This window comes from Emys orbicularis, chromosome 3, assembly GCF_028017835.1.
Source record: "Emys orbicularis isolate rEmyOrb1 chromosome 3, rEmyOrb1.hap1, whole genome shotgun sequence".
Lineage (NCBI taxonomy): Eukaryota > Metazoa > Chordata > Testudines > Emydidae > Emys > Emys orbicularis.
Genome location: NC_088685.1, coordinates 31,653,058 through 31,797,236, shown reverse-complemented (window position 1 = coordinate 31,797,236; position 144,179 = coordinate 31,653,058). Strand labels below are relative to the sequence as shown.

At 41.2% G+C, this 144,179-nt stretch overlaps 1 protein-coding gene across 1 annotated transcript; it reads right to left on the bottom strand.

Moving 5' to 3' along the window:
• Positions 1 to 43,181: 43,181 nt before the first annotated feature.
• On the bottom strand, positions 43,182 to 106,394 carry ROCK2 (Rho associated coiled-coil containing protein kinase 2). The gene is made up of 31 exons (XM_065401383.1): positions 106,314 to 106,394; positions 95,924 to 96,061; positions 94,257 to 94,517; positions 86,198 to 86,342; positions 79,338 to 79,476; positions 77,081 to 77,172; positions 76,052 to 76,211; positions 75,383 to 75,446; positions 74,816 to 74,827; positions 72,015 to 72,103; positions 71,428 to 71,476; positions 70,374 to 70,509; positions 70,144 to 70,235; positions 69,631 to 69,877; positions 69,251 to 69,357; positions 67,890 to 68,049; positions 58,913 to 59,073; positions 58,240 to 58,424; positions 56,832 to 56,901; positions 55,823 to 55,926; positions 55,527 to 55,713; positions 53,188 to 53,281; positions 52,981 to 53,075; positions 52,001 to 52,180; positions 51,558 to 51,726; positions 50,960 to 51,136; positions 47,270 to 47,340; positions 46,140 to 46,228; positions 44,687 to 44,765; positions 44,162 to 44,423; positions 43,182 to 43,399 (listed from the first exon to the last, which is right to left on the bottom strand). The coding sequence occupies exons 1-31, from the start codon at positions 106,377 to 106,379 to the stop codon at positions 43,182 to 43,184; spliced, it is 4,098 nt and encodes a 1,365-aa protein (XP_065257455.1). The 5' UTR covers positions 106,380 to 106,394.
• Between the last annotated feature and the right edge of the window lie 37,785 nt (positions 106,395 to 144,179).

Genomic DNA, 144,179 nt, shown 5'->3' with positions numbered 1-144,179 from the left:
TTTAAGGCCGTAATACTGTACTGTTTGCGTTTTGCCGGAATTACGTACTTTTTTTACGACATTTATAAATTAACCGCGTTCTTCCGGTCTTATAGGATAAAGTGACTTGTGGCCATTGCAGGCCCATTGCACTTAGTTCTTGGGTTGAACATGTGTATGGTGTTTGCCTATGAACTTGTTATTAATTTCCTATATTTTTGAAAATATTTTACCGTTATGGATACGCCAGTTCATCAACACAAGTCGTTTTCTGCCCAAGAGAAATTGTACGCCCTGGATCAACTAAAGAAGGGCAAACAACAAACTCAGCTTGCTAGAAATCTAGGAATTAGCGAGTCCACTCTGCGAGGGTGAAAAAAAGAAGAAGAAAAACTCCATAGCCTACCCTGCATTCTTGAAGAGGAAACTGGTTTACAGCATAAAAAGGTCAAGTTTGCTAATGACGAAAGCCTAGATTCAGCCTTGTATCAATGGTTTGTCCAGGCTTGCTCAGAAGGAGTTCCCATTTCTGGCCCTATTCTGAAAGCTCAAGCAGAGAAATTTGATCTCCTTATCAATGGAAATGAATCCAAATTTAAGGCAAGTAACGGCTGGCTGGACAGATTCAAGAAAAGGCTCACTATACGCCAAGTTCTTGTGTCTGGGGAAATCCGCTCAGCTGATGAAGAGGCTGCCAATTCCTACCCAATTGAACTTAAAAAGTTGCTGGAGGAAGGTTGCTACAGAGCCGATCAAGCTTACAACTGCGACGAGACTGGTTTATGCTTTAAAATGTTACCCGATCGCACCCTCGCAACCAAGAAGGCTTTAAGCAGAGGAAGGACCAAGTCACTCTCTTGTTTTGCGTCAACAAGTCTGGCAGCCACAAAGTCAGACCTCTGATGATTGGAAAACCGAGGTCTCCCAGATGTTTTCATCATGTTAATATGAAGGCCCTTCCCTTTGAATACACCAACAGCAAGAATGCCTGGATGAATAGCTCCATATTTAAAGACTGGTTCCATAAAACTTTTGTGCCAGCCGTTCGGGCTGATTTGCGAAAACTCAAGCAGGAGGAAAAAGCTCTCCTCCTGCTGGATAATTGCCCTGCCCACCCCCCCCAGTGGAAAATCTTGTCAGTCGTGATGGCAAGATTAAAGTCTCTTATCTCCTGAAGAACATTACATCAGAAATCCAGCCACTGGACCAAGGCATCATGTTGGTATTTAAGCAAAACTATTGTAGCGAAATGATCAAGCGGATGGTGGCGGATAACAACTCCTCCGTCGACACATCACTGGCATCACTCAACTTGAAAGAAGTCTGTCACCTCGGTGGGAAAGCCTGGGATGCTATCTCTGCACGTTGCATTGAACAATGCTGCATAAAGGGTCTTGGTCCAGCTTTTCCATCATCTACACACGATGATGGCAATGACGACGGGCCTGAATTTACAAGATTCATTGAAGACGACGTATGTTTAGCCAAAGAAGCACTCAGAGAATATGAGCACAGTCATCATGATATCCTCAACTGGTTTTCAGCAGATGACATCTGCCCCATATATGAACACATCTCAGATGGCGAAATTGTTGCAAATGTCAGCGGGAAGAATGAAGCTGCACCACCAGAGCCCGAAACCAGTGGCAATAATGACAACGACGATGATGATGGCACCTCAACTCCCCCACCAAAGTAAAGCACCTAGAAGCCAGTTTGAGATGGCTGGAAACTCAAGACGTGGACAGCATCAAAATCCTCCAAATCAGAAGCATACTTGATTTTGCTAGAAGCCAACAGTCCGCAGCAAATAAGCAGACCACACTAGATAGCTTTTTTAAGAAGTGATGAAATTTAAAATTATGGAGTCATGCAACCAGATTGACTTTGCACTCTGCGCAATGATTAGTATAGTCGATTTCATGTTTCTTTCATGTACATGTAATTAAATTACTACTTTTCCGTTTAAAACACGCTGGGATAACCGTTGTTTTATTACAAGACTTAAACTGACCAGCTTGAAATGGTAAATTTTCGTAACCCCACTATAAAGCGACCCCGCATTTATCGCGATTGAATTTTTTGGACCCCAATTATCGCGTTATAGCGGGGTTTCATTGTACAATACATATTTTTAGAACTGACAGTGGTATTGTATCCTATCTTGTGGTTGGTTATAACTAAATGCACCCAAGTTATTTTTAATCAGATGCACCACATTAGCATGCTGAATTGTATTTTATGCATTACAAGATGAGTGTTGCTGCATTGCTTGAGTTAATGACTGTTCACTCACCTGCTACCATTTCTCCCTACCCAAAGGAGTTAAGAAGAGGCATTGTTTGACTTAAGCTGTATATTGGGTCATTATATAAATAGTATGATCTGCTTGCTTTGTCATAAGTAACCATACTACTTAAAAAGGCTTCTCCCCACCCCAGAGGTGTCATATTTAGTCCTCTTAAAGAAAAACACAACCCCTATCAAATGAACAGTTCAACTGTTAAGCTCTAGTAACAGTGCAGTAACTTTATATTTAGAAAATTAATCCTTAATTGGTAAGACCTGAACCCCTCCTATAAATAGGTTTGTTTCTAACCAAAAACAAATTGTGTGTGTATGTGCATGGGAGAGAGAGAATCTATGAGTGACTTACATTTGCAAAGTATGAAGTGTTCCCCATTGTGTGAAGTTGCTAGGAACAGCTGACTGCATATACATTGCCAACTCTTCCAACTTTGCTAGAAATGCAGTTTTAGTCTGAAGATTAACTATGTAAAAATGGCATGTTTTCTCTTCACACATCTTGGTCTGTTCAGGGTCATGGCTGTGGACCTGGTCCAGTTTTGCAAAGCTGTAAGCACACATGTAACTTTATGCACTTGCAAAGTCCTTGTTGACTTCATGCTACACACTCACTTCAGTATCCCCAGGATCAGGGTCTTTCTGAGGAGTAAGCACTGCTTTTTACTCATTAGCCCTGCTGATCTAATATAGCTAAGAACAAGTGAGTTAATTACATACCAATTGCAGGATCAAATTATGTCCTCTCACCTCCTCCTAGCATATGACTAAGAGATTGTTTGACCTACAGAATTATTACTAGTACTGATGCATGAATTATATGGAAACAGTCTATCTAGCTAGCCCTGGGTGAGTAAGCAGGACTGGCAATTAGAAAATATCATTTATTTGTGAACTGAGCAGTTATGATCAGCAAGTCAGAAACACACACAAAGCTACACAATACTATCTCACAGCGTTACTTTTCAGAATAGAATCTTGCATTAGGTGTCAATACCAATGAGAAGGTGGTGCCAAAATTTAAAACTTTGTTTATATGTACAAGGAATACATGATGTTGTGTGGTATTAAAGTTTTATGGGCAACATTTGGGATTGGCTTGGAGAAGCCACATGTGCAAGTCAGTTCAAACCAATGCCAATACATTTTATACCACATACCACCACAACACAGATTCTGCTCCTTCCATGTGTTTTACAGGAAAATTATTTTGGGAATGTTTTAAACAGTTTTTTATTTTGAAAGTTCATTGGCACTGTTTCTGGTGTCCTTCCACCTGTAAAGTCACCTGATTTAATTACCTTGACTCTAGTTGTACAGAACTCACCTCAGTACTAGAATACTCTAGCTTAGCAGTTCTCAAACTTTAGCAACCCAGGGACCCCCATTTTGATTTAAAATTTTTTGAAGACCCCCAAACCTCCCCCACTCAGCCCCAGGCCACGCCCCTCCCTCCCAGCACCTCCTGCACGCCCCTCAACAGCTGTTCTGTGGCATGCAGGAGGCACTGAGAGGGAGGAGGAGGAGTTGATCAGCAGGGCCAGCGGCCCTGGACATGATTCCGTCCCCTCCCGAGCACATCCCGTCCCTGCTCCTCCCTCTCTCTCCCAGTGTCTCCTGCACGCCAGGGAACAGCTGTTCCCCCAGTGTGCAGGAGGCACTGGGAGGATTTGATCAGCAGGGTCCATGGACCCCCTGGAGTACCCTTGAAGACCCCCAGGGGTCTGCAGCCTCCGGTTTGAGATACGCTGCTCTAGCTATATGTGGGGCCCCTCCGTAGACCCGACTCTCTGAATGCCGTATCTTGCAAGAGTATATGACACAAATACTCCAGAAAGTTGCACTAGTGTCTAATAAACTTTCAGCTGGAGTTCAGGTGTTAGTTTTAAGTCTTAAATGGTTTAGGAGCCAGTTACCCAGGGAACTGCCTCTCTCCCTGCCCCATAAAGCTACATTTGAGATCAGTAGGTACTTAAGCTGGAGCTCTGTCCTACAGTTTCTCTCAATTCTACATGTGGACTCCTTGACTATGGCATTTGATTTCTTCTTGGTGGGCCAGAGCTTAGATTTTTACAGGAGGCCAGAAGGTTAATATATTTTTTGTGAAAGTTTAACCTGGTGTCAGGGAAAACTTTCTGACAAAGATCTGTTATGGTATGGCGTAGTCTCGGAAGGGACGTAGTAGAAGTTCCATTACTTGGGACATTTAAAACTAGATTTTTCACCACACTCATAAAGATCCAATAGGAAATGAAATGCACAATCTTGCACTGACAGTGAAATGCTCTGGATGGTTTAGTAAGTATTTTCCACTTCAAGGTACTAGATTCTGCAGTTTTTCAGCTTTTTTAAACAATTTTTATTACCTCTTTTTTAATTTGGAACAGCGTAGGTAGGATTATTATAATAAATTGAGAAATCACAATTATTCCAAAGGCAGGTCAAGGAAGATTTCTCATAGATTATGATTGGGGTTTAAAGACCTGAAAGCTTCTTTTCCTTCTCTTGTAAATAGCAACTGTTTGAATTAAACCTTTCAGACACTGTCATTGAGACCTTTGTGTGAAAGTGTTGGCCAATCTGTACAGCTTGTCAGTTCACGTATATATTGAAATAGACTGCAAATTCTTCAGGCCTAGGACTTTGTCTTCCTGAATGTACAGTTTGCACAATGGGACCCGGATTCTGCTTGTGGCATTTGGGCACTCCCACAACAGACAGGTTTTTAAAATAAAATTGTCAATGAACCTATCTTATTATAGTCTCTGTGGGCAAACAAACTGTTCAGTGGCAACATGAAGCAAGCTTTGCCTTACATAGTCATGTATCCTTTGATGTCTACTCATTTCTGTTTACACAGCACTTCTGGCAGTTCTTTGACAGAAGACTGAGCATTTTATCTCCTAGCGCCATTGATAACCATATTCAGCCACCTTTTAGTGTGCATTTCTTATTTGCATGCAACTTTCTTAGATCCCAGAAAAACCCTTTATACAGCATAAACTACATTGTTAACTGATTTTATTGGCCCCACAACTGAGGAGGAGTGAGACTAATTCATAATTTACATTTGTGTCAGATATGTACAATGGAAAATATGAAGCTTCTTGTAACTCTTTTACACAATTACGTCAACTGTGGATCATACACACAGTGACTTTTAGATGCTCCTTTGAAAAGATATACAGCTTTGGGTTTACATTTGGCACGGGATGTTTTGGAGCAGGGCTTGATAAATTTATCAGACACCAACCAGAGATAATGTGAAAAATGAGGGTGGGGGAAGCACCAGCAGTAGTGACTGCTGAGAAAGTGACTGCCCTGCCATTCCTGCTGCTGCAGAAGGGGAGAGGGCTGGGATTTACACCAGCATACTGTCTTTGGGCTCTGGGTTGGGGCTCCATCTTTCCTAACAGCTTCAGTCTGCAGGTATGTGTTAAATGTGAAACTCCACCCCCTCTATGTTTGGTCCTGAGGGTTTTTATTATCTTCCCTGCCAAGAGCTCCAAGTCTTCTGGCTGCTGCTGTTGGGGAAGCTCTGTAGTACTTCTCCCTCAGAGTCTCCTGGCGCCTGCAGGGCAGTGGATGGGTGGGTTTCTGCTACCCTGCACCTCCCATCTTCTGTTGTTTGGCTCCTCCTCACACTTGGGTAACCAGTGCTGCCACTTGCTGCTGCTTTAAGGGTGGACATTATTCTTGACAATTTCTTTACTATTTCTAGGGTTTTGAATAGCAGCAGTAAAACAGTATTGTTAATTTCACTCTGCTGCTGCTGCCTGCAGACTTGTGCTCTTGCAACATTAGATTAAAATTTGTAATAAATAAATTACAACGCAGTGGGTTTTTAAAATGCTGCTACTGATAGAGCAACTTATTTACATTTTACAAAACGGCTATAAAAATATTGAACATTATGGTCCTGAATTTTAACCAGGTATGTGACTATTCACATGAATAGCCTGATTGATTTCAACAGGACTACCAATGTGTTTAAAGTTAAGCATGTGCCTAAATGTTTGCAGAATCAAAGGCCTGGTCTACACTAACCCCCAAATTCGAACTAAGGTACGCAACTTCAGCTACGTGAATAACGTAGCTGAAGTCGACATACCTTAGTTCGAACTTACCGCGGTTCAGACACGGTCCACACGCGGCAGGCAGGCTCCCCGTCGACTCCGCGGTACTCCTCTCGCCGAACTGGAGTACCGCAGTCGACGGCGAGCGCTTCCGGGATCGATATATCGCGTCCAGACCAGACGCGATAAATCGAACCCGGAAGTTCGATTGCCAGCTGTCGAACTACCGCGGTAGTGTAGACCTGGCCAAAGTTCCAGGTTTGTGACTGAAGTAATTATTCCAGAATAGTATCAGAGGGGTAGCTGTGTTAGTCTGGATCTGTAAAAGCAACAGAGTCTCCTGTGGCACCTTTAAGACTAACAGATGTGTTGGAGCATAAGCTTTCGTGGGTGAATACATGCGTCTGACAAAGTGGGTATTCACCCACGAAAGCTTATGCTCCAACACATCTGTTAGTCTTAAAGGTGCCACAGGACTCTCTGTTGCTTATTCCAGAATAGAGTGACTTTTATTCCAGAGTAATGGCCACACAGGGAACTATTCTACAATCGCTATTACAGACTAGTTTATTCTTAAATAGCTATTCTAGTCAATTTCCTAGAGTTGACAAGGCGTTGGTGAAAATCCAGCCCTCAGTTCCAATATCCCCTAGGGAAGAGGAGTGTATGAGGATCGGTCTGTTGTCCCCCACATCTTTTGAATTAGCCTCTGGGAGGTACAGTGATTGCTAGTAAAGTGCTGACATGTTTCACACCTCTGCTTACTTCTAGAGCCATCTTGGGACCACTGTTGATCTGACTAACTTTGTTTTACTCAAAACTGTTTTACAACATTATATTTTCTCTATAGAAACCGTTTCAGCAAGAGTATCTTCTATTTTCAGTGAGATTAGGAAAACAGCTAATATCCTGACCTAGAGATTCTTAAGTGTTCAGGTGCCCACATAACTCTGAGGATTATGAAACTTAACCCTTGGTAAGATTTGTGGGAGGATGGTACTTTCTAACTCTGCAGAAATGGATAATAGACCTGGCCATGGTAAGTAGTAGCTCTTAAGTTGCAAGTGTCCCCATATATATGTCATCCCTTTCATAGCTCCATTTATCAGTGAAAAACTATTTTAATTCTTTTTATATACAGTAGAATCCCATTTATCTGAGCTGCCTTTATCGAGCTCTCCGTATTAACCAAACCACCAGCACACGCAGAGGAATATGGAAAATTGATGCTTCAGCCCGACTGGCAGGGCTCAGGTTGACAGCTTGTTAAAAACTCACATTGGTTTTCTTGTTAATAAATGAACAAAACATTGTTTGCAAGAAATAAGGGTTTATGTATTTTGTAAGTAGATAAGATGCTTTTCCCAGAGAGGTCAGCTAGTTTAAAAGTAACTCTGCATCTTAGAATAATGGATAGAAAGCTTTTTGCCCATTCTCCTGATTATCTGAATTTTTGATTATCCGATCTGGCCCCGGTCCCAATTAAATCAGGTAAACAGGGTTCCACTGTATTTTATAATTTATTCTAGAAGGTGTTTTGAAAATGAACTCTTCTGAGCTGTTAATGAGCAGTTTCCAAGTACTGCTTTGTCTCTCATCTCTCTTAATCGTTTGAGAACATTCCACTACCCCATGGAGCACACTTAGTTTAAAAGTAACTTTCGTTTTAAGTTGCAGTCACCAAATGCAGTAATTGTTACAGTTCACAGTTTTATATTTCTCTTAGAGCCTGTACCACAAAACTAGACCAATTGGTTTCTGGTCAGTTTCACTTTGTTTCATAGTTTCTTAGTAAGATTCTGTAATGTTTGGTATGCAACCAACGAAGGAATTTTTTTAAATGTCAAAAGTATTTCTACTTTAAAAAAAAAAAGGGGCAAAGTATACATTTTAGGCCTAAGCTAAATACTTTCTTATTAGATGGAACTAGAAACAGCTGTCCTCTTTTTTTTTTTTTGTATCCTTTTCTGCAGAATGTGTGTACGTTAATCAGTGCAGCAAGTAAATTTGCTCAGCTGCTGTGTCCGTGGTGGACAACAGATTCCGGACAAGTGAGTGCCCTGACCTGGAGTATGTCTGCATACGCATGTGCAGTAAGCAACATGCAAAAGCATTGGGTTTTGTATAATAAAGCAACTTCCCCAAAGCCATTACTGTTCCTAATGCATCTATCTACAGCAAGAGGCCTTGTCAAACCCATAGTAAATCTGAATCTTCCCCAGGGTAGTTTTCTATATTATTATCTAAAAGTAATGGTGAAATCCTGACCCTATTGAAGCCAATGGGAGTTTTGCCATTGACTTCGCCCTACGTTTAATTGTTTGACCATATTTGAATGTTATCTTTCTTTAAGAGAATAGGTTCTTTTATGCATGATTTCATCTCTATGTTACTTTTATGCAGAAAGGGTCTCAGTCTTTAAAAATAATGAAAATCCAGGCTAGAAAAATAACAAAATGTGTAGCTCTTATGTGCATTGCAATTGTCTTCCTATTTTGTCCTCACAACTTAACATCCTAGTACTTTCCATTAGTTAATTACTATAATACACCTCTACCTCGATATAATGCTGTCCTCGGGAGCCAAAAAATCTTACTGTGTTATAGGTGAAACCGTGTTATATTGAACTTGCTTTGATCCACCGGAGCGCTGCTTTACTGCGTTATATCCAAATTTGTGTTATATCGGGTGGCGTTATGTCCAGGTCACATAACATCCTAGTACTTTCCATTAGTTAATTACTATTATACCAGATAATTGACAGTATTGGAACATCACTGATCAAACATAATATGGAGCCAAAAATCATACTTTTTTCTTCATTTAAATAAATGATTTATATATAATTCTGTATTTCATTAGAAAAAAATGAAAGGATCTCAAGCCATTTTCCAGCAATAATCTTAAAGACATAGCACTAATTCAGGAAAACATTTAGAAACATTTGCTAAACATTAAGTCATGTCATGAACAGGAATGAACTTAATCATGTTCCTAAATCCAGGCAATAACTTGTAGAGGGTTCTGGTGTGTAGGTTAGTTATCCTGGGCAACTCCTGGTAGCAGTTCATACAAAAGGGCCTGCTACAACTGTTAATTAGAATTGTCTTTTGCAATTATGTCTTGTATTTAACTCTTTTAGAAAATTACTGCTATAGCTTCTGATCTTTACTCAATTTGTTTTTAACTTACTAAAATATTTTCTAATAGAGATAGTGTCAGATCACTCCCATTGTGAGACATGATATTGATCCAGAGATTAAGGCCAGAAGGGACCATTATGATCATCTAGTCTGACCTCAAGCATTATATGAGTCCATGGAATTTCACTCAGAAATTCCTGCAGTGGAGGGAATTATTCTTGTGTATAGCATAAGTGAGACATGGACAGAGATATATGGGAGTATATAAATTCTCCAATACAGTAAACTGATGAAATTTTGCTCTAGTTTTTAACTGGCAATTTGATATAGAAACTCATAGCCAGCTGACAGACTGAGATCAGCCACCAAAAGAGAGAAGAAAATGGTAAATAAGAAGTAAGAGAAGCAATGAGCTTTTGCCACGGCTTACCGGGTGGTAACATTTTTCCATTTGAAAATTTAGAAAAGTTCCAACTATATCAGCATTTTGTTTTATTACTTTCAAATGAACTCTTATAAAGAAAAAAAAAAAAAAAGAAAAAAAAAAGAAAAAGCGAGCTCAGGGTTGGGGCTTCATTTTTGAGGCTCAAGTAAGTGGGGGGTACATTTAAGATGTGGATATTTGTATGGTATTTTTTTGCTTGATTTTTCTCTTAACTGCAAAGCAGAGATTTCATTGTTTTTAGTAGTTGGATGCATCAGCAGATCCTCTCTGGCATACTAACCACAATTCCTTTAATTTACAGCAAGAATAGTTACAACTTTAATGACCACAAATGATCTTATGGGTGAGTAATATATGAAATTGTCTTCATTTCTTCACTGCCTCGCTATCCAAAGATAACAGCAGCCTGTCCTGTTTTGTGAGCAGTTATCCAGTTCTCAGTAGAATAAACTATGTAGCTGAGTGGTTTATTCCAGCAAGGGAACTGGATTACTGCTGAGAAAACAGCACAGAGCTATTATTATGGCTAGGAGTTTAACACCCATGGGGAAGACGATGTGAAGAAAAATCTATTTGTGTTCATCATAGGGAATGTTGGCAGTTTAAAAGGCAGCTTCTATTCTTAGAGAAAAAATAGATTTAAAAAATTGCTTAATTATGGAAATGCCTGTGTAAAGGAAAAACAAAAATCCCTCTTTCTGTTGGAACACATGGTAATTGAGTAGTGACTTTTCCCAAATGGATAAGATATCAAAAACAGCTCCTTCTCTCTCACTGGTAGACTTGTGTATTTAAAAAAACCAACACCCCTGTCAAGGCTGTATCCCCACTTTGAACTTTAGGGTACAAGTGTGGGGGCCTGCATGAGGACTTCTAAGCTTAACTACCAGCTTAGATCTGGTCCACTGCCACCATTCCCTTCCCTGGGAAGCTTTGAGAAGCCTTTCACCAATTCCCTGGTGAATACAGATCCAAACCCCTTGGAGCTTAAAACAAGGAGAAATTGACCCTTCCCCCCCTCCTTCCTTTCACCAACTCCTGGTGAAAACAGATCCAACTCCCTTGGATCTAAAAACAAGGAAAAATCAATCAGGTTCTTAAAAAGAAGGCTTTTAATTAAAGAAAAAGGTAAAAATCATCTCTGTAAAATCAGTATGGAAAATAACTTTACAGGGTAATCAAACTTAAAGAGCTCAGAGGACCCCCCTCTAGTCTCAGGTTCAAAGTACAGCAAACAAAGATAAACACTCTAGTAAAAGGTACATTTACAAGTTGAGAAAACAAAGTAAAACTAAGACGCCTTGTCTGGCTTTTTACTTACAAGTTTGAAATATGAGAGACTTGTTTGGAAAGATGGGGAGAACCTGGATTGATGTCTGGTCCCTCTCAGTCCCAAGAGCGAACAACCCCTTAAACAAAGAGCACAAACAAAAGCCTTCCCCCCCCCCCAAGATTTGAAAGTATCTTGTCCCCTTATTGGTCCTTTGGGTCAGGTGTCAGCCAGGTTACCCGAGCTTCTTAACCCTTTACAGGTAAAAGGATTTTTGGAGTCTCTGGCCAGGAGGGATTTTATAGTACTGTACACAGGAGAGCTGTTACCCTTCCCTTTATAGTTATGACAACCCCTATTCAAGAACTGTAAAACTATTTAAATTATTTGTACTAATTTAAAATTTGAAGGAAGTACATGAATAATGAAACTTACATTTGGCTGAAAGTAATGTAGATTGCTCTCATGCTGTCACCAACCAGTGCAGTCAAGTAAGAGATTGGCTGACAACACATGGAATTCTGATACCATGGGATGGGCATGTTAAATAGAATAAATTCATTATAAAACTAAGGGATGTTTAAAATCAGCCTTCTACCATAGGGGGAGGGGGTGGGAAACAAAAAACAGTGCATTTGAGAAAGTGACCCTGCCTGTTGTTGGCATTTCAACTGCTCAAAGTAGCACAATCCAAAATGTCATTTTTAGTGGAAAATGACTAAATTTTCACATGGTAGAAAGCAGTTTTAGACAATGGAAATGAGTAAGTCAGTATTTTCCATGTTTTACCAGAATGAGCTAAAGAAAACTGCTCCATCGCATTACCCAGACTGAATTTTAAAAGGACATTAGTACCCATAAACTGCACCAAAATGTAGCACAATGAAAAACAGATGGGAGCAGTGACATTTGGACTTTAAACAAAAATGTGGCCTGTCAACTGTTTGAGGGTTGAGAGCTCGCACTGGATTTTCCCTCATTGTTCTTGGTTACTCCATATCTAGTGGTATGTGGTATAGTGTATTTATAAATATCACCAGCTCGTAGAAAAGCTTTTTTTTGTATATTTCAGTATATTGTTTACTTCCTAAAATGGAACAAATGGGTAAATACACATGTGCGGTGTCAGGTGAACAGAGAAACTGCTTCTTTCATTTTTCAAATAGATTTTGTAGCCTTACTTCAAAAAAAAAAAAAAATCTTAAGGTAATCAAGACATTGAGAAAATCTCATTGTTTCTTTCAAATTTGTGTCAGATTTTTGCCTATTAAACTCTGGCAATTACCAATAAATGTTTACTGTTAGAAAAAAACCCCTCAAGCCTGAACTTAATAGACAGAGTTATTTAAATAGAGTATTACATATATTTATATGCTCCTGTTCGATGCAAGTGATGAAAAAATAGGTATACATTGTGTGAATTTAAACCAGATTTATTAAACTTGCCATACATAGCAAGTTCATTTTTAATGTCAAAGTGATTCAAAGAAGCAGATTTACATTAAGGAATCTAGATGTATTTATATTTTAAATAATTCTGGGTATTACTTAACAAATCACTATTCAGCAGGTGAGGATATATCTGCCGAATTCATTTCCCCCCCCTCAAACAAAACATGAACCTGGAAATTATTTTCAGAATTTTTGATGTCTGACATATGGGTTCCTTCCAGTATTTTGAGGAAGTCCATTAAGGAATTGTGGAAGGTAAACTGTTCAGAATGTACAGTAGTAAAACTTTGTGAACAAGTTATGGTATCCTGTGGAAATGGCAGCAGTTAATGTTAGCATTCATGCTTACGACATTTTATTAATTGAATGTTTTTCTCCTTCTTAGTTCTAGTCCTTTTCATAATCATGTTGGTTCTTAATATATGGGTCACAGCCACAATATTGCGTTACCGGAAGACTGAAAAGACTGATAAGATGACAGCTTCTCTCCAGCTGCAACATATGTCAAACAGTTTGGACCAAAAAATACAGTGAAACCCGAAGAGACCTCCATGTCCAGGCAGCCTTCTGTATGCCACCTGCCTCATATTATCCCTTAAAAGATTAAGTACAACGTTGCTTAGGTTTTATTACAATTATTACTACTTAACAAAGCATATTTTATTAGAAGTAAATTTTATTGGTCATTTAAGACAGGTTTCAGTGGTACCTGACATTTTCTCTGGGCTTTTTTTTTTTTCTTTCATATTTTGCTCTATATAGTTTCCTCTGTTTTTTATTCCTGGGGGAATTCTGTGCCTAAAAATTCTGTGCACAATATTTTAAAATTCTGCATATTTTACTTGTTAAAATAACACTATATAATCATGCCGGTTTCAATTATTTTGGTAATTTATTTCAAAATACCTGTCAGCAACTATGTCTGTACCAATACAGATGACAAAAAAGAGAGTTAAAGAAACCCCTATGACAACCCAGTTTCTGTTTATCTGCCCCCTCCCCCCCCCCAGAGCCCAGCCACAGGGCCAGACACCCACACCCCTCCCCCGAGCCCAGACATCTGCACTCCTGCCCCCCAGAGCCCAGTGGGGGCGCCCACCAGCCCAGACACCATACCCCCTACCCTCAGAGCCCAGCCACAGAGCCAGAAACCCGCACCGCCTCCCCCCCAGGGCCAGGGCAGCACCCTGGTCCAGACACCTGCACTCCCTATTCCCCCAGGGCCCAGCTGCACGGCCAGACACCCACACCCTCTCCCAGCCCCGGACACTCATCTCTCTCCCCAGAGTCTAGTCACAGGGCCCCCAATCCAGACACCCACACTCCCTACCCTCCAGAGATCCAGAGGGAGAAACAGCTTGATGCTGGGTTCCAGACTCGTACAAGAAACTCCATACACCACCTCCTTCCTTCAGGGCATGCTGGGAACTGCAGCTGCTGAGAACCCTCCAGCTCCATCCCCGTCTCCCCAGCAGTGTCTTCTATTTGTGAGCTGGGCTCTGCAGTGCTAATTCTGCGGGGGAAAGAAATTCTGCATAGAACAGTACTTCTGCGCAAATTCTGCATTGCGCAGTAGCACAGAATTACCCCAGGAGTAGTTCTTGTAACACTCCAGTTCTTTACAGATTAAGGGTAATCATTTCAGCAGTTTTCTTCAGTTATATAGGCATAATTTTGTACCTCCAAATTACTTTGATTTTCTTTTTGCAACTGTATGATCACAACTTATTAGTAGATGCCTCTCTATCTTTTTTTGTAAACAGATCTGTAGTTAGATATCTAACTACCAATGGAGTCTGCAAAGAAGGAAGCCAATTGAAAATCTGGCCTTAAATTTGTAATTCATCTGTACTATCAGAGCAAGCTAGTTTTGCTGCACCCATAGTGAATATATTAAATGCTCCTTTCATCCAATTAAAAAGCTTATATCATCATACAAAACGCTCATAAGTCAGTTGTTTCTGTCTAACCCATCTTTATTGAGATAAAAGCAGAAGTGCACCTATTAACCTTTTATGGATCTTTCAGTCCTACAGCTCTAACCCATACTCATTCGGTGGGTGTTCAGTTGCCCTCTAGTAATGGCTGGGCTACATAGAGAGGTTAATGTGTAACAAGACAGGTTCCCCTGGGATGCCCCCTCGTGGCTAGAAGTGGCCCTGCAGGTGCCCCAACATCAGTTTCTCCATCCTAAGGTTCTTCAAACTCTACCTTCACTCTTTAGTCCAATAATGCCCTGGGTTGTAATCTAATTTATTAATGTAAATGCTTCAAAATGACCCCCAAAGTCACAAAGTACAATCCATCACCATAATACAAAAGCGAGGCTCTTCTTCAGCCTCCCTCTTTGATCAGAGCAGGGGGTGCTCAGAGTTCTCCCCAGTGTCCTCTAGCCAACCCTCTCTCTTCCTGTCACCACAAATGAAGTGTCCACCCACCCTTGGCTTAATGAAAGTGCAAGATAATTAAGGACCACCCATCCTGGGCTTAAATTCTGAGTCCCACCCTGGGTTCTCCCCCAGCTCAGTTTAGTCCCTTGTACTTCCTCCTCACCAAGCTCGAAGAGTCAGCAAGCAAACTTCCTTCCACTGCTCTCCTGGCCCAGAGCTTTCCCAGCTCCTTTTCTGGAAAACTGGCCTGTCTGGATTTACCTTCTCCCTTGGCTCAAACTCAGCGCGTAAATTTTTTCTGTTGCTCTCTGGCCCTGAGCTTTTCCCAGCTCTCTTCCTTCATCAGCTCTCCACTACTGCTTCCTTGGGGAACTGCAGCAGCTCACTCTCACTGTAGGGAGCTTCTACCAGATCCCAGCTGCCCCTTATTGTCTCATTTCCCAAACTTCTGCCAGACCCATTTTATAGACCAGGTGTCTCCTCTCCAGTCCCATTAGAAGGCAGTTATCCAGGCACAGGTGGATTAGGCCTGCTCCCTTTTAAAGGGCCAGTACTCCAGCTCAAGGAGCTGCTACAGTCTTAGCGAACATACAGCTCAGGTACTAGAGGCTTCTGCTTTAAGATCCCAATGATGCCAGGTTCCATCTCCACTGCTGATGACTAACCTCGGTGCAGGACATTACACAACCACAGGCAAACTGTCTCTCATATGGGCTCACCTACTTTCTAATAGAATCTGATGTAACTCCTTCTATTATATGGTTCTGCAAGTTTTCTGTGTTGTAAGATGCAAATGATATACTTGAGGTTTTACTTTTACATTCCACTCATAATGTGCTTTGTAGTAGAGCAAAATATCAGGTTTATTAAAAGAGATATGTTTGCGTAATTACTAGCAGTGACTTGTGACATTTGTCCATTGGGAATTAATACTACAATGTTTCCAACCCGCAATTGTTATATATTATTCTGGCATGTAGCTTGCCTTGTTTTCTCCCAAAATTACGTTCTTCAGGTAGAAAAGCATCCTCTTTTCAAAAGAGCTTCTACACCTTTATTGATGTAGTCTATTGATCACTAGGGGATGAAGGCCTGGTCCCTTGGCAAAACTTCCATTTAATTCAACAGGATCAGGATTTCACCCAGTGTGTGAAATCATAGGCACTAATCCAGCAATTAGATCCACAGAAGTGGACCCATGTACCTTCAATGTGAGCCTGAGGGTCTGCTTGCACAGATCAGATTGCAGGATCAGGACCCCCAGTTCCATACATTACAGTAACTTCATAATATTAAAGTATTTTTTGCCAACGATACAGATATTTTTAATGCCTTTCATTATATTTCAAAATCAATTACCTGGCATTGACTTAATGGAGCAAATGCAAAGGTAGATTTTTAGCTTTAAACAGTCTCTACAAATTTTCAAAAGTTTCTCTGTTGGCTGTGCAAAGTGTGACAATTTTAAAAAGCATTTAAAAAAAATCTTTTCCTACTGGGTAAAACCTGCATAAAACACACTTAAATGTGTAAAGAAGCATCCGTTTTTTTGTTCTATAGTGGCACATGAAAAATGTCTTTTTCAGCTATTTTTGTTAATATATTAGATATCTTACACTGGATTTTTAATAAAATGTCCCATTTCTGCAATAAAAAAGCAACTTTTATGACATTTGTCTTGATCTTGCCATCATACACAGAGGGAAAACTGAACATTTATTATACATACATATTTATCTACATGTTTAACACCTTAGTGTTGGAAGCATGATGCTGTGTCTTTTCCCCCTCAACAGTGGTGCATTAGAGAGCTCCCACAATCAGATGTCTTGGAACTTCCACCACTAGCTCACTATGATATGGGATGATTTGGCGATTAGTAATGGATTATTTGTAGAGGCATTTGTTTTTCTGGGGAACAATTTCCTCCATCTCCATAATGAAGAGAAGTATCTCCTAGTTCAGTGTGGGTCATGGGTCCCCCTTAGGGAGCTACGAAGGGTTCATGGGGGAGCCATGAGTGTTTGGAAGGAAAAATTTAATCAATATGCCTGTTTTTGTTTTTTTTAATAATTTTTCTAATTAAAAAGCAACAGAGAGTCCTGTGGCACCTTTAAGACTAACAGATGTATTGGAGCATAAGCTTTCGTGGGTGAATACCCACTTCGTCAGACGCATGTAATGGAAATTTCCAGAGGCAGGTATAAATATGCAGGCAAGAATCAGTCTGGAGATAACGGTTAGTTCAATCGGGGAGGGTGAGGTCCTCTGCTAGCAGTTGAGGTGTGAACACCAAGGGAGGAGAAACTGCTTTTGTAGTTGGCTAGCCATTCACAGTCTTTGTTTAATCCTAATCTGATGGTGTCGAATTTGCAAATGAACTGAAGCTCAGCAGTTTCTCTTTGGAGTCTGGTCCTGAAGTTTTTTTGCTGTAAGATGGCTACCTTTACATCTGCTATTGTGTGGCCAGGGAGGTTGAAGTGTTCTCCTACAGGTTTTTGTATATTGCCATTCCTGATATCTGACTTGTGTCCATTGATCCTTTTACATAGTGACTGTCCAGTTTGGCCAATGTACATAGCAGAGGGGCATTGCTAGCACATGATGGTATATATAACATTGGTGGACGTGCAGGTGAATGAACCGGTGATATTATAGCTGATCTGGTTAGGTCCTGTGATGGTGTTGCTGGTGTAGATATGTGGGCAGAGTTGGCGTCAAGGTTTGTTGCATGGATTGGTTCCTGAGTTAGAGTTGTTATGGTGCGGTGTGTGATATCCACACAAGGAAATAAGGAAACAAATCAACAGAGCCAGACGTGTACCCAGAAGCCTCCTGCTACAAGACAACCCCAAGAAAGCAACCAACAGAACTCCACTGACCATCACCTACAGTCCTCAGCTTAAACCTCTCCAACGCATCTTCAGTGATCTACAACCCATCCTGGACAATGATCCCTCGCTTTCACAGACCTTTGGAGGCAGGCCAGTCCTCGCCCATAGACAACCTGCCAACCTGAAGCATATTCTCACCAGCAACCACACACCGCACTATAACAACTCTAACTCAGGAACCAATCCATGCAACAAACCTCAATGCCAACTCTGCCGCACCCCTAGCTGGACCCCTCACCCCCCCCCCCCCACCTCAACCCCCTGCCCCAGCCTGGAGCCCCCTCCCATACCCTGAACTCCTCATTTCTGGCCCCACCCAAGAGTCCGCACCCCCAGCCAGAGCCCTCACCCCCTCCAGCACCCCAACCCCCAATTTTGTGAGCATTCATGGCCCACCATACAATTTCCATACCCAGATGTGGCCCTTGGGCCAAAAAGTTTGCCCACTCCTGGAATACAAATATACTAAATATGAAAGAGAAAAATGGGGTGGGGTTCATGAAACTTTGTCTTTGGAGATGCCACATTGATCAACATGTTATTAATGACCAAATATTAACACATTTGTCTGGATTGTATTCCCTACAGTTGAACATGAATCTCCAGCTACCAATTAGATTCAAAATCCATTCTTGGGAATAACTGACTCTGTTCCAAATAAATATCTCAGCTCAAGAAAATCTCTTAGAGTTGTGAAGTCATCACATGCTGAAAGCCAAGTTTGCAAATCTACCAAACCAGGAATTCTGTTTCTGTTAAAGAAGTGTATGAAGAACTCCCTGATGAAGTATGAAAGTGCTGCTTTCATACGCTTCTAGATACCTGGGCAAGTCTGGGTTTTCAGCAATGATTTCTGTGAAAACTAATCACCAAAATGGTTTAAACTTGGAAAATGACTCACATCTGGCACTATCAGAGATTCAGAAACATTGAGCAACTGTGCAGTTCAAAACAGGCCCATTCTGCTCACAAAAATCTTAGGCCGTGTCCAAACATGCCAAAGAATTCATATTTTCACATTATAGTCTTAAAAACCCAATTTAGATTGGATTATATAATTAAACTATGTAGATGAATACGGTCACAAAACCATCCAAACTCTAATGTCCTGAGTCAGTTAAAATAAACAAACAAACCTGTATTTGACTGTGGGAGCCTCCAAGTTTTAAAATATCTGTAAGGGAGCTACAGACTATTCTCCTTGAGCCACACAATATCCCAAGATGTCTTCTCCTTCCCTGACCACTGTGGCAATAGTGATTGCTGAGTACTGAGACTCTTTTCAAAACAGGGAGATGAGCTCTAAAGAAGATAGAAAAAAGCATTCCCACAGGACAGAACAGGCTTTCTGCAGGATATCACAGATTCACATTCGAGGAATTTCACCTGATAAAACTTACTTATCCACTGTTAAGATAAACTCCTAGGTTCTTTGATACATCACAATCAGTCCAAGATTTGAAAAAGTTCCAGAGCTGGATGCGACTGCAAGTTGAGAGGAGCCTCCATTTAACTAGTCCTCTTAACAAGGCATGATTGCTATCCCCTTCTTCAGAAGGAACATTATTATCCAGTCATCCTTCCTGCCAATGCATATGGAGCTAAAGAAAAAAAAATGTATTGAAGATTTGGAGCCACTAGACTGAATGTCACTTACTTCTTGTGAAGGACCATGAAGATATGGAGGTCAGTGGAAGCGAGGTAGTCTCCCAGCCCCACCGTTATGCTTGCTATGCTGGTGACTGCCATTTTAATTATTTTCTTTGTTACGTGCTGTTCCATCTCCTCCCAGCTTCTTGAGTGCTACATGTAACAACAGATTCCTGTAAATCTAAGCAGGTAAACTGGAATTTGCAGCTTTAATCTCTAAGGGTTTATCTACATGTTGTGGCAGAGTACGCCTGAGGGGTGTTTTTTGTAGAGTACGCAAATGTGTTGCCCTAATTACCCAGTGTAGACCCAGTTATGTTAATGTGAACTAGGTATCTGGTAGAGCACAACAGCAGTATTTACACGGTGGGAGTTAGAGCACTCTACCTATCACACTCCTCTACAGCACTTTGCTGTACTATGTAGACAAGCCTTAGCAGGTGACAAACAGTGTTAATAATCCCCCCCACTTTTGTCCCCAGGGACACTGGACTTTAGAATGCAAAGAGGTGGCTCCGAATATATGAAGCACCTCCATAAATTGGAGGTATCGAGAGTTCGCCAAGATAATCAGTGTGACAAGCTGACATTCCTGCAATATCCTGAATAAACCTTACTGAATTGAGTTGCACTTTATGTAATGAGCTTTAATACTTTTGGGGTTCATTGTATTAAAAATGCAATTGCGTATGTGTTATTGTGGAATTATATGTATTTAACTTCTGTAGGAGACTGACTAATGCAATCTCTGGCAGGTATTAGAAACTTCCAAGGGCTTTTTGAAATAATACACGTGAAGCAGATTTCCTAGGAAATACCTGAGTGTAAGGGAATGCAAATGACCCACTTTGAATCCCACCTTTTGAAACTGTGCCCTGAGGATGAAAATTAATTACCTGGTCCTGGAAACTCCAGATCAAAAGTCCCCTGAACAGTATAAAGGGTGAACAAAACTTATGAGTGTGCTTGTTCTGAGCTGAAGCTGTGATGAACTTGTGATCACAAAAGAAACCCCTTAGGTGAGGTTTGGAAGGACTGCTCTGGCAAGAGCCCATGTTAGGGTGGAGCTGATCTCTGGTAAGATTAGTAGCATGTCTGTAGGTTCTTTTACTGTTTACTCCGCAGTGCTTTTACCTTAAAGAATCAAATAAAAGTTATTGTGTGGTAATTTTTAATTGCTGACCTCTCTATCATCAGTCTCTCAAGAGAAAGCAAGCAGATGCACATGGGCAGTCTGCTGGGATTAACACCGTGAAAGCCAGGAATGGTGCAGCCTGGAAATACCCCAGTCAGAAGAGAGAGAGACGCAGGTCTCCACCCAAGACAGGCAATGACAGGGGTGTTAGGAGCCTGAAAGTGGGTGCGCTTGCTTGACCATTTAGGGGATATACACATGCCGTTGCCCTGAATTGTGACAATCCGGACTCCCTGTAATTTGTAGACTGTTGGCCGCCAGTATTTACCCAAGGCCAAAAGAAACATTTCCAGAAAACCTGCCAATTACTTGCCTCTGCTCAATCAGGAAGAACAATATCCAGCAACTGGAGCTCACACAGGGAATCTGAGGGTACATCTAGACTGCAGGTACTAGGCATGATTGCCGCTTGAGCCAACATACCCGAGCTAGCTGTAATCTAACTAACCCAGGTCCTGGAGCAGCGAAGCCATGGCAGTACAAGCTTCAGTGTGGACTAGCCCTACGAGAAATTACCAGGGTTATAAATGGGTTTGCGCACCCTGCACAGACTGCCGTGACTTCGCTCTTCTGGGACATGAACTAGCTAGATTAACATTAGCGCGGGTATGTCGGCTGGAGCTGCAGTCAGACCCTGTGATTACAGTACAGACATACCCTCAGTGGGACTGGGCTTTAATTTCACAGACTACCCAGGTTCTTTTATTCCCAGCGATGTTCTTGAGAGCCTGATGTAGGAGTTCACCAGAAATAATTTAAACAATGGCAAAACAAACTTTCCAAACAAACAAATATAACTCACCATAGCTCTCCTTTACATTATGCCAATGGCAGTAGCCTTTATTAAATTAATAAGCAACTGCTGTATGTTGTGTCTTAATCACTTAATCTTGTTCATAGAGAAATGCTTTTAAAAGAAAAGTCAAGTTTGCAATGATGGTTAGAATTAGTAGAACAAACAACATGGTCTTGGCAAGTATTTCTGAAACTGACTAAAGGATGAGCTTTCCCAATTCTGAATAAAACAGACCCTACATGGGCTATGGGGAAGTGTGATTGTGAACAGAATGTAATCAGATCAATAGGTTACGGTAATGTTTTGTACAAAGCAAGCTTCCAAAGGAAAAGAAAGCTGATATGCAGGTATGTCTACAGTGATTGTAATTAAAATCTTTATAATTTTGCATTCCAGATTACATTTTTTGCAGGCATCCTAGTTTTCCATGATAAAAAAAACAAAAGTCTCCAATAAACCCCCCCAAAATCTATTTTTTTTTAAATTAAAATGAAACGCTGAACTTTAGTTTCCCTAGCCACAATACATATGGGTAGCAGTTGAACACAATGTTTTATTGATATACAGTAGAACCCTATCCAAACCTCCACTACCCAACTGTCCGTATTAACCAAACCACCAGCTGCCCGATGTTGTCAGCCCCTGGCAGTTCCTTTAATTCAGAGAGCTGGATAATGAAGGCTTAGATAAATGGAGTTCACTCTGTTTTTATTTTTTCACAAAATGTAAAAACTAAAGAGTCTCTGTAAAAATGCAAATGCCACGTTTTTCCATGGCAAACAGATTTCTAGGATCCCTGATAATTAGTGTTATTCCTTAGTACAGGGAATAATTAGGGAGTTCCACAGTAACATGAGTTAACTTGCAAGGGCAAAACTAAGTACAATTTACTGTCTATGTAACAAGCAACTATTGTGTACTGTACATACAAACACACACACACACACACACACACATCTCAAAGATGAGGCTGGTAATCACAGTATATTCTCTCTTTGGAGGATGGATATTTCACAAATGATTTTTAAGGTTAAACTTGGTTATAAAAATGCTAGCTCTCAGAGGCCATATTATCCCCTCCCATATAAAAAGCCACATGAAGGAACTTCTTATGAGGAAATCCCCAGGATGATTTCTTTCTGGAGATTCCCTGTAACATGATGCTTGGAGTGGGGTGTTGTTCCTTCCACAGAAAAGCCACCCCAAACTTGGCAGATCCATAGGGATTCTTGGGAGGTTAGGGCCATCCACGTGGAGACACTGCAGTGGCTCTGGCCCCAAGCAGCTCCTGGGCCTTGCTTACCATGTTGTCATGGGAGCTGTGCTGCCAGGGACCTCCTTCTGGCCTTAGTTAGATTTTTTTACACTTTCCCCTTAAATGACAGATTTCATTTTTACACGATTATAACAATTGCTGCCTTTTATATATAAATATTTCAATTAATTACCAGCTTTGTCAACATTAGGAACTATTTTACCTTACTCAGATAGTTTATTTTTTTATATATATATATATATTCTCCAATTCAGAATAGGATAGAACTTCCCACAATGTAACAACATCTTTTATATAAAATATTTATGCTTTCAGTGAATGGAAACAGTTTTATTGTATACATTTTTAAAATTTTGTTTTGTATGCAAATATGCATTACCTAAAATATGCTTTATTTCAGTAAATCACAACAAGCAGGGAAAGGATACACAGCTTTTACTGTGCATTGGGCTAATACTTTAACTAAAATGATATACACATTTTAGTTTTAAGTTTAAGAATGCACAAACATTTTAGGTTGAGAATGCATAAATATAAAACTGAGTGCAGACTGGGTAAGTTACATTTTATTACCACTAATACAATGTAACTATATTCATTTTCAATACTCCTGGGTCCTAAATCCACTCTTAAGGATAGTGTTATACAAGTCATGGTCCTATCCTTTGAACATCTCAACACTGTTCCCAAAGAAAAGATCAAGTGAAATGTCTTCCTTCCTTGAAATGTTAAATCATATTTTTAATTATCACACTACCACACAATATATAAATATATATATATAAAAAAAGAGACCAAGTAGGAGGCTACATTTTTTTTTTACTGTCAATATGTTTAACATAGCATCCTGTAGTTGTATAAAACATGCATTTTCTGGGATAATTATGAACACAGCATGAACGAGTCCACATAAATTATATTTTTGTACAAGTCCAAGTTAAAAAAAAAAAAAAAAAAAATCAGATTAAGTGCCTCTGAGGCCCTTTATTCCCAGCTATAAGTTCTCAAAACACACTACTGAAATATTTTTCTATGCCTACAGCTATGTGCTAGAGAACTGGATTCAAAAATTTAAAATACATCTACAGTCTGTTTAGTTTTCTTTAAAGTTTGTGACAGTCCTTGGATATTGTACTGTGAAAATGTAAAAATAGTCACAGACTTTTTTTCCCCAGAAATAAAAACACATCTAGGAGAGTACGCAAAACAAGGCAAAATGAAGTTTCATAGCACTTAATAAGGGTAATATAAAGTCAATGACTAATATTGAGGTTTGTAAAAAGGACTGGATGAAAAGTTACATGTACACATGAAAGTTATATTAGTTTCAATACTATCAGTTATTGTTTCTGTAACCAATACTCCCTCCCACCCCAAAACCAATCAATATACATTCAAAATAGGCTGACATTGATATAATTGTGTGTAAAAATAGTGCACTATTTTTTCTGCCACAAAGCAAATTTGTATCCTAAGAGCTGGTAAACATTCTTTTTCCTTAAATACAGAGAATGGGCATAGACCTTGAAAAAATTAAATTAAGGCATTCAGATAGGTAAAATAGGACTGCCCATTATGAAATAATTGAAATGAGTATGTACTTCAAACGTCTCATTATACTAGCTGCTCAACAATGACATGCAGCTTTTGATAAACATGTATGAATGATATTAACTTCAACATTATGGCTTTACACAAGTGCATAGTTGCAACTGCAGTAAGTAATGGTATCTGATTAATATGCATAAAAAAATAAAGTGGAAAGTTTTTAAAACCCTTTTGCAGTATTACAGTACAATATATATATACACAGTATAATGGTCACTTCTTAAAGATGCAGTCTATACCACTGTGGTGGATCTTTCCCGCCTACTTTTCTGGCAAACATGCTGGTGGCATCTCTCTATCAAAGTTGAAAGATGAATTTCTTCAGTTTTAATTTTCACTCTTCTCAATTCTTTTGTGAAATGTAGTGTGTGTGTCTTGCCAAGATAAACTTTTTTGGAACAAGACTCTAAAAGGTTACCTAAAGTATCCTTATACTATTACCAACAGTCCTCATTTGATCAGTTACCCCAAGGGATTATAAAAAAGCCCTCAGAGATTAGTAATTTATATTGCAGCAAAAAATTGTAAACCTCTGATATATATAGCACAGTCTTTCAGGAAAATATATATATTTTAATAAATTTTGGGATATCATGTTTCAGTCTTGTTTTAATGGGAAGAATATTATCACCTTGAATAGTGACTGCATTCACAGAAGGCAGTTAGCTGAAAAAGAAGAAAGGTTTGGTCAGTAAATGCAATGCACGTCCCTCTGCTGAAAAGAGAAATTTGCTCCAAATTTTTATTTTAAATATGCACTTCTGCACACTTGCAACAAATGCTACTTATTTGCACTAAATAGCATTATGTTATTTAAAAACACTGTATCCTATGCACCACAATTTCAAACTTATTCTGAGATTAAGACAATCACATTTTACTGATACTAATAATTCAGTTAGTTGAGCATTCTCTCCTGAGGGAATTCTGCGCCAAAAAATACAAATTCTGTGCAAAATATTTTAAAATTCTGCAAATGTTATTTGTCAATAAAGAATTGTGGATGCTCCAGCATGGTAGCAGAGAGCACAGGCTACTGGCTGCATGGAAGTGGGAGGTCGCCCTGCAGCTCCCCTCCCCCGCTAGGACACATACTCAGCGATGAGACTGCACCTGACCGTGACACAGCACAAGGGCCGGACCTGCTCCAGAAACACCTTGGAGCCCTGCCCCACCACGCCTGGCACACTAGGTGTGGGCAGATAGGCTCAGACCAGCAGGATCCAAGTGTGGAGGGGCTTAGTGTGGGGGGATCCAAGTCTGGGGTTGAGAGGATTCTATGTGGGGCAATCTGGGTGAGGGTGGCTCAATGGTGGGGTCCAGGTACAATCTGAATACACAGGGGCTCATTGGGGAGAGGGGCTCTGAGTGCAGGGACAATGGGACCCTGCAGGAGGGGACCAAGTGAAGGTAGCTGGGGCTCAGCGGGGGGGGTCTGGGCGTAGGGGGCTCATCGGGGGCTCCAGGTGTTGAGGGAGTGGAGCTTGGGGGTGGGGGTCTGGCTGGCTCATCGGGATGGTCCAGGTGCATAGGGAGTGGGGCTCATTGGGGTGGAGTTTCAAGTATGTAGGGCTCAGCAGGGAGTGGTCTGGGTTCAGGGGTGGGGTCTGGATGCGGGGGGATGGGACTTGGTGGGGGAGTCCAGGTGTGTGTGTGTGGGAGGATGTGAGGTTCAGAAGGGGGTCTGGGTATGGGTGGGAGGGGGAGGGGGAGTCCAGACGCATGGGGGTTGGGTGGATGGGAGAGCAGCTCCGCATACAGTGACCCCTCCCCCCCATGGTTAAGAAGCAATGGGGGCAGGAAGCAGGGCAGAGGGATGTGTGGGGCCCGGGGGAAGGTTTGCAAACTAATTAGATCATTTTCAGTTAAGCTAGTTTTACTTAATTATAAATAGAACTGCTTTATATTTACAATAGCATTCAAGGAATTCAGCTCACTGCATTAGCAATGCAATTTTACTTCGTTGTTAGAAACCCAAAAAGCACAACACTACAGAGCAAAGCCAAGTCATAAATCTGTATTTCATAGCACTAGTAGAAAATGCACATTGCAAAGCTCTTGTTTCAAGTCTGCTAGCCATAGACAAGTCACTTTACACTTTAAAAAGGCATTTTTACTGCAAACTGACTTATCTTCAGTGTGTCAAATAAAGATTAAAATGTGACAATTTTATTTTTACATCTCAAAAATGGTTTGTTTATAGAGGTTAGGAGTACTACCACTCCTATAAGTATATTCTCTGATGGTAACAGTTATATCTTTTTCTACTCAACTGGGGCAGATAGACATGAATTCTGAACAGAAAACTCTAATTAAACTCACATATGTAAAACGCAAATACACATTTTTAGTTAAAGTGACTCCTCTGAAAATTGATTTTTTCCATCTCAATGAAATCTCATTTTTGAATGCATAATATTAAAAATGAGATCTCTCATACTTTTTCTACTTTGAAAAACAAAACCCAACTAGCATGCTCTATTCAAAAGGCAAACAATGCATTCCTCACTACTTTGATTTACCCTTTTACATCTTCAGAAATCAAAAACATCGTCATCACCATCAATATCATCAACATCATCAAATGACCAATCCCAGTCTTTAAATGCCAAATCAAGCAATCTGCAATAGGAGGTTTGGATGTTTAAAATGGACTACTCTTTATTAAAATATTCCGAAGTCCAATGTTATTAAAATTATCACTATCTATTACAATACTGCCTTGTGTACACAGACTTCTGATTTAACATTTCATGACATGTGGCATAACACAAAGTGGGTTATAAATGAGGATTAATCTTTAGACAAGAGTTTTCATTTCTCTATACATAGTCCATGGCCATGCTAAATATGTGTGTGTGTGTGTGTGTGTGTGTATATATATATATATATATATATATAAAAATATAAAATCTATTTTAATAAACTAGATCAATTTAGTGCTCATGTAGATCAGTATATTTTATACACTGGAAATTTGATATGTAAATCACTAAATGTAATGTAGATTCCATTTAACTAATTCATAGGACTCTTTCAGATTAAAGTCAGGAACCCTTATTTTTGTAACATCTCATAAAGTTGTTTAAAAAACAACAACAACAACTCTAAAGCTTCATAAGGGCTAACTGCCATCTTGTCTTGATGTTGCAGTCCTTGACTGAGCTGCAATTTTATGCTCATGTGCCAAACCTTCCATGAAACAATATGTGAGCCACTAAAGAGCTGATATTTTATGCAAGTCAAGTTTAATTAACACTAAAGCACTAAAGGGGTTGGTCTGTCTGGATTTCAAACAAATTAATGTAGATTTTACCATCCAGCATTTAGGACTTCATCGAAAGCCCAATAAAGTCAATAGGGGTCTTTCCATTGACTTCAATGGATATTATATCAGGCCTTAAAAAATGACAAAGCAAGGATGGAGGAAAAATACTGACCTAAATAAGTGCGTAAATGAACCCCCTCTGGCATAGTGTTTAAAATAAAGCATGTATTTATTATAATTAGTTTACATGTATTAAATATGATGGGTTTTGAGTTTTGTTTTTAATTTCTTTAACTTTCAAAAAATGATGAATCACTGATGTTTTGATATTTATTTATTTTATGAGCTGTAAGTGCTGTCATTCCTGATATACTTGTAGCAGATATTAGATATCAAAAGAAGAAAGTAAGTTGTCATTCATGTGGGGAAGCTAAGGTTAATCTTCCTTGCCATGATTCAGTGCCTCAATGAAACTGATAAGCAGAAACTACACATAGTGAATGTGGAAACTGGTTTGCCTTCTTTTAAATTATTAAAAAGAACAGCTGTGAGAAACTTAAAGAAACTATCAGGACATTCAAGTCTTATGAGGGAAGAATCCTCATTCTTAATGAAATATACAAAAGAAAAATAGACATTCCATATTGCAAACCCTTGCAGTAAGAACCTTTACAGAAACGCACGTCAAACACAAACTGGCCATAGCATTCACACTAATTCACAAAAAATGTGCTGACTATTTGATAAACACACCGAAAAAAAATCTTAATTGATTTGACAAAGAAGCTCGCAATAGTAAGATGGATGTGATGATCTCTCAGGTCTTTTCCATCTATAACTCCCATGATTTTACAACATAATTCAATACTAAATACATTAACAACAAGCCATAATCTGGACAGTGCAGTTGCAGGAATAAAATGTGTAAAAGAAAAAAAGATACGCAGAATACCGGTACATTTTTTTGTTGTTACTCTGAAATACTTCAGATTTCCCACAGTATATTTAATTACGATATCCTGGCCAAATTCATCTCTGGTGCAGCTCTGCTGAAGTCAGAGTTGCATCAGGGATTAATTTGATCAATTATGCAGTTACCTTAGGTGAAAACAGTACCGGACTCAATTTTTTTTTTTAAAAACACATCTGTATTAGGATACAGAAACAGAGTATATGGGTTATAAAGGAGAAAGATTTAAAACAGCAATACACAAGCAATATACAAAATCCAAAAATGACAAACATATTTAACATATGTGCCTGTTGTCATTCAGAGAATACATATACTTATATTAATTTGTTTTTTTTCAAAAACTAGATTACCAAATGTGATTGATTGATATATATAAATATATAACTTTCAAAATATTGTCATTTACAGATTTTAAGTGAGTTCTCATGGTTAGTATGGTCAGCATGCTCACAGGATGAGACACAGGTCCCTATTACTTACTGTTGCTATGGCAAAATATACAGTATAGAAAAAAATCAGTGAAGAATGATTCGAAGGACAGGGCCAGAGCTAAAAAAAATTAGTAATAAAATGTAGAAGTAAATATTATTACATGTACTATGTTACATGAACATTTTGTTAAAAAAAAATCATGACAATGAAAGTAGACTGTTACATACAACGTGAAAACCTTAACTGAAAATTGATGTTGACAAGTCAGAGTCTATGGTTTGTTTCTTCAGAGGTCAGTAATACAGCCTGGAATAAAAACTGGTTACCTATCTTTCGTAACTGTTGTTCTTCGAGATGTGTTGCTCATGTCAATTCCAAGTAGGTGTGTGCGCTTCGCATGCATGATCATCGGAAGGTTTTCCTAGTGGTACCAGTCGGGTTGGCTGTGGAGCCAGCTGGAGTGGTGCCCTTTTGCCAGTGAATATAGGTCCTTGCTGACCCGCTGCCTCTTCAGTTCTTTCTTGCCAGATACTCCGACAGAGGAGAGGCGGGTGGGTCTTGGAATGGACATGAGCAACACATCTCGAAGAACAACAGTTACGAAAGGTAGGTAACTGCTTTTTCTTTTTCGAGTGATTGCTCATGTCAATTCCAAGTAGGTGACTCCCAAGCAGTACCTCGGAGGAGGGGTTGGAGTTCACCGAGCTGTCGATTGTAGCATGGCTCAACCAAACGCAGCATCACCTCTAGCCTGCTCAGTGATGGTGTAGTGCGACATAAAGATGTGAACAGACAACAACATCTCCGCCCTGCAGATGTCCTGAATGGGGACCTGCACCAGGAATGCTGCAGATGAAGCCTGTGCTCTTGTGGAGTGTGCTGTCAGTGCTGGGGCTGGAATCTTTGCTAGGTCATAGCACGTTCTGATGCAGGCCATGATAGAAGAAGAGATTCTCTGAGAGGAAACAGGGAGACCCTTCATTCTTTCGGCAATAGCGATGAAGAGCTGCTGTATCGTTGACCACAAATAGAAGGAAACGTCTATGGGACAGGATTATGGACACATGGAAGTACGCGTCCTTCAAGTCAAGAACGGTTACCAGTCCCCTGGATCCAGAGAGGGAATGATGGAAGCCAAGGAGACCATGCGAAACTTCAGCTTCTTCATGAATCTGTTGAGGTTTCACAGGTCGAGAATAGGCCGGAGCCAACCCTTGGCCTTGGGGATTAGGAAGTAATGGGAATAGAATCCCATGCCCCTGAACTCCATAGGTATCTCTTCTGCTGCCACGAGTTGTAGGAGTGTTTGCACCCCCTGCACTAGAGGTTGCTTGTGAGAAGGGTCCCAGAAGAGGGATGGGGAAGGTGGGTGGGAGGATATAGAATTGGAGAGAATATCCCAATACTACCATGCTCATCTGATGTTATTTGGGCCCAAGCATGGTAGAAATGGGATAGACGGTTCACAAAAGGAGGGGAAGGATCCGGGATATGGACTGGTGCAATGTCCCTGGGCGCACCTTCAAAAGTTTTTCTTAGGAGCTGGCGACTGTCTCTCCGAGCCATGGCCCTGGGTAGAGGATGACTGAAGAGGCCTTCTCCTATTATTCCTACCCCGTCTCCTGTTATAGTCTTACCTCAGCTGAGAGGGGTAGAAGCAAGGCGGGGGCTGAGGCTTGAAATGCTTTCTTTGCGGGGCCAGCGTATGAAGCCCCAAGGACTTTAAGGTTGCTCTAGAGTCCTTGAAACTATGGAGCCTGAGTCTGTCTGCTCAGCGAAGAGACCCGCACCATCGAAGGGCAGGTCCTGGATAGTCTGTTGGACCTCCTGGGGGAGGCCCGAGACTTGTAGCCACAAGCTGTACCACATGACAATGGCCGTGGACATTGCACAGATGGCCGAGTCCACTGAGTCTAATGCAGCCTGCAAGGAAGTCCTTGCAATGGTCTTGCCTTCCTTCAGGACCGCCCGAAAGTCAGAGCGGGAGTCAGATGGAAGTAGCTCCTTAAAAGTTGGACAGGGAATTCCAAGAGTTAAAACGGTAGAAGCTAACTGCCTGCTGATTGGCGATTCGAAGCTGGAGCCCCCCAGTAGAACAGACCTTACAGCCAAAGAGGTCCAGCTTCTTTGCCTCTTTAGACTTTGGACTGGGGCCCTGGCGACCCTGCCTTTCTTTGGCATTGGCCGCATCCACGACCAGCGTGCCCAGCTGAGGGTGGGTGAAAAGGTATTCGAACCCCTTAAAGGGTACAAAGTACTTCCTTTCCACCCCTTTAGCTGCGAGAAAAATAGAAGCAGGAGTGTGCCAGAGGGACTTGGTAGTATTGTGGATGGTCTTGATCAACGGCAAGGCCATGTTGGAAGGACCTTCTGGTGTCAGAATGTCCACCATAGGGTCCATTTCTTCTGACACCTCCGTTTGCAGGCCCAGATTTTGGACTACTCTTCTGAGTAGCTCCTAGTGGGCTCTATTGTCCAAAGCCGGCAAGGAGGCAGATGAGCTCGCTACTGCCTTGTCTGGGGAGGAGGATGAAGAAGCCCTCATAGGCACAGGGTCCTCCTGACCTTCCAACTCACGGAGGTCCTCCCGTGCAGGAGCTTCCTGTGCAGTGACAGATGCGGTGCCGGATGCGAATTTGGTGCTGGGTCCAGTGCCAGCCCAGATGGAGCCACACCCACCCCTTGGAGGTTCCCTCACCATGGAGGCAGATGGAGGTCCCCCATCTGTCCGATGCGATTGAAAGGGACCTGGGCCTTGGCCCCTGGGCTTGATGATACGCCCGTGGGGTTCAAAACGGCCACTGAGCAGGTGCCTGCCACTATGGTGGCCAGGGCATCATCGGAAGTTACTATGTCTCGTTATGCCTGGAGTGACGAGACTGGTGCCGGCTGCATCTGGAAACGTCTGACTCCAGCTCCGACTCCGAGGATGAGTCTTATCTTGGTCTCCACAGCGGTGCCGTGAGGGATGGTCCTGGTGATCGGTGCCAAGGCAAGGACGACTGGTGTCGTAGCATGGCCGGTTTGCCCTTGCATAGTCCAGCCCCCCTGCGCCATACTGGAGCTGCCGGTGCTGTCGGCTCTGCCAGCTTCGGGGAGTGCTCTCTCTGAGGTCCCTGGCAGTCTCAAATGTGTCAGGAGTGGACGGCATGTCCAACTCCCCAATTTGGCTCTCCCGTCCTGGGGAGTCCAACGGGATTGGACTCAACGGTTCCCCCTGGGCAGCCGGAATCAATGGTACCGGCTGTCCCTGAGCAGGAGCTGAGTGTCCCGATGTGGGACGCACTCCGCAGGCACCCTCGTGTTCCACTGCTCGGACGGTCAGCGAGTGCTCCTTTTCGGCTCTTCTCCGCTTCTTATGCGGCACTTGCGAGTGAGATCGGTGCTGAGAAGTCGCCAAACTTGTCTTCGGTGCCGGAGTTGGTGCTGCGGGTCTCTGGACCCAGAGTTCTTCACCGGCACCACAGCCGCGCTTACTGAGGCCAGCGTGCTCTGCACTGAAATGCTGGGCTTGGATCCCGACGTGGTCTGAGCCGGCTGGGACAGAGAGCCGACTCCATAAGGAGGAGCTTAAGTCTAAAGCCTCTCTCCTTCTTAGTCTTTGGGCAGATGCTCCTGCAGATCTTGCACTTGTCGGTCTGGTGGGCTTCCCTCAAGCACTTTAAGCATGAGTCATGAGGCTCTCCCCTGGGCATAGGCTTCTGGCAAGACCGGCAGGGTTTGAAGCCTTGAGACCGAGGCATGCCCCGGTCCCCAGAGGGGAGTAAGAAAACAGGGGGGGGGGGGGCCGGGAGAAGAACCCCCAACAGAAACTTATCTACGAACTAACTAACTAAAACACTAGAAAACCTACACTAAGTAGAACTATAGACAATAAAAGAACAACTGTTCGCTAGGAGAAGAGCTTGCCCAAGGCAAGAGAACGAAGTAGCTCCAACGACTGTCACTGGTGGTAAGAAGGAACTGAAGAGGCAGCGGGTCGGCAGAGACCTATATTCACCGCCATAAGGGCGCCACTCCAGGGGGCTCCACAGTCAACCCGACGGGTACGCCGATGATTGTGCATGCAGTGCACACACACCTATTTGGAATTGACGTGAGCAATCACTTGCAAAAGAATATTAACTAGACTGCAATTAATGTGCACATCAGTGCATCCTGCTTTGCTCCTGAACAGTCAGAAGACAGCACTGGCAGGATTCATGATTCAATCTGATTACAAACTTCTGCTTCCTGATTGCTTCAGGGTGATTTTTTTTTTTTTTTTTTTTACTTCTAACTTTGTCTACCATTTAGAATGTAAATTTAAATACCATGGAATTTATTTCATGACTATGATGGAAAGCTTTCTAGATATTCTGAAGGTATGCTAGAATGTAAGGAAGTCTTCCTGGGGTGAACATCAAGATTTATTGCCCCTCAAGTTATATATTGTTTTAAGCTTCACCTGTGTCAATATTTACTTCTCATGTCAATAAAGCTTGATGTTCACTTCCACATAGTCAATATCAGTTTAATAAAAGATTCCCGTCTTGTGCCAAAGCTATAAAAGGGGGTGGAACAGGACAAAGGGAGGCCAGTCTTGAAAAAACCCCTAGTTACCACCTGAGATGGCTGCTGGAACTAACAAGGATTGTACCAGGGGAAAGGATTGGGCCCAGTTTAGGAAGGAGTCTAGTCTGTGAAAGAAGCTTATTGGAACATCTCTGAGGGTGAGATATTACCTGTAATCAGTTTCTTAATGTATTAGGCTTAGACTTGCGTGTTTTTGCTTTATTTTGCTTGGTAACTTACTTTGTTCTGTCTGTTATTACTTGGAACCTCTTAAATCCTACTTTTTATACTTAATAAAATCACTTCTGTTTATTAGTAAACCCAGAGTAAGTGATTAATACCTGGGGGAGAAAACAGCTGTGCATATCTCTCTATCAGTGTTATAGAAGGGCGGACAATTTATGAGTTTACCATGTATAAGCTTTATACAGAGTAAAATGGATTTATTTGGGGTTTGGATCCCATTGGGAGCTAGGTGTCTGGGTGCTGGAGTCAGGTAACCTGCAGAGCTGTTTTCACCTAAAGCCTGCAGCTTTAGGGGTGTGGCCCAGACCCTGGGTCTGTGTTGCAGCAGGCTAGCATGTCAGGCTCAACAAGGAGGGGTTCTGGAAGTCCCAAACTGGCAGGGAAAACAGGCTCAGAGGTAATTTCAGCACATCAGGTGACAGTCCCAAGGGGATATCTGTGACCAAACCCGTCACAGCTATGATCACTGGTTGGCAGTGGCAAGTGGCCCGTGGTATTGTGCATCATGGAGAACATTACCCCTCACAACTGAACAATTTCTCTTAATGAAGTTTGAGCAGACATCAGTCAACTTGCTGATCCTCTCCTCTGACAGACTGCTGCACTGAGCAGAACCCTTTTAAAAAAATCAATTGTCTAGATAAAGTTAGAGCCCTCGTCTCCTGATTATAACCCGAAGACTAAGGAGAAGTAAGCTATTCATTCATCTAGATAAATTTTCAAGTACATTTTCTTCTGTCTTAGGATAACAGAATCCACTATCAAGACCTTTGAAAAAAAACTTAGGGGAAGAGAAATGAAAATCTGATGGGAAGAGATGAGAATTAAAAATGGTCTCTGTAACAGCAAATCTCAGGAATTTCCAGTGGAGATTAGTTATGGGAATATGAAAGACTGAATCTTAAGGGCCTAGGCAAGGACACATGCATCCTGGAGATGAACAAATGGCTGCAAAGATGGTATTGATCGGAGGACGTTGGCTTCCTCAACAATGGGATGCCATTCAGGAAGGAGGACTATTGGTAAGAGATGTAGTCCACCTGACCAAGAAGAGGAGCATCTTTGGACACTGACTTGCCAACCTATGAGGAAGGCTTTAAAATAGGTTCAAAGGGGGCAGATGAAAAATGCCCACAGGTCAGTATATTTAAAAAAATGACCTTCACAGAGGGCTAGATGCTAGGGGGATAGGAGAGGGAAAATGGACAATTACAATAGTTTCAAGAAGCAATAAGGGATACACAAATGCAAGGAGTATGGGGAATAAACAGGAAGAACTGGAAGAATTAGAACATAAGCTAAATTAAGACTTAACTGTTATCACTGAGACTTGGTGGTATGGAGAGTTATATCTTATTCAGGAAGGAGAGGTGGGGGGAAAGGGAAGAGGTGTTGCTGTATACATCAAGAATGTATACACTTGTTCTGGACTTGTTTATGGACCTACTGGGAGTCCATAAAACCTTTTTGTGGTTGACATAAATTACCCGAGAAAATAGCAGATGGTAGAGGAATTGGGTTGCTAACTGGATTTCCTTGTATTATCTGCCTGTAAGAAGCTGGTCATCAAGCTATGGGAAGACAGTAAACCCATTTCTTCTCATCCAAGCTCCCACCACTCAAAAGACGTTCATAAAGATCCTGGGTGCCATAGCTAGTCTCAATAGAAAGATTCTGAATTGTTAATGGTTATGACCAAGGAGAAACCTTCTGTGAGCTGGGTGAATGTCTATATGAAAGTAAAAAGAACAGGAGTACTTGTGGCACCTTAGAGACTAACAAATTTATTAGAGCATAAGCTTTTGTGGGCTACAACCCACTTCTTCGGATGCATAAAGCTTATGCTCTAATAAATTTGTTAGTCTCTAAGGTGCCACAAGTACTCCTGTTCTTTTGCGGATACAGACTAACACGGCTGTTACTCTGAAACCTGTCATATATGAAAGTATACATCTTTCAAGTCTAGAGCCACGAACCACGTGGCCTTGTCCAGAGAGGGAATTACTGATACCAATATGACCACGCAGAATTTTAAATTTTCATATAAATACATTTAGTCACCATAGGTTGAGAATCAATCTCCATCCCCCTTTCTTTTTGGGGACTAAGAAGTAAGGGGAATAGAATGCTTTCCCTTGATGTTGAGGTGGAACTCTTTCTATGGCTCCCCAGTGGAGAAATGAGTCCACTTCTTGACACAGAATTTGGTCATGAGATTTGTCCCTGAAAAGGACCCATAAAAGGGTTTTATGGGTTGGGATTGACAGAAGCTTGATCAAATAGCCATAGTGAATGATTTCCAGCACTCGTTTGTCTGTTGTTAAAGCTCTCCAGTTGTGGGTCTCCAAAAAACAGAGGGGCAATGGATCTTGACAGTCCCGTCACAAGAAATTCTTCGTCCGCGGGTTAGCGTGAAGTATGGCAATGGATGTCGCAGGAGCTCTGTACTTAGGCCTTTGTACCCTCTGTTGTTTGAGTGGTGGTTCCTGGAAGCACTGGTGGTAAAATGGTTAAAGAGGTAGTCTTGCTCTGTACTCCTGCTTATGATGCTCTCTCTTAAGGGTAGGGGTATAGATACTCAGAAAACAAAGCATTGTCTTTGAGTCCTTGAAAGAGTGAAGAGAAGCATCCTCTTTTCACAGAGTAATTTAACTGTATCAAAGGGCAGATCTTGAATTGTATTCTGCACCTTTCTAGGAAAACCTGAGGATTGTAACCCAGAATTCCTCCTCATGGCAATGGCCATAACGTGCGCAGGATCCACTGCAGTCTGGAGAGAGGTTTTGGCCACTAGCTTGCCTTCATCAATTATGGACTGGAACTGAGGTCTATCTTCCTGAGAGAGCTTGTCCTTAAAATCCAACAAGAAGCATGATTAATGAAGTTGTATTTAGTTAGAAGGGCCTGATAACTTGACATTCCAAATTGGAGAGATGGGGAAGAGAAGACTTTTCTCCTTAGGAGGCTGAGCTGTTTAACACCCTTGTCCAAGGATATAGTTTTGGAATGTTGCATTGGATCTTTTGGTGGCTGCTTGTACCCACCAGAGAGTTGGGCCATGTGCAAGAGAATAGAAACTCTGCCCCCTTACATGGAATGAAGTAGCATATCTCAGCTCTCTTTGCATTGGGAGCACAAGAAGTGGGAGTGTGCCACACTGTTCTAGCTGTATTCACGATGGCCCCATTTATCGTGAAGGCCTCTCAACAGGGACTTGAGGGTTGCAAGATGTCCAGAAATCTATGTTAGGGCTCTTGAATCTCTTCAAGCTGTATCTGGAGCTCAGACACCACCCCTTGTAGGAACTCCTGATATTGCTTGTGGTCATCTGGCAGAGATGGTAAAGATGGGGTAACTGCTTCATTTGGGGAAGATCATGAAATTGCTCCCAAATCATCAGAAATGTCAGATCCAGTTCAACTTCATCTTCCTCATACGCTGATGGGGCCAATTGGTGTTGGCCAGGAGATGGTAAGTAAGGCTCACGTACTGATCCCAGAAGCATAAAATAGGCATCCCAAGGGCCCCAATGACCCCAGTATAAGGAATCAAGTGGCTGAGGAGGACCCCATGGCACAAGGTGGCACCTGGGTCTTGGAAAATCATATCTGGTTGGAGAATGGAACCCCATTCTGAGGGCCAGTTTCTAAATGATAAGATTAGGGCCCTTCTGGAACTTCCGACTCAACGGATGAAAAAGTCTGATCCTGAACTACCAGTGTAACCAACAGTACCGGTGATTGGGTTACTCAGGGTTGCGGGTGGCAGAGAAGAGCAGATTTGTATCCTTCTCTGGAGTAACTATGTCTCTGAATAAAGAGGGACACAAGGGGGGAGGGTGATGATAGGGGACAGCAAAAATGTCCTTTGGAAAGACATAGGTCTCCAACCACCCTAGGGTTTGGTGGGAGTTGGTGGAACTGTTGGATCTGATGCTTCCCTGGTCACAGAGGAAGTTGGATCCCGCCACGGCCGTGACTATATTGGTACAGGGTCTGAACTGGATGTCGAAGGTATGTCTGCCTTTCAGTTTACACATTGGAACCAATACCAGAACTGACGTATCCGTGCTCCTTTGCACCACTTCCTCCTGCTGAGGAGGTTTACTTGTGTCTAAATCTTCAGAACCCATGTATCAGGATTATGCCCAGAGTCCCAGGGTTCAAGAATTGCATTTTCTGCTGCCACTCCTTTTAGTGGATGACGAACACCAACACTGCCTTTACTTCCTAGGTGGAGTTCACATCTCATCTAAGTGCAGTATTGGCCTCTCCTTCCCTCTCAGAACTCATGAAAGTCGAGAGCTAAGATTTAGAAAATATCTGATGGAGAAGACCATGAGACCCCAATCAGATCTGGGCCATGGAGACACACACCATGCCTCCTCCCTCCCCCCAAGTACATTGGCCTCAGTCAACAAGAAGTGTTCCTCTGAGCACAAGCTCAGGAGTCAAAGCTAAGACTTCCAAGCCTAAGGAGAAGGCTTCTCATGAGAGCAAGGGGCGTCTCACAAGCATAGAAACAAATCTTTTTCCAAAGCTTCCCTGAAGACAAGAGATCCCTCTCTGTCTGCATTCTTCAAAGTTGGGATCTGAGGTGCATGGTGCACATGTGTACCCACATTTGAAATATACATAGGGACCATTCATTTGAAGAAATAGTAATGGGTCTTGGAATGTAATTATAAATGGAGAAATCATCATCGAGCAGGTGTGTTTCTAGTGCAGTCCCACAAGGATTTCCTTCTTGGCCCTATGCCATTTAACATTTTATCAGTGATCTGGGGAAAAAATCCTCACTGATGAAGTTTGCAGATAACACAAAAATTGGAGAAGTGGTAAATAATAAAGAGGACAGATCACTGATACACAGCAATCTGGATCACTTGGTAAACTGGGTACATGCAAACATATGAGTTTTAATATGCCTAAATATAAATGTATACATCTAGGAAAAAGAACGTAGGCTACACTTACAGGCTAGAGGGACTCTATCCTGGGAAGCAGACTCTGAAAAAGATTTTAGGGTGGAGGATAGTTAGCTGAACATGAGCTCCCAGTACAATACCACAGCCAAAAGGGCTAATGCAATTCTTGGATGCATAAACGGGGGAATCTAGAGTAGGCATAGAGAGGTTATTTTATTTCTGTAATTGGCACTGGTGCAACTGCTGCTGAACCAGTGTGTCCAGTTCTGGTGTCCTCAATTCAGACGGATGTTGATAAACTGAAGATGGTTCAGAGAAGAGCCACGGGAACATGTAAACAATTAGAAAACGTATCTTATAGTGACAGACTCAAGGAGTTCAATCTATTTAGCTTAACAAAGAGAAGGTTAAGGGGTGACCTGATCAGTCTATAAGTACCTACATGGGGAACAAATATTTAATAATGGGCTCTTCAGTGTAGCAGAGAAAGGTATAACATGATTCAATGTTTGGAAGTTGAAGCTAGACAAATTGAGATTGGAAATAATGCTCAAGAATTATTTTGGGAAAGTTCTATGGCCCTGCGTTATCCAGGAGGTCAGAGTAGATGATCACAATGGTCCCTTCTGGCCTATGAATCTATGAACAGTCTTCAAATATATTAAGGCTATTATAAAGAGAATGGTGATCAATTGGTCTCTATGTCCACTGAGGATAGGACAAACAGTAATCAGCTTAATCTACAGCAAGGGAGATTTAGGTTAGATATTAGGAGAAAATCTCTAATTATAAGGATAGTTAAGCACTTGAATATGCTTCTGTGGGAGGTTGTGGAATTCCTGTCATTGGAGATTTTTAAGAAGAGGTTAGACCAACACCTGTCAGGGATGGTCTAGGTATACTTGATTACTGTCTCAGCACGGAGGGTTGTACTAGATGACCTCTTGAGGTCCATTTCAGCCTTATAGCTAAGTGCTATAAGTGCCGGGTATTCCTGTTAAAGCTCACCCAGTGTTTAAGTAAATAGGCTACTTTTTAAGACGTTCTATAAGACGTTAGTGACTTCCTGGCATCTGTGTTCTACCATCACTATGCTGCTTAGCAGGGTCTTTTATTCTGAAAAGCACATTTGTTGAAAACACCTCTTTGTTATCTATGATGGCTATCAATTGATAAAAAAAGGATGGGGAGTCCTGCTGCTCTTTATCAGAAACTTTTCTTTGTTCCCACAAAGAACTCTGAGAGCTTGGCTGAGTTCTGTGCTCTTTGAGTCAGAAAAATCTTTTATATTTACATCAGCCCTTTGTTCTGGAGAGGGACAATAAAAGAAAGTACAGTCCCTATTGAGGAGTATGTTCTCTTGTTCTCTGGAAGGAACATTTCTGAAGTGTCAAGACTCCAAGTTTTTCAGCAATTAGATACTAGAGATGAAGAGACCATCCTTTTAAGTGGAACTCCTTTCTGAGACTGAGACTGGCTCTTGCAGTGCTATATCTGGGGGAGAGGGAACTGTGGTGGGAAACAGCTTGACAATTCCATTTATTCTGCACTGAGAAGAGTGATATAAAGGGTAAGGGATATAGAAATTTATCCATGCAACTGTCCAATGGACGGGCTGACATAGTGGGTGGGAAATGGACCAACTACCACCCTTGAATCCTAAAGATTCACTGCCCCGAAACTGTGGCAAAACTTCAGGGTGCTTGGGGGTGAGTGGATAAATAATAGTACTCGTGCCTGGAAACACAGGATGAAAAGTAAGCTAAAGAGAAATATCTTCTGTGTCCTGTATGAAGTTATGTAAGATTGACACGGAGGGTTCTGAGGACAGGAATAGTCCTGATGCCAATTTTTCCTCACATGTAGCTGGACAATAGAGAAGGTAGAAGTAGCTTATTTACTTAAACACTGGGTGAGCTTTAACAGGAATACCCGGCACTTAGCACTTTACATGTTCAAAGGGCTCTTGTAACAATATTTACACATTACTTGCGCGCGCACACACACGCGCAGAACATTGTTAAGGTTGCAAAGTCAAGCACTCAAAAGTTAGGCAATTCCAGAATTAAGGTTGCCTTAATTCAGCCCTCTTGTGAACAGGCATTATTATAGGGACTTGAATTACACCAATACATGCTCTTTTTTCCCACAGAACTCCTGCCTCATTCAGTGCACAGACAACGAATCAGTGTTGTGTAATGAATGAGGTTGTTGTCTGTCAGATCCTTACTTCATTTTTTGCAGAAGTTGGAATGTGTGTGGTGAATGAGGCAGACCACTCCAAGAAGAGAAAGGATGGTTTCATGGTGAAGGCAGCTGAACGCTGCCATCGGGAAAATGGATTCTATACTTGCCTCTGCCACAAAGTTCCTATGTGATGGCGGGCAAGTCACTTATACCAAACTTTTCACAGATGATCATTTATTGTGTGTTCCTCATTTTCTGGCTCCCCAACCTGAAACCTTGAGGTATGGTTTGAAGAAGTGCTGACATTGCAACTTTTAAAGTAAGTGTGTCTATGTGTCTACTCTCCTAGATTTTTCAAAAAAGCAAACTGAAAAAACACAAATTCCATCCGGTGGAATCACATTGACACCCACAAGGGTAATTAGCAGGATTGGAACCTTTAGATCCACTGCAAAGATCTCTGTCACTTGACCTAACAGAGTAACTGATAAGAGTATCAGAGGGGTAGCCGTGTTAGTCTGGATCTGTAAAAGCAACAAAGAGTCCTGTGGCACCTTATAGACTAACAGACGTATTGGAGCATTAGCTTTCGTCTGACGAAGTGGGTATTCACCCACGAAAGCTAACAGACGTATTGGAGCATTAGTCTATAAGGTGCCACAGGACTCTTTGTCGCTTGATAAGAGTAGTATGTTGTCATCCTCTAGAACTAGAGTAGAGGGCGGAGAGAGACTTTTGTCAGTAGGTTTTCACAGATATTTGTAGACAGCACAGGAATGGCGAGATTCTGGAATCTCTGATTCCATTCCCCATTGCCCCAATCTCCTCACCTAGCCAGTCCCAGTCTTTACAGCCCTGGATTGCTCAAGCCAGTCCCTGTCTCCTTACCCAGCCAGTCCTAAACTCACCCTCCAGGCTCCATGTCAAAGTCCCAGTCTCCCCCTCCCCGCCATGACTCCCAGTCTCTCAGCTCAACCAGTCCCATCTCACCTCCCGTGGCTCACTGTCACTGTCTCATTGTCCAACCAGTCCCAGTCTCCCCTCCTACTGTGCACTGGCATCCCTGTCCCTACCTCTGTTTCCATCCTGGCTCCCCATCTCCTTCTTTAGCCAGTCCCAGTCTTCCCCACCAGTCTGCCAGTTCGTTTCCAGCCCCAGCTATCCCCCAGCCTCTCCTTCCCACATAGTTCCTTGCCCCAATCTACTCCTTCTACTGCCCCACCTCTCCCCTGAGGTCTGGCTCTTGTCCCCTCTGCATTCAAGTCAGACTGCTCCTTCTCTACACTGCCTAGTTTCTGAGTGCCTCCACAGAAGCAATGAGAACACAGAAGAACCACAATGGCCTATAGGAGCACCTGCAGGGAAAATCTTACTCAGCGTCTGCAGCCCTGAGATGCAGCATGTTCAGTGCACACAAAATCTTCAGAAAATTTAGATGCCAAACTCTAACAAGTCTCTACTGAGCATGTGTGAACTAAATTTTCAAAGGCTTGTAAATTCGCCAAATTTGGGTCCCCCCCAGGACAGCAAAAAGCACATTCCTGACACAAAGGCAACCAACATTGACAGATTTAAATTCCCTGCTCCAAAGCATGGAGGCACAATTACCTCTTAATGAAATACCTGTAAGAACTTTTTTAACGTGAGCAAAACAACATATTTCCCCCTAATCTCACTCTCTGAAACAGATGAACTATTTTTGCTTCAATGTTCCCAAGACACTTGGCATAGGAAATTTCAGCCCAAATGGTTAAAGTTTCACAAAGTTATAAGCAACTGAAAACAGGATCTTATAACGTGAAGCGTCAAGCAACCTTACATGAGTGCTACCAGTTCTGCCTATTATATAACACATACAGTAGATTTAATTCAGAGATAGGCTCATTTAAATAAGGAAATGAAACATGCTTCCTCACACAGCTTTCTTAATATTTTGTATACTGGAATTCACAAAAGATGACAGGATAGTCTCACATTTCATTAGTCATAGTATAAATACAAAAGGAAACAAACAAACAAAAGATATCTTTGTGAATTGCCCATAACACTTATATAATACAATGTATCACAGTGGGCAACTGTTTAAAATTATCATTCTTTAATAGCAATTTTTGTGTTACCTTGGTTTGTTTGGAGGAAGCTGTCGGCTTGGCCGTCTCATAGACTGATTTGGCTGTACCTTCATGGAAGTTCTAGGAGAAGATCGAGCAAAGGGGTCGGGTACTGGAGGCTTTTTTGGAATTTTTTTCACCAATCGGCTCACCCATTTCTGTTGATCCTCTGTAGAATTAGCTAACAGTAGTAGATTCTTTGCAGTTGAAATATCATAATATACTGTAAGAGAAATTTAAAAACAAAATCTCATTATTAAATTTTTTACATGAGCTCACCTTAAAAACTAATGGCCAGATCCTTGGGTTCTCATAAATTGCACAGAGTAGAAGTCAAGTGGTGCTATACAGTATAAAGCTGCCACTTGGGCTGCCATGATCACAATGCTACTTTGGGTATAGATTATACCACAGCACCTTTAACATTCCTGCCAGAGGAGCCTTTCCAATCTATCCACAGTCTGCACCCCCTTCTTATTTCTTCCATTTGGAGGATAAGGGGATGATTATTCTCCATGTTACTAAGGAAGCAGGTATACAGGGAAACAAACATATGCTGTTACAGCCATCTCATATGCCCATAAGAGATATTGAGCATAGAGAACTGTGGAACTCAGCCCAGAGGGAGCAACTTTTCTGAGTGTCATAATCTGTATTGCCACATACACTGACATCTCTGTCCCATACCGAAATGCAACACAATCCACTATGTAAGTAGCCTTTTTGGGTAGCCCTTCCCTACGATGTTGACAGCACTGAAAGTATGTGGCATACATGTCCCTGTGCTGGCTGAATGTCACTGTACTCCAGTGAGCTGGTCTTCCCTAACAGAATCCTGATATGCACCCAAGGATCTGTCACTCCAGCAGTTGCTATCTTTTACCTTGAGGTCATCTGAGATCACATCATTATGAGAAACCAGTATCTGAATTATTCCCTGTAGTTAATTGGCAACCATGCATTTATTCAATTATTCACTACTTACCTTTGCAAGGTGCTATAATCTCTTCCTTTTTATCCATGTGATCTTTGTGACATTTGATATGGCAGCGGCGGCACTCCAGAGCAGGAGGGGGTTTAAACATGTGCCACAGTGGCTTCATACAAGCCTCACAGTTGGTTGGAAAATGATACAGAGTTGGTATAAATTCATGTCCCTTGTGGCAAATGTAATTTGATTTCTCCCCCATAGGCTCCACAGGAAATTCTGGTTCCTTCTTGCTTTCTCCTTCATTGGCATACAGAATCTAGAGTTAAAGCAAAATAACCACAAGATTCATACACAGTGGGTGTAGGTAAAGGGCAATTATTTAGTTAGCAAAAATTCAGGAATACAAATTAGAGTAGGTTAGAATAGATTTTCTGACAATTTATATGATCTACTTTTCTCATTTGTACTTGTGCCTTCTTTAATAAAAAAAATAAAATATTTTTGAAGCATCTTGCATTTATTTGCATAAGGAATTTTACCAGTTTATTTTTCTAAAAACACTAATTTATAACTACATACCTGGAATATCCTAGGAATCTCTTTGGAATCTGCTCTGTACACATCGGTCTGTGTGACTGGCCGGACATGGAACAATTTGCTGTAGAAGCAGATTTCAAAGAAATAAAATAAAACAAAAAAAAATTGATATTAGAGTTTTATTTAATTATTATATGTACTGATTTAATATATACAATTAATTACGGAATTGTATTGTATCTTAGCTAATAAGGTACATCAATGTGATGTAAAGATTGCCAGCAAACAAAATTCTAAATCCACTTTATTCAACTCCTATTCCCAACTCTGCATATCAATCTCCAACCCTTAAACCACATAGCGACAAGAGCCAAATTAAATCTGAATAGCTGCATTCTGCACTTGTTAAGCAGAATGTTAGGAACCACTAAGAAAGGATTAGATAATAAGACTGAAAATGTCATATTGCCTCTGTATACATTGACGGTACACCCACACCTAGAATACCGCGCAATTCTGATCACCAATCTCAAAAAAGATATATTAGAATGGGAAAAGGTAGAGAGAAGGACAACAAAAATGATTAGGGGTATGGAACAGCTTCCATATGAGGAGAGATTAAAAAGACTGGGACTTTTCAGCTTGGAAAAGAGGTGATATGATAGAGGTCTATAAAATCTTGACTGGCATGGAGAAAGTGAATAAGGAAGCGTTATTTACTCCTTCACATAACACGAGAACCAGGGGTCATGCAATGAAATTAATAGGCAGCAGGTTTAAAACAAACAAAAGGAGTATTTCTTCACATAATGGACAGTCAATCTGTGGAACTCGTTGCCAGGGGAGGCGGTGAAGGCCAAAACTATAATGGGGTTCAAAAAGGAAATAGGTAAGTTCATGGAAGATAGGTCCATCAATGGCTATTAGCCAAGATGATCAAGGATGCAACCATATGCTCTGAGTGTTGCTTGCTTCTGTTTGCCAGAAGCTGGGAATGGACAACAGGGGATGGATCAATCAATGATTGCCTGTTCTCTTCATTCGTTATGAAGCATCTGGCATTGGCCATTGTTGGAAGATAGGATACTGGGCTAGATGGAACATTGATCTGACCCAGTATGGCCATTCTTATGTTTATGTACTGCACTTGTAACCCACAGCCGAGTGTGTGATACAGTTTCCCCACTCTGTGCCAATCTGCAGAGGATATGAGTTGTTACAGCCCTCAGCTTTAAAGTTTTGGCTCTTTAGTTCAAGCTATAGCTCCTCAAGCTCTTAGTTCTGGAGGTCTCTAGATCCCAGTGTGTCAGCCAAGAGGGTAGTCAGACACACACTGACTGACCTCAAACTGTAGTTTAAATAACGTATGACAACAGCGTCAATATCAGCTCTCAAAAATATTTTCTAAAGTTGTTTTCTTTTCAAGCCATCTGCTAATGTTCACCTGAAAGTTAACAAAGTAATGTATACCACAATCTCCTGTAATAATACTTACTCAATATCTAACACCATGTAGGGGTTAGAATGTTCTTTATCTTGTTCGCTATCATAGAACAGAATCTTCTTACTGCTTACAATTACATACTGTTAAAAAAGATACACAGGTATTAACATAGTTCTTAAAATACAGGCTTTATCTCAAGTATTTATTTCTGTCAAGTCAAATACTTTCATAACATTATTTCATAATTTAATTATTAAATAGTCAATAATAGCATGGTAGTTTGGGTCTACAATCTGAGCACAAAGTAAGTCATACTTTACATCACAATGACATAAAATTGTGATAATTTGGTAACAAACTACCTTTATATTTTTAAACACCTATTTTAAAAAGATGAAAGGAATGGAACCCAATAGAACTGCTAACAGGATACAAAGCCTTTGGTTTCTATGTTGCTAGCTTAATTTTGACTCAGATTGGTCCTGTACACAGTGAACAGGTGTCCCCTTCACAAAAATCACCACAGTTAGCACATTTGTTGGTAGTCTCAATAAAGGAGCCAAAGACTGAGTAGATAAGAGAAAACCTCCCACCCAAAAAGTTGTCCAGAATAGGCAGGTTGGTAGAGTAGGTAGAGAGAGCTGACACCATCACCTATGCTATACCTGTTCTGTGTTTAAAAAAAGACATCAGGGAAGCTTGAGCTACACCACAGGCTGAAACACCATCAATTCAGGGAAGACATCCAGATCTTTATCTCCTACCTATCCTAGTGTGTTGTTGGGATCAGCACCTAGATGATGAGCAGTTGACTAAAGTTGAACCAAGGCAAAATGGAGGTGATGCCGGTAGGAAGAGGGAAGCACCTGAACTCACCTCTTCCTCCCTTATCAAGGGTATCTGCCCTTGGATATGTCTGTTCATAGACTTAGGATCCTGTTCAGACTCCTCACTGCTAGATAACCAAACAGTAAGCCGCAGGTGCGTAAAAAATGTCTACTCCCATCTGTACCCTGACCTAACAGACTCAGACCTATCAATAGTGATCTGTGCACGTACTATCTTCAAGACTGATTAGAGAACATATATGTAGGAAAGAAGTCACACATCTTTAAAAAGATGCAACTAATACAAAATCCAGCGAATCTGTTAAGTAGAGGTCAACGATTTATATTTCTCACCTTTTTCACCCACCCAAATTTCTTAGTGTTATTTCGGACAGGTAGTGATAACCAACCCTCTAATCTCGATTCTGCAAATAAATATTAAAGTAAGTATTTAAATAACACACATTCATCTGAGACCACCATGCATATGAAATAGCCTTTATTTAGAAAGAATAAGGCAGACATACAAATACCATAACCTGATAAGCAAAATGCCTTGCAACATTTATCACAGCAGATTTTTCAAGGACAAAAAGCTGTATTGCACAGCCAATACTAGCAAATAATGCCACTCAAAAACTAGTAATTCAGACTAAGAAAAAAGAGCCAATGTCTCACTATAAAATTATGCTATCACACATACATTCTCTTTAGTAAAAATAAGACAAAGACATTTATGATTTTAAATGCCTATAATTATTTAACTATCAGCCTCCAGCCACTAAAATTGCTTGTGTGAAGACATTAGTACAGAATACACAACATTCAGTTTTAGAGGGGAAAAAAACCTTCTAAATATGAATACACATAAGCAAATACATATTTTAAAGCCCGTATATTAAAGTTTGTATTTAATACATACTACATATATACTTTTATTATACACATTTAATATTTGAGGAAATTTATTGATTTACTGTGGGAGTTGCGGTGGGTTATAAATAAAATTAACTATTTTCCTGAGTAACAGCAATAGCTAAATCACAAGAGTTTTGGCATTATAATTAGAACTCCTTGCTCTACACCTTTTCCTCTGAACCTGTGTAAATCACTACAGCTTTCTCACCAGTAACAAGAAGTCAACCTTTGGCTAATCCTTTTGCCCTTACTGCATTCAGTATACTCTCACCTGAACCGCTTAATAAGAAATAGCTTTTGCTGCTAGTTTCTCACAATAGGAATATTTTAAACCACCTTTTCTCTGAAGATTTCAAAGTGGTTTTACAAACATTAAGCCTCGACATCTCAACTGTAATTTAATATTTGTTTTGTGGTAGAAGCCAAAGATCAATCAGGATCATGCTCCCACTGTGCTAGGCACTGTATCAACACAGAAGATCCCCCTGCCCCTGCTTACAAACTAGTTGAAGATAAGAATTTGTCTTATTTGTGAGGTAAGTAGTATTAAGCAGAACTGCTTACCTGCAATAATTGCTTTCTGATTATCTATATCAGAAGAGATCATCATACTTGTAGATCTCTGCCTCTGCACGGGAACTCTACATTCAAAGGTCTAACACATTTGATTTTAACAGGGGCATCTTGTTCCAGCAGCCTATGCATGGAATGTAACATCCCCTGGCCCTGTAACCACCAGTTCCTTTTAAGCAGGTGGTGAAATCATTCCTATGTGTACAAATGGGAATTGAATAACAAAGAGATAAACTTTATAGAACCCTCAACATTGTGGAGAGAAAGGTGGGAGAGAGGTTATCTAGTGTGATGTATACTCTATCGTCAGAGTATATTGGTTTGTTTGCTGGTACCCTTAATGAGGATGCATATTTTAATACACACACCAAGTACATGGGAAGCCACTACACATACATTTTGCCCCATATGTCTGGCTTGTTAGATAGTAATGAAACAATTTAAATCTTCAGCAATCAGCTCAGTGATGAGCAACTCATGCCTCTAGCATCACATGTGGCTCTTCAGGGCCCAATATATGACTTTTAATGGTCTCAGTGGGTTTGCCTGGAGCTACTCTCACTCTGCCAGATATCAGACAGAGCAAGCAGAATGCTAATCAAAAGAATTCTCCCCCATGTGAAAAGAAGAAATATTCACATACTACTCTCCAACCTCTAAGAATACAGCTAGAGGGGGGATAGAAGGTGAATCCTCCCATTTTACTGCTTCTGGGGGTTATTCTCTACTAAGAGAACAGAAAAAGTGACAGGCAGTTGTCCCTTACCCACTGTCAGTGCAGCTGCATAGTTTAAATACTCTTCATTGGATTTGCTGCTAAAACTGGCTCCACCCCAATAATGGCTAAATGCTCTCCCTCCATAACTGTTTCCACATACAGGGATAGGAGAAAAGCTGCTGCTGAAAAATATTCAGCCACCTCCAGGGAAAGGAATTGGGAGGAGAAGCTGGGTTTGGCTGGGTCCCATCAAGAACTGCTCAAGGAGTTTAAAAAAGCTCTGTCAGTGGAGCTGCATAAGCATTCACCTGTTTCTGTTGTTGTGTATCCCTATAGCATGTTTCCCAGTAGCAGAAATATGAGAATCTAGTCTCTCTCCTCTTAAACTGCATCCTTAGTCTGGGGTCACGTACAGGATGAGAATCTAGTTTCCCCTCAAACTGCATCCTTAGTCTGGGGGCACGTACAGGATGAGAATCTAGTTTCCCCTCAAACTGCATCCTTAGTCTGGGGGCACGTACAGGATGAGAATCTAGTTTCCCCTCAAACTGCATCCTTAGTCTGGGGGCACGTACAGGATGAGAATCTAGTTTCCCCTCAAACTGCATCCTTAGTCTGGGAGCAGGGACAAGACAGAAGAGAACATATTTCCTAGAAAATCCCCCTGCTGGCAGCTGAGATTTGCCTGTATGCTCAATGGACATGAACCATGTTTTATTTCAACAGGGCAATGTCCCAGCCCTGCCTTCTTATCAGAAAGGCAACAGATGTGATTTACCGAAGTCAGTATGTAATTAAACATGTCTTAAAGACAGACTAATTTGGCCTGAACTCTGAAAACCCTACTGATCTGACAAGGGTCCCAGGATAAAAGTATAGTGATTATAACAGCAGCTAGAAAGAGACCAAAATCTAGTTTGTGTTTCTTTTATAAGGAGCACCAGAACATAAAGAATCTATTTTCGTCCTTACCGAAGTGTGCTGACAATATTCCAAACTAATATTTATCCTTATGTTGAAAGTTAATCAAATAAACAGCTCCATAATCAAATAAATCTTTAGTCAAATATTAGATGTCACTATGGTAAAAAAACCCTCACTTTAGTACTAGGAGGGCTGATCCATACAGTATGTGTATATTCACATACAATTAGTTCAAAATACAGAATATATGTTTATAAAAAGAGCTATCTTTCACCAAAGCCGCAAATAATTATTTTCTTCTTGCTGCTGGAAAAGTAAATTTTGATAACTTGCTACTGCCTTTTATGCTGACAAAGATCCATAATGAACAGGCAAATCTTATGTATTAGGGACCAATTTTTCAAAAACAGCCTCCAAGTTTTTTGTGTCTTAGTCATGTGACATACAACTTTATGCAAAGAATTTGGGCAGGCCAAAATTGGATTTGCATAGGCAAGTAGTATCTGTACTCACAAAGTGAATGGCTAGATATTCAATTATTTAACTGGAGTAATTAACTGCTCAACTGGAACAAATAGATAAGGTTTTGGATACCCAAAAACTTTGAGGTGCATAAAGTTAGGCACAGACACTAGATAGAGACTACTTTGAACATAGGGCAATAAAATCACCTTAGAAAATGATTGTTTTTAAACTATAGGTCTGATTTGGTTGCAAACAATGAACATTTAGAAAAAAAAAAACAGGCCAATTCTTTGTTCATGCAACATTCTCTTTAGTATGTTCTGGATTACAACTTGTACTTCCAGTGCTTTTGTCAATAGTATATTAATGGTGTTAATTATAAAAAAGGCCAAAAGGACAAAGTTAAAACAAAACGTAAGTGCACCAAATGGTTTCAGGGATGTCACCTGTGCTATCAGGTTCTGAAGGGATGTGTACACAAGACAATGGTTCTTCCTCTGAGTCAGAATCAGAGTCGAGAAGCACGTGAGAACTGGAAGGCTTAGTGGCAATACTGACAGAGGTAGAAGAATGCTGGTAGGTAAGAGACATGGACTCCATAGTGTGGGATTGAGTGATATGGACTAAACACCCAGCACAAAGGAGGAAAAAGGACCGAAAAGTTAAAACAGAATCACTAAAAACAGAATATTAGTTTTTACATTTTATCATTTAATACAGTATTTACAAAATGAACATATCAATCAAGAGAAAAAAATAATTGTTAGTTCGAATAAGAAACAAAATGTAATTTTTAATTCTTAAACAATTGAAATGAACTTTTTAAAAACAATTTAAGAAGAAAGAACTAAGTATAGTCAAAATAAAGATAGTGTCAGTTAGTGCATGGATATTAAGTGCTATCAGATTACTGAAAAGGTACAAGGAAGTACAGAAAAAGCAAGGAAGTCACGGAAGCATAAGAATGTCGTTTAATGCTTTGATTTCCATGATAAAACACTATGAAACTGATAAAGATAGGAATATTAATAAAAAAAATCATACCAGGGAATCCATCATCTGCCTCAGCATCCCCAGGTCCACTGCCTATGCTGCTGCAGTCTAGGCCAATATGTATAGACTGGAGCTGTGAGCGAAGTTGTTCAATGTCGCTATCCTTGCTGTCAAGTGTCATCTGCAGTTCGATTCGTATCTGGCTCTCCTCTGCTATTTGCTGTGAAAATGATTTGAAAAGGTTTGCCTTTTAGTATTACTGTTGTACTCTATGATTTCTTATTTTTATAGTATTTTCTTGGTGAAATGAGGACTTTACAACCAATCTTGAAATACACAACTATTTAATTTCTTTAGCTGTGTCATCCCTAAGATATGGAAAATGTATGCATAATAAATATGACATCTTGGAATAATTTTAAACTCTGTTTCAATTGCTTAAACAAATTTAAGAACATTTTATTGCTATTTATTGCTGCAAATTCACTTCTTACTGCCTGCATTTCATTGATCTCCTTCTGATATTTAATCATCATCTGGGTTAACTTTTCACGTTCAGATTTCAGTTCCATATGCAGTTTCCTATTCTCCTTTTCTTTCCTCCGCACATCAGTGTCAGCTCCACGTTTGACTGGATCCTTCCGATTCATGATCTCAGCCAACTTGTTTACTGCCTTAAAACAAAACAAAACACAGAACATACAATAAAGCCCCCATAGGTAAACAACAGGTACAAATAATGTCATCTCTCCAACCCATGATTAGCCTCTATTAAAATACTTTACCCATGAATTCAAAAATATTTGTGCATTTCCATCTAAATAAAATACCAATTTAATTCTGTGGATGAATCAAGTATTGTAAAAACGATAATGACATTTCACTCTGGAACAAAGTACTTTTGTTCTTTTATATACTTTCTTTAGATAGCCCAGTTAGTTAGAAGCCAAATACAACTTTGAATTGGAATGTCTAATATGCCTCTAGGATGCCTCGAGCACAATGCAGGAGCACAAAATCTGACACGAAGGCTAGTATCCAAACTTTGGCAGAGTTTATTACCAGATGCTTCAGGGAAAGATGAAAAACACACAGGAAGGTAATTCAGAGTTGCTAACAATATAATTTAATCAAACTATGTCATAAGCAAAAATACATGTCAAAACTAGCTTCTCTGAATCAAAATAAAGGATTTATCGGGATTTATACTGGGCTAAATCACACTTGGACAAACTGTTTTATTCAAGCACCATGCATCTACATTACAGGTCTGCACCCAAGATGTGCAAGTTTTCCTAAAGTAATCTGGTTTAGCAAAAAGCTCTGAGGATATAAAAATTGTGTCCAGGCTTCAATGAGTGCATACAGCTGGTTTATAACAGAAAGCAATTATTCCATTTAAAAATGCTATCTGCTGCATGAACAGTATATTATTCCAATTATCATGATCATCTGCTCATTCTTTTATACTTACCTGAGTTTTCAGTGTTCTCTCATTCAACAACTGCTTCTCAAACTGAGTTTTAATAATTGTTGTATTTGTTTCTTCCTCTTTTAGCCTTGCAATTTCTGCAACAAGGTAATAAGAAATCTGTAATGGCTAATTAGAGCATTAAGTGGTACACTTTTTGAGAACAAAAGCATTTTCAAATTAAATTCAAGTTATGCAGTGAACACTCACGTTCTTGGACTTCTTTCAGTTTATTATTCAGTTCTTCTTTCTCATTAGCAAGATTAGCCACATCACTAGTTAGTGTCCTATTGGCTTCCTCCAGCTTAAAAAAAAATTTAAGTATATGTTACCACACAACAAAAAGTAATGCAACAGATTTACTTGATTACTTAAAAGAAGGAAAATACATCAGAATGAGACCATGATAAAAGAATAGAGGATTTGGAGCAGGAAGAGAAATGGGAGGCACAGAGGAGAGAGTGACCAAGCAAAGGTATGTGAGGGACTGGGGGTGTGGAGGAGAGAGAGGGGAGCTAAATGAAAAATGTTGTAAAGATTGTGAGATATGTAAAAAAGGAACAGGAAGAGTCTGCCATCAAAATCAAGACACTAACAAGCTCAGGACTTGGCAGAATACATGAAAAAATACAGCCATCTGGAGGTGAGAGGCTTCAAAACAGAGAATATGCAGGTTTAAGTGCTATATAGAGTTGAGAAACTTGGGATTGAAGAGGGGGAAAGGAGCTCACTGCAGCAAATATTTAGAATGAAAAGGAACTAAAGAAGAGTCTGCTGAAAGAGAGGGCAGGAATATAAGATGAGTCAGAAAAGCAAGAGCACAGAGCTGAAGATAATCATATACTGACATGAATTTCTTGCAAGACAGAGCAGGCATTCCATAGACAATTGAAGGAGAGGGTTAAGTTTAAGACTGGTAGGGACAGAAGAGCATATGGTTATGAATAATCAGGGTTAATTCAGATTTCAGAGATGTGGAAGAGGAGGCAGATTTTAGATAATGATCTGTGAGAGCTGGAGAGAGGTGATGGAACTGAAGTACAGAAGGTTTGGGTAATATGAAGGGCAGGTGAGGGAAAAGGAGAGACCCATGTGAGGAACACAGTGGAGGTGAAGATCCAGAAGATGTGTGTGGAAGCCCAGAGGTTGAAACTGAAGAAACATTTCAAGGAAGGAAAAGAGGTAGTGATGCCAGTTAATGATGGAATAAACAGCAGTTGATGGAAAATGCAGACCACATGCCTACTGATTAACAGAGATGAAGTGGGTATAGCTCCACATTTTGTGATGTGACTAAGAATTAACGAGACACTGCAAGAAAGCACGTTCTTAATTGAGAGTGCTGGCAGCTACAGCTGCTTCTTGCTTTCTAGAGGGCCCGAAGGGCAGAGAGGGTGACCTATGCCTATATGTTTAGCACATTAGGATCAGGGGATATAGAATTGGCAGGCCTGGATCTTTTCTCTGGAACTAGCTAATAGATCTGAATTCTTCCTAGGCTGTTTATAGCTAAGCCTATGTTTTAGTCACTGGTATTTTTAGTACAAGTCATGGACAGGTCACAGACAGTAAACAAAAATTCACGGCCCGTGACCTGTCCATGCCTTGTACTATATACCCCTAAAAAAAACTTGGGCCAGGGGGCTGTAGAGGTAGGGGGAACAGCCTGGGAGCGCTACGGGTGCTGGGGGGGAGGGTTGGTGGGGCTGGCAGGCTCCCTGAGCAGCTCCAATGAGAGCTGCACGGGCAGTGCCTGCAGGCAGGGGCAGCGCGCAGAGCCCCCTGACCCCTCCGCCTAGGAGCTGCAGGGACATGCCGGCCGCTTCCGGGGAGCCCTGCCGAGGTAAGCACCGCCCCACACCCCAACCCCCTGCCACAGCCCTGAGCCCCTCCCACACCCAAACTACTGTTGCTGTGGGGGGTGGGGACACGGTAACCCGAGAGTGCCCAAGTAGCGGCCAGTGTGGCTGGCCAAGAGGCTGCCCGAGCTGCTCAGGCAGCCCTGGAGCCAACCACTGTAGAATCCCTCCAGCCACAAACCCCTTCTAGCCAAAGGAACCATCTCCTAGGATGTCATATTTCAGAACGACTAGGAATTTTTATGGCCGAACTACACACATCTGAAAAAATATGATTTAGAATGGAAAACATGACATAACCTTGATTATAGCAACGTAAACTGTATCATCGTACACAGATTTTTATATACAACTGAATATACATACATGCTCAGTTTTGTTTCCATAGGTCCAAAGTATGGAAATAACTATTTTTTCATCCAGATGTGAAAAATATGTAAACGGAAAATGTTTCTCGGTATTTGTAATGATTTCTAAATTTCAATTAAACAATATTAACCATGCAATGGCTTTTAAAAAAAGAAATTCATGATCTCATACTGCTTTCCTCTAGTCTACTTTAACAAAAATCCAAAAATTTTTCAAGCTGTGTATTTCTGTAAGCCTCCAAATGTATCTTTGTTATAATGATTAAATAACTTTTAGCATGCACAAAAATATACGACAGGAGTTATAACGCAGATTACTCACAGATCCTATGGTAGCATCTTTCTCAGTAAGTTCTTGCTTATGCCTAGCCATCATCTCTTTAATCTCCAATTCTTTCATTATCTTCTCTTTTTCCAAATCAGAGTACTGTTCTTCAGCAATGGAGCGAGCAAGTTGCTCTGAATCAGCTTTTGTCAAAGTTATCTCAAGTTGTGCAGCCAAGGAGTCTCTGCAAATTATTGAAAAATAATTAGTTCAGAAACTAAATGAAAACCTTTTCCAACTGAAGTAAATATCCTGATTTTCTGTACATATACAAATAAGTGGCAAACCCTCACCTCTCATCTTGTAACTCCTGTATCTTTTGCTGCATTTCTTTACAAAGTTTGGTCTTTTCTTCACATTCCTCTTTAAGCTCACGAACTTGGGTCTTGTACAAAGTCTAGAATTTTAAACAAAGAAAAGGAAAGAAAAAGGACCTGCATATTTTAGCTTATGGGGTATCTGAATGAATGAGACAAGACCATGTTAAATCAAAAATCCTTTAATACAGCAGGAGGCCAAGCACAGCAGTGTCTTGTCTCTCCTAGACCTGACTTAAGGCAGCAATACTTCCCAAAACCGTTTCTTTCACCTTCAATGCATGCACCCTCTCAAAGAACCTCCATCATCCTCACCCTCCTGAAACCCAGCTAGTGGGGAAAAGAGAACCCATCGAAATTCCCCCCCAGCCACCAATACATTCCTCCATAAATGTGGTGTGCTGTCCTCACACAATGATTAGAAGTTCGAAAGTATGTATGCGTGTACAATTTATAAACCCACATACACACGTATATGCTTTTTCAAAGTGTTTTTTTTGTATTGCAACATAACTCATTAAAAATACTTTAGAAATTTGTTTTTAGAGAGGTTTTGAAAAAGCAGTCTTTCCAAATCTATAACTATTAAGACAATTCTGCATAAGCTATCATGTCCATTTAATGGAAACATAACTAACAATCAAGAATTACTTATTTGTTCATGTACAAAGTTGATCTCCCACAGAAATACATCTTTTTATAAAGATTTTTTCTTATTTTAAGCTGGCAAATAAGTCATTTAATTATAAGACAAATTGAATCCTTTTCTTTCTGTTTATGCATTGTTGTGACTGATCCTACTTTTCCACAAGTATTTGCAGGGTAGTTTATGTGAACAAATTTCAGACTACATGAATGTTTGCAGACTGTTCATTAAAAAGTATTTGCAAGTCACTATCTGAGATGCAACTGTTCATCTAACTTAGATGGTACTGTTTCTGCTCCTTAAAGACTGGATTGGTAAAACAAAAACTAAAATACATACTGAGAAATATTGTTCAGCTTCAAGCTGGTCTTGAAGCTCTTTCATTTGTCCATCTGCATCCTGACGTTCTCTGTAAAGTCATAAAACAGTGCTTATAAGCAAAATTTGTGAAGATATTCCAAACAACTACAGAAGGCTGTGTGCATGCACACACATCTATAAAACTCTCTTATATCTTAGCTTCCCCTGATCAAAGTATGGTCTTCTATACCAAATCCTGAGGGATCCTCTGTCCCCCAAGGTCTCTCTTGTTCCCCTATTCTGCCTGGACAGCTATGAATACTATGCTCTCTTCCAATCTGGAAAGGTTAGCGAACAGCCTTTTAAACTGACAATACTGTTACATGGGCTAGCCAACAAGAGACATTACTAAAGCAAATAGTCATTGGCCTTTTCTCTCATCTCCATGCAGAACATAAAGTGACAATCCGAGCTCCAGAACCTCAGGCAGTCAGAGTCGCAAGATGGACCTTGAACCTTAATTTAGTGCTCTTCATAGTGCAGATTTTTTTAAACACACCCATTATTAAAGCAACTCATTCAATCACTAGTCAGCACATATGAATGATAATAGTAATACTTTGCACTTCTTTCATCAGAGGACCTCAAGAGTGCTTTACCAATGGTAGTGAATTAGACCAAAAAAGCCTCCACATAACTGTCATTTTACAGATGGAACAAAAATGAGATCTTTCTAACACCTATATTAGTCTTGCCTTTTCAGCCACAAGACCATTCTTGCTCCAGAAAACATAAATTGATAATTACAGAGAACAACAAATCTCATATGAAACAAACTCCCCTTCCCAATTTGTTTTTTTAGTATCATCATAAAATATTTCTTTTAATTAGTGGTAACTGATTAGTGTTTGTAAGTCACACTGAAGATGAAGTTACTAAGTGCTAAGACTATCATCTCATTTTTAGATGCAAATTTAGAGGTGAGCAATCATTTTAGTCTGATTCCAATGTAGACTCTCAGGGAAAGCTAATTCTAATCAGCTTTTCATTTATCTCAAATCCTAACATGTTCCTTTATGCCTTCACACAATCTATTTTTTGGAAAACAGCATTTCAGAGTAGCTTTCTATTTGAATCTACAGGTGTAACTCATGTGGTCAGGAATTTTTCTTCTTTTTTGTAAGCTCTTTGGGGAAGCAACCATCTCTTAGTATGTGTTTGTACAGAGCCTATTACAATAAGGCCCCAATCTCTGCCAGGACCATTAGATATTACTACAGCATAAACAACAGCAAACAACAATCAGGAGTGTCTAGGATATGGCTGATTTTGTAGAGTCAAGATTTTATATACACATGGCTCTCAAATTTTGCATAAGATAGATAAAAATGCAATTGAATTTTTAAAATTAAAGAATTAAATAAATCTGTGATGCAGCTCTACTTACTTGCGGAGTTCATTATTTTGCTTTTCCAAGCTCAGTTTGATTTCCAGGAGATGGTTATTCTCTTGTTTTAGCTGTTTCTCTGACATTTTCAATGTGTTGACTTGTTGTGTTTGCATCTTCAGGTCATTCTGCGTGAGGCAGCGCTTTTGTGTTTCCTGTTCTATTTTTAATGTCAAGTTTTTAACCTGAAAAATATTTTTGTTGTTTGTTTGTTACATCAGAGGAATTTTACAGACCCATACAGTAAGGAACTCTCAAAACAATATTTACACTTTCACTGATTCTCTATTGTTTTTATTGTATTAACTATGAACTACTGTACAGCACAAACATGTCTTTTTTGGATGTAAAGATTATTCTATAGCTAAAATTATCTCTAAGTAGAATAAGCAAGTTTTTAACCCTAATATTAGAGAATTTTACATTCCACATAACAAATTTTTCTAAGTTTGTCACAATGTTGAAAAACTTCAGAAAATGAAACTTTACACTCTAAGGAAGCCTTCCTGCAACCTACAGAAGTGAGTGTGGGGATATACTTACTATTATTTTCATTTGTAAAGATTTACAGATACTGCCCATAATCAGGAAACTTTAATACTTTTAAAACTGGAACAAATTTTACAATATCCAAAAGGTTCCAATTCAGACTACTTATATAATTGCTACTTACATCTTCATTTAGTTTATCCTTTTGTTTAAGCAGCTCATTTATTTTCTGTTGCGACTGTTTGAGATCACAGTCCAACATAGAACACCGCTTTTCAATTTCTAACAAGCCATTTTCTACTTTTTGCTTTGAAGCTCTCTCCTCCAACAACTTCTTTTCCATTTCTGTGAAATAAAAGAATTTAAATGTGAAGTCAGTAAGAGTTGTGGGTGCTCAGCCCTACTGAAAATAAGGACACTTATTTAGGTGCCTAGCTGTGGCCAAAATTTTAAACTTGGGTGCCTACAATTTAACATACTTTGGATTCCTGTGGGATGAAAGGTACTAGATGGCATGACTGAAACTGATGATAAAATTATGAGACACACAAAGATGAGTGACTTAATATCTTTTACAGGACCAACTTCTGTTGGTGAGACAAGCTTTTGTGCTTATATAGAGCTCTTCTTCAGGTCTGGGCCACACAGGCAGTGCCCCTGCCAATTTCAAATCAAAAGCATGGAGGTACCAGAGCTGTTAAAGGAAAAAAAAAAAAAAAAAAAAAGCTCACTAGACTTTTTTTTAACATGAGCAGTAAGCACAATGGTGATTCAATAATACCAGGTGGTATTATTGAATTGAATTAATTGAATTAATTGCTGAACAATTTGAACTTTTGCCATCCTATTCTACGTGCCATTCCTGTGAAAATATACCCAAATTTGGCCACATAATAAGCCTTTGAAAAATCACAGCTCATATATACTCAGTAGAGACTTCAATTTTGGCAGCTAAAATCTCCAAAGAGTCCATCCTGAATGAGTGTGCTTGAGCATCTCACAGCTCCTAATGTAAATCAGCCTGCATATGCTCCATCCCCACAGTGCAACTGAGCATGCTCCAGCTCAGGACTACAAAGGAGATGCCAGACTTCCCTGGAATGGCTTTTCCCAGCTACTCTGGTCCAGGTTGGGGCTGGACACTGGAACTGAGATCAGGGAGCCTGTCTCTCCTGAGCTCTCAGTCATAGGCGCTGAAAAAAATAGTGGGTGCTCAGCACTCATCAGCCACAGCTATTTGCCACCCCCGCTCATCAGCTGATGGGGAGGGGGGCGGTGCTGCTGCCAAACAGCTGATGGAGGCCAGTGCCACCGTCAAACAGCTGTTTGGCAGCTCAGGGAGGGGTTTGGGGAAGGGTGGAGAGCGGCCAGTGGACGGGGGCCTTGGGGAGGGGGCCGAGTGAGGACAGGGACTCAGGGGAGAGGGCAGAGCAGGAGCAGGAAGAGGCAGAGTGAAGGCGAGGCATGGGGGAAGGGACAGAGTGGGGGCAGGGCCGCAGGGCGGAGCGGGATAGAGCACCCCTAGGGAAAAGGAAAAGTCAGTGCCTGTGCCCTCAGTTATTCCCCTGCTGGTACTCAGGCAGCATGGAGGAGGAAAACGATCAATTTGAAAAAAATGATCAATTTGAATGCAAAGGGGACAAAAGCCAGATGCCAATACTCTGGCGGAAGAATCTAAAACATCAAACACCACTCTGAGACCATGCTTTGCCACATTTTGTCCCTCAATCAAAATAGCATTTGCCAGCCTTCTTTTATCATCTGGCAAATCTTGAACATACAGAGTCACCTTCTCCCATAGATGGAACTGATAATAGGCCAACATCACATGGCAATGAACCACCTTAATAACAAGGGAAGAGGGAAAAAAAACACCTCTCTCCCAAAGGTATCAATCTTTTCCCCTCCGTCAGCAAGACTGGAGAGGACTTGGCCTGACCAAAGTCTGTTTTTGGCAGCAGCCACAACCAGCAAATTAGGCACAGGATCTACGAAAACAAGAAAACCCCTAATGAGGGATCCAATACAGTTTGCCAGCTTTTTTTGGAAACAGGCTGACAGGAAGCAGGAGCTGACCAAACAATCTTAGCAAGCTGTAAAAGACCATCCAGAATTGACAGCGATAACTTATTCCTGGAGGTAATCCCAAATATGTTGAATACGGGATGGGAGGTTTCCTCCACAGTCACGGAAGGTAGGTTCAATGTGGATTCCACGCAATGCACCAGGTCATGAAACTGCAAAAGTCACATCTACCTCAGGTGACAAATCAAGATCGACGTCCATTTGCTCTTGTTCAATAACAGGCACTACATCTCTTCATCCTCCTCTTCAGCCAGAGCTGTCAGATCGAAGGACTGCTGAGCCACTGGATCCTTATCAGAAGAAAAATCACTTCTCCATCCATAAGGAGGATGATTCAAAAAATTCTGCAGTGGTACAGAATGGAGACAAGGACTGCCCATAGGAGGAGGAGCAAAGGAGATAGGGAACACAGGCCGAAGAGGCGTGAACTGGGATGAATCAGGTTTCTTAATTCTTCCTTTATCCTCCTCTAAATGAGGATCTGATCTTGGATCACTAAGGAACACTTCTGAGAGAACAATGGAACTGGAAAGTGGAGAGAGATAAAAGGTGAGAAAGATCTGCCAGGGGATCCTGTAGTAGACTTAGGAGAGGAAGCAGAGATGCATACTGAGAAACACTCTCTTCTGCTCTTCTCTTTTTTCAAGTGAAGAAGATGCATCATCCATTCTGCAGTCTGTATGTCTCTTCCTCATTGCCATCTGCCTTGCTCAGATCCAAGGAACGCTAAGACAAGGGAAGGTGCACATCAGTCACCACTGTAGAAGTCCTTTTCAGATCAGACACTCTTTGAAGCCTGTCCCACAGACCTGGGAAGTACCATATCCAGATAAATACTCAACTCTGCAGCTCTGATCTTCAAAGTTGAACCCAGAACCAACTTGGATTTCAGAGTCGGAACCACAGAAGCCACATCAGAGTCCAATAAGTCTAATGTACAGGATCTGGCACTGCTAACAGTGACCATCTTCTTCTTCACCTTCTTTCTTGGAACCGATAGAGCCGGAGCCAAGGACGTGGGTCTAGGATCCTTAGAAAGCAGACAGCCATTTTCCCACCAACACTGCTTCAAAGTCTTGACAACTTTAACAGAAGGATGCGGAGTTAGAATTGATGAAGAGCTCGACATCCTGGAACCTTTCAGCAGCTTGTTTACTGGAGAAAGCCACAGGCACCAAACCTAGTCTCTTAGGCCTGGTCTACACTAGGCTTTTATGTCGAATTTAGCGCCGTTACATCGAATTAACCCTGCACCCGTCCACACCACGAAGCTATTTAGTTCGACATAGAGCTCTCTTAAATTCGACTTCTGTACTCCTCCAAAACGAGAGGAGTAGCGCTAAATTCGAAATGGCCATATCGAATTAGGCTAGGTGTGGATGGAAATCGACGGTAATAGCTCCGGGAGCTATCCCACAGTGCACCACTCTGTTGACGCTCTGGACAGCAGTCCGAGCTCGGATGCTCTGATCAGCCACACAGGAAAAGCCCCGGGAAAATTTGAATTCCTTTTCCTGTCTGGGCAGTTTGAATCTCATTCCCTGTTTGGACAGCGTGGCGAGCTCAGCAGCACTGGCAACGATGCAGAGCTCTCCAGCAGAGATGGCCGTGCAATCTAATAGAAGGAGGGCCCCAGCATGGACTGATCGGGAAGTCTTGGATCTCATCGCTGTGTGGGGCGATGAGTCCGTGCTTTCAGAGCTGCGCTCCAAAAGACGGAATGCAAAGATCTACGAGAAGATCTCTAAAGCCATGGCAGAGAGAGGATACAGCCGGGATGCAACGCAGTGCCGCGTGAAAATCAAGGAGCTGAGACAAGGCTACCAAAAAACCAAAGAGGCAAACAGATGCTCCGGATCCCATCCCCACACATCCCGTTTCTACGAGGCACTGCATTCCATCCTAGGTGCGGCCGCCACCACTACCCCACCACTGACCGTGGACTCTGAGGATGGGATATTGTCCGCGGCAGGTTCCTCGTCGGACATGTTAGCAGACGGGGAAGATGAAGAAGGAGATGAGGAGGACGAGGCAGTCGACAGCGCTGGCACCGCTGATTTCCCCGACAGCCAGGATCTCTTCATCACCCTTACCGAGATCCCCTACCAACCGTCCACAGCCGTTACCCCGGACACCGAATCAGGGGAAGGATCAAGCAGTAAGTGCTTTAAATATCTAAACATTTATTTTTACAAGAACTGAAATATTTATAATATTAACAATGGCTGTTTCTTAAAGTGCTTAAATATGTAAACAATTATCTGCAAAAAAACTGGAATATTTACAATAGTAACAAAGGGTTTTTCATGATTTGTCTGCCTTAGGCTCTTCACAATTTAGTCCCAAGTATTTAAATTTTTTTTTACAATGTCCGGTAAGTCATGATTATGCTGCCCAAGACGCTCCACTCTTTAGTCCCAGTGCACCTACGCGAAAATCCGGTCAATATGGCCGGGGATGGAGGCGAAATCCTCATAGGAGAATTCCTCGTAGGTCTCATGAAGGTACATTTCCAGCCTGTTCATCAGGTTCCTGGGTAGGGCGATCTTATTGGGCCCTCCGTGGTAGGACACGTTACCGCGCCACGACACCATCAGATACTCTGGTATCATTGCCCTGCAGAGCATAGCGGCAAACGGCCCTGGTTTCTGAAGGCTTTCTCGAAACATCCTTTCCCTCTGGGACTCCGAGATCCTCAGCAGGGTGATGTCGCTCATTATGCCCTGCTTTGAATTAGGGAGGGGAATGTTAGTATTGGGACTGCTTTACAGCCACGCGGTGGAGGGAGAGGGGCAGCATACAGGGATCTTTCCCTGGAACAGCCGCGAGGGGGTGGGACAGGGGCATAGTTCATGCTGTCCTGATTGCTGGCAGCAGAGACTGGCATTGCTTTCAATGTGAAAGGAGACCAGTGCTACTAGTACAGTTTTAAGCAGCCAGAAGTCTACGGCTTACCATGATTGCACGCTACAGAAGTTCAGGTGTCCTGCCACGCTTCTCAGATAACTGCAAGACCACTGCAAGACCCCAGGCACTGAAGGCGAGGGCCGAAAATTCGACCTTGTCCTGAGTGCGCATGTGAGAGGTGCAGTGCATGGTCTTGTTCACAGAGAAAGACTAGGTTCTTTGTACACAACTTCATTTATCTGTCTCAGGAATTCACTCCATTTTTCCCATTCACACAGACACATCTGCGACTGTCTCCCAACCCAGCCTGTCAGCACACTCCCAGAGGCTAGCGCAGATTAGGAGGAGGAAGAAGACGACGCGGGATTACATGTTCTCAGAACTAATGAGCTGCTCCCGAGCCCAGGCAGCCCAGCAGACACAGTGGAGGGAGAACTTGTCCCAAATGCACCGAGCAGTCATGGAACGGGAGGAGAGGTGGTGTCAGGAGGACCAGCAGGCTACTGAAAAGCTGCTTGGACTTCTGAGGGAGCAAACGGACACGCTCCGGCGCCTTGTGGATGTTCTGCAAGACCGGAGGCAGGAGGACAGAGCCCCGCTGCAGTCTATCTCTAACCGCCCTCCCCCGCCACCAAGTCCCACACCCCCCTCACCCAAAGTACAAAGAAGGAGGGGCGGCAAGGGCCGTTAAAACTTTCAGTCAACCCCTGCAGACTGCTCTAGCACTAGAAGGCTCTCATTCCGCCAAAATTTTAAAAGTCCTTTCCTACACACCTCACAGAAGCCCCCGTGCAAGTTTCAACCCCCACGTTTCATGTCTGGTTCATAATAAAATATTCGTTTCTGTTAATTACTGTTTCCATGATTTTATTTTGGAGGAGAGTCTGTCTGAACGAGGGGAAGGGGCATGGTAATTGGACAGGACAGTCACCTTTACCAGGGTACAGAGGCGGGGTCAGGTCCAGGATCAGGACACATACCCAGTGCAGTGACTAGTGACCCTGTTCAATCTGGGAGGTGGTTTTCATGTTCTGGGGGGGGGGGGGGGGGTTGCTCTGTGACTTTGTGGCGGGGGAGGGCAGTTACAGATCTAATGCATCACAGAGCCCCGCAGCAGGGGAGCTGTAACCCTCCTCCCCCTGCCAGACAGTCACATAGCCGACACATACACGCTGTCCCGCCCAGGAGGGCTGGCAGGCTCTGTTGAAACAACCAGTCCACCACTGCGGAACCAGTCATTCCTGGAGTTTAGAAGCATCATTTGCATCACAACACTAAACCCGCACCCCGCCACAGTCTGCGTCCCAGGTTTAAAACATTCCCGCGAAAACAGTAATAAAGACAACGGTGTTCATTAACAAAACAGAACAGATTTTATTTTTTGGGAAGGGGGTGAAAGGGGTATGTAACTGGAGAGGATAGTCAACGGTAACTGGGTAAAGAAACGGTGGCAAGTTCAGGTTCTGAGTCCACAAACTTAAAATTCACTGGTGACCCTGCTCAGTCTGGAAACTGTCTTTCAAAGCCTCCCGGATGCACAGTGCGTCCCGCTGGGCTCTTCTAATCTCCTGGCTGTCTGGCTGGGCGTAATCAGCAGCCAGGCTATTTGCCTCAACCTCCCACCCCGCCATAAAGGTCTCCCCCTTGCTCTCACAGAGATTGTGGAGCACACAGCAAGCTGCAATAACAATGGGGATATTGGTTTCGCTGAGATCACAGCGAGTCAGTAAGCTTCTCCATCTCCCCTTGAGACAGCCAAAAGCACACTCCACCACCATTCTGCACTTGCTGAGCCGGTAGTTGAACAGTTCTTTTTCTGTGTCCAGGGCGCCAGTATAGGGCTTCATGAGCCAGGGCATTAGCGGGTATGCTGGGTCCCCGAGGATCACTGTAGGCATCTCCACATCCCCAAGAGTTATTTTGTGGTCCGGGAAGTAAATACCTTCCTGCAGCCGTCTAAACAGACCAGAGTTCCTGAACACGCGAGCGTCATGAACCTTGCCCGGCCATCCAACGTTGATGTTAGTAAAACGTCCCTTATGGTCCACCAGTGCTTGCAGCACCATTGAAAAGTAGCCCTTTCGGTTGATGTACTGGCTGGCCTGGTGGTCCGGTCCCAGGATAGGGATGTGAGTCCCATCTATAGCCCCACCGCAGTTTGGGAATCCCATCGCGGCGAAGCCATCTATGATGGCCTGCTCGTTTCCCAGGGTCACTACCTTTGACAGCAGTACCTTCACGATTGCCTTGGCTACTTGCATGACAACAACCCCAACGGTAGATTTGCCCACGCCAAACTGGTTCGCGACTGACCGGTAGCTGTCCGGTGTTGCAAGCTTCCAGAGGGCTATGGCCACTCGCTTCTGGACAGTCAGGGCTGCTCGCATCCGGGTGTCCTTGCGCTTCAGGGCAGGGGACAGCAACTCACAAAGTTCGAGGAAAGTCCCCTTCCGCATGCGAAAGTTTCGCAGCCACTGGGATTCATCCCAGACCTGAAGCACTATGCAGTCCCACCAGTCCGTGCTGGTTTCACGGGCCCAGAATCGCCATTCCACAGTATCCACAAGACCCATTGCCACCGTGATGTCCTCGGCACTGGGTGTCGTGGTTTCAGACAGGCGTGTGCTACTCTCGGAGTTCAGGTCCTCACCCCGGTGCCGTAGCCTCCTCGCCTGATTTCTCTCTATCTGCCTCAGTGAAAGGTCGATGATGAGCTGCGATGCGTTGACAACGGCCACAACTGCAGCGATGGTCGCAGCGGGATCCATGCTCGCAGTGCTGTGGCGTCCGCGCTGTCACTGACCAGAAAAGTGCGCGAACTGATTTCCCGCCGGCGCTTTCAGGGAGGGAGGGCGGGAGTGACGGTTGGATGACGACAGTTACCCAAAACCACCCTCGACACATTTTTTTACCCAGAAGGCAATGGCGGCTCGACCCAGAATTCCAATGGGCAGCGGGGACTGCGGGAACTGTGGGATAGCTGCCCACAGTGCACCGCTTCCAATGTCGACGCTTGCCCCGTTAGTGTGGACTGACAAAGTCGAATTACTGTCCTTAGTGTGGACACACACGTTCGACTTTGTAATATCGATTCCACATATTCGATTTAACTAAAATCGAACTACTCTCGTAGTGTAGACATACCCTTAGGCTTCACATCTGATGACCACCCAAGAACCAGAGGGTTTAGCAGCTAGAGCTTCCTTAAAGGAAGTACCTGAGTCTATTGTGCCCCTCTTTGAATGCGCTGGGCACGAAATTCCAGCAAATGAAACACACAGAAGGAGAATGACCTTCCCCCAAGGACTTCAGGCACCTAATATGGTTGCCCGACACTGGGAAGACAGATGAGCACCAAGCATGTCTCTTAAATCCCATTTCTTTTTCTTTGGTTCTGCCATAACACGGAACCAAACCTACCAACTCTACAAAAGCATCTACACTTATTACTATACTTAAATTACACTACACACTAAAAACAACCACCACAAAAACTATCAAAGGTACTATCAATGGAGAAAAAACCCTGGATCTGAATGGATCAGAGCAGTTAATTTCCATTTAGCATAGCAGTTGAAAGGAACTGAGGTGGTAGAGAACCCCCAGCACTCCCTTATATGGCCTCGTGCTCAGAATGTTCAAAAACACTGAGGGGAAGTATCGGAGAGGGCGCACAACTGCTCCAATGAATATTGCTTGGAGAAGGTTCTACCATTAGGCACCACCAGGCAGTGAAATACCCATAAGTTGGAATACGCAGAGCCATTCAAAGAGGTTAATGTACATGACATGCAGTGACTGCCTGGACTAAAATCCTTTTATTTATCCCCAGAATAGCTACCAATAGGGCAGTGCAAGAATCCTTAAATTATTCCACCAATGTACCTTAACCCTAACATGCAGGAGAGGATAATTCAAACAGCATCCGCATTCAAACCTTGGCCACTCTTGGGATGGTCAATGGGGGGGGGGGAAAACTGTGCCAAATGTGATTACTTTATGTGATCTGAACAACTCTAGAATTTTTAATTTATATACAAAACTCTTGAATCAGCTTCCTAACGTGATTCAGAAGTGTATAATCTTATAAATTTCAACTTTACAATTAGCATTATAAAACTTATATTATCTAGGTTACATAATTTTAAAATTAAGATTTGAAAGCATACCTTTCATGGCTTCAGACTTGGCTTCCTCAATAGATTCATAGATTTTATTTTTGTCTGCTAATCGTGCTTTTGTGGCTTTATGTTCAGCTTCTTCTTGTTCCAAGTTCTGCTGCATAACCTTGAGTTTGTATGTCATGTCTATTTCCATGTTGCTCTTCTCCTGTTGAAGTTACAGGAAAAAGGAAATTGACTTACTTGACAAAACAATTATTCTTGACTGCAAACTAAAGCTAAAATAGTTATGGAATAGTAGTACTATGGAGCATGACTAAAAGGCAATACACTGACAGAAGAAGACATAGTCCATGTTCCAAAGAGCTTATAAATTAAGACATCAGTCCTGCAATTGATTTAGTGTGGGCACAAAGAGGCACTGCATGGCTGCAATGGTACTCCTGTGTGTAGAAAATTATTGGACTGAGGCCTAAAAAGGGAGTAGTATGTCAAGTTAAATATGGTTCAAAATTTAGAATTTGTGAAAGCAAGGTTTTATAAAACTTAATAACAATAGAAAATTTTTCATAGATTTGATTAAATGCTACGAATAACAGTTTGTTTTCTTTACAATTTAATATAGTAAAATAAATTTGTACAGAACTGTAGCTTTACATGGCACTTTACAGAGAAAGAAAATAACATGGTTCCTGACTAGAAGACTTTATAATCTATAATGCATCCGAAGAAGTGGGCTGTAGCCCACGAAAGCTTATGCTCTAATAAATTTGTTAGTCTCTAAGGTGCCACAAGTACTCCTGTTCTTTTTATAATCTGAGAAAAACACAAAACATACAAATAGAGAAAAGGCAGCAAATGTTAAAGCAAATAAACACAGTGCAAATCACATTCTATAATGCAGCAAGTAAAAAAGCTCTACGCTTCAGCAAGTTCTGATTTTTCAATGGGGACTAAAACAACCTTGTGCACAATACAGCCTATACAATAGAGCATCCCTATAACATCTAATCTGCTGTGGGCAATCTTTCAACATGTTGCACAGGGAGCTTTCTAAGCAATCTGTGTAAAACTCCAAGAATAAATTCCTCTAATACATTGGGGTCCACAGACTACATCTAAGATTTCCGAAGGGGTCCACACCTCCATTCAAAAATTTGTAGGGGTCCACAAATGAAAAAAGATTGAAAACCACTGGTCTAAGATATTCCTCTATCTTAAAAATACATTTATTGATTTCCTACACATGCTGAAAATTATTTAAAGAGAAAATTTAGGGAAAAAAGTTACTAATTCAAGTAAGTACCATGGAGCTTCAATCTGACTCAAGTTTAGTTTCCATTAATACCATCATTTTATATTCTACCTTTTATACTGCAAACCAATTCTACTTTAAAATGTGCAGTTACCTTTTCCAAATCTGTGAACCTCTCTTGTAATTGTCTCTTCTCCACTTCTGCTTTGGCTAATGTACTCTTTCCACTTTTTACTTCTTCTTCTAGGCTAGATATTCGACCTAAAAATGTCCAAAATATCAACCAGTCAGAAAAAAAGTTAGCAATAAAAAGAATAAAAGTTAGCTACAAAAGTTAGAACAAATACATTCACATTTAACAGGTGATTCAGAGGTATTAGCAACATTTTACATCTACTGATGACATTTTATTAAGGAAAGATACAATTGACTTGGACAATGTATTAAAATTAGTTACAATTAGATCAAATAATTACACTATACTCTTTTGTATTTCAGAAACATGAATCAATGTAGACATATTTACTGTAATACCTTGTAGATCGCTGATAATCTCTGACCCATGACTTCGATCTCTTCTTTCAGATTCTAGGGCTGACTGAAGATTGATGAAGTCCTTCTCAAGTTTGAGTTTAGCATTTTCCAGCATGCAGTTTTTATCTTGCAATTCTCGATTATTAGCTTCCAACTGCTGGATTTGCTTTGTACTTTCGGTCTGGTTCTTCCTTAACCTGGCTGCAGTATCAGACTCTGTGCGTAATAAAGCATTGGCTTCATCCAGCTATTGATTAATAAATGCAGATTTTAGACAATTAAAATGCAAAACGACCATCTCCATTACAAATTAATCAACAATTTAGGGACTGAAGGAAAAAGAAAAATATGGAAATGTTTCTAACATTACATTAGTAAACCAACATTTCATATTAAAGAGCAACTTCTGTAACTATTTGCAATTTTCTTCTGCTAAGTAGGAAGCCTGAACTTCAATAGCCTATTATAACAATGACTTTAACACACAGACACACACACAGAAATACAACTTGCCTGTCTTTGTAGCTGATTGATTTTCTCATTTGATATCTGAGAGTTCTGATTTCTCCTTTTTAAATCTTCAAGCTGGTCTTTCAAACTGTTAACTATAATAAAATAATCATATGTTACCTCCATCACACACTGATTCACAATCTTTAAACAGATCTTACCAACAAAACAACAGTTCTGTTATCTTATGTGAAAATCCCCGTGTACCACATTTAAGGTTCTGCTCCACATACCATCATTTTCCAAATTGCGTTTTTTATCTGCTTCATGTTCTGCTTTCCGCTGGTATTCTGCATTCTTGTGCTGAAGAAGAGCCTTCTCTCTTTCTAATTGCCTTAATGCAGATTCTACATTCTTCCTTGATGTTACCTGGAGATAATTATAGTTAAGTTCAAATAAAATACACAGAACCATGGTATTACTTTAAAGATATAAAGGATAGCTCATGGATTCCAATTAACTTACAAATACACAAAAATGTATTCCATCTGCTTGCTGTATACACACACCATAACACTTAACAGCTGTGTTTGTATATAACTGCAGAACAATACACAATTGGCAAATAACTGTACAGTCATAAAATTCTATTTCTAAGGAATCTGGGTAGTCAGATCATCAGCAATGGATGTAAGGCTGGTTCAAATCCACTCCAGACTGGCAGTGCCCGAAAGCTGTTACCATATGAAGGCTCTGTTGATGGTCTATGTTAAATGATTGTGGGGGCTTATGTCTCGTTTCCAGTGAACAAGTATGCAATGAACAAGCAGCATCAGCAAAACTGGCAGACTCAGCAGCAAAACCAATGATTAAATGGGCATGACAACTAAGCTATAGTCATTCCCTCCAGAGGTGGTCCCTAAACATAAGGATTGAGGCACAAGGATGGGGCAGTAGAGGGATGCTTGAACTGCCACTACCTGTTATCTGCTCTATGGAGGGAGTATTTCAGCCTTCAACACTATCAACCCTGCATCTTTAACTGGAATTCAATTCACACACATTTTATTTAAATGCTATTTCTCTACAAATTATTAACTAAGGCACAGGACATAGTAAACATGATTCTGGAATCAATTAAATAATGTAAGAATCACTCTACCCTCCTCTTGCCAAGATATTGCAATAGTGGCAGCACATTTATGCTAGGGTACACTGTTAGAACATAAACTCATGTTCTTGTGCCATAGTTCCATTATTACTTAAAAGTTGGTGTATCCTGAGAAAAGTAAACATACCTAACACACATAAGAACACTTAAGCGCAATAGAAAATAAACTGATTTACCTCTTCATCTAGTTCTTTCACGGTCTTCTCTAAACGAGCATTAACAGACCTGAGAAATATGAAAACAAAACAAAGGCAAACATTGGTTATAATGAAAAACAGAATAATGCGGATGTGTCTTGTGAATTTTCTATAGTGAATTCTGCTTTAAGCAACCACACAAACAATGAGAAAAAAATAATTTGTCCAGTAGAGGTGGTCTTCTCTAAAGACAAAACAAAAAGGTGGTCAGGGATGCAACTCCATGCTCCGGGTATCCCTAAACCTCCGACTGCCAGAAGCTGGGACTGGACTACATGGGATGGATCACTCAATAATTGCCCTGTTTTTCTCATTCCATCTGACGCATCTGTCACAAGACAGGCTACTGGGCTAGATGGACCATTGGTCTGTTCCAGTACGGCCACTGTTATGTTCTAAAGGTAGTGGTAATCATATGGGGCTAACAAATTGGCTGTTTAAAATGGGATCTCCTTAGTGGAGCTGGGGTCCCTTAAGTATGCTTTTAATTGTATTTTAAGTTTTTAAAATGGAAAATTAAAAAAGGTTTGGCATAAATATACCAAATATAAACCGCTATCTCTTACCTGCACTTCTGTTCTAGTTCATCTTTGGCTTGTATTTCATTACTGAGTTGTTCTTCTAACTTGCTCAGTTTTTTCTGAAACTGTGCAAACTGTCAGAAAAAGTATGGTCCACATATAAAATACTATCACGTAAAAATGCGTGTAGTTCAGTTAAATAACCAAGACAGATGAGCAATGAAAATCAATATAATCTTTTAATTTGATGGGAACAGAAAATTATTTCTCAGCCAGTCACCATCACTGGATTATTGGGAATTAAAGTTACATCTCTGCAAGATATTAACGCTCATGAAGATTCTTCATGAAGATATCCATAGAAACAAAACCTGTTGCATACAATAGTAAAATAAAGCTAACCATCACAGTATTATGTGCTGCATATGGTGAGCCACAACAGTTCCACAGGAATAGAATGTTGTTTCTGGCCCTCTCCTTTATTCTCTCTAACCCCAACCCTCGAGAGCAGATTCTTTGGATTAGTATCTCCAAAAAAACCCCTATATCAGGCATATGACCAAAATGCATGACATTTTAAGAATGCCTCTAAGCATGCTCAGGTAGAACACATCATGAAAGAAGGTGAGAATTTCTTAGTCTAACACTTGCACAGAACCTACCTTGTCCCCGTTACATTTTGGAAAACGCTGTATTGCCAATTCCCAACATTCTAAAACCGTAAATTAATACAAAAAAATTCATGAGACTGGGTTAAAAATCATAAATTTGGGAGTTTTTAATTGCCTTCTGGGCTTTTGAGTCTATAGGGTTCATGTTTTCAAACTTTTTTCTGCAACCATGAGGGGCAAAAACATTTTTTAAAAACCAAAATTTGAGATGGTAACAATTACATGACTCTAGGAGCTGGGGCATTAAGAAAAACATGAAATATTGTGAGATTTGTGATAAAAATTACAAGAGTTGGCAACACAAATATAGCATTTTATCAATCCTTTGTATTTTACAAGTCAGAAATATAGAAAATAAAATATTTGCTATTGAAATGTACAATTGAAGGTACTATGTCACATAGGGTCGGTCCTGGGGCCAGTTTTGTTCAACATCTTATTAATGATCTGGACGATGGGATGGATTGCACCCTTAGCAAGTTTGCAGATGACACTAAGCTGGTGGGAGAGGTAGATACGCTGGAGGGCAGGGATAGGGTACAGAGTGACCTAGACAAATTGGAGGATTGGGCCAAAAGAAATCTGATGAGGTTCAACAAGGACAAGTTTAGAGTCCTGCACTTAGGACGGAAGAATCCCATGCACCGCTACAGGCTGGGGACCGACTGGCTAACCAGCAGTTCTGCAGAAAAGGACCTGGGGATTACAGTGGATGAGAAGCTGGATATGAGTCAGCAGTGTGCCCTTGTTGCCAAGAAGGCTAATGGCATTAGTAGGAGCATTGCCAGCAGATTGAGGGAAGTGATTATTCCCCTCTATTCGGCACTGGTGAGGCCATATCTGGAGTATTGTGTCCAGTTCTGGGACCCCACTACAGAAAAGATGTGGACAAATTGGAGAGAGTCCAGCGGAGGGCAACGAAAGTGATCAGGGGGCTGGGGCACATGACTTACGAGGAGAGGCTGAGGGAAGAGGGCTTGTTTAGTCTCCAGAAGAGAAGAGTGAGGGGGGATTTGATAGCAGCCTTCAACTACCTGAAGGGGGGTTCCAAAGAGGATGGAGCTTGGCTGTTCTCATTGTTGGCAGAAGACGAACAAGGAGCAATGGTCTCAAGTTGCAGTGGGGGTGGTCTAGGTTGGATATTAGGAAACACTGTTTCACTAGGAGGGTGGTGAAGCACTGGGATGGGTTACCTAGGGAGGTGGTGGAGTCTCCATCCTTAGAGGTGTTTAAGGCCTGGCTTGACAAAGCTCTGGCTGGGATGATTTGGTTGGTGTTGGTCCTGCTTTGAGCAGGGGGTTGGACTAGATGACCTCCTGAGGTCACTTCCAATCCTAATCTTCTATGATTCTATGCTTGGCTCTAAAACCACTGGAAGAATTCAGCAGATCCTGCATGCAATTTTAAATGGCAATAGCTTCCTTTTAAAGAACACTAGAAACTCCTAAGCTGCACAGTATGATGGAAAGGAAGTACAGAAGCACAGGATGTATTTATTTTCATGTTTGCATGAGCTTTTTCCACAGCTGTTTTTAAAGGTTTAAAAATTAGCAAACCCTCACAATTTTTAATTAATGGCACAATCCCCTTGATTTACTAAGGGAGGGCTAAGATCAATAGTGGCTAAAGTATTTATTTATTTTGATATACACAAAAATCCTATCAGACTTTCTGCCATCTTAGTGCATGAACTCAGTTGGCAATCCACAAATACTGAATAAACCTTCCTGCTTCAAAACACTCACTCCCCTACTGAGGGTCAGTTTTATGCTTATAACCATTCCTTCACTAGTACTGTGTGAAAATTTATTTTTCATGCCCTGGACAAATTAGCGATGAATCACTTAGATGTGGAGCCAAAATCTACAACGTTCCCTGGAGCAAAATCTTTTGTGGTGAACAGAGCCTTACACATTTATTTGCAAAATAAATTCTGGTTGCCAAATAGGAATTAAAGGTAACTATAGTATAAATCTGAATGAATATTAACCTCATTTCACTTATAACTAACTGTAGGCTCTCTTCTTAAAAGCAATTTACAAGTTCTTTTATTCATAAACAAATTAATCTATTGTTAACAGTTTACTGGGATAAACCTTTAAGATATTACTTAATGCTGACAAAAAATAATGTAACTATCTTAATTTCTTTCATGATTCAAAATAATGCACCTACCTCTTTGCTGTCCTATAAAAAGAAGAAAACATTTTTTTAATTGTGAGCATTAAAAAGAAAAAGTACAGGAAACATTTCCTACAAATCTTTTTTTTTTAAAATGGTCTCACCATGCTTAATAAAATTTCAGACTTAGAATATTTTATACTTTGAAGGTTATCGTGGAATCTAATCATGTTTTAATTACAAAAATGTTAAAGAATTTACAAATATTTGTTTTATTAGAACTAATAATATTCTCTACTACAGGAAATACATTTTCAATGGTTGCAGAAATGTATACAAATGTTAATACAACTTTTTTTTATTTCTAAATGAAACTAATACTATATAAACAGAATCCTTTCATCTAAAATTTATACTGCACAATTTCATGTAGTAGTTTGACATTTTCATGTTTACAGATGGAATCTCGGTCAGTAATTATGCAGAAATATTCTAACATTAAGTAATACAAACTAGCTATTCATAACTGGATATTGTTTAAATCCACTGTGCAAGTCTTCTTAACAGACATAGCAAAATAATTTAAACATACATTAATGTTTATTTTAAAAAAGTACTTACCTCATTTTTCCTGGATTGCATGGATTCATTTTCTCTACAAGACTGAGGAGAGTCACTTAGCAACCTGTCGGAAAAAACCCAACTCTTATTCAAGTTTTCAACAACTCTAGCAACCATGTCAATCAACTCATTTTAATCAATTCTCTCAAGTCTTAATCTCTGCTAGGCTATTCTCTGAATGAAGCCATTTTTATTCAGTATGAGTTTTCATTTGAATGTTCTCTTGGCCAAAGTGAATGTTCCGACTTTTTCAGTTCAATACAAGTTTCTAATGTTTAAATGAATACTTACAATAGTTCTGTAATTATTTAGATACAATACACATGACTAATAATGCAAATTCAACATAAATAGTAATGAAAAGAAACAGCCCTAACACAATGTATGCCCTAGTTGTACACTTTTTTCTAAAATTAGCTAATCCAAAAATCCAGTGTATATGCTAGAGCACAACAGCAATTTTATAAATTACTACATAAAAATTAGAAACATCCAAAAATTGGCATATTTTAATAAATCCAACTTAAATTCCACATTTCAAATATTCAACAAGGGACAGAACTATATCAAGTGTAAAATTAGATGTGTGTTTAAAGCAAAAGGAGAGGAATGTAATAAAATAATTTTCAACTATATTTGACAAGATGCACATTAAAATACATCACATACAGATTCTCTCGATAGTAGGTAAATCCTATAAAAGGCAGCTGGTTTCCCACAAAGGCTTTGGGGATTGGAAAGGTTTCCACATCTCCTTTGTCATCCTCAACGTCATCAAAATTACTGCTGTCTATGTCACTGCTAAGCTCAGGTACAACAGGAGCAGCAGCTACAAAGGAAAAAATGGTCAGCTTCATGGTAAGATTCAACATCCTGTTATGGATATATCAACACACTATATAATGAAAGGTAAATATGGCATACACTAATTTAATCAATTAATTTATATTATTTATCACATAGGAGATCCATTAATATCTCTAGATTAATAAAATAATTTTCTTTCTACACCCACATCTGACAAAGTAAATGTTTTGAAATGATCTGTTACCATGCAATACAAAGAAAATAATAAAAAAATCAGTTTGCTGAGGCAGGCAGTTTTTACTGCACAAAACATACATTTTCTAAATCATCCAGATTTAGGTCAGATATTTAATCCCAATTTTAGCTTAACTATATTAAGAAGCTTCAATAAATGCGTCTGATTACAGAAGTTTTGACCAAATGGTAAACTAAAACAACTATATTTTTGCCAGGGGCAATCAAGTTCTATGAACTTAAACTATTCTAAGTGGTAGGTTAGACTGTACTCATACAAACTTATACAACTTCAGGAGGTAAGTAAGTTGGGAAAGTACAACTGACTATGTAGTCATTTGTTAAAATAATAAAAGATCATCAAACTCTGTTGTTCAAACAAATGCTCTCTCTCTATATTTACAGGATGGCAAAAAGAGAAAAAGGGGTATTTATGAACCCATACTGACACATCTTTTACGATAAACAAGAACAACAGTAAGAAAAACAGCTTGAGTCACAAGACCCCTTGAGACACAAAAAATTACTTCACATAACAGTTTTGTACAGTAAGTAATATTTTAAGTGTTTTACATTTTTCATTCCACACTGTTAATCAATAGAAGCTGTTTATGCAAATATTGAACACGTTAAAAATATAAACTACAGTTCACTTACTCTCTCGAATGTTATCCCAGTTCCATTGATCGCTCTTAAAGAAAGGGTGCTGTTTAATTTCTTCTACCCCATTTCTCCCAAGTCGCACCTCCCTAAACATAGCAATTAACCCAATTTCACATTAGAAAAATCAGTACTCCATTTTTGTTAAGTAACTTGTGACTTGCACTTAAGTGCACAGAGACTAAACAAAATTAAGGTTCAAAGAGATATGGGCAGTCAATGTAATTCAGGCTAACTTTGATTAAAATCAACTCATCTGTCGTTTCTCATATTAAAAATGCTCCCAGTTTCTTAGCAGGCACTCTCTCTGCACGTACTAAAATGGCTAGAATTCTGAATCTGCCACGTGTGGAGTAAAACATTTTTCCATCTAGATTTTGTGTAGAAAGGGAGCACACAGGCACAAGTTTTAAATAAAAAAAATTAACTGCAAACTTAGAAAGTCTGCCAAACCACATGACAAACCTTAGGACGCAAATGAAGGGAAGTCTGGCTTAGTACACAGAACGGTTATTCAAAATCCCAGTGAAATAAATATTTCAAAACTTCTATCCTCCTCCCCTAAAAAATAACCCTTACATGCCTTTTGCTTACTTTTACAACGAAGTCACCATGTGGCAACTTTTAGAAGGGACAACAAACTTAGTCTTATATAAAGAATATCTTTTAAGATAGCTCCCAGAACATAAAAACAACTTATGGACTTGAACAAATAGGTCACATGATAGATGTTCATTCCTTCTTGTTACTTTAAGTGCTTCAGTAGTGATGTATACAGAAAGAGGGCATCTGGTTTAAATAAATCCCCCAAGCACACATTTAATATAAACAGGAAGATGTACACACGTGGGGGAAGTACTCCTGGACACTGTTATATTATTAAACTCTTCTAATATATCTCCTCTCCACCTTTCAGTCATCCTAGGTCTTGAACAAGACAAATCCCTACTAAAGCAGCTCTTTCATGAATGGTATTTCTTTAGTTGCATGCAGTCTTGCTCAACAGACCACACAGTCCCTCTTTGAAATACAGAACTAGTACATACCACCAGATACATATTTCTTTATTTAAGTTTTTTTTAGGGTTTCTTTTTTTTTTTTAAATCAATCATTCTACACAGTCAGTTACTGGGCTAGATTCTCCACTGTGGCCAAGCTCTGTTCAGCACTAGGGAGTATGAGGGCACCAGGGAATTAGTTATCCTTCCGATTCTGTACTGTGTAGCTTTTGTGCCCGTTACAGCATCTCCTAGACTGTCCTAGTGTATGGTATTGGAGGATGAGCATAACAAAGCATAGGTGAGAGGGAGGTGGAGATGGCTGGGGGGCAAGAACAAGCTACATCAGCTTAATACCAGTGAGGAGTTCTACTACACAAGAGGCGATCTCATCTGGCAGTTTACATCCAGAATCATTCCCCTTTCTGGGGAATTAGCTATGCTTGTAAATTCTTACCTCAAAAATGGGTTTAAATAAGCATATGAATCTCTTCTAAGAAAACTGGAATAACTCTCTGCATAAAATTCTCTATTTGTGATAATGTATTTGTTTTCATTATTATTTACTGAGCGTTGATGACATGCTCAGCGCTTAATGAATGCAAGACAAGTTGGTCCCTGCCTCAAGGAACTCACAATGTATTTCAAACATTGTTATTGTATTTTGGATCTTGTTTGAATGGCACTAGGAAATATTTTCTTGGCAGCAATTTTGAATTCTTAGGAAGAGTGTAGACAATGTAGTTATTGCCAGAAGTACTCATAAAAACACTAGTTTTAGTTAAACATAACACAGAGCTTGCAAAACAGCCAGCCACTAGAAAGCAGGAGATAATGTTAATTTCTCACAAAATGAGGCCAGGTCTACACTAACTCCCCAATTCGAACTAAGGTACGCAACTTCAGCTACATGAATAACGTAGCTGAAGTTCGAAGTACCTTAGTTCGAACTTACCTCGGTCCACACGCGGCAGGCAGGCTCCCCCGTCGACTCCGCGGTACTCCTCTCGTCTAGCTGGAGTACCGCAGTCGACGGCGAGCACTTCCTGGTTCGACTTATCGCGTCCAGACAAGACGCAATAAGTCGAACCCAGAAGTTCGATCGCTCGCCGCCGAACTACCGGGTAAGTGTAGACCTACCCTGAGAATGATTTAGATAGCACAATTAAGGGGAAGGAATCCATTGTTCTAGGATACCATAAGTGTGTTTGCACCCACTATAAGAGAGATTGTACAAATGTAGTAGACACACCTACCTGTCAGTTAAAAAGTCACAGATGAGGTTCTTTGCATGCTTAGAGATTTCCACATCATCTGGGAAACTTAATGAATTCTTGTGATCCATGATTTTACTATACGTTCCTACCAAGGAGTCTGCATAAAATGGAGTGTCTCCTAAAATAAAACATGCATAAATGTTAAGATTTAAAATTTAAAATTTAAGTATTTTAAGATAAACAGAGAAAGAAGAAAGCAGACCTATAAATTATAAAGTTCAGGCTTATTCTGAAAAATGGCTCTATAAAAATGGGATTGGTTGATCCATGTTCACTGTATCTTATTTTTTTTTAAACCACATGTACTCTGTTTAGGGTGAAAAAAGTTTTCGTTGTAAATACCCGCACTACAAACTAAGCCTATGCCCAGGGAAATCAAGCTAGGATATTTCCACCATCATTACTGAAGTTTCCACACACGAAAACAGATCTATGATACTCATACAGTGTCTTTCAATTATGCCCTCAGTGACACCTTTGTAAATCCACTAATTTCAAGGGGCTTGGATAGGAGTAATTGATTGGAACCATTAAACACTTCGGTTGATGCATGTTATGGAATAGAATTCACAATTAACTCTTAGTGGGATCAGTTCTGCACTTCTAAGAAGAACAGACAGCAATCAAAATGTATTTATCACCAAAGTGATCAGCTAACACACGTAATATGCAAAAAGAACAGATCCATTGACCAACAAGCGGCCATTTTTACATAATTCTGTTTCAGAGTTGAAACACACTTTAATGAAAAAGAAACCTGAAGAATATGTTTAGTGACCAAGTTACCTATTTTGTCCATCAGGAGAAAAACATTCAGCAGGAAAAAAAAAAAGCATTCTGGTTATCAGCAATTAGAACATTTTCACCATGTGGAAAGTTTATTAGTCTCTACAAACTAATACACAGAAGCCATTTTGCTCTTGAGGAGGATATAAAAGAGAAGAACCAACACAAGTAGGCTTCAAGAAAGAGAACAAGTTAGCATGTACATTAGTGTCAATTAAACTCTCAGACTCTGCTGTGACCTCCCAACTAGTCCTAGTTTGGTTCCTACAGAAATCATCTATCAGATGCACAGATTCCATGGTCTACCAATGCTCCCTCCGTCTTCACCCTAAAAGGGTCGCTCTCCACTTTTCTCTTCAGCACCATCATAAAAGGCTCCTATCAAGGCCATTCATCACCACCCTAGTATCCCCTCAACTAAGGCAATCCCTCTCTTGGCAGCCCAGTTCTCTGCTTTCCAACTAGTACTTCAGCTTTGCATCTAATGTACAATAAAATGTAGTACAATTTCATTTGGTGTAGCACAGGGGTCGGCAACCTTTCAGAAGTGGTGTGCCGAGTCTGCATTTATTCACTCTAATTTAAGGTTTTGCGTGCCAGTAATACATTTTAACATTTTTTAGAAGGTCTCTTTCTATAAGTCTATAATATATAACTAAACTATTGTTGTATGTAAAGTAAATAAGATTTTTAAAATGTTTAAGAAGCTTCATTTAAAATTAAATTAAAATGCAGAGCCCCCCGGACCAGGACCCGGGCAGTGTGAGTGCCACTGAAAATCAGTTCGCGTGCCGCCTTCGGCACGCGTGCCATCGGTTGCCTACCCCTGGTGTAGCACCTTTCATATAAACTGTATCCCAAAATGCTCTACAGCCTTATTTTAAATATATATTAAAATTAACTCAGAAGCAGAACTATTAAGAAGTGAAGCCAAGAGAGAACAGATATTTTCAGCTGAAATTTGAAATAAGGAAATCAACAAGACCAGGAGATTCAACAGCTATTCCTGACTGCAAGAGCTGCAAAGGATTGTGTTAAAAAAAAAAAAAAAAAAAAAAAAAAAAAAAGTGTCCAGAGTTATATTAGCAGAAGGAATGGAAGGCAATAGAAAGAACGATTGTTTGACAAACTGAAGCAAGTCTGCTGCAGTGTTCCCTCTAATTTTTCTCACCCATGTGCAGAATGAATTTTGTTATGTGCACCAATATGGAGGTGATGTGTGACACGTCACCTTCATATTGGTGCACATAACAAAATTCATGTGGTGGGGGTGGGGCCGAGAGGTTCGGCGTGTGGGAGGGGGCTCAGAGCTGGGGCAGAGGGTTGGGGTGCGGGCTCTGGGGTGGGGCCGGGATGAGGAGTTTGGGGTGCAAGAGAGTGCTCCAGGGCTATGGCGGGGAGAGAGGACTCCCCCCAGTTCTCTCTCCCCACAGCATCTGCGGGGGTGGGGGCGCGGCAGGTTGGGGGCCGAGCTAGGTTGGGGGAGGGGCACCTCTTCCCTGGCCGCAGCAGGTCCGGGGCTGGGCTGGGACTAGGGGAGGGACACCCCTCCTCTGGCTATGGCAGGTCCCAGCTGGGCGGGTTCCCGGAGTGCCTGCGCGGCACTAAATAGGCTGCTGTGCGGCCGCACAGCTTACAGAGAACTTAGGTCTACTGAGGTATTTAAAACGGAAAAGGTAATTTTGAACTGGATCCTAAAATTAATGAGGTAGCATTGGAGTGGTTTTAAGATGGGGATGATATAGCTGAACTTTGTGTGTGTGAGAAGACAAGCAGCTTGTCTGCATATCCTTGATGGGACTTGGTGATGAAAAGAAGCAATCTGCAATAGTCCAAGTAAGAAGAGAGGAAAGCATGGATGCGGACTTCAGTGAAGTTGGACTTTAGGCAGTATTGTACATGGGCAATGTTGCTGAAATGTTGAGAAGAATATTCACAAATAACATAGATGCAGGAGGAGTAAATCAGAGATAAGCAAGACGTCAATTATATGTATTGTCGGGTTCAAGTCAAAGAGGCAGATTGATGATGCTCTTATTTAAGAGAAAACACTTATATGTGTAAACATTTAGTTGAATGAAGTTGAGCCACAGCTCAGTATAAGGAGAGAGCGTGCACAAGCAGGAGTCATTGAAAGGTATCAAAAGGTAGACATAGTTGAGTATCATGACTGTAAAGTAGTTAAAGGCTGAAATAAGATGTCTGAGGAGAAAGTAGATGGAAAAAGCAAACTGATAACCAAACTATTGTGAGATACAAAGGAGCAGGAGAGATGGAGCAGTCATCAGCACCCAAAAAAGACTGGTTGTACAAATAACAGTGGATCCAGGACAGGAGGGGAAAAGGGAGGCTCATGTAACTACCATATGAAGGTAATGCTGGGAGACAAAATGATCCACACTGTCAAAGCCTTAACTAAGGTCATGAAGAATGAACAGAGAAAAGGAAATATCAGCAGTAAGGCCGGAGGAACTATAACCAGGTTAAAACCTAAACAGAAACAGTTACCTCATTCCCAGGAGAGGAGATGGGAGAATGGGAAAAATCTAAGGGGAAAAAGGAGTTCAGAAGAGCTGGCAGTTTATCAAGGAGACAATATTAAAGGAACAACTGCAAACTATCCTGATATGAAGGAAAGATATTAAGAAGCCAATACAGCTGCATCAGGAGCTCTTCAATTACTTGAAAACCAAAAAGGAAACCTACAAGAAATAGAAACATGGACACATTGCCAAGGATGAGTACAAAAGAATAGCACAAGCATGTAGGGACAAAATACAGAAAGGCTAAGGCACAAAATGAGTTACACCTAACAAGGGACATATAAGGCAATAAAAAAGAAAGATGAAAGAAAGTGAAGGTCTACTACGTAGCAGGGAAGAAGAGATAATAATGGACACCACCAAGAAGGCTGAGACGTTTAATGCCTATTTTGTTTCAGTCTTCTCTAAGGCCAGGTCTACACCCAGCCGCTAGTTCGGCGGCTGGGAATCGAAGTTCTGGGTTCGATTTATCGCGTCTGGTCTGGACGCGATAAATCGATCCCGGAAGCGCTCGCCGTCGACTGCGGTACTCCAGCTCGGCGAGAGGAGTACCGCGGAGTCGACGGGGAGCCTGCCTGCCGCGTGTGTACCGCGTCTGAACCGCGGTAAGTTCGAACTAAGGTATGTCGACTTCAGCTACGTTATTCACGTAGCTGAAGTTGCGTACCTTAGTTCGAATTTGGGGGGTAGTGTAGACCAGGCCTCAGAAAGAGAATTGTATCCAGACGCTTAATACAATTAATATTAACAAGGGGGGAGGGGCACAAACCATAGGGAAATTAAAAGTTAAAGAATATTTAGATAAGTCAGATATATTCAAGTGGGCAGACTTTAATAAAATTCACACTAAGATGCTTAAGCCTTAAAGTAATAGCTGAAGCAATCCTGGAACCATTAGTGATTGTCTTAGAGCGCTCATAGGGTATGTCTACACTGCAATTAGACACTTGCAGCTGGCCCTCGTCAGTTGACTCGGGCTCCCGGGACTTGGACTGTGGGGCTGTTTAATTGTGGTGTAGACGTTCTGGCTTGAGCTGCAGCCTGAGCTCTGGGACCCTCCAACCTCGCAAGGCCCTAGACTCTGGGTTCCAGCCCAAACCCAGATGTCTACACCGAAATTAAACAGCCCCGCAAGCCAGAGTCAGCTGGCACGGGCCAGCTGCAGGTTTTCAATTGCAGTGGAGACATAACCATAGAGGAAGGGTGAGGTCCCAGAGGACTGGAGAAGGGCAAACATAGTACCTATCTTCAAAAAGGAGAACAAAGAGGACCCAGGTAATAATAGACCAGTCAAACTAACTATGATACCTGGAAAGATACTGGAGCAAATTATTCAACAATTTATAAGCACCTAGAGGATAATAAAGTGATAAGTATTAGCCAACATGGATTTGTCAAGAACAAATCATACCAACCCAGTTTCCTTCTTTGATAGGGCTAGTGGACGGAGGGGATTTTAGTAAAGCTTTTGACACCATCCCAAATTACAGTCTTATAAGCAAACTAGGGAAATGTGGTCTAGATCAAATTGTTGAAAGGTAGGTGCACAACTGGTTGAAAGACCAAGATATCAGTGGTTTCCTGTCACACTGGGAGGACTTATCTAGTGGGGTCCTACCGGGTGTTTCCTGGTCTAGTACTATTCAATAGTTTCATTAATGAATTGGAGAAAGGAGTGAAGAGGATGCTTATAAAATCTGCAGAAGACACCATGCTAGGAGGGGTTGCAAGCACTTTTGAATTCTAATCCTATCCTCCAAACAATCTGGATAAATTGGATAATTGGTCTGAAACCAACAGGATGAAATTCAATAAAGACAATTCAAAGTACTACACTTAGAAAGGAATAATCAAATGCACAAATACAAAATGGGAAATAATTGGCTAGGCAGTTGTACTGCAGAAAAAGATCTCAGGGTTATAGTGGATCACAAATTGAATACAAGTCAACAATGTGATGCAGCTGTAAAAAGAAGGCTAATGTCATTCTGGGATGCATTAACAGGAGTGTCATACGGAAGACACGGGAGGTAACTGTCCTGCTCTACTCAGCACAGATGAAGCCTCAGACGGACTACTGTGTCCAGTTTTGGGTGCCACACAAAGAAGGATTTGGACAAATTCTAGAGTGTCCAGAGGAGAGCAGCAAAAATGATAAAAGGTTTATAAAACCTGACTTATGAGGAAAGGGTAAAAAAAACTGGCATGTTTTCTTCTTCAGAAAATAAGACTGAGGAATCTGATAACAGTCTTCAAATACGTTATGGGCTGTTATATAAAGGATGGTGATCAACTGTTCTCCATGTCCACTGAAAGTAGGACAAGAAGTAATCAGATTAATCTGCAGCAAGGGAGATTTAGGTTAGATATTAGGAAAAACTCTCTCACTATCAGGGTGGTTAAGTACTAGAATAGGTTAACAAGGGATGTTGTTGAAACTCAGTCATTAGAAAATTTTAATGACAGGTTAGACAAATGCCTGTCATGGATGGTCCAGGTAAACTTGGTCCTGACTCTGTGCAGGGAGAATTTCGAGGTCCCTTTCAACCCTATACTTCTATGGTTCCAAGAGAGACACTGAGACAAACAGGAAAGAAGCAAAGAAGAGAAAAGCATGCAGAAGAGAAGGAAATGAGGTTGAGGAATAAGAGGGGGGGGAAATTAATAGAGATGGAGAAACGTGGTAATTAGAAGCATCACAGACAAGATGGGCCATAGGAGAGGAAAATATATACAAACCATGAAGTATCATTAATTCTCCCAATTGAAACCCCAGATTATAGAAAAGACTGAGCTAGTGAGCCCCTCAACGATAAAAACTCAGACTCTCAAAATACTGGTGTTCCCCACATTTCATTTGATAATGTACTGGAGGAGAGAAAAGAGGTCCCAACCACAAAATAGAAATGAAAATGACGTTCTGTCATGGCACTACAGGACAGACTTAACACCTTAACTATTAAAGTACATTGATTAAATTGTTCCCGGGATGCAACTTACTAATTAGCCTTCATAAGTCAAATTCACTTCATCCTCAGAGGAACTAACGTTTCAATGACTGCAGACTTGGGAGGAGCTTTCCTGCCCCCAGAACCTTAGAAACATATCTGTTCCTGCAGTGTTCCCAGAACATGCTGGTATGGATAGTGAGTAATCATGCTCAGTTCCAGACTCCTCACCAGTGCTCTGATATTAGACTACAAGGTTGGTTTACAACCTTGGATGGCTAGGATCCTCTATAATGGCTCTAATATTCAAATACATTACATGCCCTAATGGTCCAGTGCTTTACAATGGGAAATCCTGATTGGAGAGTACAAGAATTAGCCAAAAGCAGAAGCAATCACAGGCTGAACTGTCTTGATGCACCCATATGTCTTACTTGTTGCTATATAAGGATAACTGAATCATAAAAGCTCTTGAATAGAAGTTTCCAGAAGAGAGAGAGAGAGAGAGAGAGAGTGTGTGTGTGTGTGTGTGTGTGAATTAATGAATTAAATTATTACTCACCAACAAGCATCTCAAAGAGAAAAACTCCTACAGACCACCAATCACACTCCCGTCCATAGCAGCCATCACCTCCTTGTGACTTCAAGACTTCAGGCGATATGTAGTCAGGTGTTCCAACAGCTGTATCACAGCGCACCATACCAGTCTACGTAATTGCAAAAAATTGCAAGTAATAATCCACTTAATTGAAACAATACAATAAACAAAAAACAACAAGGAGTCTGGTGGCACCTTAAAGACTAACAGATAGTGCTTCGCCAAAATTAAAATTAACCCATTTATGTTATTTTGAGAAAAACATGTCCAAAAGTAAGTAGTTTGGGAAACATTTAAGGCCTTCAAAAGTTCCTATTCCAGAAGTGCTTTCTGACAAAATGACTATTCCTGGTAACTCCTATTATTTCTTTTTTAAAGCATATTTCAAGATTGAAAAAAAAATTAAAAAGGAAATGTGACTTAGCCTAGGTTCCACCAGTATTAACAAAGCTGAGCATGCATACTATGGGATCAGGCCCACTGAAGTCGATGACTCAAATGACTTCAATGGGCTTTGGATTAGGCCCTAAAAGAGCAGACCAATACAGACACAACTTTTTTTTGGTTAGGCACTAAGTCCAGTTGGGGGCTGAGTTTTTTGGTCTTGTTTTGTTTTTATTTTAATGCTTGAGACCAATATAAATTAAAGGAAAAGCTATTTTGGAAGAATGGGACGGTTAAGCTCTACAAGAAAATACAATTTTTAAAGCCAAGCACAGGTTTTATCCCTAAAAACACTTGCTAGTACCTCATTAATTTAGCAACATAAAGGCCCTGACTATCCATACTCCTTGCTCCTAGCTGAACAATCAATAAAAGTAGAGTCAATGTCAGGTCTGCTAGCACACTGGTTCAAAGTGATACGAGTTCAACTTCCCTAAATTCAAGCTTCAACTAGGTTTATTCCAGTAAATCCAGATTTGCTGAGGCCTGCCAAGCTCCCCGCCCCCCTGGAGTTATTTTCTTCTTCGAGTGCTTGTTCATGTCGAATCCAGTCAGGTGACTTCCAAGCTCTACCCCGGAGGTGGAGTCGGCGTTAAGGAATTGGATAATGCTGGACAATGCTGACTGGAGCACCGCTCTGCCGAAAGCTGCATCATCTCTAGTGTGCTGTGTGATGGCATAGTGAGAGGTGAACGTATGCACTGAGGACCAAGTAGCTGCCCTACAGATTTCCTGTATCGGGACGTGGGCCAGGAACGCAGCTGATGACGCCTGTGCCCTTGTGGAATGACCCTCCACTCCAGACGTCTATACCACTCATCCTGGAGTACCTTCTGCACTTCAACCAACAAAGCCTGGCAGCGTCATCCAGCAAGGTACACCTTGCTGCTATCTCAGCCTTCCGTCCGGGCACGTCTGGATGCTCCATATTCGCTAACCCTATGGTAGAACATTTCCTTAAGGGACTGGAACGGATATATCCTCGGGTTAGACAGTCTCTTCCAGCACGGGACATTAACTTGATCCTCTCCAGATTAATGGGATCCCCAATTCGAACCGCTGGTGACTTGCTCCCTTCTCTACTTGTCATGGAAAGTAGCCTTTCTGGTCACCATCACATCAGCCAGGAGAGTATCAGCGTTAAAGGCCCTTACCTCCGATCCATCCTACACGGTCTTCCACAAGGACAAGGTGCAACTCAGACCTCACACGGCCTTTCTTCCTAAGGTAGTGTCACAATTCCATAGTAGTCAAGACATTTTTCTACCTGTCTTCTATCCCAAGCCCTACAACAGTACCCAAGAGCAAAGGCTGCAGACAAAACCAGGAGCCCTTTAAAAAATAAACGTAGCATAAAAAATGGTTACTGACCTTCCATAACTGTTGCTCTTCAAGATGTGATGCTTACGTCCATTCCACATGAGGTGTGTGCACGCCGCGTGCACCATTGCTGGAGATTTTTCCCTCAGTGGTATCCATCGGGTCAGCTCCAGTGCCTTCTGGTGCCCCACGCTTATGAGCCAGTATAAGGGGCGCCGCCAACTCCGCACCTTCTCAGTTTCTTCTTGCCAGTTAACTCTGACAGAAGGGTAGGAGGATGGATGATGGAATGAATATGAGCAATACATCTCAAAGAACAATAGTTATGGAAGGTCAGTAACCGTTTTCTCTTCTTTGAGTGCCGGTTCACGTCCGTTCCACGTTTGGTGACTCACGAGCAGTACCCAAGGCAGTGGGCTCGGAGTTCATGCAGAAGAGGACTGCAACTCTGCTCTCCTGAACCTCACGTCCTCACAAGACTGTTGGGTGATGGCGTTGTGGGATGAGAAGGTATGCATTGATGACCAGGTTGCAGCCCTGCAGATGGATTGGATTGCTTTCAGCAATCGCAAATACAGGAGGTTATCCAGGATGATATTCTCTGGGCTGAAACTGGTAGGCCTTTCATCCTCTCTGTGATTGCCACAAAAGAATTGTGTGAATCTGTGGAACAGTTTAGTCCTCTCAAGGTAGAAGGCGAGGAGATGCCTAACATCCAATGAGTGAAGCCACTGATCTTCTGAATTCTTGTGAGGCTTCGCGAAGAAGACTGGCAGTAAAATGGCCTGGTTGCGATGGAACAGCAAAACTTTGGCAGGAAGGCTGAATGGGGGTGCAGCTGGACCTTGTTCTTGAAGAACAAGGTGTACGGTGGTTTTAATGTCAGGGCCCTGATTTCAAGAGACCCATCTGGCTGAGGTAAACACTACCAGGAAGGTGACCTTCCAGGAGAGAAGCAACAGAAAGCACAATGCTAGCGGCTCAAAGGGAGGGCCCGTGAGTTTTGATAGGATCAGGTTTAAATCCCATGGGGGGGATCAATTTGCAATCCTGAGGGTAAAGTCTCTCCAATTCCTTAAGAAAAAGAATGGTCATCTCGTGAGGAAAAAAATGACTTACCGCCCACTGGCGGGTGGAAAGTCGAAATTGCTGCTTGATGCACCTTGACAGATGTGAAGGTTAGACCTTGTTGTTTTAGATGGAGAAAGTAATCCAGAACACACTGAAGGGAAGACAGAGTCGGAGAGAGGCCCCATTTGGGACGACCATATTGAGAAATGCTTCCATTTCGTGAGGTAGGTATCCCTAGTGGACGACTTCCTACTACTCAGAAGGACCTGTCGAACTTGTTCCGAACAGGCTTGTTCCATCAGGTTCAGCCATATAACTTCCATGCAGTCAGGTGAAGGGACCCGAGGTTCAGGTGGAGTACATGGCTGATCTTGTGAGATCAGGTCCAGACAGAGTGGGAGCAGTAGCGGGGGTACTAATCTATGAGTTGAGGGGTGAAAACATTATCTGATAAGTCTAGCAGTGTGCCAAATCAGTGTTCGTGCGGCCATGCCAGGGCTATAAGAATAACTCTCACCATGTCTCGCTTGATTTTCAGAAGCACCTTGTGAATCAGAGGAACTGGTAGAAATGCGTAGAATAAGAGCTCTGTCCATGGAAGCAGGAAGGCATGGGAGCCCAGACTATGCCCAATGCAGTGAGCAAAACTGATGGCATTTCCAGTTCTGCTTGGCTGCAAACTGGTCAACCTAGAGAGATTCCCCACCTTTGAAAGATGAACCTGATGACCTCTGGGTGAAGGGACCACTCATGATGAGAGTAGAAATATCTGCTGAGGTAGTCTGCCAGGGCATTCTGGGCTTCCAGAAGATGAGAAGCCTTGAGGTGGATGGAGTCCTTCATGCAGAAGTCCCATAGACAGATGGCCTCCTGACACAAGGCGGAGGAGCATGCTCCTTCCTGCTTACTGATGGAGAACATGGCTATGGTGCCGTCAGTACCTGCACTACCTTGCCTGCGATCTGGGGAAGGAACGCTTGGCAAGCCAAGCAGACAGCTCTGAGCTTCCAGACATTTATGTGCAAGGAGAGTTCTTACTAGGACCACAAGCCCTGAGTTAATCAAGGTGGGCCCCCCAACCTAGGTCTGAAGCGTCCGAAACTAGAGACACTGATGGCTGGAGGGTGACAAAGGGAACGTCCGCCATTACCATCCGGGGGTCCTTCCACCAGTCAAGGGAGACAAGGACTGGGGCTCGACAGCAAACACAGAGTCCAAGTAGTGACTGTTCAGAGAGTACATTGAAGCTAACCACGTCTGCAGAGGCCTGAGGCACAGCCTTGTGTGCCATAGCATGTAAGTGTACGCGGCCATGTGTCCCAGTAGCTTGAGGAAAACCCAGGCTATTGTGATCAGTTAAGCCATGACCTTGGATGTCAGGTCCGACAAAGTCTGGAATCACGCCCTTGGAAGGAAGGCTCTGGCCTGAGTTGAGTCGAGCACTGCCACGATAAACTCTATTCTCTGTACTGGAATGAGTCGACTTCTGTTTGTTTACCAACAGGCCCAGAGCTTGGAAGGTGGCTTGGACCAGGCTGATGCTTTTCTTTACTTCAGCCTCTGAATGACCCTTGATCAGCCAGTTGTTGAGATATGGGTAGACTTGAACGCCTCGCCTTCTGAGAAAGGCAGCTACCACCGCCATGCCTTTCGTAAAAACCCAGGAGGCTGAGGACTGGCCAAAAGGGAAAATGGTGAATTGGTAAGGAGTCTGGTTTATAATAAATCTGACAAATCTTCTGTGGCCATGGAAGATAGAAATGTGAAAATAAGCGTCCTTCAAGTTGAGGGCCCCTGGAGGGAGGGAATGATTGAGGCCAGGGAGACCAAGCGGAACCTTAGTTTCTTGAGATAATTGTTGAGGCGATGCAGGTCCAGGATGGGGAAAAAGCCCCGGGGCCTTTGGGATTAGGAAATATCGTGAGTAATACTTTTTCCCTCTCAATTTTCGAGGTACCTCTTTCCACAGCCCCCACCGGTAAGAGGATCTGCAGCTCCTGGAGTAGGAGTTGCTTGTGAGAAGGGTCACTGAAGAGGGACAGGGATGAGGGGTGGGAGAGAGGAATGGATGAAAACTGCAGGGTATAACCATACACCACTGTACTTAGCACCCAGTGGCCTGATGTGATGTGGGACCATGCCGAACTGAAGTGGGAGTCAGTCCAAAAACACAGGAGGAGCAAGGATCTGAGGCGGAAACTGGTATAGCGCCCTCGGGCACACCTTTTAAAAGCCTGCTTGGGTCCACCAGAGTAGCTATGCGATCCCGGCAGTGAGGTTGAGGTGGATGGGAGCAACTGATGGCGCTTGTAACCTCTGCTCTTTCTTTTGTACAGGTCCTGTCTCAGTGGTAGAGCCGAGAAGTGGGCTGGCTGTTGAAGCCATACCTCTCCAAAGTGGGAGGGAGAAAAGATGGGGTCTGCCACAGGGCTCTGACCAGACCCATTACCACCTTGTTAATGGGTAGGGCCGCCTTAAATGGTGCTGCTGCATCTAGAAAGTCAATGAGGCTGAAAGAGAATTCCTAGAGCTCCTCAATCTCTAGCCCCAGGTTAGCTGCTACCCGCTTCAGAAACTCCTGATGGGCTCTAAAGTCACCTTGCGGCAGTGAGCCACTCAGTCCCGAGATGTCCTCATCTGCGGAGGAGGAGGAAGAAGAGGCCTCTACTGGAAGGTCAGGGCTGTTTTCTCGTCTTCAGTTTTAATTACCTCCATGTGGCCCACGTCTTGTGCATCAGTACTGGGAGTCGGTGTCCAGTGCCGAGCGGAGTGAAGCGGGATCCCGCCCCTCAGAAGCAACCGAGTATGACAGGTGAGAAGACGGACATGGTACGGAGGGAAACCCCCATGGATTTCTGAATGGCCATTGCATAGGCCATTGTCCACCTGGCCAGGTATTGGTGGGGAGACCTGCACTGAGGTCCAGCAGCACATAGGGCAGGTACCAGTGGTGGCTCTTGCGCTGGGTGTAGGGCTCCACCTAAGACTCAGACGACGAGTCCTCCCGAGGTGACCAAGGGGAGTGGTACTCCTCACTTCCGCCATCTGGTGCCGAAGGTCCGGAGACCAGTGGCTGAAGCAAGAGGAGTTATTCCAGTAACCATCAGGGGCGGTAAGAAGAAACTGAGTGGGTGTGGGGCCAGTGGCGCCCCGTATACCACCACACAGAGGGTGCTAGAGTCAACCTGACGGATATCACTGAGGGAAAAATCTCCAGCAATAGTCCATGCTGTGCGCACGCACCTAACATGGTATGGGTATGGGTATGAGCAAGCACTTGAAGAAAAACAAGTTAAGGGTTCATATTAAGCAGATCAAATACTATTTTTTACCTTATTTCAATTAAAAGTAAAACGAGGCCCATTATCACATTAAGTTTAGTCTCAGACGACTAAACAAATTTGGCTTACTGCAAGCAAAGTGTCAGTCAGGGTTCTGAATATCTATACAGGGAAAGGATCAGAGAATCTGTTCAGAGAATGGGAACCTGGAAAGCCTTACAGAATTTGTACAATGAAAGATGCAAAGCCCGAAGACATAAGCCACCTAATATGTAGCCTAATAATATCAGTACAGATAGGGTGGTCCAATCGGACATTTACTGCTACAAGGTTCCATTATATTTATTTATTTATTTGGATTTAACATTTAAAAGAATACTTATTCAAAAGCACCCTGAAAATAATTAGACTTACAGTAACAACCTGGCAACATATATAACTAATATAAAAATAAATTAACTCTGCCAGTCAGCAGCCTTAATAATCAAAGTAAGTGTACGTAAGCCATGGCGGTCCCAGGATATTAGAGAGACAAGGTGGGTGAGGTAATATCTTTTAGTGGACCAACTGCTGAAGTTGGTCCATTAAAAGATATTACCTCCGCCATCTTGTCTCCCAAATAATCAAATTAAGATAAACAATCCATCTACCTGTGGAATAGAATCACTGTGGCATTAACAAAATGAAGTAACTAAATGATACTAGAAATGAAGACTATTACATTTCTCAATAAGCTTATAAAATACCATATGAGGAAAAAAGACACCAGTATTTCAGAGTACATTTGCAGTTACTATAAAAGGGTATTACTCAAAAATATATTACAAAAAAAAAATACTGGAGAAAAGAAGTTAAATAGGTTGCAAAGGAAGAAGAACCTATTTTGTATAAGTAATATATGCAAATTCTAGCACAACATAGCAGAAGAAAGCAGTAAAGTAGTATCCTTCAGGCCAAAATAAACTCCTGTTAAGTCAAAGCTGATAAAACAAAGGAACACCAATATTAAAATATTAGAGAAACATTTTAAAATGAAGGGTAATGAACATAACACTTGTGCATTCACACAAAGTTCATGACAACTTACGGTACCTTTGTAGAGTAAAACACAATGGGGGGGGGAATATGTGTAATTACAGAGTAATTTCACTGTTTACTTTTTACTCTTCACTTAACAAGAACAAAGTGTAAACTGAAAAATACAGAAGATTTTAAAAGTCTGCTTTAAAATGTTAGTAGTAGTCCAAATAAGGCTTTTTTTATAGCCATATGAGTTTATCTTGAAACTATCACATTAAAGAATGTGGTCCATTAGGCAGTACATTTTAACATGTGGGCAATGAAAAAATAGAATATTTTGAATACTAGCAATAAGCAGTCCCAATCAGTGCATCACACTTCATTAGTCACTTTACTTTAATCTAAATTTTTAAGTTGAAAACCACTAGGGGGTGCTGTCGGAGCAATTATATATAGTAATGAATGTATGGGACTATGTAAATTGTTGCCTCTTCAGTAACAATTTCATTTATACCAAAGTGTCAGTTTATAAACTGCTCCAAGGTTACTAATGTTGAAATTAGGAGTTGTCTCATGAGCTGTTCAAACATTTGGCTAAAGAATGAACACACAGAAATTCATAAACATACATGCTCCCAGAAATAACAAAAAGTAGGTCTCTTTCCTTTGTCGCCATCCCAGAATAGTTTATTATGGGCCAATGTTACAAAACACAGAAGGTCCCTCCCTCTACTTAAAATTAGATAACAAGGAATATTCTGCCAATCAAGAAGCTCAATTAGCTGAACATTCCTTTATTCCTTATATCCCTGAGTAATTTACAATAAAATAAAACCTGAACATACTCTAGCTTTGTGGTAGATAAATTATTTAATTTGCATACTTACTTCATCCATTTTCATACAGGTGCCAAAATCTGCCAACTTCAGATGCCCATGTTTATCCAAAAGCATATTGTCAGGCTTCACATCTCTGTGTATCAAGCCCATGGAGTGAATTGCATCCAAAGCAAGGACAACTTCAGCTGTGTAAAATTTGGCCCATTTTTCAGGCACATCATAATTGCTCATAAGGTTTACAAGATCTCCACCTGGCATATATTCCATTACCATGTACAAGTATCGGTCATCTTGAAAGGCACAAAAGAGCTAAAGCAGAAAAGAAGGAAAATTGAGGGATATTTGAAAAGCAACCATCTTTCTATTATGGTTTCATGAAACTGTTCTTAGATAATCAGAGATTTTCAAGATTGTTGTAAGGCAAGTTCAATTTTTTAAAAAGTTTCTAATAAAGACTTTGCTTAATTTAACAGTAATCTAACATCTGCTAAACTTTAAAACTGCCTTATCTCACAATCTTAAAAAAACTACTAATTTCTTATTCATTCCATTTATTAAGTGCATCTCATTCTGTTTCTCAGCATGAAACCCAGTCTAATGAGGCATCATTGAAATGTCAGCTCCCTCTGAGATACAAGTACAATTCAGAGTACTGGAAATAGCTAAACAGAGGCTAGTGTCTCTAAAATTGCTTTGAAATTTCATTTCTGTATTATGTTATAGCTCCTAAATATTTACATAATTATTATTTGGAACTCATTACTCCTCTAACATCACTAAGCAAAAGTAGAAATGATAAATGCAGGTTAATGTACTGTGAAGTGGAGATGCATGAAGTGATTAACTGTAATATATACCAAGCTATATTTAATTATTAGTACAGTTAATATTTTAGGTTACTGGTGTATTGAAAGTAAGTTTATTTCTTTACGAATTATTTTAGAGGGTTTCACTGAATGCACTCTAGGACTTTCACCTCTAGATCCCATCCATTTGAAAACAGCCCAAGTAAGGCCATGCCATTACTATGTAATTGGTCAGTGGCCAGTATTAAAATGAGATGGCTGTATTTACCTTTTACATACAGAGAATCACATCTACACACTTGAAAATGTTTCAAATTATAACTACTATTTAATTCTTAAATTAAAAGTACCAAGAATTTTTTCCTGCATTTAGGTTTTCATTGTTACAGATGATTGAGGTACATGGGTGCATAAATAGATACTTTATACTTAAATCCACTTTCCTCCTCCCTAATATATTCTGTAATGACACAATGCAATGTTTGTGACCTCATGATTGAGCCACATTACAAACACTAATAAAATTAATCTGGCAGAATAGATTAGTAGAAAAAAATTCAGTTCGCTCACATTTTTTGCAACTGCAATCTGACTCACAATTTTCCCTTTACACAAAAATTATTACATTTTCAAGTAGAGTACACATTTGAGGCTGTTTGAAAATTCCATTTCATTTTATACTGCAGCTGAAGTGATCAAGCTAAAAGTTAGCCTATCAATATGGACAAATATAAACTAAAAAAAAAAAAAAATCAGTGATCCTGATTCTCAACTCAGTTACACTGATGTGACTTCTAAATTGAGATCAGAATCTGACCCATTATTTGAATTTATATGCATATTCAAAACTGACCCCAAAATTAAATAGATTTAACTTAAATTTAAAAATGACAGAAAAACACTCCTTACTTGAACCACCCAGGGACTGTTGGCAAAGGCCATGATATCTCTTTCTTCCCAGAAAAAGGCTGAATCCGATCTTTTTATCATTTCAAATTTACTAAGAAGCTTCATTGCATAAACCTTCTGTGACGTTTTATGGCGAACCTGTTGGTTAAAAATGAGGGGGAAATTGTGGTTTTAAACAGACCTTTAAAAAAACAAAGTAAAGCTAATTTCTTACCTGCTAATTGTTTTCTGTGATGTGGCAAGTCCCCTACATCAGGTGGTAACTAATCCAGATTTCTATGTCTGCAATTTCTAGGCAGTCAGGAAATCTGTAACTAGTTGAGAACTTCCAAAGCCAGAGGAAAAAACCTTATACTTACTTCTAGCCATTCTGCCAGAGTCTGTTAATCAAATAGGGTAATTTAGAGGGTGTCTATACTGGAGTCACCATACGAAAGAAACTAACAAGCAAGAGTAATTTGTTCTTCACGTTTATAAACAATGGGTTGGCACAGCAGTGACCTGACCTTACTCAAGACACTGCCTTTAATGAGACATGCACCAAGCTTGAGATTCAACTGGGAGGTTGGCACTGAGAGAGATTTCTTTTGAAACTGCTCGAGTACAGAACATCCAAATAGTCTAGAGCTCTTAATAAGAATGGAGACAAGATGGAAGTTAGCTGAAATGTTCCTCCCTCCCAAAAGACTCACTGGTTTAAGACAGACAACCCCAGGAAGCCGGCATCTAGTCAGATGGATTGCTATGTCAACTGATTGAGACTATTACTGCAACAAAGCACTTGGAGAGAGGTTCCTGAAATTAGTCTTAGAATTTTAAAATTTCCTAAAATTCAACCGGAACAGTATCTACTCTAGCAAGAATGCCTGCTAGCAGGAAAAGGGCATGAAAATGACGGACAGATGACAGAGATATAACCATCATCTATACTAGTGACAGCCACATCCTTGAATTAGCACTGCTCAGCTCAAACTTCACAATGCTTTTTGAAAAGGTATCCAGATCTAGAACAGACTAAAAATAAGATGTAATTACTGAAATATATTTTTACTGCAAATTCACACATGTAAATGGTGACACTGAAATCTAGCAATCATTGACAAATCATTTTCATCCACCCATTTAGAACACACATGCCCCACACTGAAAACAACAAGATAAACCAATACGTGAAAGCCATCAGGGCATGTGGAACAGGGGTAGAGGAAAAACATATTTTTACATCTTAAAGCATAATGGTTGCAATCCCTTATACATTTTTATTCTAACAAGTTTAATTGCAGATTTTTAATATTCATAAATGTCTCTTTTTTAATACTATTGAGCTTTTTGTTTCAATAGTACCTGGGGCAGTGAGTTCAAAGCTTAATTATACATTGTTCAAAAAATATTGCCTTTCATTTTAAAATGTGTTGATTTTTAACTTTATAAGACATCATCTTGTTATTCTACTACAATAAAAGGTAAATAAGAACACCCAACTGACCTTCTTTATAGATTTCATTATTTCATATACCCTTATGTCACAACTTATCTAAACTGTCCCAATATTTCCATGTCTGTAATCATTTTACTTGCCCTTCTCTAGACCTCTTCTAATTCTGTTATATTATTTTTGAAATGGATCAGCAAGAACTGCATTCAAGCATCTCATCTATCAATAATAGTATGGTAACATTACAGTGTTATTCTCTATCCTATTCCTAAAGCAAGCTAGCATTTGTTTGCCCTTTTTTTTTTTAAACCAATACTGAGGAAATGCTTTCATTGAACTATTCACAGTTATACCCTAAACATTTTCCTGAGTTATTGCAACTAATTTAGAACCCAATATTTACGAGTAACTCCATTTGTTCCTTCCAGCGTGTTACTTTACATTTGTCTACATTTAATTTCACCTGCCAGTCTTGCCCAATTGTCTAACTTTGTTGGGATCTTTGGAAGTTCCTCATAACATTAGTCTTGAGTAGCCTAAATTGTGTCATTTGAAATTTTACCATCTCAATGTTCGCCCTCTTTTCCAGTTCATTAGAGTATTAAAACAACATGTCTCACTATAAATTCTTCGGGCAATCCACTTTAGAAACACAAATAGAAATAAATGGTCAATTGAAGGAGAGGAATTATTTCAGCTCAGTAGTAATGTGGACACGAGAACGAATGGATATAAACTGGCCGTGGGGAAGTTTAGGCTTGAAATTAGAAGAAGGTTTCTAACCGTCAGAGGGGTGAAATTTTGGAACAGCCTTCCGAGGGAAACGGTGGGGGCGAAAGACCTTTCTGGCTTCAAGATTAGGCTTGATAAATTTATGGAGGGAATGGTTTGAAGGGATAACGTGATTTTAGTCAATTAGGCATTAACGTGCCATCGCGGGTAAAATGAGGGTCCGGCTGTAGAATCTTGCCTGTATGCTCGGGGTTCTGCTGATCGCCATATTTGGGGTCGGGAAGGAATTTTCCTCCAGGGTAGATTGGCAGAGGCCCTGGAGGTTTTTCGCCTTCCTCCGCAGCATAGGGCAGGGGTCGCAGGCTGGAAGATTCTGTTGTGGGTGGGTCAGCTTTTGTGGCCTGCATCATGCGGGAGGTCAGACTAGATGACCATATTGGTCCCTTCTGACCTTAAAGTCTATGAGTCTATGAGTCTATGAGTTCCTCAATCCATTTAGGCTCAAACTGAATAAATGGTCTAAAACTTGTATTACAGGCTAATTGAGAACTTATACCACAAAATCTGGAGTAGTTCTGGAAAACTCTACAGTAGGCAGAGTTTGGACATACAACCCTGTGGAGATATTTGATAATCCCTGTGACATAAAAGAGACTAACTGGCACTTTAAGGACCCACTAAAGGCTTTTAGTATACTTAAAGGGATGGATTCAGAAATTATGACACAATATAGTATTGAAGTGAAACAAATATTCAAAGGACAGATGTCTGAATTCTCCTAAAGCTTCTTTTGAGGACTAAAACAGATATCTGAATCATACAGAATACAAATTTATTGCATCTTAGATATATGAATGCATCTCCCTTTTTGGTTTTACAAAAGGGATTCAGCTTTCTTTTACATTGTAAATAACCTAAATTTGTAAAACCAGAATCAGAAGGTTAGAGATTTGATTGGTGTATTCCAGGACAGACTATTTAGTAAAATCAACTAGAAAACTATTGATCAGCTAGTGACCAATTAAGTTATGCAACTAAACATTGTTTATTTTAAGGATGTATCGATTTGCATAACAGCATATGTCTTATGCTCCTATTGATCTCATAGTAAAGTCTTTAAAATGTGCACAGCCTCTTGCCTCGTCTGTAACCATGGAAACCTCAAACAACCACCTCATTCTGAGGAGCTGCAGGCATTACAGTTCCTTGAGACAATAAGCACTAGTTGTAGGAGCAGAAAAATAATCAAGGCACAAGACACTCTGGAAAGCAGCCAAAACATGTCTAGAATCATCATTAGGTATGTGTATACTATGTTCTTGAATACTTGAGCTTTGCGCTGCCTAGACAGGTATGCACATTTTAGGGATCAGCCTCTTACACAGCCTGTTACTAGGCAACAACTTTCCAGTTAGTTAGCTCATGGGAACTATAGATTTAAAAAAATTACCCATATGCGGCAATACCTCTAAAGTATATACAATTTAAGGCATTAAGGAAATGTCCTCACATAAGATTATTTGGAGAACTAATTATTTTCCCATTCCAAATATCAACATCGTGCATAGAACTGTTGAGTGCACTGAAAGCTATATTACATAAACCAGAGCTTCCATAAATCCTTTTGCTCAACTACAGAAGAAATATTGGCACAGAGGCCCTCAGAGAAAAACCTACTCATCAGAGGAATTGGGATAAAACTGCCTAGGGTCAGCCCTAAGTCATGCCACCAGTTAATGATCCCTAAGCGATCACTCACTACTGGGGAATCAGAGTAGCAGTTCTGGGGTTGGTGTGGCATGCACAGCTGACTTTATGCCAAAGGAAAGTTTACTGCCACTAGAGAAATTCTCTACTGGCCAGTTACAGGCAGAAACCAAATCCTACGTAGCACATGTGGAGTGCAAAGCAGTGGGAATGGAGACAAGAATCTGTCTCACTGACTGAGCTGGGGGTGTCAAATTATCAGGTGGCTAAAAACATTTCCTCAGAAAACTGCAGAATACATCCACTATCTCAGTCAGCACTGAGAAACAGAAGTACCTCAAGACAATGAATAACTGTGGCAATGACACATCCATAGATTTGCTGTGTCCTGAGCAGGCCATGTGTGTGAAAGGACCTAGGGGAGATCTTTCTTGTAGTATCAATATGGCCATCAGTGAAACAACTAATTTAGAGGCATCTAAGAAGAAGAATTATCAAGCCATTTCCTCAAAGCAGTGTGTGTATGTGAGCGTGTATCCCATCCCATCTCCTAGAACTGGAAGGGACCTTGAAAGGTCATTGAGTCCAGCCCCCTGCCTTCACTAACAGGACCAAGTACTGATTTTTTGCTCCAGATCCCTAAGTGGCCCCTACAAGGATTGAACTCACAACCCTGGGCTTAGCAGGCCAATGCTCAAACCACTGAGCTATCCCTCATGTATCCCCCCATGTATGTTCACTGAGGTGCTAACATTTGTCTAGGCACCCGTGAAATTGTCCTGATGCTGTAAACGGCATCCAATTGCACTGAAATGAGATGCCAAAGTTGAAAGGAAACTTATATCAAAATATAGGGGGAAAATCTGTCAAATTTCCTTCATGTTGCCACCATGCACTAAAGCTAGTTTGATTCATGTATGCTTTCTTAAAGCATCACAGGGCATGAAAATGACGGACAGATGACAGAGATATAACCATCATCTATACTAGTGACAGCCACATCCTTGAATTAGCACTGCTCAGCTCAAACTTCACAATGCTTTTTGAAAAGGTATCCAGATCTAGAACAGACTAAAAATAAGATGTAATTACTGTTCTAAATAGTCAGCTTTCTCCATGCATCAAATCTAGTACTGATAATGGTGCCAAGTCTGGTCATGGAGAGATAAACTTAAAATCCTAGGGTGCAGAAAGGTTTTGAAAGTAACCTAAAATTAGGGTGACCAGACAGCAAATGTGAAAAATCGGGACAGGGGGTGAGGGGTAATAGGAGCCTATACAAGAAAAAGACCCAAAAATCGGGACTGTCCCTATAAAATCGGGACATCTGGTCACCCTACCTAAAATATCACAAGATATGCTGCTGATGCAATAAAGAGGTAAACTTAGTTAAAGCTGCTACAGAGATGGAGCCAGAGTTAGTCTCCTAAAAGAGGAGGTTTCAGCTGGTAGAGACAAAAGACACATCTGCTCCTTTTATCTAGGCTAGCATTGAAGCATGCACCCTGCCAGCAGGCAGAGCAGATGCCATAGACAATGCGCTACATGTTTAATGACAACAATTAAGTGGTAGCCCATTTACACACATCTTGACCAGTGTGGTCTTCAGGAACTCCATAAGACTGCATAGATTTAACAGTGAAATTGTGCAATCTGGATCTGGATCTGCTATCCAGAGACACTGACTACCCAAAGGTATGGTAAATGGACCTAACATACTCTGCAAGTAGGGGTAGGCCTTTCCCTATTGTGTAGGCAGGGGGCTCTTATGGTAAAAGATTATGCCAGTCAGCAATATCACTGGACCATAATCCAGTACTTTGTGATAAGGCACAAGAGAAGAAACACAGGAAACCACTTATATTTGAATTTCAATCAATAAGATTTTCCCCCAAGAGAAAACAATATGCAAAACCACATACTGAATATACATTACCCTTCTTCGCATAAACTATTGGCCATAATCTAAACATACAAAATAGTCACTGCTCCTCACTCAATGTGTAATAAAAGGAATTGGCAGTTGAAGATAGATGCATCCTATTCACCCTTCCATCATGTGACTTCTACATTCTTAGCTTGCTCATCATCTATTGGTCTCTCTATACCTAAAGCTAGAATCCAAGAGTGGGGTTTTAATACTTTTGGAGTATCAGAAAATTGTTTTTCCAACAAAGTCAGAGACTGAGCCCAGAGCCAATTGGTCTCCCTCTGCAGGAGGGTATTTGTTAATCTATGCACAAGACTAAATGCCACAAAATGTGTTGTCCCCAGCTGAGTAGGCAGAACATGGAAATCGGGGAAACTAATCTGCATTAGCTCTCCTTTTTTGGGGAGCTTTCATATAGGAGCTGCACATTTTGGGGGAGTTGGCTTCCACTTCAGGATGACCCTTCTGCTAGACACGTTAATGTGCCATCTTTTTGGCTTGCTTTAGTACAGAAATATTTATGATGCAGAACGGTATGCACTGTTTGGAGAAAATGTAAATGTTTTGGTTTTGTTGATTTAATTCAGATCTTCAATCTTATTTTACTCATGGTGGAGAAATTAAAAACACTCTCATTGTTCATCTTGGAAAAGAGATGGCAGAGGGGGAATGAGATAGAGGTCTACAAAATCATGAATGATGTGGAGACCATGAATAAAGAAGTGTCGTTTACCCTTTCACATAATACAAGAATCAGAAGTCACCCAATGAAATTAATAGGCAACAAGTTTAAAATAAACAAACAAACAAACAAACGTAATTCTTCCCACAACTCACAGTAAACTTGTGAAACTCATTGCCAGGGGATGTTGTGAAGGCCAAAAGTATAACTGAGTTCAAAAAAGAATTAGGTAAATTCATGGAGGACAGATCCATCAATGGCTATTAGCAACGATGCTCAGGGATGCAACCCCATGTTCTGGGTGTCCCTAAACCTCTGACTGGATGACGGAACGGATCGCTGGATAAAGTGCCCTGTTCTGTTCACTCCCTCTGAAGCATCTGGCATAGGCCACTGTCACAAGACAAGATACTAGACTAGATGAACCACTGGTCTCACCCAATGTGGCCATTCTTATGTTATTATGGTGCCCTCTGTTTTTAGAGCCTGCCAAAGCAAATTCCTATCTTGGTTGTAAACTGAACTATACGTTTTAATTATTGTAAATCATCATCCATGACTGTTTGAAAAGACTTATGATAATATTCTGAATGCAGCAGAAAGTGATGGGGCTTAGAGCTCAACAATTTCAACTTGTATTGAACCTTCTGAAGGCAAAATGTCTATGTATGCCCTCATCATGACTAATGTTAGCACAGAGCCACAAATAGTATTTTTCTGTTCATTGCTATTCTAGATTCAGCAATAGGAGCACACAACATTATGGTTTTTATAGATTATACAAGGCTAATAACTACAAAATTGAGTGATTTTTAAAAAATTCGATATATAGAATTCATAGACTTTTTGGCAGCTTATAAACACCCTTATAGTAGAGCAAATCCAAAGTCTAAATTATATCATTTAAAAATAATGACTTGGGATGTATCATTTTAAGTTGGAATGAAATGTATAAAAAGATCTATGTAAATCTGAGTGTGTCAAAATTCCCTCCCTCCACCCCCAACAATTATTTTAGGCCTTCTTCTGGTGCGTTTGCTGAAACCAATGCCAGCTCAAAAACACATGTATTTTTATCTGAACATATTATGAATGTTAACACACATTACAACATTCTTTTCCCTCTTCCTCCTGTCTGATGGAGGAAGGACTGTACTCCACACTAGCCCATTTGCACTCTGGCTTTCTTTGTTAGCCCATGAACCAAGTACATACCTATAGCACCTCTCCTAAGCACTTCCCGTTTCTACGGTCAAGCAAAACAAAAAAAATCTCTATTAGAAGTATTGCAAAATAACACTTGATATGGGAATCGGTAGTGGAAGGCAGACTGAATGGAGGCGTACCGGGAGAGTTTCCTCCTTATAAAATTATTTGCAGCAGCTCCTCTTCTGTCAAGTGGGCCTTAAGATGTAGTTTCTCTTCTTCTACCACTGAGAGCAGACAGATTACTCAATACCAGGGTGCATCTTTAAAGACCTGATGATAGACAGACAGTCATCCCTGCAATGCCTATATTTTGTGGGCTCTCCGTTAACCCTGCTGAAGCCAAGCAGAGCTCACCTAGAGGTAGTGTGTGTAAGAGCTGCACTCTCACATTGTCACATAGGGATGACCTTGCCAAAAAAATCACAGCTTTTTCACACTGGCTCACATGAATCACATCCAAACTTGCAAGTTACCCATGAGTAAGGCTGCAATTTAGTCACGGAGATTGTGGAAGTCACGGAATTCGTGACTTCCAGCAGCCTCCATTACTTCAGCTTCAGTGGTCAGGAGCTGCAGGGTCCCCTCGCCACCCGCTGGGGCAGGAAGCTGTGGGGTACCCCTGCCGCCACAGGCAGCGAGGGTACCCCTCAGCTCCTGGCAGCCAGGAAACCCCATCTCCCTGCCGTTAGGGGCGTCGCGGCAGAGGAACCCCAAGCTCCCAGCGGGTGGCAGCAGGGGAACCCCGGAGCTCCCGGCCACCAGAGGTGGCAGACAGTTCTGGGCTGCTGCAGAGGAACCCAAGCTCCTGGCCCCCATGGGTGAGCTCCCAGCCCCTGCGGGCAGCGGGGGATGCCCGGAGCTGCAAGAGACAGGGGTACCCCACAGCCCCCAGCTGCTACAGGCAGCTCCTAGTCCCTGCCGTTGCCCTGCTTGAAGTAGTGTGGGGATCCGCAGATCCCCATTTTGTCATGGATATTTTTAGTAAAAGTTAGAGACAGGTCACTGGCTCCGTGAATTTTTCTGTTTTGCCCGTGACCTGTCCATGACTTTTACTAAAAATATCCGTGACAAAATCTTAGCCTTACCCATGAGTCATGCAAATGTTGTTACAGTTGCTATTTTCTCTCTCCCATTTATCTTCCAAACTATTATTTCACTTTGGAAAGCATTTTAGGCATATTTTGCATGTAAGACACTATCCAAAAAACTTTATTCTATTTAAACTGCGACACAATTTTTTTTAGTTACAGTAATGTTAATGAGGAATCCAGGATCTAATTAAGACCGCAATACATGTATTACTAAGTATAGAGATAGGGGATGAAAACTTTTTCTAATTATTTTAAACCAAGCCAAATGTGTATTTACTGGTCAAGACATATCAAATGTACAATATTTCTCTTTGAAAATTAACCCAGCTTGCTGCAGGAGAAACCAGAAATACAAATAACAAAAGTTGTCACGAACCTTATGTGCGTGCCTTGTTTTTTCTTCAACATTCTATTTGTTAAAATACTCTGGATAATTTTCTTGGCTCTGTTTTTATTATTTCACCAGCCTTGGGAACTGCTAGCAGTTTTATAAATGGACTGTAAGTGTCTAATTTCATTGTAGCTTCTCTAAGTATTTCTACATCCTTTCTTGAAGTGTTATTTTGTAACTACTTACAGCAATGCTTCTTGGCAAAGAGCAAACATTCTTTTTTCCCCTCTTCTTCATAGAAAAAAACAACTATCACAAAGCTGTGAAATTTATAGGCACTTTCCAACACAGATCCCAGATGGTCCTACATCTATTATATTTACAACAAAATTTTAAAATAAGAAGTCTGTGAAAACATATGTATAAAATTTAAAGTAGGTATTTTATATATATTACACACACACACACACACACACACACACACACACACACACCTACTTTTAATTTTAAAATTGTTGATTTATCCTACAACAGCACTTGGCAGCCTTGGCCACATTAAAATCAATTGCAAAGGAAACTATCAACAACCCAAATCAGCAGATGAAGTGTTCTGTAATCTCATCTTTATGTATTTACATTGGGTAATATACCTTGAAAACAAACTATTTGGATTTTTAAATTGGAAACAAAAATTAATAGCAGCAATTTGGAATAAAAACCTTGTATGTAAATAATATTAATTGAATGCATTATAAAACTGTTGTCCCATGTACCAAGAGCAAGAGAGAACTGTGGGGAAAGCCTTCTTGTTGCGCTATTGACAGTTTACCAACAAAGGAGGTTTCCTGATACTATTACACTATAGTGACCATTTGTGGCCAAGAAAAAACATACCTGGCACAAGCTAAATACTCTGAAGCTGCCCTAGGTAAGGGAAACAGCTTTTCAATTCTTTCCCTTGCAACGCACAATTATGGTTAACTATTTTAGAGGTCTCATTTTATGATCTTCAATACACTACTAAGCTTCAGCACAGGAAAGAGTGTTAAGGATATATTGTGAACATTTAATTCCCTTGGATTTCTTTATGCCAAAAAATTTATATTTAACAAGGAATTTGATACTAAATTACAACAAGCAGAGAATTAAAAAAACGATATCCATGTTTGAAAATGTGCATACTTTCCATTAAAAGTGTGGCACTAAGAGTATCTAGTTGGTGCAATAAATCTAGCTGACAAGTAGTAATCAGATGATGAGTAGACATTCTTACCAACTGTACTTCTCCAAAAGCACCTCTTCCAATCACCTTAACAACATCATAGTCTTCAGCTTTCATTTGTAAAGCTCGAATTTTTTCCACAATTTTCTCATCTAAAACAAGTTTAAAGAATGAGGTCATAAAGACAGATCTGTAGCAGTGTGCAAATAGCTCTGGTAATATTTGTCATCCAGACAGTAAAAACAAGGCATTTGATCACAAATGTTTAAATTGTCAACTTCTACATTGTCTTTAAACCATTTGCTCAGAATTAAAAGCCAAAATTGCAGTCTTTTTGTATTTCTTCGTAAACAGTTGAATTATCATCTCCTCTTAACTGTGAAAACTAGTACTATTCTGATTTCAGTTGTATTTTACGTAATGCCTTAAAAACATACACTTTTCAAGCCTCCAGAAACATTTTAGCAGTTAAAGACCCAACATGACAACCTTAAACCTTTCAAACTTTTACTTCTCTGCCACCTGCTGTGCTGCCACCATCCACTAACATTCTTTTGATAGGGGTGGAATGTTAAAATATCTGCTACAGCTCTGTCTCCTCACCACAGGAAGGGAGCCTCAAGGGCCAAGAGACCCTGGAACGGGTTAGAAAGGGGATAACTGTTGGGGGATAAAGGGGACTGCACAGTGGCACTGTAAAATAAAGCACAACGGTGAAACACCAGAAGAAGGCGTGAGAACTCTTATTTTACCAGCCTAAGCACAGGGCGAGAGGCAGAAACCTGTGCAGACCGTGTGAGATAGTAATTAAATTTTAGTAATGAAACATCACAACAGCAATGTGATCTCAAGTATCTACTGAGAAGGGAATGCTGTTTTTAGAGCGCAAGCTCTGTTTTGTGGTGATTAGCAAAGTGCACATAAGTAATGTATAGTATTTCTGCGCATTCAGCTTCCAAGACTGTTATAGTGCAATCAAGACATCAAACATGTTTAAGTGCAACTTACATCTATTTAAGAAATTATCTATGTTCTTGTTTTTCCTCAGTGCTGGAAAATCCAGATCAAGGACCAAAGAATTCAGGCCATCCTGTAAAGAAATAAAAATAACTTAATTGTAAACATGCTTCTAGAATTTCAAAATTAACCTCTGTCTTAAAACTATTGTAATAAGTATGGTTCTATATTACTCCAGCACAGACTACAATTCCATTATGTAAATATAGTTATCTTAATGAACACAAAAGGATTGCACAGGCACAAGGGCAGCAGCATGTGTTTTAGAATTCTCCCTCACTGAAGATACCATTTCACTAGATTTCTGATCTTGAATCCGGACTCCCTAGGACAAGACAAGCCAGAACTTCCCTACATCTTAAAACATTTTCGTTCTTTGAGGCACAGTAAGGCAATCCTCATTCTGAAATCAATTGCCAATGCCTCTGTACAGAATAACTGGTTTCAGTAACTTTTATGAATGGGAAGCAAAGAGTTCCCCAAAATCTAAGTATAATAGAAGTCCAAAGAATATTTATAGAACAGAAAGAGGCTATTAAAAAAAGTTTAGTTATTGAAAATATTTATTTCCCTTATCAACACTGATGGGAAGTAGAACAGGTGAGTGAGAATCTAGTCCAATGATATCTTCAGAGAAGGAAAAATGCAAAATTTCTCCTCTAATGAAACCATATTAACTGGATTCCTCCTCTTAGAAACCAAAGCTCAAAAGGCTGTCTCCAAAAATACATAAATTGTCCAATCATGAAGAAACAAAGAAACGGTTACAGGAAGTTTCATGTATTTAGAAGAATCAGAGGTCATCCAAATCCCCCATCCACAGAAGCAGGCAGGAGAGCTGAGGGGAAATATTTATCAGGTGGGAAACAGCCAAAAGGTAGGACCAATATGGTCCTTAAGATAAGCATAATGAAAGATTTGTGCTACAACATAGATACATATACAAAAGAACACATATTCCTTCTCACTAGCATAAATTCATGAGTTAGGCCAGATTTTTGGTCCAGAAAATGTGATTATAAGGGCTGTCAAGTGATTAATCATTGATTAAAAAAATTAATTGTGCGATTAATCGTGCTGTTAAACAATAAGAGAATACCATTTATTTAAATATTTTTGGATGTTTTCTACATTTTCAAATATATTGATTTCAATTACAACACAGAATACAAAGTGCACAGTGCTCACTTTATATTTATTTTTATTACAAATATTTGCACTGTAAAAAACAAAAGAAATAGTATTTTTCAATTCACCTAATACAAGTACTATAGTGCAATCACTTTACCATGAAAAAAATTACATATACTCCAGAGCAGTGATGGGCAACCTGTGGGCCATGAGACAGTTTGTTTATATTGACCGCCTGCAGGCACGGCCGCCTGCAGTTCCCAATGGCAGCGATTCGCCGCCCACCACTTCTCTGGAGAATACCAGCACCAGAACCACTATCTTGTGTTTAAATGTACTGACAAAAAACTTGTTAAATTCCAAAATTTTACCCAACTGGTATTTCTTCAAGGAAAAAGGAGTTTGCACACAACTGACCTGCTATGTCAAAAGAACATAGGGGAAATTAAGCTACAATACCCACCTGGTAAAGTGAAGAAACAGATTGACAGAGCCAGAAGGGTACCCAGAAGTCACCTACTACAAGACAAGCCACTAGCCGTCACCTACAGCCCCCAACTAAAACCTCTCCAGTGCATCATCAGGGTTCTACAACCTATCCTGAAGGACGATCCCTCACTCTCACAGACCTTGCGGGACAGGCCCCCAATCTGAAGGAAATACTCACCAGCAACTACACACCACACAACAAAAACACCAACCCCAGAACCAAACCCTGCAACAAACCCCGGTGCCAAATCTATCCACATATCTATTCAAGGGACACCATCATAGGACCTAACCACATCAGCCACACCATCAGGGTCTCATTCAACTGCACATCTATCAATGTAATATATGCCATCATGTGCCAGCAATGCCCCTCTGCCATGTACATTGGCCAAACTGGACAGTCTCTGCGCAAAAGAATAAATGGATACAAATCTGACATTAGGAATCATAACATTCAAAAACCAGTAGGAGAACACTTCAATCTCCCTGGTCACTCAATAACAGACCTAAAAGTGGCAATTCTTCAACAAAAAAACTTCAAAAACAGACTCCAACCTGAAACTGCAGAACTGGAATTAATTTGCAAACTGGACACCATCAGATTAGGCCTGAATAAAGACTGGGAGTGGTTGGGTCATTACAAAATCTAAACCTAATTTCCCCAATACTAATTTCCCCCTACTGTTACTCACACCTTCTTGTCAACTGTCTGAAACGGGCCACTCTCATTACCACTTCAAAAGTTATTTTTCCTCCCTTGGTATCCTGCTGTCAATTGAATTGTTTCGTTAGACTAACCTCACACTTGGTAAGGCAATTCACATCTTTTCATGTATTTATACCTGCTCCTGTATTTTCCACTCCATGCATCTCATGAAGTGGGTTCTAGCCCACGAAAGCTTATGCCCAAATAAATTTGTTAGTCTCTAAGGTGCCACAAGGACTCCTCGTTGTTTTTGCTGATACAGACTATCACGGCTACCACTCTGAAACAAACTAAGTTTAACATACTAAATAGGTTAGATATGAATTAGCAAATTCTCACCCTGAGTGATAAACAGGCTGACAGATTCTTAAAGCACAAGCTGCCTTTCCTTTGCAGCTTGGATTTCCCAGGTTTTCATACACAGGCTAGAAATCCCTTTAACCTGGGATCATCACTTCCCCCAGGTCAGTCTTTGTTCCTCAGGTGTTTCCAGGTGTGTTGTTGTAGGGAAGGTGAGGTACCATCATGATGTCATTTCCCCCTTTTATATCTTCTTCTCACTTGCTGGAAAGCTCTTTTGCTGTGACCTGGGTCAAACAGTTCCCATTGTGTAGTGCTACCTCTGAGAGGTTTCTATCATACACAATTCCTTGTACTTGTGTGCATTTCCTCAATAAGCCATTAAACATTGTTTAGCCTTTTTACTGTTGTACCTGAAAGGCTGCTTGTGGGTGTTTTCACATGTTTCAGTAACACATACATGGTCAAACTTCATAACTTCACATACAATCCAACGAGATATTAATGTATAGCAGATCAAGACTTTTAGACTGATACCTCACAACGCATACTTTGTACAAAATATATCCTAATGATATGACAGTGGTGAATAAGGGGGAGCCAGGGTGCCACACCAGTTTCCCCAAAGAAAGAGGAGAAATAACTCCTGATCCATTTGCTTGCTCCTAACACACTGTTTAAAGCTGTCACCGCTACCTTCCAGAAGTTTGACACCATGATGTACTTTTTGAAAGAACTGCAGACACAACTGAAGCCATACTCTTAGATGTAGTCTCCTTGTGAAAAACTTACAAGAAGCCTTAACTGACCATAAATATATAATATACCACCACAAACATGCAGATTTCAATTCTGTAATTTCTACCTTTATAAATATACTATCATAGGAATTGCTATGCCGGATCATACCCTTAATACATCCAGTCTAGCATTCTATCTCCAACAGTGGCCAGCATCAGATGGTTCAGAGGAAGGCACAAGAACCCCTGTAGTTGGCAGCATGTGGTATGTTCACTAAAAATTTAGATAATCCACTTACATAAGTTTTTCTGAACATTACTCACAAACACCTCACAGACACTATTTGTAATCTGGCACAGTAACTCACTCACTTATATGAATCAACATTAACCATGTACAGAACTATGTGCAATGTAGTTTATAAAACAAACAACCTTAAACTACTCAGCAAAACAAAAACAACCAATAAACAGTCAGATTTAAGGCTGTTCAGAATGCGTAATGTGAAAGGGAGACAGGTGAAGGTAAGAAGTGGAACTGATGATCTAAGTGCAGATGGTGGACTGTCACTACCGTTTTATAGAATCCAGCACAATGGGGCCCCAATTGCAATTGTGTACCACAGTGATTGGCTACTAAGGACTACCAACAATACAAACAATAGGACTACAATTCCATAAGGAGGTTCTGATGATGCTGTAAAACTCAACCATCATCTGATTTTGTCATTCCTCAGAAGCCCTCAATTGACTGCAGATCCGTAATTGAGCCTGATCTTAGATACAGATCAGGGATGTTAGTTACTATATGTACCTGCATAGACTCAACAGTAAAACCGGTTCTTTTCCCAAACACCAACAGTCCTCCTAACTCCACTGCTCCCTGTATGGATCCATATCTCCTACTTGCTCTCCATTTATTGTCACTGTCCCAGTTCATGGTAACTGCACCTGTATTTCCCTTCAGTGGTCCACCAAAGGCACCCACTCGCAGGTTTCCAACTCCCCAGTCATTGCCTCTCCTGCGTGGAGATTGGCATCTCACTCCCATTTGACTGGGATATTTGTAGGCTACACTGTTCCCTGGCTTCACTGTGTTATTCCCAGCAGGGACAGGCTGGGTTGCTCAAGCATACCTACTTGCTTTCTCTTCAGAGACAATTAAAAGGCTGAATTGCTACAATTATAAGTTACCCACAAAGCACTTCTTATACAAGCCTATTTTATCCTTAAGGTAAAAGCATGACAGAGAAAACATATCAAAAACAATAAAAGAACATACACTCATGCTAATAAGCTTACCAGAGAACACCCCAACTCTACCATGGGCTCTGGCAGGAGCAGTCCTCCAAATCCTCACCCAAGGATTTTCCTTTGTGATCACAAGTTCATCACAGCTCCAGCTCAGAACAAGCATACAGTCTTATGGGGCTTCAGTAGCCCCAGTCTTTCCATCCTACCCTAAGGATTGGGGCCCTCCGTGGACCAGAGGTCCTGTCCGTTTGCTGGATCAGGAAGAAGGCCTGAGCCACTTTAAAACCAGGCTATTTATCCAAAAATCCTTTCTTTGTCTGTTGGTTCCTGGAGAATCAAGTTTGCACTAGCATATGCATACCCCTCCGGGGGTTGGCTTCAAAGGGCTGATAACAGAGAAAGTATATTAGCAACCCCCTCCATCTAGAGAAGGTACATATAATTCCATAACACCACATATACAATTACATTTTTAATACAATGGGCCCCCAAAGATATTAACTCTAATTCAATAAGGTTTAACTTAAGAAGTTTCTCTTAATTCCATAAGGTTTATCCAGGATAATGTCAGTCTGTCACAGTCACTGTAATTTTTTTTTTTTTTTTTTTTTAAACTACTACTCCAGAATCTGTACAAGCTGGAAGAGAATTGAAAATTACTTCTGGCTATTTACGAACTGCAAGGTCTTTTTGCATTATATTTTTGGTTTTTTTTTTAATGAATGGATTAGTATGTTCAATTTATATCCTATTTATAGGTCCAGGGGGGAAAAAGGCATCAAATTATACATTTTAGTGACACTGTACCAGAAGGTCCACACTACTGTAACAGTTAAATGTAAGTTATCAACATCACACCGTGACATTGTTAAAATGTCTTACGGTGATGGGGTGTACCAGGCCCTTTCAGGTCCTCCAGATGGCCTTGTGCTCCTACAACACTCCGCCCCAGAAAAAAGGCAGTAGAGTGGGGTCCTCCTCACGACCTAAAGAGGTTGCAGGGGAGGCAGCCAATCCGAGCCTAGAAGGCTCAAGGAAGGACCCTGTTCCTGAGTGACTGAGGAAACTGCAGCAGCTGGACAGAGCAGTAGCTGGCTGGGACCTGGAGGAGTGGAAGGCTGGGAGATTCCACAGGTATAGAGCAACAGAGTCTCCTGTGGCACCTTTAAGACTAACAGATGTATTGGAGCATAAGCTTTCGTGGGTGAATACCCACTTCGTCAGGTACAGAGACTGCGGAGAAACCCTGCCTTAGCAGAGGTAGACTCTGAAGCTCTCCAGGCACAGAGGCCTGGGAGAAAGAGCCCCAACAAGGGTGAGAAACTTGTTATAAGCTCACCAAGTAAAGGAGCCTGTGAGAAAGAACCCTGAGAGAAGAGGGCAGAGATTATTACTGACTCTCTAGGCAAGGAGGCCTGGGAGAGACGCTGCTTAAACGAAGAACAGGCAGAGGACCCAAGAAGCCGATGGGACAGAGTGGGAAGCAACCCAGGCAATGCAGCAATAGTCAATAGTGAAGGAAGCACCAGGTGGCTGCTAGTTGTAGGGTCCCTGGGTTGGGACCCAGAGTAATGGGCGGGCCTGGGTCCCCCAACAGGCAGAGTGGCCAAGGAGGCAACAAGTTTTGGTTGGCAATCGAGAAGGGGGCAAGTGCTTAAACAGGCCCAGAGACAGGACTCAGGACTTCAGGGAGGGGCCAACCTTTTGTTGGACTGTGCTACCCTGGAAGAGGTTTGCTTTCCATTTGTTTCACATACAGACTGCGTGTGACTCGGCTTTAGGGCTGAGTCACTGAAAACCCATCTAAAAAGAGAAACTGCCAGCAGAGGGCACCAAAAAAAACAGGCATGCAAGAGGCGCTCGTGAGTGGCCACACCTTTACACTTATGTCAAGGAGTCTTCTCTTCAACCCACCAATTCCTATATTTTATGAAGATTGTAAAATTGTATCACTTTAATTATGCCAAATGTACAATGATTAGCTCTTTCTTCTCCCAGCTTTCCCCAAATTCTGTTCATAAAAATTTAAACAGCTTTTACATGTAGCTGCCAATGAACAGTCATAGAAATTGAGATGAAAATTATGCCACTTAGGTCCATCCTAGATCACTAGAAATCTTACTAATTTCTGATGTCTATCATCCACAAAGTGCAACAACAAAATCAGGCCTGGTGAAAACAAGCAGCATTTCGAAGTCTAAAGTTTATCCTTGAAGTTGCGTGTTTGTTTTAGGTGATATTTATAAAAAGTTTTTTGGTTTTTTTTTTTTTTTAAATAAAAGAAGAAGCTAAAAACAAACCCAAAGACCAATATTTCTGTGTTTTTGCTTTATTCCTGGGAGAAGTGGTAGAAAGCGTCTTGTAAAAGTTCTTTCAAAGAAAGCAAATATTAAGGTTCACGAAAACATTAAACAAATATGAGGCATTTCAAACACATGTTTTCTTGTATGAAAGACCTCTCTATATTTTAATACTTGACCAACAGATGTTTTAAGCTCTAAACTGTTGCTGAAAGGCATATTTCACCTAAGAGCATTAAATTTGTATTACATTTATGAACATTGATGAACATGCCTGGGTCAAAAGATTATACAGTAAAACAGACCATCCAAACTGAAGATAAGTAATCCAGGAAATGACATCCTCGGTCTAGGCCTCATAGATAAGTCATTCCTACCAGGAAATATGTTATTAAAGTGATTTCACTGTTCACTTCCTCTTTCTGTTATTACAAAAGGTTTAAAGCCATCAGAACTAAAAATAGCAGGAACCAAACACACACATTGTTGGCAAAAGCAAAGGCAAACCCAGTCCTATCAAAAAAGATCTACTTATGTAAATTCGCTTAAACACTCTTTATATTGCATTTCTCCAGCAGACAAATCTAAATTAAAAAGTTTTTTTCAGCATTCTCCTGCATCAGAAGAGAGGATTTCCCAGAACAGTTAGCCCCTAGGAATCCACTTTGAAAGCAGCCCTCAATTTTGCCTTCTAAGCAGGCATCTTGTACAGTTTGAAGACCTAAATAAATGGAGGAAAAAATAACTAAGGGAAAGCCTTGGAAACAAAAGAAAGAGCTAAACATATGCATTGTTCACTCTGACAAAGACAACTGGGGAGAAAACAGAAGCCACAAAACAGCCAGTCAAATTCTCTGCTAATATATATTTCAAGTAATCCCATTGAAATCAGCACAGAATCTGGCCCCACCTGTATTGGCACTTAATTCTAAAGTTATAAAGGCTGGTTGAGCCTGTTTGGGGTTTATGCCTGCATCAACCCTGTTCAGTTGAATGGCCTGGCCTACTCAGATTTAGGCCCCGCCACACTATGAGCGATAATGTCCCTCCAAAAAAACAAACCACAACACTATTTGGGCGAACATCAAACTCAGCAGAGACAGATTAAATACATATTAGCAAGTGAATGTAGATTGGCTTCAATTTAAACTGCTTGAATTTAAACCCCATTAAAAATGGGGTAAACAAGAACAGATTCCATACCCCTAAATCCCTAACTTGAATTGTGGACATGACAGAAAATGATACCAGGAATCAGAAATGGTTGGGAAAAAACTAGAACTGTAAAGAAAGTGTTAGTGAGAAATGACATCTTTTATATATTTTTGCCTTTATTTGTGGAAGACAATTTTAAACCAAGAATTAGACTTCTGCGTTAATTTTACCATAATGAATCTGCCTTTATGAACAAAGAATTTTGTCTGTTAAGTGCTACGCTGCCCCAAGGAAAAAAAATCCATATAATACTTTACCTGATTAAACCAGAACAAGAGTTGGCAGATGCCAAAACATCTTTTCATAGTGCCACCATGTACAATACCAATTACATTTTTAGTGTTTTCAATTCATAACTAATCTAGAAAACAAAATCTAGGTGATTTAGAAGCACAACTACTAAAACTATAAACTCCTAAAAATAGAATATGCACTTTTTAAATGTATGTATACTTGAACTAATAATCCAATGGCTTTTTAACTGATTAAAACCTTATAATATTCCCCGGTATGGATTTATACACGAGACCATAACATACCTAACATACCTTTCAATGGTTTTGGACCTGCTGGAGTGACTACTTCTCTCCATGTTGTGGCAGCTACTATTAGAAATCAGGCTAACAGCCATATAGCAGCAACAGGACAGGAAAGGTGGTCGGGTATTTATGTGAGATCCTGAGCTCTAGAATTAATTTCACAACTTGGCTCACCAAAACCTGATTTTAAATTACTATCAGGACACTTTGGAAGTCTCATTTGTTCTTCTAGGACAGGGGTGGGCTCCGGGGCCCACATCTGGCCCTTCAGACATTTTAATCAGGCCCTCGAGCTCCTGCTGGGGAGCGGGGTCAGGGGCTTACCCCGCCGCGTGGCTCCTGCAGCTCCCATTGGCTGGCAACCGCGGCCAATGGGAGCTGCAGGGGCAGCGCCTGCGGACGGGGCAACGTGACGCGCCTCTGCGTAGGAGCCAGAGGGGCATGTGCCGCTGCTTCTGGGACCTACTTGAGGTAAGTGCCACCCGGAGCCTTCACCCCTGACCCTTCCCGTGCCCCAAACCCCTACCCCAGCCCTGATCCTCGTCCCACGCGCCAAACCCCTCGATCCCAGCCCGGAGCCTCCTCCTGCACCCCAGAGCCCGCACCCCAGCCGGAGCCCTCCTCCCCTCCCCCACCCCAGCCCCCAATTTTGGGAGCATTCATGGCCCACCATACAATATCCATTCTCAGATGTGGCCCTCGAGCCAAAAAGTTTGCCCACCTCTGTTCTAGGATGTTCCTGAAGCAAAACAGTAAGTAGCGGTACGTGAAAGAAATGATGGAGGGGGCTCTAATCCCGGCAACATGTACTGTTGGGAGGCTTTATTGTTCTGGAAGACTACTTGAAATGTTAATAGTTGTTTGCAGATTACATTATTTGAGTTTTAACTGTATGGAATCTGGTAGTTTAGACTTGTGACTAAAAATAAATGTATTTAAATATATCTGAACGTAGTCATCATCTACAAGTAAATACATATTTAGACATTTAAACCATGTAACGTAGATACACCTCTACCCCGATATAACGTGGTCCTCGGGAGCCAAAAAAATCTGACTGCCTTATAGGTGAGACCGTGTCATATCGATTACAGTCCAGTACGGCATAACCGGCAAGAGCCGGTACGCTGTGCCGGACTGGACTGGCTTCCCCAGCGGTGATTTATAAAGGGCCCGGTACTCTAGCCGCTGCGAGGAGCCCCGGGCCCTTTAAATCACCACCAGAGCTCCAGCAGCGGGGCTCGGGCAGCGATTTAAAGGGCCCGGGGCTCCACATGAATTCGGATATAACGCGGTAAAGCAGCGGGGGCTCGGGCGGCGCTTTAAAGGGCCTGGGGCTCCCCGCTGCTTTACCGCGTTATATCCGAATTCGTGTTATATTGGGTCACGTTATATTGGGGTAGAGGTGTAATAGGTTTCAGTGAAATTTGGTTCTTCTCGCAGATATTGCAATTGGACAATATTTAAAACATTTTTTCAGGGATTTTTATTTATTTATTTATTTATATATTTGACTAGCGGGGGGAAAACATCCTGATTACCATTTATAGTACAGTAGCACATACGGTCACCACTCAGGGATTAGCATCCTCTTAGGCAGTGTACACATAAAGAGATACAGCCTCTGCCGTAAAGAGCTTACAACTTAGTTTAAAATGGAATTTAACAGGTAAACAAACTGGAGGAGAGGGGCGAGAAGAAAGAGAAGCAACAGTAGATTCATAACTTACTTGTTGAACACAGGCTTTATAGATAATTCATATTTCCATTACAGTGTTAGTTAGCAATAAAGACTCTAAAAAAATTATATATGTACTTTAGCCAGAAATACTTCTATTAAATATTATTTCCATTTCTATTAAATGTCACCATTTGTCTCCTCCCACAGCTCATCTGCTGCCATTTTTGTCCTCAGCCTCCAGCAATATATAACAAATTCTAGGTCTACTTTTGCTGTGACAGTGCAATCACAGAAGATTCAGTCATCTAATATAACCTGTCCTGAGCCAAATGTCACTATATATTTATAAATTCCTTAGTTGGTTTTAATTTTTGATTTGGCATTGCTCTCAAAAGAGTAGACAAGCATAAAGATGCACTGAGTCTGAAATTAAAAATGTTAAATAAATACGTAAACAGTATTAAGGGTAATTTCTTTCCTGTTAATTTGGTTTCTCCAAGGTTTCCAATAGCATATCATACAACAGGCTTCAGCAGATGGACACAGGAAAGCTGAGTATTACTCTCCCACATAGGTAACTGGCTGTATTAACTCAGTTGAAGGCTTCCCAAACAACCAAACTGAATTTACCAAGTAGACCAAAAAAAAAAAATTAAAAAAAAAAATGAAAACTAGAAGTAGAGTTGGAAAAAGAGAAACTAATGTTCAGGTTTCAAGTTGTACAAAGTATTCCTTTCTAATGCTGACAAGTCAGAAGATATTGATCAAAAATTTTAATTTTAACTGATCCACCAGTTTAGTAAAGCTTTCTGACAATGGTCCAGAATATAGCAAGTGAATACAGAAAGTTTCAGATCACAGACTACAATGCAATTTTAGTCTCTACTAATATTGGTAGAACAAGTCTAGAGTTTTAACTGGAACGTTTCCCAGATAAACTCTAAACTTAAGTAAACCATTATGGTCTAAACAATTAGCTTAGAGTACTATGAATAAATATCCACCAATACATTTTACAAGAAGCAAAAGAGTGTAGTTTAAACAAAAGTATATGCCACTACCTGTTTTAAATTAGAAAATGAACAGATTAGCAGCAGCAGGAAATAAAAAACACATTTTATTTCTACACTAACATGGAAGCATTATCAGCTAAGAAGCAGAAAATTCCTTTAATCCTCAGAACTTTACAATAATTATGACACATTTATTGATAGAAACATGTATAAGATTTTGTTTACAAGATTTTAGAAAGGAACTTGGTTTACAAAGTATGTTTTAACAATTCTATTTAAATGAATGTCTCACTTTTGGGGATAACTGGTATCAAAAGTAATTACACTGTTCATAAACATAAATCACACTTAATATTTCAAATTTTCTATTTAAAATAGAAACCACATATACCTTGCAAATGTCAAGTGTCAGATTGTAAGAAAGTTACAAGTGAAAAGATAAAAGTGCATTCACAACGATTCTCATTTTATACTAAGCATCTACTACATTAGAAATCTAAGGAAAATTAACTGGGACTACATTACATCCCTTGGTTCAACATGTGTTCAAGAAAGTACCAAACTTCCCTAGGAACCTTAGTACTGCAGTTAGATTTACTGCTAATTTTCTCTCCCAAGCAGAAAAAACATACGTTATTCAAGTACATGCATGTGAATATATGTTTAACGATACATATTCCTATAAATACATATTCAGGCATTTTAAAAAGATATTTTCTCTTACTAAAGAAGTCTGACAGACATATTTTATATGCCAAACTCCGCACCAGGACTGCTCCAGTTGTAAGTGTAACAGAAACACTCCAGCATTTGAATCCTTCTGACACGTGCTGCAATGTAACACCCTAGGCCTAAGGAACAGAGGAGACCTTCTGCAGAATACTACTCCTGCTCCAGTACCAATGGAGGGCACATTTTTTGGGACTGACAATACTGATCCCTGCTTCCTAAGTAAAAACCAGAAGGACTCTGTGAAGAGATAACCTCCAAGGAATTCAAATTGGCATTTCCAACAGTCAATAGCTTCAGGCAAGGCAATTAAGAGGACACTGGTCCTGACCTTCATCTTCGTGCCTACTGAAGTTAGAAAGGGAAGAGAACACATCACACCATATAACAATCCCACTAAAAAAGGGTTCGCTTTCTGGAGCAAAAAAGATCCAACTTCCTGTTGTTGTTTGAAACAAATCAATCTGTGGAATCTCCCATTACTGGAACACTGCCTGAAAAGCTCTGCTGTTAAACTCCCACTCCTTCAGAGACAGGATCAGCTATTCATCTTGGACATTAAGTTGCCTTCAATGAGGAAAGCACTATTAGGGGCCAGTATTCTACCTAATAAAGGATCCAAAAGGCTGCTTATTCTCAGCTGTAAACTGTTCCAGACACCCTGAGAGGAATTGCTCTCTCTTTATTGTTAAATCTAGTAGAGGAGTAGAATCGACAAAAGGGCTGCTTGCCCTCTGTTAATTTCTGTACGCTTAACTCAGACAACTAGATAAAGCCAGCAGCTTTTCTTTACCCCTTGCTTTGATTATTGCTTTATCCAGTGGCTAACCAAAACTTTCCCCTTTGCCTTTGGATGAGTCCATTAGACGCATTGCCCAAAACATCAGTCAAAGTTGTCTTGAAAATACGGATGTTCCCATACATTTAGCCACGAAGAACAGGGCATGAATGAGACATTGGAAACAAAAACTGCAGGCAATGGAAGTTAAACATAGGGTAGATTTAAGGTCTTTAACCTTCCCTGAAGGGTCCTCCAATTAGAAGCCAGTCCATGCCAAAGTAGAAGAAACCACAGAGGTGCAGAGGGTCACAGAAGATCACTTCTTCAGAGGGAGGTTTCAATTCTTCTATTTGTGGTTGATCTTATAGGGCTGGGTCACCTATTTGTTCACTAAAGAGCCCCAATTTGGAGGAGATTAACAGTCTGCCTTTGACCTGGCTACAGCATAAAACTTCTAGGGTTTTTTTTGTTTTTGTTTTTTGGGGGGCGGGGGGGAATTATGTCTTTTTATAATTGCTGGGTTGCTCGCATTCAGAATTAATTCCATAATTCATCATGGGAGTGGAGAATTTCCTATCTTGTCAGATGCATATTTTGCTCAAGATTATGAAGTTGCTGGAAGTAAAGTAGACATACATTCTCAAATCTGCCTCAGAAGAGATTTAGATCCCAGCAGAATTTATACATCCAACATAACCACAGCAGTGTCAATAGCAAATTATACAGAAGGCACTAATGAGCATTGGTGGAAAGTTTCCTATGAAACACTGAAGGAACTCCCAAAGAAGGGCAAGAAGAGGAGTGCCAATTAAAGCTGCTTTAAAAAAAACAGACTAGAACTTCAAAACGCACCTACACAAACACATACCCCTTTCCAATCATAAACTTGAGAGAATTATATAACCTAGCAATAAAAAGTGTATTTGTTCATGCTAAACACATTTGAAACAGTGTTACCTATCCAGTCTGGCTTCTGGATAGCTGCTGCCTCAATTCTCCTCACACCGGTTGAATCTCCCAACATTCCAACCTGGTTTGGTTGCTACAGTGACTTCGCCCCTCTTGCTAAATCATAAAAGAAAACTCCACTCTTTCCAGACAGACCCCAAGTCCAAAACACAAACAAAACAAATGAGTCTTGCACCCGTGTCAAACTGGGCACAGGCCTTCCCTCCGAACTTGGACACACTGTGGCATTGGGGGGACTGCCTTTTCTATGCTCTTGATGCTCCTTTTGTTGGTGCCCACAAAGTGGCGAGGAGGAGAAGGAAGCAGCCTGACTCAGATGCAGAGGGGAACCAGGGACACAGGCGGGGGGGGGGGGGGTGCGGGGGGAGGGGAGAGAGGAGACAGAAGCAAAAGGGACAGGTTGAATGAGATGTACTACTAAGGGACATAGGCAGAAGAAATGCTAGCCATTAGAACATGCTTCCTTCCAGAATATGGACTTGAATTTATGGTTACCAAGTCTCAACATTTTTCTGCTAACTATGAAATCCATTTGCATAGTCTCTCCCTCTCTCAACACACAATAGGGACTGATGTAAAGGATAACAGCCTACTACTGCTATAATTTACTCTGTTAGCTCTAGTTGCAGAGGTCAGAGCTGTGGATTTAAGAGTTCCAACGCTACTCATAACCCAAGTGAGAGTCAATATCACTTCACATGACAGAATGTGTGTTTTTTCAAAGGTTAGGGAAACACATTAAAAAATAGTTTAAAAGAACATTAAGGTTTCAAAGTCAGGCACTCAACATTTAGAAATGCCAGAATTAAGATTACCTATGCAATTAAGGCTCCCTGTGCATAATGTTTTGTCATGCAGTCTTTAATACATGATCAGAAACTATTCTTTCCACAGCACTCCAGCCTCATTCATTGCACAGGATGGATAGTGCTCCTGAAATGAATCTGAGTTGTATAGCAAAATGAGGCTGTTGTATGTTGGACCCCTGCTTTATTTACTGCAGAAACTGAAAGATGCAGTGAATGAGGCAGTCTCATGGTTATCTGGATTCTATCCCTGCCTCTGCCAAAGAGTTCCTATGTGACACTGGGAAAGTCACTTAAACCAAACTTTTTATGGGCCATTCTATGTGTGTTCCTCATTTCTAGATACCACACCAGGGCCTGATTTGAAGATGTGCTGAGCACTCCCAACTGTAACTGAAGTCAATGGGAGTTATGCTTTCAACATCTGAAATGCTACATAATGCTAAGTACTTTGACAAAATTAAGCCTTAGAGACCCCAAGCTGGGCATCCAAAATTAACTAACACTTCTTACAGTTTTGGCCTTAACTCTGGGCCTCAGTTTCTCATCTGTAAAATGGGGGAAATACCACCTTTTCACCTCTGACGGGTGTTGTGAAATAATTTCATTAATGTTCATGAAATATTCAGATACTATAGTGATAAACCCCATAGAAAAATCCTTGAGGGAATTAATTTTTAGCATCTGATCCCACTTTAGGTTGCTATAAATTACTGTATGTTGCTGTCCTCTGATATAAAAGACCAGATGAAGATTGTAATATTTTACTATGTCAACTTACATGATCTTTAGGTACCTTATTTTAAAATACTGGGGGTATTTGGATCTACATTGTTATTATGGAAATAAAACTGCAAATCTACATTTGAACCTAGTTGGAGATAGATTTGTATTGCTCCTTTATGAAAAGCATGTCTAGCAAATGACAGTTAATTTTGGGGGATCCTTCCACAATTATCCCCCATTTTTAAGTGTTAGGTAAACAAATATTTGGTGAACTACTGTTGTGACCAGGTCAACTTATCATCCTATTGATTTTTTTCTTAAAATGATACACAGCTCAATAAAGTACTGTAAAAATAATCTCTGATGAGGCAGAAATGAATAGGAATAAAGGCCTTGTAAGTAATGCTGCATTTTTAAGCCAACTGCAATGACTCCAACCTTTATAATATTACATACACAGAAACTCCATTAAAAGAACATTAAGATTGCATGTTCAAAATTTAGGAAATGCCAGAATTAAAGTTGCCTATGAAATCTTATTTTGGCCCCCCTGTGCATATGTATTCTGATAGTCTTTAATTACATGATTGCAGACTATTTTTCCCCACAGGAATCCCCATCCTGTCCTCTGATGGATGATATCCACTGAAAAAAAGAGGTTACTTACTTGTATAGTAACTGAAGTTATTCAAGATGTGTTGTCCCTATATGTATTCCACTGTGGATAAATATGCATTCACTCCATGTACCCGAGAATGGAAAATTTTTGCAAGCAGTGTCCATTGGTCCACACCTGTGCTCTTCTTCTCCTGGTATAAAGGGTGGTGCAGACAGACTGCCTCTCCAGTTCCTTCTCTACCATGAATGATGAGTGAAGAATCCAAACCAGAGGAGTAGGAGGGCAGGCAGGGAAAGACAGATAGGGACCACACATCTTGAAGAACTCCAGTTACCATACAAGGTAAATAATGTCTCTCTCTTCTTCATCTCTATGTGTACTCCACTGTGGGTGACTGACAAGCTGTAATAATTGAAGAGGAGGGTGCGAGGACCCATGCAGTACAGATGAATGAAGGACCACCGATCCAAAAGATGCATCAGTTGCAGAGGCTTGGACCCATGCGCAATGTTTTGTGAATGTACATACAGAGCTCAATATTGTAGTTTCACAGATGTCAACTAGTGGCATTTCATAAATCGAGGCTACTGAAGCTACCTTGGCTCCGGTAGAATGGTCCTTCATACCTTGCACAGGAGGGTATCAGCTTACTAACAACAGAGGCGGATACAACCTGAAATCCAAAGTCTCTGAGCAGAGATTGCTTGTCCCTTCATCTGTTCTGCCAATGAAGCGTACAGTCTAGGTGATTTCCTGAATGACTGTTCTTTGTATGTAGAATGCCAACACTTGGTGAACATCCAAGGAATGGAGTCTCCTCTCCTCATTAATGGTACATGGCTTCAGAAAAAAAGACAGGTAGGTATACTGTCTTGTTTAGGTGAAAGGCTGAGATTATTTTGGGGGTGAATTTTTGATTTTCTCAACAAAACCTTATCCTTATGGGAAAACTGTGTAGGATGGATCACCCATAAGGGCTCCTAGTTCTCCAACACTTCTAGCCAAAGTGACAGCCACTAGAAAGGCGACCTTCACAGATAAATGGAACAGCAAGCAGATCACTAACAGTTCAATGGTGACTTGGCTAACGCTGACAGCACCAAGTTAAGATGCTGTGTCAGAGCAGGTTTAGTTACTGGAGGGAAGATTCTAACTACACCCTTTAGGAAACATACAGTCACTGGATGGGTGATATTGAGTGGTTGAATACTGTCAACTGAAGGGTAGCAGGTGCTAATCACCTCAATGTGCACTTGTAGAGAGCCATAGGAAAGATCTGCAGTCTTCAAAGTGAGCAGATAGTCTAGAATATAGTGGTAATTTTTGATTCTTCTGGGGGCATCTGGAGATGTTGAGCTCAAATAGAAAATCTCTTCCGCTTAGCCAGAAAACATTTTGTGGTGGATTCCTTCCTACTATTGTTAAGGATGGCTTGAACTACTATTGAATATGTCCACTTTAGATTTGATCCCCATTCAAATACCAAGCTGAGAGGTGGAGGGAGTCCGAATTGGGATGTCTGATCTTGCCCTTTTCCTGTGTCGAGAGGTCTGAGAAAGACCAGAGATTGATGGATGGATGGGTTGATAGCTGAAGAAGATTATAAAATCAAAACTGTCTGGGCCACCTGGGAGCAATGAGGATGATCACTGCCCCATTCTGCTAGATCTTCCTGAGAACTGAAGGTAAGAAAGACATGGGGGCGGAAAGGCATACAATATTAAGGGTCCCTCCCACAAGATTAGGAGGGCATCCCCTTTGGAGTCCTAACCTTGCGCTTCTCTGAAGCACTATATCTTGGATTTCCTGTTTTCTTGTGACGCAAACAGATCTCAAGGGGGGAATGCACATTGTCTGTGTATATTCTTTACCACAGAATCGTGCAGTTCCCATTTGTGGTTGATCATGAAGTGTCTTAAGACTGTCCACTGATGTATTGTGCAATCCCAAGATGGGTACTGCTGACAAAGTGATCTGGTGATGAAAACACCAGTTTCACAGACTGACTGGCGCTATGTACAGGGGTGTACATCTCATTCCCCTTTGCTTGCTGATGTAGAACACGGTTGTCATGTTGTCGAACATCACCTGAATATGTTAGGATTGTATGAGCAGTAAGAATTACTTCCAGGCCTTTTGGACAGATCTGGACTCCAGGAGGTTTATGTGCATCCTGGTCTCTTGGCCCTTAGGTAGTAAGTGCCCTGGACATGTAAATCACAAGTGATATTATATTTACGCTAAAGTTATACATTTGTAAGTCAGGTATTTCAACACATAACCAATAGCCATTGACCTAGAGACTGTGTTAGCTACATCAACCGCAGCCTGTAGAGATGTTCTAGCCACCAATCTACCCTCCTCAATAAGGGTCTGAAATTGTGCTCTATCGTCTGGAGGGAGAGCTCCTCTCTGAATTCTGAAATCTTTGAATAGTTGACAAAAATCATACTTAGACAGCAAGGCCTCGTATTGGCTATTCAGAATTTCAGGCTGTTGGACATGAATGTTTGGCCTCTTTATCTGAGGGAGTGGACCTCAAGTGCTTTTGCCCTTTCAGTGGCCACCTGAGCCATCAGAGTTTGGGCCAGGATGCATAAATAAAAATTCTGCCCCCTCGTCTGGGACAATGATTCTCTTTTCTGTGCTCTTGGAAGTATGTGTACATGTTCCTGGAGTATGCCACATGATTCCAGGACAGCCTTGTTAACGAAGAGCATCACTCCACTAGGTCCTGCACTCTGTAAAATATCCAGATGTTTCCTGAATTTCCTGCAAAGAAATCTGGAGCTCATCCACAACTTTCCTCCACAGACCTTGAAACTGTTTATGGTCATCTGGTGGGGATGGCAAGGCTAGAGCAATCAGATGATAATCAGATGATGATGATGATACTTGTGTTGGGGCAGTACCACTGGATCTGGCTCTTCTTCCTCCTCTTTCATGGGCTGCTGAGGAAGCTCTAGCTGTTCTCTGGGGTGGGGAGGGATGGTGTAATTCCCCATGAAAATGTACCAATTCTTGATATCGCATGTAGGGGTCCCACAGTCCCCAGTAATGCACATAATATAAGTGATCCCTGGGGACCATCTTTATGAGGTTGTGACAGGGCCCAGGAGATTCTGGATCCTCTATCATCTCTCAGCAGAGGTGACATCAGTCCCTCCTCCATATCAGATTCCTCTGAAGAGAAAATGTGCACTCCAGTTCCAATGGTAGTGCCCTCAATGCTCTAACAAGTACATGGAATAGGGGATTGATCTCTCTCATAGTATTCATGGTCCAACACTGTTAGGATATCCCTTGTAAGGATTGGATCCAATAGAAGGGGGGGATTCTGGGTCCAGAAGGATGAAGATATCCTCCAGAGTGGTGTTTCTTTCAGTCCTCATTAGAATGAAGAGTTTCCTCCCTGTGCACTTCAGAGCTGGTGTAGAAATGCTCTTGAAAGCCGGTGTTTCCTTATGTGCTCATGTCGATACCAGCAGTGCATGGTGTTTTCTGGTGTCTTCTGTCAGTACCGATGTTGTTCCAGCCTTGCCTCATGTCGCTCTTTGCTCGGTACCAACGGCGCCGATGTGGAGGTACTTTTATTCTTCAGAGCCTGTGGGTTGGTATTGTGATCCCTATGGGCTCTTGAGCTTCCCGGAACCAGGCACAAATGGTCACAAACCTTAGGTGTTAGGGAAGATCTGTCCTCTTAGAGGTGAATTTCTCTTTAGGCTTTTGAAAGGGTTTTCTATCCCCATGGGAAGAGAAGTCCTTAGCTCTACCTTTTCTTGCCCCTGTATCAGAGGTAGCTGTGCTGGATGGTGTATTCTTTGACACCTCTGCCCAATATACAGGAAGGTCTGCCCAGCCTGGATAATACTGGGGCCTCGTAACACTCTCCATAAGATGTTTCCAAAGTTTCAATTCCCAAGTTCGCTGGTTTGGCTGGGGAAGGAGCAGTATATACTGCACTGATCAGAGACATGAGCTTCTTCAAGCAGGATAGGCACCTCTGAGTCGTCGCTGACTGGCAGGAGAAAGAGTTCTTGAAGCCCAGTGTCCTGGGCATAATCTGAGTCCCATGGGAGGGGGTCGGGGGTGGGGGTGTGTGAAGGTGGTTATCCCCAGAGTACTAACTAAATGATATCTAAACACATATCAAAATTTTATATTTACAAGTGTGACAGTCTGTACCCTTATGTTCACCACTTTTCAAACTATCATAAATCTTATACAAAGTTTGCCTTGTGAGGTATCATTTGAAAACTCACAATCTGCTGAACATTATTGTCCTGGTAAAATGTGTGGTAATGTTGTATGTAAACTTATAAGATTCTACTGTCTGACTTTACTGAGATATGCTCCAAGTTTAGAAAAAGCAGACACAAACCAGTTCCTCAGAGACAAAAGGTATACTGACACCTCAGCCAGGTGTCGTCAAAATCAAATTGACTAGCAGTTACTTAAGCGGCCATTCTTTGGCAGAAAGAAAGATGAGAGCAAGAAATTTACATCTTGGCAATGGAAGAGCTGGTAGTTCCCATGTAAACAGACTCGCTGTCACTTGAACCTCGGCTAGAGATGATTTTCAGAGGAGGAAGAGATATAAAAATGAGGAACAGAGGCCCCAAATCACTTTTCTCCCCTCATTTCTACTCACGGCATCAACATCTGAAAGACAAAGGAAGCATCATTGAACTGGGGGAGGGGTCCTGGCTGAAGAGAACCAGCCAGATTCCTGTAAGCATGTGGAAACCTTTTTGCTTTAAATTCACTTAGCTTGCTAAATTAAGTATTAGCTTCTGTTTTACCTTTTATTTCTTTGTAACCAATTCTGACTTTTATGTCTCATTACTAAAAAGTTAAGATTTTTTTCATGGGTATTGTTAGTAAAAGTCACGGACAGGTCGCAGGCAATAAACAAAAAAATCATGGACGCCTGCAACCTGTCCGTGACTTTTATGAAAAATACCTTAGGGGCAGGGGGGACATGACTAACAGTGGGAGCCCGGCCGGGGACTGACCACCGGCCCTGGGCCACTGACTCAGCGACAGCGGCCGCTGCTCCAGCCCCAGGCCGTTGTCCTTGCAAGCAGGAACTGACCACTCTGGCGGTGGGGGACACTGGTACGGCATCCCAGGCTGCTGACAGCTGCTCCAGTCCTGCCACTGTGGCAGGCTGAAGCCAAAGAAGTCAAAGTCACAAAATCCGTGATGGACTTGTAACCTTACTCATTACTTGTAATCACTTAAAATCTATCTTTCCGTAGTTGTTAAACTTGTTTTATTGTTTTATCTAAACCAGACTGTATGTGTGTTTGGGAACCTTCATTTGGGATAATAAGATCTGTGTATATCATTTTCTATTAATAAAATGACAGACTTTCTATGAGCTTGTATTGTCCAGAAGGAAAGAGCGGGGCACTGCAAGACGCACATTTCTGGGACTGGGAATTTGCTGGTGTCACTCTGCAATATAATTCAGGAGTGGCTAGCTAAGAGCACTCATATGCTTGAGGCTGTGTGAGAGCAGGCCAGGAGTGGTTGTTCTCACAGTGAAGCAGTGTGAAAGGCACTCAGGTTGGAGAACTGAGGGGACACAGCTGTCCAACAGCCCAGACTGTACCCTGGGTAACGTCACAACAATATTTACAGGTTGAAGTCAGAGGATCAGCTCTGTGGACACTGGAGGGTCTCAGACCATGTGACGATAGAAAATAACTGGAGAGGTGATCGATCTGCACTGCCTCTTATGCCCTTGGTCTGGGGCACAAGGCGAGGAAGAGAGCAGGCATGGATCAATGGACACTACTAGCAAAAATTTTCTAGTCTCAGGAACATGGAACGCATGCATACCACATTAGAATACACACTGGGACCAGCACTGAACGAAGAATGGTAGTAGCTATACCACATTATTTTTTATCTAAATTGTGTGTGGTGCCCTGCCTCATTCACTGCAAACAATCCAAACCCTGCACTGAATACAGCATATATTTCTCTTTGGATATTTTGTGAAAGTAGTCCGTTTCAGGTAACTCAATGTTCTTGAGCTTTTTGAAATCACTGGATGGTGAGCACAAAAGCTGCTATCACTGCATTCTCTGAAAAGCCATGACTAATCACCAATTTTACATCTGGTTAAACCATACTCTTGTTTAAAAAGCTATTTATTGTGATAATACTGTATATAGTAATTCTGAAGCAAAAGTGGAATACTTGATGTGTCATTTGCATGACCAATACCCAGAATGCTCTTCCATCCTAATTATTTTTCATCAGTGCTGGAGTCTGAGCTCTTGGAACAAATTAAACATTTGGGTGTACTTGTGTATGCACCAAAGTATTCCCTGTGTGTTTTTAAGCAATGACATTTAAAACAATAGTAGGATAACTGGAGCATTTAATGAAGGCTCAACATCAAAATAAAATTTCCAGCCTTTTACTGCTCAGGTTGAAAACTGAATAATCTGTTTAACATATTGTTAAAAGAGAAAAATTCGGATACAAAATGTAAATACTTGTTTTTACTTTTAAAAAGGGAAACTAGGCACAATACAATCACATTATTATTATTTTTAAGGTTAGTTACACAACTTTATCACCTTAGAACTAACTAGCACTGCTTTAGAAGTTTACTAATAAACTCAGATTCTAAATAAGATGGGTCTCTCACCACTTAAACAACTTGGACTGTGTTGCTAACATTTATGAAAGCGGAAGTAGTGGGCTGATACCATACTTCTTGCCTCACCGTAAAAAACATGGTGAAATAGCCTCATACTCAGACCACATTCCAGAAGCCTCTCCTCCTCCCCCACCTCCCCATGTTGAAAGTGAACTGCAAAAAAAAAAAAGGGGGGGAGGGGGAATTTTCTGTACACACACATACACACACACACACACACTCTCTCTCTCTCTCACACACACTCTTCAGCTATAAGGGTTGCACTTCCATGTTAAAACCACGTAACTTTTTTCAACAAAAAACAAAAAGAGAGAGAGGTACCACTACGATTTCTGAATCAAACCTGATTTAAAAATATTTCCCCCTATTTGTACTTTTGGGGGGAGTAGACATAAATTTCATCACTTCTTTATTGTCCCAGAAGAAAATCCCAGCTCCTTTATTGCTAACCACAAGCAGTAGACTCAGCAGGGGAAGGTTGCTGCAGAAAGCAGCACACACTTCCCTCCCGTGACAAATCTGTGACTGAGGAAGTGATGAGGAAATCACCTTGAAAGTCACAACTAAAATTTAGAAAACTACCACAGAGCCCACCATTTAAAGATAAAAAGCTAACGTACTATATAGCCAATAAATATAAAGGAGTCATGCCCTACTATATGCAATAATTCATATTTTGTAAAATCTTTTTCTAGCTTCTGATATCACCCTGTCCTACCTACTAATGCAATTCTATATTTATGACCACATCTCTTCATTTAGAAAGCCATAACTCTCAGTGGAAATTATTTTCACTTGATACTCAAAACAGGAGTCATAGAAACATTAATCCTTGCTTTAGCTGACTCACTATCTGAAAATACAATTCAAATTTCTTCGAAAGTATACATCTATTTTTCATGCATGCTCAAACACTAGTGTTTCTTAAATCTGTAAAATTAAAAATCCTAATCAAATCAAGGTTTTTTTAGTAAAAATAATCAAAAATTGTGAACTGATTAAGAATAGTAAGGAATTATATATATTTAAACTTCACTGACCAGTCAGTCTAATCTTTTATTCTGCCTTCCTTGCAATAGAAATTAATTTATAAACTACAGTACAATCATATTACGGTAACTATTGTCATTTTTTCTGCTTCTTGAGAGAATGTGTGATAATCTGGGTTTGATTTGAATAATAAAAGGTCTTTTAAAAAAAGGTGTTAAAAATGATGAGAATGCATTACCATTTAGGGTTACCGTATTTGAACATTCAAAGCCTGACATGTCCAGGAAAATACGGACGTATGGTAACCCTACCTAAAGTTCTTTTTTAAAAAGATGGGCCTGAACTAGAAATGAGCTCCGTTTCACATGTGTGGGTCCCAGCTGCTTCCTGCCCCCCTCATTGAAGCAGGTGTGCACGTTTACTGCCCTGGGAACTGCAGGGCACCAGTGGACGTGGGGCCGGCTGTACACAGGGGCATGGGGCAGGGCTAGCTGGAGGTAGGGGCTGGCTGTGGGCAGGGCAGGGGGTGTGCAGCTGGCTGGAGACGGGGTGCGGGGTTGGCTGGAGATGGGGGGTGTGGGGCTGGCTGCAGGCAGGGCAGGGGGTGCGGCAGGGACTGGCTGGAGGCAGGGCCGGGGGTGTGGAGCTGCCTGGAGGCAGGGGCTGGCTGCGGGCAGGGGGTGCGGCAGGGGCTGGCTGCAGGCAGGGGGTGTGGGGCTGGCTGGAGGCAGGGCAGGGTGTGTGTGGGGCTGGCTGGCTGGCTGCGGGCAGGGGGTGTGGCAGGGGCTGGCGACAGGGGCTGACTGTGGGCAGGGTGGCGCGTACTCACAGGGAGAGCGGCTCGGGGCAGCAGTGCATGGAGCAGCCCAAGCTGAGCAGCAGGACTCAGCCTAGGCCAGCAGAGCAGCTGTGGACCCACCGGGCAGCAGCAGCAACAGAAGCCCCAGGGCCAGGGGAGCAGCACAGCAACAGGGCCCGTGCCCAGGGCCAGGTGGTGGCCTGCATGGCTCCCACTCCCACAGCACCGCGCCCCCGACCAGGGTGGGGCCGGAAGAGGAATGACATCACTTCCTGGCTGGCTGGAGCCCGTCAAAGCCGCAGCGCCCCTCGCACAGCGGGGGGAAGCGGGTTACACGTTCAGCCAGGGCCAGGTGAGCATCTCAGACACGCAGCTCCTGCAGGTATCTCTAGGCTTACTATGCCTCCCTATTATCCTGGACATGTTTGGCTTTTTGGAAATTCCTCCCGGATGGCGATTTGAGAACCAAAAAGCCGGACACGCCCGGGAAAATACAGACATATGGGAACCCTATTACCATTGCCTCTTTAACCAAGGAGGTGGGAAAAATAAACCAACAAAACCCTGCTGCAAAAGAGTAAACAAAGGGATTTGATTGGCTGAGAGGAATTACTACTAACCATGTATACAAAACTAAATGGCTGTAACATAGATAACTCTGAATTTCAACCAAAGATCTATGTGAGTCAAACACTAGCTGTAGGCAGAGTAAAGCATTTTTGGAGAGTTAAGTTCCACAGCAAAGTGCCACCTAAGACCGGGATTTATAGTAAGTGACCAACAAAATCCAGGCAAGAAGAGGAAATGAAAGATGAACAGACAACAGGAAAGACTAGGATCATGTGGGGGAATGCCAAAGGCCACCCCAGAGATGATTTGAGAGAAACTATAATTTGTATTACTATAGTAACTAGGAGCCGTAGCCAAAGACCAGGACCCTGGTGCTGTACAAAGACCGAACAAAAAGATGGTCCTTGCCCCAAATAGTTTACAGTCTATGAATATTGTTAACACGGAGACAGATTTGGACTGAGAGATCGGGAGAAATAGAAGAAACTATCATTTTGATCTTGTATTTTGTGCATCTAACCAATAAATCTTGTCATCTGACCCTTAACTGCAATCTGAACAATTTCATGAGAGGATTTAGCAATTTAAACTAACTTGTTAATCAACATTTAGTAAGGCTTTTGACACAGTTCCACATGACATTCTCGTAAGCAAATTAGGAAAATGTGATCTACATGAAATTACTATAAGTTGGGTGCATAACTGGTTGAAAGATCAACACTCAGAGTAGTGGGTTTTTTTATCATTATTTTTTTTAATCAATAGTTCATTGTCAAGCTGGAAAGAAGTATCTCATGGGGTCCCGCTGGCTCTGTCCTGGGTATGTCAATATTCAACATTTTCATTAATGACTTGGAGAACAGAGTGAAGAGTATGCTTATAAAATGTGCAGATGACACCAACCTGGGACAAATTGCAAGCACTTTGGAAGACAGGATTAGAATTCAAAATGACCGTGACAAATTAGAGAATTGGTCTGAAATCAACAAGATGAGATTAAATAAAGACAAGTTCACACTTGGGAAGGAAAAAGCAAACGTATAACTACAAAATGGAGACTAACTGCCTAGGTGATAATACTGCTGAAAAGGATCTGGGAGTTATAGTGGATCACAAACAGAATTTGAGTCAACAATGTGATGGAGTTGCGAAAAAGGCGAATATCCTGGGTAATGTCATATTTAAAACATGGGAGGTAACTTTCCCACTCTATGTGGCACTGGCAAGGTCTCAGCTGGAGTACCATACCCAATTCTGGGCACCACACTTTAGGAAAATGTGGACTAACTGGAGAGTCAAGAGGAGAGCAACAAAAATGATTAAAGGGTTTAGAAAACCTGACCTATGAGGAAAGGTTAAAAGAACTGGGCATGTTTAGTCTTGAGAAAAGAAGACTGAGGGGGAATCTGATAACAGTCTTCAAATACGTCATAGGCTGTTATAAGGAATAGAGCAGCTGTTCTCAAACTGGGGTCCGCCAGTCATGTCTGAGACCGCCGGCCTCGCTGATCAACTCCTCCCACTCCCTCCTGCATGCCACTGAACAGCTGTTCAGCAGCATGCAGGAGGCGCTAGGAGGAGGGGGAAGAGCGGGGATGGAGTGCGCTTGGGGGAGGGGCGGAAAGAGGCGGGGAAGAGGAGGGGCAGGAGTGGAGTGGGGGTGCGAAGAGGTGAGGCGGGAGTGGGGCCTTGGGGAAGGGGTGGAGTGGGGGCAGGGCCTAGGCTTGAGCACCTCTGGGGAAAATTAGGGGTCTGTGAAAAATTTTTAATCAAAAGGGGGGTCCTCGGGTTGCTAAAGTTTGAGAACCGCTGGAATAGAGTGATCAATTGTTCTCCATGACCACTGAAAATAGGACAAAGAAGTAATTGGCTTAATCAGCAGCACAGGAGATTTAGGTTAGATATTTGGAAAAACTTTCCAACAACAAGGGTAGTAACCTCTGGAATAGACTTCCAAGGGAGGCTGTGGAACCCCATCATTAGAGCTGTTTAAGAACAGGTTAGACAAACACCTATCCAGGATGATCTAGGTTTATTTGGTCCTGCCTCAGCACAAAGGGCTAGACTTGATGATCTCTTGAGGTCCCTTCCAACCCTACATGTCTATGATTTCTACCCTGTTTTAAAGTTACCTTAAAGCCCAAGCATTGTGGCAGATTGCAGCAAAGGGGAGTGGAAGAAACTAGAAGTCCTTATATGTTAATACTTATGAAAAAGGAATCAGCCTCACTTTACGTTTTCAAACCAACAGAAACTACTGTTGAAGTCATTCCAGATTATTCTAGGACAATGACTGAGGGTTTGTTTATTTGGAGTGGAGTCTGATCATGTTAGTTTAGAAATGTGAATTAATTTTTTGAAATTATTTATTTTTTCAGTTTATATATTCATTCAGTATAAAACAGTCTATCCTTTGCTCCAGGCATTCCTTGACATTTTAAAAATAGTTATACAAACAACTACTCATGGGGCATAAATCATAACTCAGCAACTAAATATCTATTTCCAATCCTTATGACCTAGCACCAGAGTCCTACTAGTCTCTCTCAAGTAAGAAAAGCAAATGTGCCTTGCAGTGTGCTCCAAAAGTCAAAAAAGTAGAACTATGTTATATCAGTGGGCTCAAGTTCCAAAGCTGAAAATCCAGCAAACAGCATCCCCCACCTATCCCAAACCTACCTCGATATCCACCCAACCTTAGCTGCCATAACCATTCAGTGGCCTTTGGTATACATAATTATTTAAAAAAAAAAAAAAAGCAAGGTTTTACCAAACAAATACAAGCACAGTCAACATGAAATTTTCTCAATCTTCCACTTGCTATGTGGCAATAGGTGGAGGAGAAAAGAGAATCTGTCCACCCCTAAGAACTATTGCTGCAATAGTCTACTGTGCTGAATACATGACTAGTTAAGAAAGCGAATTTCTTCACAGTTTTTCATTTCCTGATCATACTTAAACTGAAAAGAGTTACATAAACATTGTCTTCTTATTTTCAGCAGATTATCTGCATCATCCACCTAGTGAGAGACAGGAACTGCTTTAACGTATCAATTATTCTGCAGATATTATGCAAAATAGAGTCCAATACACACAACGGAAATATTGCAGTTGTCCAGAACACTCAAATTATAAAATCAAAATCAATTTCTTTAAACAGTGAGATGCTGGAGTATCACTATATATATATATTAAACTCTGGCATTCCCAAGACCTTTAGATGTGAAGATATGTCCTGTGGCTGTTGTTAAATTACATTATTCTAAAATAAAATCACTTTCTGATCAACTCTGCATGATTATAACACCTTGCAACTAACTGCAAGTGTATTAATCAAACTAGTAGTCAACCTAATGCAATCATCCAACTGTCTCAGGAAGATTCATTCTGTCACAGCAAATAGCAAAATACAGGTCAAGAATGGTCAACCACATGGATTCAAAAAGACCCTTCAAATGGTTGATACATCATAAACTGTGTTATACAGCCAGTTCAGAGTATGATATGAACTTTTGTTTCACTTACAGACCCATCCCCTTCATTGGATAGGGAGGTGGGCCAAAGCTGATACAATGGGGTTGGGAGGAAGGTGAAAGAAAGTGGGATTTGTACCGAAGTACAATTCCCAGGATTGCTCAGAGGTCAAACAAGGAGTATCCCACTAGCTTATATGAAGGCCATGCTGTCCATTGTGCTCCGTTATAAAAAGGAGATTACCAAAATGTTTAAAGTCCACGTGGAAACTTAGCTGCTCCATTCCTTTGTCCTCGGAGGACTTCTAGCTCAACCTCAATATTGAGGTTGTAACATTTGGTATACTTCATTTCAGTAATGGCTGCACAGCATGCAAAGGTCAACAGTGATTAATTTCCATAAACTAAAAGGAGGCAAGAGAATTAATCTATCATTTATCAAGCATTCAACTCTCTACTAGCTATGGGTTTCAGGCAATATGTAGAGAGCAGGTTACAAGATGGATGAGGAAGAGGCTTCACGCCAGCAGACCTTTCACACCACAATTCAGAGCAATTAATCAGATGGGAGTATCTAAGAAAGTCAACAGAAGTAAAAGTATCAGAAACAATCCAAAACTCTCACCAGCCTTGGTTGAAATTTGTCAGCTCGGCCAGGAAGAAAAAGAAAGTTCCTATGTAGCCTAGATCCATTAGTGACCACAAAACAGAAAATGTCTAAATTTCTTATTCATTATTATTACATCTATTGCTATGGCAGCTCAATACTTCATTTATAAAAATTAAGATATGGAAATTACGTCATCTGCAATTGAGGACACACAAAAACTACAGCTATTGATACTTTTTTGTTATTAAGGCACTGGAGGCACAAATGTTAGGAACATCATAGAAACTTTCCCAAATTTTAAAAGAACTTGAGCAGGTTCCGATGAATAGCCACAAAATTACAGTTTTAGTTGCTGAGCCTCTAAACAATGACTTTTAAACTAGATATATTTGGATGCCAGATGAGATCCTGATGTAGTAACTGAAGGGGGAGAGGAACAGTCCACAGTGGGGTTATGACTAGACCCCCGCAAATCTGTGGATATCCGCCGACCATTTTCGCAGCTCGGATGCAGATACAAGTTTTGTATCCGTGCAGGGCTCTGGAGCACACACTCATCTGAATACAGCGGCTGTCACCTAGCCCTCAGGCTCCAGCTTGGCTCTTTGAATCACACATCAGCGGGCTGTGATATGTGGCAATAGCCCACTGGGCATTCTGGGAGTTGTAGTCCCCCAGTTTGCTCGGATGGAGAAGGTAAACTACAACTCCCATAAGGGAGTAAGCCAAGTGACATTTTGAAAGAGCTGTGGTTGTACTTTAAACTAGAGGACAGCACCAGTGGGTGCTGTAAAAAAAGTGGCTGTTGCTGCTGTCTGTCCCAGCCAGATGTGTGTGTGTGGTAGAGCTGCCACAGCTGCTCAGGGGTGTCCAAGCCCCGCATTGGGAGGGCAGTGCTGCATACAAGGGCGCAAGATTGTAGCCTCCCTACCCAGAGCGTGGAAGGAGATACGTGGGAATGGAACGGGCGGCGGGGCAGGAGGTCTCTGGGGAAAAGTGGGGATGTGGTTGGGGGCTGGGCACAGCCCTGCATCACTGGTGCACGGTGACCTGTGGAGCGGTTAGTAGAGCTTTGCAAATCCATGGATATCCACGGACAATTTTTGCGGATCGCAAATCGGATGCAGATACAAATTTTTATATCCGTGCAGGTCTAGACATAACTAGAAAACAAAGGAGCCAGTCTCTCCTTAATCAGAAGCCATCTACAATAATTATCTCAACTTGATGTGTCTCTGGTTTTTCTGGGTTACTGTAACCAGGCCCCAGTTCCAGCCCACCCACTGCAAGCCACCAAAGACTCATCTTCAGCACACAAGAGGAAAACCTTTCATCTGCAACAGACTTCATTTATTAGGGCGAGACGTTTACCTACCTAAATCTAGATGAAGGAGAGACTGGCTGTGTTCTAGGGGCCTCTTTCGGTGACGCCAACTAGACTGAGAAAACCTCTGACTTTTCAGATGACTGTAAAATCTGCTTTCATTTTTGAATGTGCTTTCAATAGCCAATCATTAAATATAGTAGAATGCAATTTGACCTGAGACAGACTGATAATATGAATACCTCTAAAGACTCCTCCCAGACAAATAATTTTTATAAAGCCTCATCAAATATACTCACTGAAAAAACAGATTTGAGAAAGTCTTTCTAAAGGAGTAAAAGCCAGATTTTACATTATCTGAATTGAGATGAAAAATAGCATGACTAAGCATTTCAAAAGGAATGTGTGTTATGTTTGTTATTTTGTGTGTCTATGTCAAGATGGAAAAGAAAATTAACTTTTTTCTTTAAAACTTTTTCCTCAGTAAACTAGGACCTGGAAAGGCAAAGCAAAGATATCTGTATATCAGAATCTGAGCTATAAAGCAATCCTGCTAACAACATTAGCCCGAACTGAATAGTTTATAGGACTCAAACACAGTCATTACCATTGATCCAGATACAGAAAGAATGAGAAACATACGCCATAGTTTGGTAAATGGGGAGTCCACAATGTCATTAAAATTATTAACCAACGAGGAACCACTACCCAAACTGCCTGGCAGGGCTGCTCCAGTGTGGATTTCACCACTGGCCCAGGTTCTTCAAACCTGAGGGCAGGCATGAGGCAATACCCCCACTACAGTCTCAGACCTGCCCAGGGACCCTGGCTGGAAGCCAGAGACCCAACCCATTCCACTCCTCCACACAGGAGAGATGAAATATGGGGAACTACATACTGCACAAGACAGGGAGGTGTACTCCTCCCCATGCCATATCATACTCAGGGCTCATGCCCAAGCAGGATGTGCAGGGACCTCACATTGGATCCTTTTTAACCCACCAACTACACTGAAATCCACCACCTTGAGACATGCAATTTAACCCCCCCAAAACAGGCCTCTGGGATGCCAGGTGGAAGGTGAATCCTCCCCCACCCCAGTAGTTTGCCATTTCTGGCATATGAGAAAAATCTCTTCCAGACCCCAACCCAAATTTGGCAATTAGCCTAGCCCGACATCATAAGAGATCCAGCATACAACATACGGGTGGGAAAGGACAGAATTTGGAACAGAAACCAAAACAGTTACTCACTAGTAGCCAACAGAAACACCGCCCCCTTGCAGGTGACAGCCAACCATCCTGACGCCTGCTGTTCCATGGCAGCCAAAGTGGGCAGGATAGATGCCAGTACTGTATCTGGATGACATGAGAGACAGCACACCACACATACAGCATGGGAGGGAGGGAGGGAAGAGAAAAGAAAGCAGCAGCTCCTTCCCCCTCTATCATACACACACACACACACACACACACACACAGCAGGCCATTGGCAGGGGAAGGGGGAAACCTGGGGGAGTGTGCATAACACTGTTTCAGCCACTCCCACTTGATATATTTCCCTCTTCCCTGCTTTGGAGGGGAGAGGTGTCCCCACTGTTCCAAGACTCATCAAATCACACCCTGGCTAGAGAGGTGAACATTTCCTGAAGTACCTGTAAGTTCCTTGGAAATCTTTGTTTGCAAACTCTCCAGGCCGGGAACTATTTCATACGGTTTGAATGGGCCATATAAGGGAGTATTGTGAGGGAGGGCACAATACCCCTAAAGAAAATGGTTACATATCAGATCAATCACTGAATTAAGGGACATAATTAATTTTAACCTTGTCTCCCTTCGACACTGACACACACACATGCGCACACTCATGAAACTGCCCACAGTACTCAACACCTAAGATTACTTTAACTGAACAGATAAACAGGGAAATTTATTTCTTGCTATATTTTTCAATTTTGACATGCAGTACTTTGTCTGTAGTTAGTTTTCCTATTTTCCTCCTGCACAACTAGTAAGGCTCTGATTAGGAAGGTATCTGATTTTAAGTATGAGTAGTTCCACTGACTTCCATGAAACTATATGTATGCTTACAGTTATGTGCATATGTACTTCCTGAATCATCGTGTAAGTCAATTTCTCCTGTTTGTGTTCCCTAATCTTTCAACAGAGGGAAGAAAACCTTAAAAGTCTCCCCTCAGCTCTCTCCTACAATACTTTCCAAGATCTTCCAACTTTTCCTCCATTCAAAAGAGGACTTGCATAGAAAGTTACCTTTACCACATCAATACAAATCACAGATGCAGAATCCCTACTCTTCTAATATCAAGCACAGCCTTGATTTTGGGCTTTGAGAAGAACTGATTTTTCAGTTCCCTGGTAGTTCCAAAAAAAGTAATTGGTTCAGGCTGAAACGAAATTGACATTTTTTGCTGAATGGAAAAAAGTCAGAATTTCATTCCATTTCAAATAAAACTCTTAGATATCAATCAAAAGACCCTATTGTATTCCTGTGAACTTGCTGTCATTTCAAACCATCTCAGTAGCTTAAAAAAATGTTTAAATGGACAACATTAACATCAAGTGTTCGACTGCAATGCTAAATGAAATACATGGCTGCAATGCCAAATCAGAACAGTACTCCTCTACAAAATTTTAGCTACATTATATTAAGTTGACATGTTAACTTCATTCTATGGAGAGCATCAAATGACATTTTTAATTATCCATGGGTCAGGGCTACCATGTTAAGACCATACACTATGCTTGATCCACATCAGATATCCCACTGGTTAACATTTCCCCAATCTTTTTTTTTTTTAAGAAGATCACTGGCCTTATTTGGCCAACTGAGCCAACACCCATTCTAGCTATTTTTCACTGTCTCCAGTCAACAAAATATCACAACTTTATTGTCAAAATCTGGTCAGAGAGGCTTGAGGGGGTGAGAGGGAGAATCATCTTTAAAATAAGCATCTTATTTACAGGTTAGGTATCTCTGAAGGTTTTAATTTTTTTAATAGTTAAGTCTGTTTAATGCCTTGATACTAGGACTGTAACAGTTTTGACAAAGTGCATGATAAACTGGAGAGCCAAACTCTAAAGCAACTTTGTTAATTCTCACATAATGTGACAGATTTTAAAAATCCATTGCTTTGAATGATATTGCTACCTTATTTTGATTTGAAAATATCAAGCTTCTGATGCTAATCTCATTTTCAGTAAGCTTTAAAGACATTTCTGGTTTCAGTAGCTGTCCCTGTCACACAGTCCTCGAGACACTCAGCTGAGCCAGACAATCAGGGACTCCAGCCCCCTAGGCAGAGCAGAGCAAACAAACAGTCTATAGGTAGGGTCTCCAGCATAGGGTGGAAGGTAGGGGAATCTGGGCCCACACTACTCCACCAGATTCCGACCCAGGGACCTGTGAAGCCAGCAACCTCCTTGTTTGGGATTCAAGTATTGGCTCCCAATACATTCCCTGGGTCACTTCCAACCCTTAAGTTCACTTCGGACCGGTGTTCTCCGGGCAGCGGCCTGGTGTCCCCACAGCCAGTGGGTTCTCCATAGTGTAATCAGGGATACCCACCTCAGTAGTCTGAAGGGCTGACGGTTCTTCAGCAAGAGCCAGCAGCACACATACATCATCCTCCTCAGCCAGCCCAGACTGAACTGACCCAGCTTCCTTTTATTTGCTCCCTGCACCTGGAGCAGGCGCAGCAGTGATGAGGGGGTAGGGGTCTCTTGGGCCCAAAGTGACTGGTTAACTCCCATTTGCCTGGTGTGGAGTTGATAAAATATCCTTGAGATGGGTTGTATTAACTTTGCTAGATGCCTGTTAGTTAAAAGCTCTTTTACTCTGTTCTTCTTATGGAAACAATAGATATTTGGTGAGCTGAATTGAGAGATGAGATTTTGGAACACTGACTCTTAACAGAAGGTGACTGAGCAGCCTTATGTTACATGCAGCTCATTGTGTATCACTGTTATTTCCATGGTTTTGGAATTCAGTTCATACGTTGTTTTAGGGTTATTTGAATTATTTTTTGAAAGGGGGGGGGAGAAGAGGAGAGAGCCGGGAGGGGCTAGAATTTTAGATTGAACAAGCTTTATCTGTGCAACTTTGTTTCACCTCTGTAGTTTTTATTCGAAAGCATCAGCTCCATACTCAAGGTTCTCAGTTATTTTCTTTTAACAAAAGCTTATTTAAAAGATGACATCAGTGACATTACTCCTCTGTTACTGCACTCTCTTTTATTGAGAGCTTCACACTCAAATACATCCCCCATCCCTATCCAGGCCCAAAAAATATTTGGAGTGCCAATACAAACAATTCATAGCACATACTGCACATATTTCGGCTAGACAGGGGGGATAAAATTCAATTTTTTAAAAAATAATTTCCCAATTTAAATTAAATATGGTTTCTTTTTAAAAATAAACCTGTTTAAGAACAAATGGATATCAACTGGTCATCAACAAGTTTAGACAGTAGGGACAAAAAACTGGTTTCAAGACGGAAATTGGTAAATTTATGGAGGAGATGATATGATGAGACTGCCTACAATGGCATGTAATCCATCTGTGACTGCTAGTAGCAAATATCCCCAACAGCCGAAGATGAGACACTAGACAGGGAGGACACTGAGTTACTACTGAGAATTCTTTCCCAGGTGTCTGACTAGTAGGTCTTGCTGACATGCCCAGGGTCCAACTGATGGCCATATCTGGGATTAGGAAAGCATTTTCTTCCAGGTCACATTAGCAGAGACCTGGTTTTAAATGGGGGGGTGGAGGGGAGGGCAGGGTTGCTCTCCTCTGCAGCACGGGTCACTTGCAGGTTTAAACTAGAGTAAATGGTGGATTCTCTGTAACTTTAAGTCTTTAAACCATGATTTGAGAACTACAGTAACTCAGCCAGAGGAAAAAGAATGAGGAGTACTTGTGGCACCTTAGAGACTAACACATTTATTTGGGCATAAGCTTTCGTGGGCTAAAACCCACTTCCATCAGATGCATGCAGTGGAAAATACAGTAGGAAGATATATATACACACAGAGAACATGAAAAAATGGGTGTTGCCATACCAACTATAACGAGACTAATCAATTAAGGTGGGCTATTATCAGCAGGAGGGGGAAAAAAACTTCTGTAGTGATAATCAGGATGGCCCATTTCCAACAGTTGACAAGAAGGTGTGAGTAACATTGGGCGGGGGGGGAAATTAGCATGGGGAAATAGTTTTACTTTGTGTAATGACCCATCCACTCCCAGTCTTTATTCAAGCCTAATTTTATGGTGTCCAGTTTGCAAATTAATTCCAATTCAGCAGTTTCTCGTTGGAGTCCGTTTTTGAAGTTTTTTTGTTGGAGTATTGTGACTTTTAGGTCTGAATTTAAGTCACCAGGGAGGCTGAAGTGTTCTCCGACTGGCTTTTTAATGTTATAATTCTTGACGTCTGATTTGTGTCCATTTATTCTTTTGCATAGAGACTGTCCGGTTTGGCCAATGTACATGGCAGAGGGGCATTGCTGGCACATGATGGCATATATCACATTGGTAGATGTACAGGTGAACGAGCCCCTGATGGTGTGACTGATGTGATTAGGTCCTATGATGGTGTCCCTTGAATAGATATGTGGACAGAGTTGGCAACGGGTTGGCAGGGATAGGTTCTTGGGTTACTGTTTTTGTTGTATGGTTGCTGGTGAGTATTTGCTTCAGGTTGGGGGGCTGTCTGTAAGCGAGGACTGGCTTGTCTCCCAAGATCTGTGAGAGTGATGGATCGTCCTTCAGAATAGGTTGTAGATCCTTGTAGATGCGTTGGAGAGGTTTTAGTTGGGGGCTGAAGGTGACGGCTAGTGGTGTTCTGTTACTTTCTTTGTTGGGCCTGTCCTGTAGTAGGTGACTTCTGGGTACCCGTCTCCCTCTGTCAATCTGTTTCTTCACTTCAGCAGGTGGGTGTTGTAGTTGTAAGAACGCTTGATAGAGATCTTGTAGGTGTTTGTCTCTGTCTGAGGGATTGGAGCAAATGCGGTTGTATCATAGAGCTTGGCTGTAGACAATGGATCGTGTGATGTGTCCTGGATGAAAGCTGGAGGCATCTAGGTAAGTATAGCGATCAGTAGGTTTCCGGTATAGGGTGGTGTTTATGTGACCATCGCTTATTAGCACTCTAGTGTCCAGGAAGTGGATCTCTTGTGTGGACTGGTCCAGGCTGAGGTTGATGGTGGGATGGAAATTGTTGAAAGCATGGTGGAATTCCTCAAGGGCTTCTTTTCCATGAGTCCAGATGATAAAGATGTCATCAATATAGCGCACGTGGAGTAGGAGCGTTAGGGGACGAGAGCTGAGGAAGCGTTGTTCTAAGTCAGCCATAAAAATGTTGGCATACTGTGGGGCCATGCGGGTACCCATAGCAGTGCTGCTGACCTGAAGGTATACATTGTCCCCAAATG

Bases quoted from the DNA above. Each gene is read 5' to 3' on its own strand.
- ROCK2 (XM_065401383.1), bottom strand. From the start codon at position 106,379: ATGAAAGCTGAAGACTATGATGTTGTTAAGGTGATTGGAAGAGGTGCT. The intron at 52,181-52,980 runs GTAAGTATAAAA...TTTTGTTTTAAG, and splicing joins AGAGAACACTGAAAACTCAG to GCAGTAAACAAGTTGGCTGA. The intron at 47,341-50,959 runs GTGACATCCCTG...ATTTATTTGCAG, and splicing joins TTCAGAACCTGATAGCACAG to AATCGAGATTAGAGGGTTGG.